The 129,428-nt window shown below is 40.5% G+C and overlaps 1 protein-coding gene and 1 non-coding gene across 2 annotated transcripts; one reads left to right on the top strand and one right to left on the bottom strand.

The window, feature by feature from the left end:
• Positions 1-15,325: 15,325 nt before the first annotated feature.
• LOC126281161 (uncharacterized) lies at positions 15,326-76,493 on the top strand. Its single transcript, XM_049979832.1, has 6 exons — positions 15,326-15,540; positions 62,170-62,272; positions 66,145-66,329; positions 67,236-67,346; positions 70,178-70,362; positions 76,097-76,493. The coding sequence occupies exons 1-6, from the start codon at positions 15,358-15,360 to the stop codon at positions 76,212-76,214; spliced, it is 885 nt and encodes a 294-aa protein (XP_049835789.1). The 5' UTR covers positions 15,326-15,357; the 3' UTR covers positions 76,215-76,493.
• On the bottom strand, positions 65,399-65,472 carry Trnat-ugu (transfer RNA threonine (anticodon UGU)). The gene has a single exon. It is a non-coding gene; the product is annotated as a tRNA-Thr (tRNA).
• Positions 76,494-129,428: the final 52,935 nt, after the last annotated feature.

The raw sequence follows: 129,428 nt of genomic DNA, 5'->3' as shown, positions 1-129,428 counted from the left end.
CAACGCGAGCAGCAATGTCGCGATACGATAAACATGCAATGGCGAGAGGCTACAATCCTAACTTTATCAAAGTCGGAAGCGTGATGGTACGCATTTCTCCTCCTTACACGAGGCATCACAACAACGTTTCACCAGACAACGCCGGTCAATTGCTGTTTGTGTATGAGAATTCGGTTGGAAACTTTCCTCATGTCAGCACGTTGTAGGTGTCGTTCTCAAAAGCTAATCATTTGCATATCACAGCCTCTTATTACTGTTGATTAAATTTCGCGTCTGTAGCACGTCATCTTCGTGGTGTAGCAATTTTAATGGTCGGTAGTGTATTTTGTGCATTTATGGTTTCATGGCTAATTTATGCCCATTTTTTAAGAAAATGCACATTTCATTGCTATTTTAATGATTTCCCCCCGTTTGTACAGAAAATGCCTGTAAATATGGGTTTCATTGCTATTTTCTTCCACTTTAGGAGAAGATACACATAATTATTGATTTTGTGACGGTTTTCATCGATTTCTTAAGAAGTCCCTCCTTTCATTCCTACTGTATAGATTTTTCTCCACTTTTTAAGAAGATGCATGTAAATATGCCTTTCGTGGCTAATTTGGCCGATTTATCAAGAAAATGAACGCAACTGCTTCTTACGAAGACATATAAATATGAGTTTGGAAATGCCACCACAGTTCATGCCCCATAAGCAACTGGATGTGTTTCGTAATGTTTACCGTTTTGAGGTAATTTTACCTACTCTTCGAGAAGACACACGTGAAGCTTTTACCGTGAATATATAAAAAATATCTGCAATTTATCTTCTGTTAGCATACCGCCGCTATGTACGGTTTTAAAGATTTTTTTTCCAGTGTTCCACAAATAGCTACCTCCTTCAGGAAGACACACGTAAAAATATCAGTCTAACAACCACCACACTGTGGTAATCTAACCAGTTACACGGGTATTAGCCTTATAAACATTTTTATTTAACAATAAAATACGAAAATATGCACCAGGATTATTTTCACTTAAAACAAGCTATCCACCACACTAGCGGCTTTCCTAACGCTATATGATTATACTGGACTTCTGAAAAAAGCAGTGGCTGGAACGCTTCTATAGAGAAAGGTAGATGCAGCCACACAGTGATCCCTGTCGTACTGCAGAACTGTATCTTCACCGCACTGCACATCCCAGAGTACAACGAACAGATGTGGACTCACATGAGTGATTGACAACGACTACATAGTATTGAGCTGTTGAGTTGATGTTACTGTTCAGTAGTAGGTTTCGTTTGACCACATACGGGTGTAGGAGGGTTAATGTCGGGATAGCAGATGGCAGGCATTGACCGTAAAGTTACAGTGGAGATTGAGAATGTGCGGTGAGATGTGAAGGTTGGGTTCGTTCAGATAGAGTGGGAGTATGTCGAGGGACAGCTGACGACTGAGTACAGCTCATTCTGTCTCGGGATTCCTGTCTTCATGAGCGGCACTGTTATTGCATCAATACTCGTAGTGCTTGGTATTGCTACGTTAAAATTAATAGCTCGGCAGCCAACGCAGAGCATGTTCCTAAAGCTTCAAAGTGTCAATGTATTAAGAGCAGACCTAAAAGTGCTTGATGTAGGAAGAGAAAAGAAAAGAATGTATTTTAACAACAATGCTTTATTCTTCACCATATGTGTTACCAATGTATAATACATATATCATAAAATAATAGCATCTCTTGCAACATTGTTGCTTTCGTCAAAAATGCTCTTCTTGTGGCTAAAACTGGTCTCTGTCACACAGCACAAGAGGAAAGGGTATCTATGTTTTTAACACAAACAGCAGTACGTCTGCAGGGAAAGAATAAAACCCCCATTTCTTCCTGGAATCAGATTTTACACAGGTGAGCATTGTCTGAAGCTCCCATAGTCACACGGTGTTCTGGAGTTGATGGAGTTTTAATATGAACTGTATCCTCTGCAGTAACTTTTTGCATCCATATTCTGTCAGATATTATTCACAAATTCATTACCCTTCACAAGTAGCACAAACAAGACTTTCGAAAACCACACAGCATGTTTAGCCCATTTGTTGTTTGTTTCTTCTGAATATTTCAACCCGCATCCATAATGGAAACATACGTTTTCGTCTCAGTCACCGGTATAAAAGAATCCAGCTTCGCTTAATCTGTCTGGATGTTGCTTAAAAGTTTGAAAGATTCCAGCCTTGCATTGGATGTTCTGTATTTAGGGTAAGCTAATATACTCCACATGACATGTTGAACTGCATAATGATGCTGATTCATGAGATGAATGTAGGAGTATCTCCATTTTACATAGGTTACAAGTATCGTACAAAAGAAGTAGTTTGACTCGCCACAGATACGATTTCACAAATACAACGATATTGCACTGTATGTATTGTTGAGAAGTACACTGCAATGTTCCTTTGCTCATGCATGCATTTCCAAAGGAACAGGCACTGTGGCGGTATAGCTGTCATGAAATACATGAAATGTATTCACAGCTGTTAATATGGTTCGAATCCTGCCTCGGGCATGGATGTGTGTGATCTCCTTAGGTTAGGTAGGTTTGAGTAGTTCTAAGTTCTAAGGGACTGATGACCTCGAAAAAATCAATATAGCGACACTTCTACTCACGTGATAATAACTTCACGCATTCTAAACTTGCTTGGAACTGTAGTACAATTGTATCTAGCGCAATTTCGCTATTTTTCTGTATGTATGTGTATCGGTTTCTCAGGGGGGGGGGGGGGGGAGGGGGGCAGATTTTAGACTGGACCTACCGCTGGTGAATACACCTGACACCACCCTAGAAAAAGCATAAGTGGATTCATCTTCGAAACCTATGTTGGACGTACCGATTGTGACTCCACCTTCAGACACTGCCCCAGACAAATCGCTGGTGGATTCGCCTTCGAACCCTGTCCTGGATGTAACACGTGGTGGATATACCTTTGAATTGTATCCCAGACTTACCCTGCACTAGCTCCCCCCCCCCTTCCCTCCCCCCACCCTGGGAAACCGATGCACACACGTACATAACGATAGCGCAATTGTGCTAGGTGTTAACAGTTACAAGCAAATTTAGTGTACGTGACCAGGAGTGACGTCATGGTCACATGAGCAGTATCGGCATCTTGGACCTTTAGAGTAGCATATATATAAAGGGAGCTTTGACAGAAGGTCGCTCTGTAACATAGTGGATGTCTGAGGGTATTGGGGAGGTGAAATTGTATCTGTGGTGGGTCGAACTGTTTCTTTTGTACAATACTTGTAACCTGTGCAGGGTGGAGATACTCTCATATACATCTCTTGAATCACCGTCGTTATGCAGTTCAGCATGTGATGTGCGGGAGATTAGGTTAGCTCGCCCTAAATATAAAAAACGGTACGAAGCTGGCATCTTCCAAAGGTTGGCCCTTAGGTTTTAAGCCACGTCCTGGCTAACTAAGTGAGCTGAATTCTTCTGTACTAGTGACAGAGATGAAACCGTGTGTGTTCAATTTGGAGGAGGGTTCAAACGAACAACCTATGGGTTGAACACGCTGTGTGATTTTCCAAGTTCTTGTTTGTGCTTCTTGCTAAGGGCAAGAGTGTGTGTGTAACATCTGTCAGAATACAGATGCAAAAAGTACTTCAAAGGATGCAAATAATATTAAACCTGAAAGCAGCAACAGAACACCAAGCAGTGGCATCTCCTAATTCGTATCTTAAAAGCGTTGGCAAAGAAAAAAATTCTCTGTTATGCTTTACACATTAGCCCTCTTTTTGTAAAAATCAGAGGAAACTCATTTGTGAGGCCAAATGACGTTAAATGCTGCGAAGCTTCCAGTGCTGTGTCGTTAAACGCGAAACTTGTTCCCGAGTCATGACCCAGCGTAGGTAAGAAAACTGCGGCCCAGACCGGTCACGGAAGGGAGGACATGTTTATAACTAAATTAAATGGACGCGGTGGTGTTTCGATTCTTGGAGACAAGTATGAAGAACAATGAGTTTAACTAAGAAATCCACATGTCAGTCCCTTTTAATGCCTTAATGCAGATCGACACTGTATAATTAATAAAATAAAACAAAGAAAACGGTTTCCAGGAGAGTTGAACATACAGGATGGGCTATATGTATTGAGGGCATTCTCTCAGTACAAATAAATTAAGAAAATGAAATAAATGCACAAGAAGAACCAAACCCTTATAGACAACAAATTTCTCAACACTGGAACGCAAGACTATTGTTCTTAAGTCTAAACTTATGCCTGCTGTAAGACTACAAAAATTAATGATATTTGGTTGAGACAACAATATAGTATGGACATCGATACTCTCTCACTAGCGATAAATAAATATTGAAAACAGTTGAACTCCCAACAAATTATTATTTAAAAAAAATGATTTTACGTAACTGACAGAATTATTTAAATGAACTGAGGACATGGCTGCGAAGCTTTTTGGTGAATGTGAATTGCCAGCTCTACAATCAAACCAAAATACGATATAACACATGTCAGCAGTCTCCTTAGTCAGTTAAAGGCGACGCAGCGAGGGAGGAACTGTAGCAGCTATACAGCGGCGTGTAACGAGCTGGCTGGCTGAAGTGGCCGAGCGGTTCTAGGCGCTACAGTCTGGAGCCGCGCGACTGCTACGGTCGCAGTTCGAATCCTGCCTCGGGCATGGATGTGTATGATGTCCTTAGGTTAGTTAGGTTTAAGTAGTTCTAGGGGACTGATGACCTCAGAAGTTAAGTCCCAAAGTGCTCGGAGCCATTTGTAAGGTGTCAGGCAAATCCAACACCTTCCATGAAAACCCTGAGATGATAAGGAAATCCAGTAGTATGTCACATAGCTCCGAACAAATCGTGACATTAAATTAACCAAAGTAATACGAGTAACGAGTGAGCAAATGGAATACCACAGACTAACACAAGAATGCCTAAGCGTGAGACTTTTTCACACGTTGCAAACTTTAAAAAACATTGCCCCACCACGAAAAGTATAACATTTCTCATTGGATAGACAGAATTTTTGTAGGCGGAGCTTAAGGTTAACATTGAGACCCTGATTGGTCAGATGAAAACACAGCCAGATAGTTTTTTTAAACCAACTTCGGTAAATGTAGTAAGGAGAAGTTAGGGGAGAGTTGTTTCCGAGATGGCGAGGTGAGCGGAGCTGTGCGCCGGCCGCTGCCCCCTGAAGCTGCCTAAACACCGACAAGGTAATGAACGCACGCGATGCCGCATTTTTGAGCGCATAAGACTTCACTCAGAACTGCAGAAGTCTCATCTGTTACACTCCCTTTTTGCGTAATACTAGTGTCGATCGTAAATTAAAGCTCATAGTGTTCACATTTGCCACTTGAAGTAAAAATGTGAAACGCGATACTTTCTCTGTTATATAGTTATTGAGAAGCCACATCAGCCACTGTAATGTACGACAAGTTAGATAAGTAATTAAAGATAATTGAGTGTTACTGTAGAGCATTTTGATAGTTTTCTCTTTTGTGAAACTTAATTTAAACCTAGATTATAGATGTGATATGGCATAGGTCATCCTTCGATCCATTGTAGAACTTGGAAACCCATTCAGGGAATATTCGTTCACATTTTTGTTGAACGCAGTTGGTTTTTACCATCCTGTATTAAAACATTTCCTTTTATCAATAGTGCAACTTATAAACGATGTTTTGTGAGTAGAATAAAATTTCCAATTGTAAACGTAACTGCTTTTTCGACGTTATTTTACCAGCCAACTAAAAATAGGAAATCCTTGAACCCTTTCCACTATATTTAGTTAGTGTTAAGATTCTTTTACAGGGAGTGCAGTGGAGCTGACGCTGAGATCATTTAGCATTTGGTTATATCATCGCTAGTCTCACTGAACTCTTCTGAATTCTACATGTCATGTGTGGTCTGGCGTCTCCTTACCAGCAACAGGTCCCAGGTTCAAACTAGTCAATTCCCTAAAAAACACCCTCAGAGCGTCGATTCGCGAAAGTGGTAGGGAGACACGATATAGAGCAAACAGACACCACCATGAATGTTTAGACATTTGAACCTTTTTTGTAACGAGATGTCGACGATGAGTGTGCGAGTCGGTGCTGCTTAAGTGTCGTATTCTTCCTACAGCAACAGCTAAGTAGGTTAGGTTAGGTTAGGTGCTCTCAGGATTGGCTATAATGAACATCGGCTTGTCAGTTGGCGTCGCTACTGGGCTGCCCACCATCTTTTCATTGGAAGTGCCATTATGGGCGTGTGTACATCTCCGCAGTTGAAGTGAACGTAACCAGAATTTTATTTTGATGATGGATACCACATCGACTACAGAATGCGTGTCACTTTGTCCAGTAGATGTGTTGACTGCGGAGTGCAGGCGTGGACGAACGAACCAAGGGTGTATGGTGGTGTCATGTGTGTCCCATAGCTAGCGACGTATTAAACATACCTGTGGAGGTCTTACAGCGTTCGTATAATTTTGAAATATTATCAGTGAAGCTGAATTAGACCAAAAACGAGGATGTAATTTTAACAGCTAAAATAAATGAAGAAAACAAAAGCACTGAAGAAGTCCAAATAACATTATTTGAACTCAAAATCCATCCATCTTTCCTTCTGCATAAATTTCTTTGGTACTGCTTCACGGAAGCTGGATTTGTCCTCACATAAGTTGGCAAATAATTATTTCTCGTTGGATATAAGACTTAAGTTATTCATCCGGTTCTGTGTTTGAGTAGATCGGCAGTGGGTGTGTACCCTCTTCAATGATGAGAATGATCTCTCGACAGATGATGCCGTAGAAGGAATTGTTGAGACAATGCCCATTTGTGTATTTCTGTAAATTCACTCATTAAATTCATCTCCAATAGATAATTTACAATCTGAATTGTTTTTTTTTTTTTGTCGAATTCTTCGTTAGTAACATACCATACACGAAGTTCATTCTGGAGATTGAAAACACTGCCATAAATATTGTTCACTTTATACAATAACTCGTTGGACAATTCTCTCTTTTTTTCAATGCATATCAAATTAAGATACTCCAGCTTTCCAAACTCTGCAAATCTAATCTTTAATTGATTGTTGATGTTATCAATAATTTCGTAATAAATTCACCTGAAATTACAATGAAATGAACACCCTTAGCTGCTTACAGGCGCTGCCACACGTCAACGGGGACAGAGGAAAATGTGTGCCCCGACCGGGACTCGAAGCCGGGATTTCTTGCTTACAGGTCAGGCGCTCTATCCGTCTGAGCCACCGACGACACAGACGATAGCTTGACTGCAGGGATTTATCTCTGACACGCCTCCTGCGAAACCCACATTCTCAACGTATTGTCCCGCACTACATTCGTAGTGCCCCCGCTCATTATACTCATTACTCGCGGCGCGTTGCCGATTTCCGTAAGTGTTCGGGCGCTGTTTGTGCATTCGCACAGAAGAAGAAGATGGTCAAGTGGCCGGTGAGCCTTAACTATATATATACTAAGATGGTATCTGTTCTTTCGGACATGTCCGAAAGAACAGATACCATCTTAGTATAAATTCACCTGAAATTAGCTTGCTGTGTTTCAGTGTTCAGTTTTCTCTTTTTTATTTGAATCACTTCATTTTCCACAGTTAACAAACGAGGACCACACTGCTTCGAAATTCTTTCTTTCCTTTTGCATTTCCTTTTGAAATCCTGTAATTTCGTAGTGGCATACAAAATGTGAATGCTTTTGGATTGAAATCTACTAAACGAAACATCTGAATGAGCTAGTAAGTTGGATAAAAACTATATTAGAAATATGTTCTGGAATCCTTCAGGAAGCTACAAAATCCATTTGCGGTCATTGCAATAAAATGCCCAAACTTTCTACTTTCATTAACATATTCTAAGAACATTATCAATGCTCCACTGTTTCCGTAGACTGTGTGGATAAGTCTAGAGATGGACAATGATGGTAGTTTTCGGGACATGAACGTTGAAATCTCATGTAACCTCTTAGAAGAATGAAGAAAAATATAGTCAGTGATTTAAGACCACAAAAATGCCTTGAGGTCCTTCGTACATTCTTATGATTTTTGAAGTACCAGGTTCATTACATGAGAATAGCAGTGCATAAATAGAGCATTAGGATCTTTTTCCAGAACTTTACTTTTGGAGTCGGTCGAGGTGGCTACTCATGACGGCAGCGTCATCATAGGTTCGGGCAATTATTTTATCCCTAGAGTTATATTTTTCCATTATCGTTCACAACTTTTTTTTGTGAAACTGAAAAATAACGGAACGCAGTTAATAACTGTGATTTATTGCATACATCTGGTGTTTGATGAAGAATAATAGACACAAAATCTGTTTTTTAATTTCGTTGCAGATTTCATCTCTCAAAACATCATCTACTGCATTTATTAAATAATTCTGAATGCTTGTCTATGTGCCGTGGAAAACCGCAGACGTTACTAAATGTTCATTCAGCGAAGGATGAAACTCGACATTTGCAAGAAGAATTTCCATGTAATTTCCTTTGTTAGTACAATGTGAATTTTCATCATGGCCTCGAAAGGGTAGTTTCAGTTTCGCTAAATAGTAAACTCGTTAATTAATCTGTTCAGAATTTTCCTGTTCTTTCTTAGTTTCTCATTGTGCAGTTCTACTTCTACCCGTCGTTGAGAACTCAAAAGAGGGCCAGATCTAAGAGGACGCGCAATAAATCTGTTGTATGTTAAAAAAGTAGAAAGATGAACTTCAGGCTCATCATGTTTTGCAGTGTTATGATTTAAATTAGAATATCCTTGCAGATTCCAAATAGATTTCTTTGTAGCAAATAACAGACAGGTCCAATAACGAAATCCGCCGCAAAACCAGTCTGATAAATCGTACAACTCCTTACGGCAATGATTCGCAGATACCTTTCTAGTAAACAATATTTTGCCTTTACACTCGTTGATACAGTCAAGTTACGATATGGTATGCCGTTGTCAATAACTTGTTTCTTCTCTGTGTAAGATAGTAATGGAAAAGGACTATGTAAATTTTTTGCAGAGTTTTTCACAACCTGTATGAAAACTACAACAATCTACACGTGCGCAAGAAACACAAGACGTACACAACACAACAGCATTCAGCCAGCCAGCAATGCGCCGAGTCGGCAAACGAAAAAACGTCCTGGCTGCGGAGTGGGCAACGAGTGGACTGAGCTGACGCATGCGCAGGGATCTATCGGCGAAGCTGTGCCAACGCCTTAGCTCATGTTTAGCGTGTTGCATTCTGCCAGGGGCTCTGCTGGCGGTGGACAGTTGAGTTGAAGTATTATCAAGCAAATTCACAGACAAAATGTACTTTATACTAATTAAGAATAATATCATAATTTCTTAAGTTTATTCAGACGTTGACGCACCTCCCTCACACCTAAAGGAGACGCCATTGAAGCAAATACCAGTTAATGACATAATGGTAACAAAAGCCTTCAGGACGTCGTAAGATCAATAATAATAATGATCGTATCACGTGGTCATTACGAAGACGTCAATATAGACGTCTGGTTACAGTAACAAAGGAAACAAGTTCGCGGCCAGCTGCATGCTATTTGTTTTTATCGTCGCTTTTTTAACATATTGTGGGACCAACAATCACATTGTATTCGTCTTTGTGCTAAGCTAACAAGCCATATTTGGTGAATTGCGTTTTTACACTCGCGCATTACGAAAATACGCAGTTTCAATGATACATCACATTATAGATCTTTCCAAAACGCGTCATTTTAGTACGATTTATTCCACTGAAGTGTAGGGAAATGCGCGTAAACGTGAACTGTGTGGAGGTAGTGCACTGAGCAGTGAACTTAAGTTTCAGCTTGGCAGTCGAAGTATGTAGTTTGACTTTTTTGCTGTCATCTCATTACAAGTGAGGAGGAAATTTGAAAGCAGCAACTCACGACTGTTTTGCATTTCATTAGCTGCTATATATGAGGTAGCTTATGACGTCTGTAGAGTATATGCGAAGCAATTCAAAGATTTTATTGAAGTAACTTATTTATCAAGAAGATAAGGTCAATAAAATATGATTAATCAAATGCGAAACAGACATAAACCCATCACATAGGTTACTTGATAAAATATGTTATATATTTTGTGAGGTGGTGGCCTGTTTCAGGCCTTTCTCCTCACGTATTATCCTATTTGCATACTGAATTTGCATAGGAGACTCTCTTGCTTCATTTACTTCCTGAGTCATTTTTTCTTGTCGACATTCCAACTGTATTGCGTGTTGTTTACATGAGTGGCAGTGAGGTAGCGTTTGGCAATGCAGGTAACCCAAGCCTCTAACATTTCGTTCTTGCAGTAGTTTCTTACATTAAATCCATGTGGTCTTGACCAGGGAATCTCCTTTTCGCTGGGACAGAAACAGGAGGAACTTCACACTTTCTGGAAGAGCGGCCGGGCATTTAAAGTGCAGTTTCTCACGCCGATGTACCACATGTGCAGTCGGATGAGTCTTTGCAGAGATTATCCTTTTGTCTAACAATAAGTTTCTGCGAACAATGAGTGGAGGAATGGAAGAATAGTGTCCTCAACAGCTGAACGGGGAACCAGTGGTGGAAGGGGTGAGAACCTAGTTAGTAAACTTCGGGTGCGATTCTCAGATGTCCACATGCTGTTATGCTGCTGTGTGTCATCTCCAGGCACGTTTTATCAAGCAAAATGTATAGTCACTAGTGTGCCTGAAATTTTCCAGACTTTTCGCTTCCCATGGGAACGGTGTGGGAGCCCAACGAATTTCCAACAAACAAGCCTGGACGTGGGAACGGAGCGACAAAAAATGGTTCAAATGGCTCTGAGCGCTTTGGGACTTAACATCTGAGGTCATTAGTCCCCTAGAAGTTAGAACTACTTAAACCTAACTAACCTAAGGACATCACGCACATCCATGCCCGAGGCAGGATTTGAACATGGGACCGTAGCAGCAGCGCGGTTCCGGACTGAAGCGCCTAGAACCGCTCAGCCACAATGGCACGGAGCGACAGTCATCTCCCATTTCCATATAAACGTATCTCATTGGCAGATAAATTTTAACTTCATGGTGGAAGCTAGGGAACGGACTTTCACATTCCTGATTGGAAGAGCATTTAGGCCCTTTCTGGGACAGGTTAGAAAACACCTAATAGTGCTTTCCGAAGTCTGAAGGAAGGCTACTAAAAACTGGGAGGCATTCATAGTCGTGTTAAGATCCGTACGGATATTCTCACTCGAACTTCTGCTTGGAGAATCTACCCTGGACTCTGCGCTCACAGCCCGCATCTCGTGGTCGTGCAGTAGTGTTCTCGCTTCCCACGCCCGGGTTCCCGGGTTCGATTCCCGGCGGGGTCAGGCATTTTTTCTGCCTCGTGATGGCTGGGTGTTGTGTGATGTCCTTAGGTTAGTTAGGTTTAAGTAGTTCTAAGTTCTAGGGGACTGATGACCATAGATGTTAAGTCCCATAGTGCTCAGAGCCATTTGAATCTGCGCTCATATGTGTTTTTCTTGATTTCACCCCTCTGCCAAGACTTCGATGTTTCATTCTGAACTTAAGTGCGTCCGCGACGAGTAATCGGGTGGATTATGAGATCTGCGATTCGCAACCTCATGACATCGGCTCGGCCTAACAACGGTTAGTAGCGGTCGCAGTTCAGCGCAACCCGACCTTTGGGCAACAATCTCCCTGGCAGCCATGGTGCATTTGCAGTGCACACTCCAGACTTCGGATATCGCGATGTATTGAGGGAAGAGAAATTAATTCCTGATTTCCATTTTTTTAGCCTCCCTAACTTGATCAACGCGCTTCACGCCCCAGTGTGCAAGTTTTTATGCAATCTAATTCTTTCTGCAAAGGTAATTTTTCTCGTAACCACTCACGTCTGTTTCGCTCTCGAGTTAACTCATTGAAGCTCACCTGCCAAGTTATGTTTCTTCCTGATTCTTCCTTTATTCATTAATATGTTATATGCTCTATTCGAGCACATACCTTTTTTGGGTAATTGTAAGGTTTTCAATCACAATTGAAAGCATGACTCGTGTCCTTTATGCCATCATGCTGGTGGCGACCCTAACAACCATTCATTTTTTATCATTGTTCAATTTTAATTATATAAGTTCATTCTCAATTTGCTTTATAACTTGGACATTTGTGTCTTATGTGTAATTTTTACCTACTATTTGAATAAATATTATTTTACTAGATCAAACTCTTATCATTCAGAAACCATCAAAGTAAATTATTCAACTGAAATTCCTGAGTCCTCCAACCATAAGCAATAGGAGAGGCCCCTGATGAATTCAGGGACTAACGAATTAATGATTTCCAGTGTGCGCGGCAGCTGATTTTTCAAGTAGCCTATCAGCTTCATGGGGGTTATCTGCCATTTTATATGACCTGGGGTAACAGATTCAACATCAGTCTAAACTGCATACCCATTGAGCAAGAGTTCGTGCTGTAGCGATACCTGGTGATGACATCAAATAAAGTGAAATTTTTATTTGCTGAAATACTTGTGAATATACCCAAAGACTTTTCACAGAGGTGTGCGTAAAAGAAGGAACTAAAATTAATTTCAGAATATTGTCGATACGTTCGGCATAGAAAATGTTTAACAATAAAAACACTCTTTGTACTGTGTATTCAGAAATTTTATTTTTTATCATTTTACAAGAAAAAGAATTCGCTGTTAGGTTTCTGTTGCTCTGAAATGCGGACAACGGTCGGCCATTGAACATTGTTAAGTTTGTAATAATTTAATAAGCATTAAAATATATCACAGAAAGAGCTATTACGTTTCATTAAAGTAAACAGTTCTTTCCCATGCAGGAAGCAGTATCGTTTCTAATTTTCAATGACTGCAGCAGCGTGGGAAGATCACGCCAATGAAAGTCTTTGTTGGCCACCATTACCGACAGTAACACTTCTTTTAGTATTTTCACAGCTTCTCTCAGATGTAAACGCCTGAGAGTGTATAGATAATTTATCTTTGACGGGCTTTATCTGGATATGTTAGTAACTTTATAGCATTTGCAGTATTTATCGTAACTTGTGGACTATCAGTTCAGTGATTCACATACGTTGCTTCACTGCGTTCGATTACCATTTCAAAAACAATGTTTTGAGGTAAAAGATAATAAATAATTTACGTTTCCTTACGAAGAGACAACAACATTTCGCCAAGCGACATCCACGAATAAGAACATTTCCCATGCTTAAGTTTATGAAAGATATCCTGAGCGTTTAGCTTTTCGATAGATCACGCAAACATTTTACGTGTAATATTTTAAGGCGCCTCACATACGTAGCAAGGCAGTGCGCCGTTATTTAAAACAAAAGTTATTTTAATTAAAGAATCATGCAGATTTTAGTATATCGTCGCCCTTTTGTAACTGGAATTTTAACCTTTCCTGTAGAATATATTTCACTACAGTACTCTTCAGTATAATTCCCCCCTCCCGCCCCCTTAGGAAAGATGCCATAAAATCAGTACATTTTAGCACCAATACAGTGTCCACAGTACACGAGCTTCTAACAGTTTGTAAACTACTTTTATTCATCGTCAAAAATCTCTAGCATAACAATGATACATCAGCCTTGTTATTACATATTGCATGAACGTACGAAACAAGAATGATCAAGTCTTTCGCATACTCTTAGTTGTAATCACCATAATAAATTCATATTCTCGGGGAAATTTGTTTGCTTTTCCTTCTTAAGAAAAGCCTGTGGTTATATACTCCGTTTATGCCTAATGCAAGCATCTATAATGATATATATGGTCTTCCTTACATACCCAACTGGACTAAATTGCTGCGAGCCAAATATTTAGAAGTTGTTTCTGCGATTTCCGGAGATCACTCTCGCAAGGGATAAGGTGGTCGCGGTGTCAGTGCCAAGCTCATTTTAGGCTTCAGTCACTGTGGCACAGTGGATTCCGCCGATTACCGACATCGGCCGAAGACGGCAGATCTTTTCAAATCAGTACGCTGCTACGTGCGCGGACACATTGTAGCCGATTTCATCGTCCGAACTTCGAGACTTCGTTCGGACAACAATCGATGAAATTCAAATCAGTTTATTTTCTTCAGTCAAATCGACCGACGTTCTTACACAGTAAGTATGCACTGTGAGAAGCTGACAAGTTTATCACAAGAAAGAGTGAGTTTGTGGCGTCCTGAGGATGAAAAATATCATAATCAGGATATAGTTCGGAATCTATGGACTGAAATCGCAGGGTTTTTGGGAACCACAAATACGCAAAATCTAAGTAATTGTAGCCCCAAAAATAATTCGTTCAAGTGAGAAGCGTGGCGCACCGCTTTAATTAATGTAGTGTATCTTCTTTGGGCTGTAGTAGGTGCGCAATAGCTGTCTACAGATTATTGCTTCTGCTTCTTAGCGTTTTAATACCAGTAAAGTGATGACTGTTATACGAAGTGGTTTGCATATATAGTGTTTGTGTTTCCACATTTCAGTGCTTCGGATGTCTTGAGTACCTTATTCTAAATTTTTTGCTTGTCTTCCATACGTTGTGGAATGGCAGTGAAGGTTAATTGAAATACATCTTCATAATTTCAAATAAATACAGCAAAACCTTGCTTTTCAAAGGTCATCATGAATCGTCTCGAATATGTAACGGAACTCTTGGCGCTACAGTCCGGAACCGCGCGACCGCTACGGTAGCAGGTTCGAATCCTGCCTCGGGCATGGATGTGTGTGATGTCCTTAGGTTAGTTAGGTTTAAGTAGTTCTAAGTTCTAGGGGACTGATGACCTCAGCTGTTAAGTCCCATAGTGCTCAGAGCCATTTGAACCATTTTTGTAACGGAACGTTTCTCCCTTAATCTCATGTATTCGGAACACTTGTCTGTTTATTCCAATAACTGAGGGCAGAGTGTACGCTACTTGTCACGTTATTTTCGAGACAGATGTAGCCAAGTAAGGTGCATTCGGTGTCTTTTTAAGAGCAAAAACACAGATGCAAAAGCAGCAATGTAGCGCTCTTCTCCAACCGCAGAGGTGTCGTGGTACCCATACCACCCATGGACGCTAGACCCTAACCTAATTCATACAGAAAATGGATTCTAACCTAATCCAACCTAATGTCCTTGATACCGCCAGAAGCTGGCGTAAGGGATCGGATGTACTGTCGGCCGATGTTAGCTTACGACCTCTGGTGCCAGCGTCCAGCAACTGTTATCGGAGCCACTGTAAACTCAGCCGTACTCAAAATGCGCCGATGGACACCTACACGTCATTTTGACGTCACTTCCGGGTCTCCGGAGTCTCGCAAGCTCTTAGGCCATGTCTGTTTGTTTACTGGGGCGCCGCGGCTGATGTTCAGTAGCTCTACGACAGTCGGCCGGTGAGGATGGTGGCAGCTGAGTCCAGGGCAGCGTTCTGCGTGGCGACGGCGCTGCTACTGCTGATGCAGGTGGTGGACGCGGCAGCGTTCGCCAGGCAGGGCTACAGCAGACGGCGCGGAATAAAGATCCCGCGCATCGCCACCACGTCGACGACGAACACCGAGGCTCCAAGACCCCCGCCAACGCAGGTATGCAAGCGCTAAACGCCGAGCCGATCAGTATATGCGCTGATCAGCCAGAAAATTATCACCACCAACCTATTATCGATACAAACCGGTTCAGGCGATAGCAGCGTCACCTTCCGCCTAATGAGTGCCACTGAGACTCACGCACGATGCATGTAATACACTACTGGCCATTAAAATTGCTACACCACGAAGAAATGAAGTTGATAAACGGGTATTCATTGGACAAATATATTATACTAGAACTGACATGTGACTACATTTTCACGCAATTTGGGTGCGGAGATCCTGACAAATGAGTACCCAGAACAACCACCTCTGGCCGTAATAACGGCCTTGATACGCCTGGGCATTGAGTCAAACAGAGCATGGATGGCGAGTACCGGTACAGCTGCCCATGCAGCTTCACCATGATACTACAGTTCATCAAGAGTAGTGACTGGTGCATTGTGATGAGCTAGCTGCTCGGGCACCATTGACCAGACGTTTTCAGTTGGTGAGAGATCTGCAAAATGTGCTGGCCAGGGCAGCAGTCGAACATTTTCTGTATCCAGAAAGGCCCGTACAGGACATGCAATATGCGGTCGTACATTATCCTGCTGAAGTGTAGGGTTTCGCAGGGATCGCATGAAGGGTAGATTCACGGGTCGTAACACATCTGAAATGCATCGTCCACTGTTGAAAGTGCCGTCAATGCGAACAAGAGGTGACCAAGATGTGTAATCAATGGCACACCATACCATCACGCCGGGTGATACGCCAGTATGGCGATGACGAATACACGCTTCCAATATGCGTTCACCGCGATGTCGCCAAATACGGATGGGACAATAATGACGCTGTAAACAGAACCTGGATTCATCCGAAAAAATGACGTTTTGGCATTCGTGCATCCAGGTTTCGTCGTTGAGTACACCACCGCAGGTACTCCTGTCTGTGATGCAGCGTCAGGGGTAACCCCAACCATAGTCTCTGAGCTGATAGTCTATGCTTGTGCAAACGTCGTCGAACTGTTCGTGCAGATGGTTATTGTCTTGCAAACGACCCCATCTGTTGACTCGGGGATCAAGATGTGGCTGCACGATCCGTTACAGCCATGCGGATAAAATGCCTGTCGTCTCGACTGCTAGTGATACGAGGCCGTTGGGATCCAGCACGGCGTTCCGTATTACCCTCCTGAACCCACCGATTCCATATTCTGCTAACAGTCATTGGATCTCGACCAATGCGAGCAGCAATGTCGCGATACTATAAACCGCATTCGCGATAGTCTGCAATCCGACTTTTATCAAAGTCGGAAACGTGGGGATACGCATTTCTTCTCCTTACACGAGGTATCACAACAACATTTCACCAGGCAACGCACGTCAACTGCTGTTTGTATATGAGAAATCGGTTGGAAACTTTCCTCATGTCAGCAGGTTGTAGGTGTCGCCACCGACGTCAACCTTGTGTGAATGGTCTGAAAAGCTAATCATTTGCATATCACAGTATCTTCTTCCTGTCGATTAAATTTCGCGTCTGTAGCACGTCATCTTCGTGGTGTAGCAATTCTAATGGCCAGTAGTGTATCAATGAGTGTGGTGTTTGCGTGCAGATTGGTGAACGCGCACGATCTGAGTTTGACCGATGGCAGATTGTGATGGTCCGGAGGTGCCGCACGAGGCATTTCGGAAACCGCACGATTTGTTGGGTTTTCGAGGCCTGCTGCGGTGAGTGTCTTCAACACGTGGGAAAGCCAAGGTGAAAGCATGTCTAGACGTCGTGGGGTTGGGTCGTCGCAGACTGTGCAGACTAGTAAAACAGGACAGACGGTGAACAGTGGCAGAACTAACATCAGACTTTAATGCTGGGCAGAGTACAAGTGTGTCTCAACACACAGTGCACCTAACACTCCTAACGACGGACCTGCTGCGCCGATGACTCACGCATGTGCCTATGTTAACAGCACGACATCGGTAACTACGACTTATTGGGCACGTGCTCATCGGCACTGGATGTTGGCGCAGTGGCGGAGCGTTGCATGGTCTGATTAATCCCGATACTTTCTTCATTGTGCCACGGGACGGGGCGAATCCGTCGTCTTCTAGGGGAGCAGCTCCTTGACAACTCTACTGCGGGACGGAGACAGACTGGCGGCGTCTCCTTTATGCTCTGTGGAAACATCACGTGGCCATCCATGTGTGCAGTGGATCTCGTGAAAGGCACCATGACGGTCAAGGAGTATAGTGCATTGGTTGCAAATCACTTACACGCCTTCATGGTGATCATGTTTCCCGACAGCAGTATCTTTTTTCAACAAGATAGTGCGCTCTGTCACAAGGCAAGGAGTGTGATAGAGTGGTTCGAGAAACACATTGACGAGTTCCAGTTAATATGCTGCTCCCCCCCCCCCCCCCCCCACACACACACAGACACCTTTCCCGCCCCAAACTCGAGGGATCTGAAACCGATCGAACAATTCTGGAATGAAATTGAAAGTGGTGTCGGAGCTCATCGTCCCCCTTCCAGAAATTTACAGGAATTAGGTGACTTGTGTGTGCAGACATGGTGCCAACTCCCTCCAGCGACCTTCCAAGGCCTCACTGCTTCCATACCATGACGCTGCTGTTACCGCGCCAGACATACCGGCTGTTAGGAATGTACAGGGTGGCGCACGAAATGTGTTACCATTTAATTTTTGAATATAAACTTTATTGCCAATACAATCTGAAAAGAACATATACTACAATGAAGAGCCGTCCATGGAGATTTGTTCTAACTCAGCACATGCTCAATATGTCCACCATTTTGTTTCCTAACTTCCTTCAAAGGAGCACTGAAGTTAGTGATTACCCTAGGGCACATGTCTTTCGTAATTTCACTGCAAGCTTGAGGAATAAGTCTTCTGACCTCCATTAAATCACGTGGACGCTTCGGGAAAATTTTTTCCTTTAGGTACCCTCAAAGAAAAAAGTCACGTGGATTGAGGTCTGGACTATTGGGGGGCCAATTTTGTCCGTCATTGAAGCGACCTGGAAACCTGAGTGAAATGATTCGCATGTGGAAATGCTCGTGTAAAAACTCCAACACAGTGTTTGCAGTATGTGGCCTTGCTCCATCTTGCATGAACCACTGCGTGTTGAAGGTCAAGGCAGTAGCAAGAAGCTGTGGAATTTAATGGAGCTCAGAAGACTTATTCTTCAAGCGTGCAGTGAAATTACGGAAGACATAAGCCGTAGGGTAATCACTAACTTCAGTGTTCGTTTGAAGGAAGTTAGGAAACGAAATGGTGGACATATTGAGCATGTGCTGAGTTAGAACAAATTTCCAAAAATGGTTCAAATGGCTCTGAGCACTATGGGACTTAACATCTGTGGTCATCAGTCCCCTAGAACTTAGAACTACTGAAACCTAACTAACCTAAGGACATCACACAGTCCGCAGCTCGTGGTCGTGCGGTAGCGTTCTCGCTTCCCACGCCCGGGTTCCCGGGTTCGATTCCCGGCGGGGTCAGGGATTTTCTCTGCCTCGTGATGACTGGGTGTTGTGTGCTGTCCTTAGGTTAGTTAGGTTTAAGTAGTTCTAAGTTCTAGGGGACTGATGACCATAGATGTTAAGTCCCATAGTGCTCAGAGCCATTTTTGACATCACATACATCCATGCCCGAGGCAGGATTCGAACCTACGACCGTAGCGGTCACGCGGTTCCAGACTGAAGCGCCTAGAACCGCACGGCCACACCGGCCGGCAACAAATCTCCATGGACGGCTCTTCATTGTAGTATATGTTCCTTTCAGTTTGTATTGACAATGAAGTTTATATCCAAAAACAAAATGGTAACGCATTTCGTTCGCCACCCTGTATTTTCTGCACAATTACCACTCGATTGCTGCATTCGAACGCAGCGCTTCGACAGATGCGGTTACGGTCGTGGTAATCGTTCACGCTTCTCGGTTACGTCCTTAACGCTGACAGCTCTTTACATTACGTTGGCCTCCTCCCTCTAAAATCTAAGTTGTGGTGACGGAGAGGCCTGTTAACTCAAGGTCTAGGCTAGGCTGAAATGGGACATAAAACACGAGTGAATAAAAATCCTCTGTCAAGTCCTTAATTTTCTTTACCGATTGCCTGTGTCGGCTATTGCCGTTTTCGGCTCATTACCAACCCATCTTGAGATCTAAAAGTACACAAAATTGTGCAAAAAAAATGTACAATAAAAAATACGTTCAACACTCGCGTTTTCATTTGCAACACATACGAATCTAAAATATTTTTCGGTTTGTGATATTCAGTGCACAGCGTCGTATTTTCAGAGCTAAGTCGCCCTAATTAAACAAAAAATCCTATAGGCATAAAGGGAAAATATTAAAATGTGACACAATAAAAATGCTATATTATGTGATAATATGAAGTATCTTACCTAAAGGGAAAATTTTAGTTGCTTATGTAAACTGACAACATCAATCACTAATCACATATCGTTACATGCCCATTTTCCCGCACATGTATACAACGATCGACAGCAAATAGTTGCATCGCCCCTGAGTGTATGTAAACAAGAAGTCATTTCTAACGTCCATATCAGGAACAAGGATGTGTCTGTGTGACAGTCGTCCGCCAACTGGCTGATGTGCAGCGTCTTGGCTAGACGAAGACTGCCTGTCAGGTAGCGGTAACATACAAATAATTTACTACAGACGTGACGGTAATAAGACAAAAGATGTTCATATAGTGAGCTTTTTTTAGAAATTTACTTTGTATAATGTGAGAAATTATATTCACATCAGCACATTTCTAATAAATAAACACTGAAATCACTGAAAGGTGCTAATTTTGTTGATGAGTTGGCAAAGCCGATGAATGTGGCTTTGAAGTGAAGATTGTGCTAACAGATTGATCTATAGTGTAAGATGTCAAATTCCGCTCCGACGTTTATCGAAGGTATTTAAAATCTGTGCATGCATGTACTAAAAAAAATATCTTATAGTTTCACACACGTTTCGTTTTGTTGACTTAAAACGTTATCAGTGGTAGAATTTTTGTCACATTTCCACTTACTTACAGAGGTGTCGCCTGTCTGCATATTTTCGAAGTATTTCTGATTTTGCCAAGGTTGTTTTTGGTAAACATCACGTCGGTTTCCAGCACTACAAATTTCGTGATATTCGTATACGACAAAATATAGCGCCAGTGGCGTTTACGTTCTCCTTGCTAAACGTATATGTTAATATCGAAAGACAATGATAATTGCGTAGGTCTGAAACATTTAAAAATAGACATGGCTTTTACGATGTTGGAGGTACTTTTTTTTTACTTATACAAAATACAGCGGCATAATTAACTCAGAAAGACGAGCTCATTTGCGTTTGTAATGAACTTCTATACTCTATTCGTACAATGAAGACCACGCGGCTCTCGTGTCAAGCAATCTTTATTTCAAGTGATCATTGTTTCTGTAGGTGTCTGAGTCAAGGTAAATGAATCATTTTTACTGACAAAAGTAATCCGTAGGAGAAGCAATACTGCAAATATGATTACTGATCGTTTCAGTGGCAGCAATTAAAGCTGTGCTATAAGGTTCCTGCCTAACCGCTTCCTCGAAAATCATTACACAGTTTTGCATCTCGTCTTAGTGTGGTATTACTTTCGACTAAAACTGATCCACTTACCCTCAATCATCTACCCACTTAGCCCTATGACTTAATTTAAAAAAATACATCACTTGAAAAATTGATCGTTTGGAATGGAGATTACTAGGAAGGCTATACACAAAATCAATATCGTTCATCTTCTGTCGCTGTAGTTGTTGTCATCGCTGTAAAATCGATATCTGACCCCCGTGACAGCCGCCCCTTCGAGTTCTTCCGAATTACCACTGACAGATTGATTATATATATATATATATATATATATATATATATATATATATATATATATATATATTCGCGGGCGTCAAAGGCATAGTGCGCTTAGTAGAAAAGTACCAGCGAGTGAAAGAGTTCTCACTCCACATCAATTTCAATGAGTCGAGCATACAAAGAACAAACGCAACGTCAACAATAATGGCAAGTGATTCGCTATTGCTAGCTATAAAAAGGGAAACATCTATTACTAAATGTAGTGTGAGTACAGTTAGAAGGGACTGGAACCAATAAAAGCTACCTCTCCCCGACTATTATACTGCAAACCTACCAGGGTCCGCAAAAAACTAGGTTTTTAGCTACCTGATTTGGCACTGTTTTTTGTTGTCGCCTATAATAAGAGCTTCCTAGGAAAAAAAGTGTCAGCATTTATTTTCGAAACTGATCAATAGATACAAATAAACACGAGTGTGTTACAATGCAGCTCCCAATATGGGTGATGAGTGTTTTGGTAAATAACTTGGAAAAATTCATTATCAGAATATTCTGTTAGATGTGTTTAGAATGTAAACGTAAGTTCCAGCCCCAAATAGGTGCAACAATTTACTTTTCGCACTGTGGGGGTAGTGTTGTGCTGTACGGTGCACTTTCTCCCGTCACCCCAACCCCTCCATTCGACCCACGAAGAAAGATCAGTCTTAGCAGTTCACACGTTCTGTCCAAAACAAAGCTCTAAATTCTAATGTTAATCGTATACTAATCAGAAAAAGTTACAACATAATACATTATAAGTTAATTCGGTGACTGGAAGTGACATTTAATTACAAACAAGAACAGTAAAAAAAATAACAGTTTTAGAACCACGGAAAGTCAAGAAACAATCATACAAGACATTAATTCGAACCGGGTACCGTGTGAAGATACAATCGTCTATTTTGTCAGAATTTTATTTTTGCCTTCGTGCCACTAGTTATACTGTAAGTTCGGCTGCGAAATCTGATGTTTTAAGCTTTTCCGGAGACATTTTTTTGTGTGACATAGCGTGCGATGGATTTCGAGTTCGAAGAAAAATGTACTGGCCGGCCGCGGTGGTCTCGCGGTTCTAGGCGCGCAGTCCGGAACCGTGCGACTGCTACGGTCGCAGGTTCGAATCCTGCCTCGGGCATGGATGTGTATGATGTCCTTAGGTTAGTTAGGTTTAAGTAGTTCTAAGTTCTAGGGGACTGATGACCACAGCAGTTGAGTCCCATAGTGCTCAGAGCCATTTGAACCATTTTTTTGAAAAATGTACTGGTACTAGATGTCAACTGGCTTTTAACAACTGAACTTAGATACCAGAGGCCGACACTCGGACAACTCGTCCAACAGTACCAGGGGATAAGCAGCTAACAACGTAAGTGTACAAGACAATCTGCAGTAATTTCCCCAATTTATGAATGAATTTCGGTGCCATATGCGGCTGGCTAAGGCTGCAAACTACATATAAAGCGAAACTTCCTGGCAGATTACAACTGTGTGCCCGACCGAGACTCGAACTCGGGACCTTTGCCTTTCGCGGGCAAGTGCTCCACCATCTGAGCTACCGAAGCACGACTCACGCCCGGTACTTACAGCTTTACTTCTGCCAGTATCTCGTCTCCTACCTTCCAAACTTTACAGAAGCTCTTCTGCGAACCTTGCAGAACTAGCGCTCCTGAAAGAAAGGATATAGCGGAGACATGGCTTAGCCACAGCCTGGGGGATGTTTCCAGAATGAGATTTTCACTCTGCAACTTAGTGTGTGCTGATATGAAACTTCCTGGCAGATTAAAACTGTGTGCCCGACCGAGACTCGAACTCGGGACCTTTGCCTTTCGCGGGCAAGTGCTCTACCATCTGAGTTTCATATCAGCGCACACTCCGCTGCAGAGTGAAAATCTCATTCTGGAAACATCCCCCAGGCTGTGGCTAAGCCATGTCTCCGCTATATCCTTTCTTTCAGGAATGCTAGTTCTGCAAGGTTCGCAGAAGAGCTTCTGTAAAGTTTGGAAGGTAGGAGACGAGATACTGGCAGAAGTAAAGCTGTAGTACCGGGCGTGAGTCGTGCTTCGGTAGCTCAGATGGTAGCCGGCACGGTAGCTCAGCGCGTTCGGTCAGAGGGCTAGCTGCTCTCTGTGATAAAAAAAAAAACTGAGTTAACGGATCAATAACGAATTAAAACGGGTGTCTTTCGACGTCCGCTTCGAGCAGATACAACAAACGAAAACGAACAAAATGAGATTTTTTTTTTAAAAAAAAGAATATGGTAGAGCACTTGCCCGTGAAAGGCAAAGGTCCCAAGTTCGAGTCTCGGTCGGGCACACAGTTTTAATCTGCCAGGAAGTTTCATATCAGCGCACACTCCGCTGCAGAGTGAAAATCTCATTCTGGATACATATAAAGCGTTCGTGTGGAATCAATGCTCGAGTTAGGTATGTTGAATTTGCAGATCAATATTTTTTTCCTGTGTTCCACGTGATTATTTTTGATTGTGCTAAGTTTATTTGCAACAATACACTTGGGCGAACCAGAACGCCATATTTGGCAACTTGTGTGTGCATTTTAAGGCGGATAAATAATGTGAACTTGGGTTTCCATAAGGGTCTGATTTAACAATTTGCTCTAGCGTGTCTTTTCCTCTGTCAGCAACATATTTAAGACTCGTATGACAATAAACTGTTCTCAGTGTTTTGGTCACGCAATCTAAGCTGTCTCAGAATCGATGGAATCTTGTTGTCAACGATATACACCCATCCTAAACATGAAAATGTCCTCTAGGGCCGACGTTCGATTACGTGCTTCTGCAAATTGGAGATGTAATGAGAAATATGCGCTGTGGACAAATTCAGCTGTCGAATGTTTAAACAGAAGCATCACACTCTTTTCTACAACATTGAATCACTATTGGTCTGCATTGCATATAACAGATCGTTGGTAGCGATCGTTCTAAAGCGTTTCTTTTGCCGTAATGATTTTGTACATAGAATCTGTTACTCTGCTCCAAGCTGGCCTCAGGACAATCTTAACTCGGACAACGTTTATTTATTTAAGTTTTTAATTTCATTGGATGTAGGTCAACAACACATGAAAATCAAATGTCATTACACGTCCGCAATTTTAAAACTGAATGACCAGAACAATTAAATGATGGATAATCTCTTGTCGAAAGTAAAATAACATTGTACTAACAAATACAATAGCAGCGATAATGTTTGAAATGATTAGGGAAAATCTCAGTTCAGGATGAGTGGATCAAGTAAGCAATTTTTAATTCGCTTTGCCTCTTTTCCTCTGCTTTTCGTTTTCTATTCAACATAACGCAATCAGATAGACGTAAGGTGCCTACATCGTTTGCGTCCTAAACCGCACTTCCCTGTAAATATTGATATTTTATCGCACGTTATCAACATTACACTTTCAACATCTTCGTGGGCTACGGCGAATACGTGATTTCTACGCTCCTCCTACAGAAATGAACTCTTTATCACCAATGAAGCAACATTTTATTTCTCAGTATTTGTTCTATCTCCGCCGAAGCAAAGGAGGAATGTAAAAGTTAATGTAAGAATGGGTAGCCATTATACAGTCTTCGGCCTCGGAATGCACTATTATCCGCTGCAGTTGCAACATTGGGACCTTCACGAAAATATTTACCCGATCTGCATCGTATACAGTGATCGGCTCTTGCCAGTCACGCCGGCGCCTGAAATCTGGTCGTCAGCTGTTTGTAGTCCATATCTTCAGTCGATATTTGCTGTGTTTGAGTCACTCCTCTGAACTGGGGCGAGAGGGGCTAAGCAGCAGCGGTTTACTAACCTCGTGGTGCACTCCAATCAAATTTAAGCCTAAATTGCAGCCTTTGATAATGAGTTACAGTTACGGACAGAAAAAAAATGCGTTTTTGCGGAAACAGGCGAAATACACCAATTTTTACCTAGCGTTCGACCGCCAACGTTAGCTGGAAGGAAAAATCCTAAATAGTGAAATTTGTAGGAAATTTTATGTACTTTCAGTTTGAATGGGGAGTTATTTATGAAAAGCCGGCCGCGGTGGTCTCGCGGTTCTAGGCGCGCAGCCGGAGCCGCGCGACTGCTATGGTCGCAGGTTCGAATCCTGCCTCGGGCATGGATGTGTGTGATGTCCTTAGGTTAGTTAGGTTTACGTAGTTCTAAGTTCTAGGGGACTGATGACCACAGCAGTTGAGTCCCATAGTGCTCAGAGCCATTTATGAAAAGCTGATCGATTTCGAGTTGTAAACAGAAAAAAGATAAAAATCGCAATATTAGTAGGGACGTCCCTGATTATAATTCCAAGATCATTCGACGAAAATTCTACGTAAGCAATCTCTTGTCCTTATCAAACTGAATGAAGCAAGAAAAGCTAAACTCACTGCCGTAAGGAAATCATTAAAAACGTAGCACAAGCTCGGATTTAGACAAGCTTGGGGCAGGAAAATCGATTATTGTCTTCATATATCAAGCATCTCTTTAGTCGCCCCAAGTCATCTAAAGGAAACGTGGAAATCCTTAATGTGTCCGGCCAGACGGACATCTGGAACTCGTTCCTGTACTGACTGCCACTCCAGAGTTATTTTCTTTTTTTTTGTTTTTATTCATTGCCACATCTTTCTTGTTTCCAGGTCACATTTGTGTGTGATCATGGACAGCTCAACTGAGACAACACAATTCCTTCTGTTTGCCGAGAGAGTAGTGAGGCAGATGCGATATAAGAAAACCACGAAATGAAGGTAAACGTAAGTGGATTTGAATTATGTTGGTTCAGAAACAAAAGTTTGTTTTACCAAACCCGAGGAAACGTTTTGCCTAAAGACCTTCCAAGAGGATAAACGCACACACACACTTAATCACTATGAGAGCCAAAATGTCACAGACGATTATCTGCCTCAAGTCCACATCCAAAGCTGTTGCGAAGTTTTCTTCTCGTCCCGAAAAGAGGACGACTTCGGGGTCTGCAGTCAGCAGATCATTAGCGTCCCTGTTAGCGGCGCTGCAAGCAGACAGTGCCAGCAGCCGGAGTAAACGCGAATATCAGTTTGCCCCGGGACAGAAGGTATTTGGCCCTCACCCGCATCTGCCATCTCGACTGCAGCTGACCGACTCTTGCAATAAAAGACACAGAACGCCATGAGCCGGACCCTTTTCAAATCTGCGCTACTAACATTTGGTAAAAATGGAAATGAGCGTTTGGCATCGTTGGCCGGGAGGCCCCATTCGGAAAAGTTCTGCCGCCAAGTGCAAGTCTTATTTCAGTCGACGCCACATTGGGCGACTTGCGGGCCGGTGATGAGAATGAAATGATGGCGATGACAACACAGCAGCCAGTCCTCGAGCGGAGAAAATATCCAACCCGGCCGGGAATCGGACCCGGACCCGCTTGAATGGGAAACGAGCACGTTATTACTCAGCTAAGCAGGTGGATACTGACCGTTGGTGGGAGGAGCGAATGCAGTAAGCCTGTCAGGCCATCCTGGTTTTTCCACATCACCACAGGGTGAATTCATAAACAGCATATTGTCGCTTTTTTTCCTCTGTCTTTATGATACCAATGTTGACGACACATAAAATTCTCATCTTACTGGCATTTCCTTTTAATGACATACACTCCTGGAAATGGAAAAAAGAACACATTGACACTGGTGTGTCAGACCCACCATACTTGCTCCGGACACTGCGAGAGGGCTGTACAAGCAATGATCACACGCATGGCACAGCGGACACACCAGGAACCGCGGTGCTGGCCGTCGAATGGCGCTAGCTGCGCAGCATTTGTGCACCGCCGCCGTCAGTGTCAGCCAGTTTGCCGTGGCATACGGAGCTCCATCCTAACTGGTAGCATGCCGCGACAGTGTGGACGTGAACCGTATGTGCAGTTGACGGACTTTGAGCGAGAGCGTATAGTGGGCATGCGGGAGGCCGGGTGGACGTACCGCCGAATTGCGCAACACGTAGGGCGTGAAGTCTCCACAGTACATCGATGTTGTCGCCAGTGGTCGGCGGAAGGTGCACGTGCCCGTCGACCTGGGACCGGACCGCAGCGACGCACGGATGCTCGCCAAGACCGTAGGATCCTACGCAGTGCCGTAGCGGACCGCACCGCCACTTCCCAGCAAGTTAGGGACACTGTTGCTCCTGGGGTATCGGCGAGGACCATTCGCAACCGTCTCCATGAAGCTGGGCTACGGTCCCGCACACCGTTAGGCCGTCTTCCGCTCACGCCCCAACATCGTGCAGCCCGCCTCCAGTGGTGTCGCGACAGGCGTGAATGGAGGGACGAATGGAGACGTGTCGTCTTCAGCAATGAGAGTCGCTTCTGCCTTGGTGCCAATGATGGTCGTATGCGTGTTTGGCGCCGTGCAGGTGAGCGCCACAATCAGGACTGCATACGACCGAGGCACACAGGGCCAACACCCGGTATCATGGTGTGGGGAGCGATCTCCTACACTGGCCGTACACCTCTGGTGATCGTCGAGGGGACGCTGAATAGTGCACGGTACATCCAAACCGTCATCGAACCCATCGTTCTACCATTCCTAGACCGGCAAGGGAACTTGCTGTTCCAACAGGACAATGCACGTCCGCATGTATCCCGTGCCACCCAACGTGCTCTAGAAGGTGTAAGTCAACTACCCTGGCCAGCAAGATCTCCGGATCTGTCCCCCATTGAGCATGTTTGGGACTGGATGAAGCGTCGTCTCACGCGGTCTGCACGTCCAGCACGAACGCTGGTCCAACTGAGGCGCCAGGTGGAAATGGCATGGCAAGCCGTTCCACAGGACTACATCCAGCATCTCTACGATCGTCTCCATGGGAGAATAGCAGCCTGCATTGCTGCGAAAGGTGGATATACACTGTACTAGTACCGACATTGTGCATGCTCTGTTGCCTGTGTCTATGTGCCTGTGGTTCTGTCAGTGTGATCATGTGATGTATCTGACCCCAGGAATGTGTCAATAAAGTTTCCCCTTCCTGGGACAATGAATTCACGGTGTTCTTATTTCAATTTCCAGGAGTGTAGTTTGAAATATTCTAGAGGACTATATGAAGATATAAGAGGTGGTATCAAAACGTTTCCGAAATGCACTACTTGAACTTATCAAGTCTTACCTAGCCTTTATCCTGCACTATCGCTTTGAAACATAGTTCCCTTGGAAGTGGATACGCCATTCGCTACATTTCTGTCACTTTTGAAATGGAGCATGGAAGTATTTCTTTGTTAGGTTGCTAGTGCCCTCTGCATCTCCACTTTTCCACTGTATTAAATCTCCACTCCTTTCACCTGCTGTTCATCTTGGGGAAAGAAAAGAGGTCACACACTACACAATATGGTGAATACGGTAGTTATATAGTAATTACTATCTTATTTTTGTCACAAATTCCTGAATACTTTAGATCGTATTAATCATGCATTGTCATGGAGTGCCGGTACCCAATAGTTTGTACGCCACTCCTGTCTAGGACGATTGTTGCGTGTGGCTCAATGGTAAAGTGGTAAACAAATATGAAAAGATGTTGGGTTCTAGTCCCCATTAAACCTAACCTTTTTATCTGTCATTCATCACTTCTATCTCACCTAGCAACATATGTTAGCCTGAAAAATTCCTTGTTGCCCTGTGGTTCGGATATATGTTAAACCGTATGTCGCACTATAACTGGTGGAAGAAGGCAAGAGCGCGCCACATTCAAAGGGGCGTGCCAAGTAAAGCACCGTAATTTTCAAGCCAACCTTCGTATTGATGACACCATTATCTTTAGCCATAAACAGAATGTTCGTAGTGATAACTTTTGAAAAGCAGCCTGGATCGCCTCGAAGCAGTTGTTTAAGTTGGCTGCAGTGTTCCACACCACCTTCTTTCTGATCATCCTGAAGCAGTCATGCAACAGACATCGCCGCAGTGTTTACCGCGTTAAATTCTTCTGGGAGAATACATTCACGTGTACCTTAACTTGCCCCCAAGGTCTGATCTAAAGCTTTGTCTCCAAAAGCTTCCTTCAGCATTTGACGCATTTCTGCAGTGGTTTTTGCAAGTTTAAAAAATGGTTCAGATGGCTCTGGGCACAATGGGACTTAACATCTGAGGTCATCAGTCCCCTAGAACATAGAACTACTTAAACCTAACTAACTTAAGGACATCACAGACATCCATGCCCGAGGCAGGATTCGAACCTGCGACCGTAGCAGCAGCGCGGTTCCGGACTGAAACGCATAGAACCGCTCGAGTAGTGATCGAGCAGAGGACTTGATCACAAGGATAAACCCGCCGAGCAGTACAACGGACCACACAAAATTTCTTCCAGCGCAGTTGTTAACAAGATCCGTGAGCCACAAATAACTTCTGCATGCGGCATCGTGCTTTCGCGGTCCAGCACACACCTTGGGACCATTCTTGGTCCCCCCCCCTACCGGCCTCATAGTAGACCCAGATCTGCCTCGCTCCGCCCGGGACCCCTCTAGCAAGCGCCGTCCTCTCCCACGTTCCACTTCACACTGCTTAAAGAAAAGGGCTAGCTTTCACGCGCGCGCACCTTCGGTCTGCCAAAGCGCCACGCGATCTACGTCGACAACAGTACTGAGTATCGATAATCACTCCAGATTTATCATAGTGATTCTGAACCTAACCTCGTCATATGGCGAGGGTGGGAACACGCGCCTAGAACCGCTCGGCCACAACGGCTGGCTGCAAGTTTAAAACGAAAACTTATACAGAAACGCTGTTCTTTCAGGTAGCCATCGGAAAACCGTAGAGTCACAAAACATGACAACAGGAATAAGTTCACCATCTAACAAAGCCACTGAACTTTAGACGTTTGGATACGCAGATGCAAGATGGATATGCCTGTTTCGGTATTTTTGTTAACCATTTACGTTGAAAATTCAAATTCAGGAAGCTTTTGGATACCACGTCGAATGTAGAAATAAGGCTTCGGCAGTACGTCCAGGCTGCATAGCTGTAATCTGTCCTATATCGAGATGTTCCCTCTTGAAAGCGAAAGCTAGCTGATCCGGTTGGCACAACTTGACCTGTGCTTTTCGCCATTCAGTAACGGGTTAAATGATTGACGAAAGCTGCGGATGATGATTCTTACCGATCTGGTCTCCTCCTTGGCCAAAATTACCTTAAAATATTTTCTAACAGTTCTGAATACCAACTTAAGCGTCATGAAGTTTAAAAAGTACAGTATATTCCATACAGGATTTTTGAACCGTTGGTAATCGATGCAAGAAAAAGACAAGTCTGCTAAATTCGCTTCGGTGAAAGCACGTGGTGGGATTACCAGTGATGAAGTTGTGGACATCTGTCGAAAGAACGGAGGACGTAACTTGGACCGAAATAATAAGTAACGTTAAATGAAAGCATAGCTTTGCGGCAATATATACTGATTAAATTCTCTCAGGCTTCATCCATTTCAGGCGGTTTAAAATCCGCAAGCTTTCAACCGACTACTTCTTGACTGTGGTCAAGGGGTATTCGGCCGAAAGTTCGTGGATTTTAAAGCACTTGATGCGGCCGGAAGCCCGAAAGAATTTTATCAGCAAGTAAGCGTTGAAGAACATGCATAGAGGCAACTGACAAAGGGAATAACAGCTGATTGCAAGATACAAAGGGAACAACTGTCCAACAAGTCACACGAATGTTCCCGTCCACAAAATTCCTTCCACGTTCAGGCTCTTAGAGGCCTAGCTCTTTTAATATATAAACTGTGACACTTTTCTGTTCTTGAAGATACGAATCACCTTTTTACTTGACTGTGCCAAAAGACAAAGAGTTACGGCAGTTCTTACATGACGTCACGAACCTTGGTCACCAACTGCCCGTCTGTGTGAACAGCTCTCCCTCAGCAACGAAAAATCACAGAATTTACGAAGGGCTTCTCAGATACACACTGTTGGTGCCGACATCCACGTCTAATATTGACGTATTGCAGCCAACTGTCTGAGACAAAAGAGGTTTAATAATATTTTAGTCTGCCTTCCAGGGAGCCCTCACTGTAGCGAGCGAGGTGGCGCTATCTTAAGTCCTCGGACTCATAATCGAGAGTGCGGAGTTTCAAATCCAGTCCGAATCATCTGTGGTTTCCGTAAACCGCTTAAGGCGAACACTAGAGTTTTTGGAAGCTAACGATGAATTTTCTTCTCCAATCCGAGCTTTAGCTCTGTCTCCAATGACCTCATCGTCGACGTAAAATTATACCTCGTCTACTAATTAACCTCTGATTGCATTTCTTGGTTAGTCCAGACACGTACGCTTGTGTAACTGCGCTCACACGTGTGTGCGAGTGTACCACACGACTTCTGAAAGAACTTCAAATTCAGGCAGAAATGGCGATCTAAGAGCGACTTTGAGTAGTAGATAGATGACAAAGCACCTGGGAACGACACTTTCGAAGTGATAACCTAACACAAGGCGAACTGATCTACCGATACACAATAAAATTGTTTAATTTGATTTATTTAGGTGCCACTCAAAGGTTTCAAAAACTATGGTAATACCACCTAGTTCACCTCACCACATATCCTTTTCCACACTGATTGTTCTCAGTTTCAGCGTAACTGACCACCAACGTATTTTTGTTTGGATCTTTTCGTGAGATACTAAAATGTAATTTACTCGTTATAGAAGCAATAGTATTTAGTTAAAAAGTTTATAATGATGGTGATGATGCCAATACTGCCGATATGAATCTCCTTTTACTGAGGTAATGCGCTTGCCTTTATAACAGGGTAAATGCATACTGATAAACACTGACCACACGTTTTATCTGCGTTGTAAACAGCGTTTGCTTGCCTTCACTAACAAGGGGACCGCTCATACTCGCCATCACCGATTTTGTCCAAATTTATGCTATGTGCAGGGCTTGGCCAGAAATGAAAGGCATAGAAGCGGGAGCTCCAGACGGCCAACAGTTTAGAAAACACAGCATTTTGGCGCGGGTCAGACGATGCATGAGCCGTTTATGTTACCGTGGTTTCCAGGAGGAAGTCGGCTCAGTGGAAAACAGTGCAGAACGGTATTCCCCGGGTTGTGGGGTCGAGTCCCTATGCGGAAACATGACATATTTTCAAATTTTACATTAGTTACATTGCAATGAAACCGAAATAATGCTCAGTATATTAGTTTAACTAATAATTTCTTGGTAATTAATAATTTCTTCACTCTCACTAAAAATAAAGGCAAAGAAAAATTTGGAATTGCAGATAAATTTCCAAGAAGGAATTCTACGGCGTACATGAGAATGTTGTATACACCATAAGATACTTTTATTACTTTACCGTTGATTTACAAGTGTTGGGGTGACGTTGTTGTTTTTGTTGTTGTTGTTGTTGTCTTCAGTCCTGAAACTGGTTTGATGCAGCTCTCCATGCTACTCTATCCTGTGCAAGCTTCTTCATCTCCCAGTACCTACTACAACCTACATCCTTCTGAATCTGCTTAGTGTATTCATCTCTTGGTCACCCTCTACGATTTTTACCCTCCACGCTGCCCTCCAATACTAAACTGGTGATCCCTTGATGCCTCAGAACATGTCCTACCAACCGATCGCTTCTTCTGGTCAAGTTGTGCCACAAACTCCTCTTCTCCCCAATCCTATTCAATACTTCCTCATTAGTTATGTGATCTCCCCATCTAATCTTCAGCATTCTTCTGTAGCACCACATTTCGAAAGCTTCTATTCTCTTCTTGTCCAAACTATTTATCGTCCATGTTTCACTTCCATACATGGCTACACTCCATACAAACACTTTCAGAAATGACTACCTGACACTTAAATCTATACTCGATGTTAGCAAATTTCTCTTCTTCAGAAACGCTTTCCTTGCGATTGCCAGTCTACATTTTATATCGTCTCTACTTCGACCATTATCAGTTATTTTGCTCCCCAAATAGCAAAACTCCTTTACTACTTTAAGTGTCTCATTTCCTAATCTAATTCCCTCAGCATCACCCGGCTTATTTCGACTACATTCCATTATCCTCGTTTTGCTTTTGTTGATGTTCATCTTATGTACTCCTCTCAAGACACTGTCCATTCCATTTAACTGCTCTTCCAAGTCCTTTGCAGTCTCTGATAGAATTACAATTTCATCGGCGAACCTCAAAGTTTTTATTTCTTCACCATGGATTTTAATACCTACTCCAAATTTTTCTTTTGTTTGCTTTACTGCTTGCTCAATATACAGATTGAATAACATCGGGGAGAGGCTACAACCCTGTCTCACTCCCTTCCCAACCACTGCTTCCCTTTCATGACCCTCGACACTTATAACTGCCATCTGGTTTCTGTACAAATTGTAAATAGCCTTTCGCTCCCTGTATTTTACCCCTGCCACCCTTAGAATTTGAAAGAGAGTATTCCAGTCGACATTGTCAAAAGCTTTCTCTAAGTCTACAAATGCTAGAAACGTAGGTTTGCCTTTCCATAATCTTTCTTCTAAGATAAGTCGTAAGGTCAGTATTGCCTCACGTGTTCCAGTATTTCTACGGAATCCAAACTGATCTTCCCCGAGATCGGCTTCTACTAGATTTTCCATTCGTCTGTAAAGAATTCGTGTTAGTAGTTTGCATCTGTGGCTTATTAAACTGATTGTTCGGTAATTTTCACATCTGTCAACACCTGCTTTCTTTGGGATTGGAATTATTATATTCTTATTGAATTCTGAGGTATTTCGCCTGTCTCATACATCTTGCTCACCAGATGGTAGAGTTTTGTCAGGACTGGCTCTCCCAAGGCCGTCAGTAGTTCCAATGGAATGTTGTCTACTCCGGGGGCCTTGTTTCGGCTCAGGTCTTTCAGTGCTCTGTCAAACTCTTCACGTAGTATCGTATCTCCCATTTCGTCTTCATCTACATCCTCTTCCATTTCCATAATATTGTCGTCAAGTACATTGCCCTTGTATACACCCTCTATATACTCCCTCCACCTTTATGCTTTCCCTTCTTTGCTTAGAACTGGGTTTCCATCTGAGCTCTTGATGTTCATACAAATGGTTCTCTTTTCTCCAAAGATCTCTTTAATTTTCCTGTAGGCAGTATCTATCTTACCCCTAGTGCCCTAGTGAGATAAGCCTCTACATCCTTACATTTGTCCTCTAGCCATCCCTGCTTAGCCATTTTGCATTTCCTGTCGATCTCATTTTTGAGACGTTTGTATTCCTTTTTGCCTGCTTCGTTTATTGCATTTATATATTTTCTCCTTTCATCAATTAAATTCAACATTTCTTCTGTTACCCAAGGATTTCTGCTAGCCCTCGTCTTTTTACCTAGTTGATCCTCTGCTGCCTTCACTACTTCATCCCTCGAAGCTACCCATTCTTCTTCTACTGTATTTCTTTCCCCCATTCCTGTCAATTGATCCCTTATGCTCTCCCTGAAACTCTCTACAACCTCTGGTTCTTTCAGTTTATCCAGGTCCCATCTGCTTAAATTCCCTCCTTTTTGCAGTTTCTTCAGTTTTAATCTACAGTTCATAACCAATAGATTGTGGTCAGAGTCCATATCTGCCCCTGGAAATGTCTTACAATTTAAAACCTGGTTCCTAAATCTTTGTCTTACCATTATATAATCTATCTGATACCTTTTAGTTGGAAGTAGTCATTTTCTGGTCATCTTGTACATGTTATAAACTCCGTATTTTAACAATTACATGATTGTTTTAATCTACACAAAAACAAACATTGTTTACATTCATAGAGAGTTCTCGCACAGTTTGGCGGCAAACGACTCACGAGTCATTTCGCCAAATTATTGGGGAGGATAGTTGGTGATTTTGACACAGTTTTCTAGGGATGTGATTTCTTTGTCCCCCACAACGAGAGAAGAAAAGTTTTGAAGCTTTGTGATCAAATTCTTTACCCGACCACAAAAACAGACATCGCAGGAATGCACTAGCGGAATGCATTTGGGGGAATCGCTTTAATAGTAAACGAAGGCAAACCTCCCACATCTTGAAAATCATGTATAACTGTGGAATTGTTTATGCTCCCCATGAGTCCATTAGCAGAAGACATCTGTTCACCTGCACGTAGGGCTTCATCGCATAAGGCTGTTGAAAGTTTCCCAGATTTTGATGAAATGATGATGACATTAGTTTGGCGCCCTCTCAACCGCCTTTTCTTGAATTCTCGGTCCAAGAGAGCCAGACCTCTCTTGTAGGAATACGAGCCCGCTCCGTAGCCAGCCCCAACGTCCAATGGGCCGATCTTTGCTGCACAGGGAAGCTATTATTCGGGTGGCACTACCGAAAGCTGCGCGAAGGTCGAAACGGTAGCGGTTGGGGTAGCGATCAGAGATTCCCCGGTCAAACCGACGCACCAGCACCACAAATCCTACCGCCGACCCATCGTCCACACAGCGCGCGCGCAGACACAGGTGAAGGGTCGGGACAGACTCCTCAATGGGCTACTGGTCGGCCTATGTCATGAGGCGTTAACAAAACACAAAGTCTTGTATGCCCTAATCACAATCCTGGCACGGAAATTTATTTGCAGATCAAAATATTCACTCGCGTTTCCATTTCACGTCTTTTACGAAAATATCAACAAACAAAACATACGGGGCATTATTTCGCTTTATTTGCAACGTAAGTAACGTAAAAACTGAAAACAAAAAGGAAAAAAAAAGGTTTTGCAGGGAGACTCGACGTCACAACCATTGATTATTCTGCATTCTTTCCGTTGTGACAGTCGCTGACTGGAAGCTACATCAACACTGATGGCTAATCTCTCTCTCGACCCTAGCAAAAAACTTTTTTTTTTTTTTAAGTGCTTGGCCGTCTGGAGCTCCCACTTCTGTCACTTTCATTTCAGGTCATTTCTTGCGTATACCATAGATCTGGACGAAATTGGTAATGCGGAGCAGGTGAGGTCGCCTTGTAAGAACCGAAAATATTTATTTATTTATTTATTTAACCTGATCAGATTAGGGTCATCAGGCCCCCCTCTTACATCGGACCAGTGTTCCACACATGCAGCATTTCACACATCGGCATTAAATCATGACAATAGTTTAAATAAGAACATTAGATTACTCTAGTGACAATGTGAATATAGAGTAATAACTAAGACCTAATAAAGTAAATGATGGCAGTATTTTTACAACAGGTGCTATACATACAAATTATGATAAAAGCAATAATAATAACAGTAAAAAAACAAAATCAAATAATAATGATAAACATGAGAAAAATTGGCTATAGTAATGAAGATTTGTGCAGATGTACATTAATATTTTGGTGTGTACAGTAGATGTTTACTAGTATAGCGAGTTTTGGGGAAGGGAGAATTAAGGAGGGGGAAAGAGGGAAGTAATGAGGTGAAGCGCATTCATATACAGAGGAAGGCATTACTGTTGCTTGAGTAGATACGTCATTAACTGTTTTTTGAAGCCGGACGTGTTTTTAAGTTCTCTAACATAACGAGGGAGGTTATTCCAGAGTCAGGTTCCCGCTACTGTAAAGGACTTTGAGAAGGTGACTGAGCGATGCAGTGGAACAGAGAGGATTTTATTACGATGGGAACGTCTGTTTCTGTCATGTTGTTCCGACATAAGCTTTAAGGACGAGGAGAGATATGAGGGACAGTGTACATTTATGAGGCAGTAGATGAGACAGAGTGTACGGAAATTTCTGCGTTTGTGTGCACATAGCCAGGACAATTTTGCATATGCTGGTGAAATGTGATCAAAAAGTCGAAAGTCACAGATATATCGGACGCAGGCATTCATGACCAGTTCCAGAAGTCGCGAATTTTCTTGAGAGAGGCCTTGTAGGATAATATCGCTGTAGCCAATGATTGGGAGTATAAGCTTTTGTACTAATTTCTTTTTCAGATCGAAAAGGAAGAGTTTTTTGTATTTTTGTAGGACATGAAGGGATGCTGATGCTTTTTTGCACACTGCAGTTACATGCTCTGTCCAATTTAGATTTTCGTGTATTATTACTCCCAAACTCTTTGCTGAGGGAGAGAAGTTAATATTTGTCCCATTTAGGATAACAGATGGTACGGATTCCCGATGTTTTGGGCTAATGAACTTAGAGTAACCAACAAGTACCGTTTGAGTTTTAGATGGGTTTAGTTTTAGTCCTATGTCCTGTGCCCATTTTGATAGTGCATCTAGCTCAGTATTGAAATTTTCAATAGCTTTCTTAAAATTGCTTGGTTTCGCTCTTAGGTACAACTGAAGGTCATCTGCATACATATGATATTTGCAATAGGTCAGAACCGATGACACATCATTGACATACAGAGAGAAGAGTATAGGACCTAATAATGAGCCTTGGGGAACACCTGACACTACCTGCTGCCATTGTGACTTTACATTCCCGGACAGGACGCTTTGGTGACGAGACGTTATGTATGAGCGAAACCATTGCACTGCACTTGGTGAGAAATTTAGACCGATAAGTTTGGCTAGTAAGATGTCGAAGACGACAGTATCAAATGCTTTGCTGAAACCTAAGAAGCAAATGATAGTCGCTTATTGTCTGTCCATGGCAAGTTTCAGGTCATCTGTCATCTTTATATCAGTGCAGATGTTGTGCTTCCATGTTTACAGAAACCTGTTTGGTATTCGTCTAATAGGTTGTTAGTAGTTAGGTAGTTTGTGAGCTGGTCATGGACTATATATTCTAAGGCCGTTGATAGTGCAGGAAGAAGGCAGATGGGGCGGTAGTCAGAGGGTGCTGTGGCGATGTCATTTTTAGGCAGTGGCTTAATTTGCCCTAGTTTCCATGCTTTAGGGAAACCACTTGTGAAGTCTGTTGTAGAGGGTAGTAGTTGATCAATAATAGGTTTTACCATCTGGCTAGTGATGCCATCATGTCCAGTAGATGCTGATCTAATCCGCATTATGGCTTTCTTGACAGTATTGCAGGTGACGTGCTGTAGATAGAATTTTTCTTTGATACAGTCGTACATCCCCATGAAGTAATCAATGATTTTCTGTTTTTTTGCGGTATATTGTGGTTGTAGGTAATGTGAAGAATCGGTTTAGTTCTTCAGCTGGTACCATGGGATTTTCTTACAACTTTTATTTTTCCTAAACCGAGACTACGGAGATTTTTCCACAGCATATCTGGTCTACATCTATTGTCAGCTAATGTACGGGCATGCCTGAGCTTAGCGTTTCTCACCGCTTGACTGACTATGTGTCGTTTCTGCTTGTATACAGTATGATTTTCAGGTGCAGGGTGCATCTTGTATGCTCGATGTGCAGCGTCTCTGAGATTCATGAGCTTTTTTAGTTCATTAGTCAGCCAAGGTGCAGGTTTCCTTTTTACTTTTCTTGTCTTTATTGGAGCATATTTGTCATATAGTTTGGTAATTTTGATAGTGAAATCCTGGAGTTTGTCGTTTATGACCATGAGGGGAGTAGAGGCCGTCGCCAAACTATTTCTTGTGCCTCAGTTTCGAGTTCAGGCAAAATTATGCGTTTGAAGTCTCGATATGTGAACAGTTTTTGTTTCTTTCTAGGACATTCTAGTGAATACGTCATGAAAATGATATCATAGGCAGACATGCCAGGTGCAGACATTTGAGAGGTGCGGATTATTCTGTTTGGAGATTTCGTTGGGAATATATCTATGAAAGTGTGACTGGTAGTCGTGTGATGAGTAGGTGCCAGCTGAAGTAGCGTCATATTTGAGGAAGAAAGCATCCTCTTAAATTTCCCAGTTGAAGGACTATTGCGAAGAACATTAATGTTAGTGTCACCTGCTATAATTACATGTTCATATGACGATTCGAGACTAGAGAGGGTAGTTTCGAAGCAGGCGAACCGACCTACTTTAGGAGTTTTGTAAAGGACACATATTAAGCACTTTCTGTTAAGGGATTTGATCTCTATGGACATATATTCCTCTTGTTTATCTACATTGTTGGCGGATGTATGTAGTACAGTAGGTGATAAATCAGAGCGTATGTAAGCCCCTACTCCGCCCCCTCGTCTGTTGCATCTGTAGTTCCTGAGAAAGATATAGCCATCTAGGTTTCTGAAAAAGAGAAAATTGTTAACATCGGGTATAGATTCAAGTGTCAGGAAGTCATTTCTGAAAGTATTTGTATGGAGTGTAGCCATGTATGGAAGTGAAACATGGACGATAAATAGTTTGGACAAGAAGAGAATAGAAGCTTTCGAAATGTGGTGCTACAGAAGAATGCTGAAGATTAAATGGGTAGATCACATAACTAATGAGGAAGTATTGAATAGGATTGGGGAGAAGAGAAGTTTGTGGCACAACTTGATCAGAAGAAGGGATCGGTTGGTAGGACATGTTCTGAGGCATCAAGGGATCACCAATTTAGTATTGGAGGGCAGTGTGGAAGGTAAAAATCGTAGAGGGAGACCAAGAGATGAATACAGTAAGCAGATTCAGAAGGACGTAGGTTGCAGTAGGTACTGGGAGATGAAGAAGCTTGCACAGGGTAGAGTAGCATGGAGAGCTGCATCAAACCAGTCTCAAGATTGAAAACCACAACAACATCTAGGTTTACGGAAGTTGTAGGAATACTTGGTTTGAGCCAAGTCTCTGACAAAAGTATTACGTGTATATCAGTAGTTTGAAATATATATTTGAACTGGTCGAAGTGAGCTAGCAAAGATTGGACATTGCATGTGCAATATGCAGCTTGGTGCGCTCGCGTGTTGATTGCCCGAGGAGGCTGCCGACAGGGACAGATGTTTGCGGGTCGTGGTTAGAGGTGACAAGAGGGTCTGGCATGAGGAATGCGGAAGGCGTGTGAAGGAGGGGGGTGAGGGAGTGTCCTCCCAGTTCTGTGCAGTGAAAGCGGCCGGGAGGGGGAGGGGGAGGGGGTGGGTCCCTGGGGAGGCAACAGGATCTGCGACCAAGGTCAGCAAGGTCTGCAACGGTTCTGGAAGTAGCCGTGGGCTGGCAGGGGAAGGAATTTCACTAAACACAACGGGAGTAATCTGCACGTAACGGTAGAGTGAGATATTAATTGCAATTATGAGGATAACAACTAAAGTATGATGGTGGGTTGCTAATTAAAGATGGAAGTGAGACTACCTTATGTAGTAATTAACATAATTACACGAGAAAAACATTTAGAGATGAAAATAGTTATGTGGAGAAACGAAAAGTTGATAATACAAATAATAACAAAATTACACGAGAAAACAATTACAGATAAAAATAGTTATGTGGAGAAACGAAAAATTTGATAATACATTAATTACGTTACGGTTGACAGTGTAAACAATATAAACATACATGTTAGTGGCAGCAAGATTAGACATGATTTCGCTTCTAAAGCATAGGCTTTCGAGTTCATTAACACTGCAACTTGTTCTCTTTCCGTTTTCGGTCTTAACCATTATCCTGCCGTCATTTGTCCATACGTTCTGTAGCCCAAATGTCGAAATCGCGCTCTTCAAAATCTTTAGTCTTTCAGAGGTCAGATCCTCGCGCACTATCAGACCCGACTTCGCGAGATTCTTCTTTGCTCTGAAGATTTCAGATCTTTTCCTATATGACACAAATTTCACTATTATAGGTCTTGGTTTGGTAGAACCTGGCGACCTACGACCCACTCTATGACTTCTGTCAATGTTACTCAGAGTCACCTGCACGCTTGGCTTTTCTTGGACAAGGTTTATCACTAGTTCATCTGTGTTCTCTCTGGAAGCCGAACGGTCTGAGATTATTGCGCCTCTGATACTGTTCGAGCTCGTCCGACTTCTCGATCAGTTTCTGTTCGAGTAGTCGTGCTCTCTCCTCACTTGCTTTTAACGATGTGTCCAGTGCACGGATCTCGCTCGCATTCGCCTCCAGAGTCTTCTGTATTTTTTCCGTCACTGCTGCAGTGACAGTATCAGTGATAGTTTGAACAACGAGCCCAAGCGTCTCCTTAACCTGCAGCGCGGCACTGCCATAGCAAGACGTCTTTAGTTATTAGACTGCTAAAACGTGATATTTCCAGTATTAACGCACACGTGATTTTGAACACTAATGACTTCTCAGATAATTTTATTCCGCAAATCAAACACCTGAACTACATTGAATTCTCAGTCTTTCTTTCAATTACTTTTTAGATAAGGATATCATAGGAAGGAATCGTGTCACACCCATATTGTTCACGCTTTCTTTTCCTTAGGCGAACAAAACTAGAAAGACAACAACAAAAATAATAATATAGTACATAACAAAAGTAAACTGTATGAAATACTTTCGATAGGAGCCCTTTTCTCATCAGGCAGAGCATTTTATCTGTTCTACATGTAACTGAAGCAGCAATGAAATTTTTAAGCGAATTACACTGTTTTATAATTTTTTATTTTGAAATTATCTTTCATTCCTTGTCAGATGGAGGGCGAAGTCCTTTTCTGCCAATTGTTTTAGATACTTTTAGCGCTTTTTATTTTGGAGAAGGGAAAGTTATAATGTTTGTAACGCTGTCCAACATTTATGATGTCTGAAGAGTAACATGTTACTTTGTTTAATTAAGAAACGTCTTCTCAGAAAATTTCATCTAATTCTTAAACTGTGGTAATATGTAGGCCTCCACATGTATACTACTGTAGATTTTATAACTTGAAATTGGAAGAGTTTACTAGATTTAAAATACAATCTTTTTCTACACAATCATTAAATATTTGGTTTCGTACTTGTTTCAAAGTCTCTTTTATGATCCTAGAAAAAAGTATGTCGGTTGCAAATATGAGAATTTTACACAGTTCATTATTTCCTTCGATGCTGTTGGTTTAGTGTCATTACCCTCTCCGGAGATACAGCGCAACTCCAATGCAGTTTGGTGTTCTTCCTTCAGCTCCTCTCTGAAGGTGTCCACTGTCTTATACCGTCTAGCAATGGTCATACTTAGCTTATCCATTGTTTCCTCTTGCATTCCGAGCCACCCCCACAATGTGTTTGGGAGCCAGGCTGGCGGTATCCCACATGTTGATGGAGTGTCGCTTTCTTTTGGACCTTCGTACTGGGTATAGGCTTGCGGATTCCTTGTCATCAACATTAGCAGACAATTACGGATGGTTGAAATAGTCCTCTCTTTCCTACGTGAAAGTGGTTTTTATTTTCAGTTATAAGGTTTTGCTTTACTTCTAGAGCAGGGGCAGGGTCGTTGTAGTTGGGGCCTCTCTTGTTTTCTAGGTCTGGTATCCACGAACACTCCCCCGTGCACAGACGGCTTTTTTTATGCTTCCGTTTTTTTTTTTCAATTTTTTAGATTCAGCATACCCTTCTATTTATGCCTCTACTGTGTGTGTTTTAACTTCCTCGCTTTCACAGTTACACCCCTCCCCGCTATCTTACGTAAGTAACTTTTGAATCGCGGAATTGATGACCTCGCCGTTTAGTCCTCTCTGATGCCCGCCCCCCTCTGACAAAATATGAAAGGAAAAATAATAATCGCTTACGTTAATTTTAGCCACATGTACGACGTTTTCATTTTTTTACTTCTTTACTACTAACAGTATTTGAGATCGCAACACACCTTGCTTAAAGTGTTCACATATACCACTGAATGTACCTGAAAATTATGTCGTAGTACGACACGTACTTTAGGATATATCAGGTGATTAACACTGAGATGCGTGAAAAAGTGTTGCATCATATTTATTATTTATTTTTACGAACCCGCTGAACTGCTTTACCTTGAATTTGGTAACGAGATAGCTTGAATTCTGTGTTTCCTAATCTCTTCTGTCATGCTTATTGGCTTCTGTCTCGGGTTCTTCGGCCGACGTTCATCTAATGATTTTTCTGACGTTTCTGTCATACTTTCCCTTCTATAATCCATTAGTTTATGTTTTCGTGTTGTGTCTATATATATCTGCCGAGTGAGGTGGCGTAGTGGTTAGCACACTGGAATCGAATTCGGGCCCGTGTACGGCCATCCTGATTTACGTTCTCCGTGATTTCCCTAAATCGCTTCAGGCAAATGCCGGGATGGGTACTTTGACAGGGCACTACCGACTTCCTTCCCTAATCCGATGAGACCTATTATCTCGCTGTTTGTCCATTATACACTACTGGCCATTAAAATCGCTATACCACGAAGATGATGGGCTACAGACGCGAAATTTAACCGACACGAAGAAGATGTTGTGATATGCAAATGATTAGCTTTTCAGATAATTCACACAAGGTTGGCGCCGGTGGCGACACCTACAACGTGGTGACATGAGGAAAGTTTCCAATCGATTTCTCATACACAAACAGCAGTTGACTGGCGTTGCCTGGTGAAACGTTGTTGTGATGCTTGGTGTAAGGAGGAGAAATGCGTACCATCACGTTTCCGACGTCGATAAATATCGGATTGTAACCTATCGCGATTGTGGTTTATCGTATCGCGACATTGCTGCTCACGTTGGTCGAGATCCAATGACTGTTAGTAGAATATGGAATCGGTGGGTTCGGGAGGGTAATACGGAACGCCGTGCTGGATAGCAACGGCCTCGTATCACTAGCAGTCGAGACGACAGGCATCTTATCCGCATGGCTCTAACGGATCGTGCAGCCACGTCTCGATCCCTGAGTCAACAGGGTACTCAACGACAAACCTGGGTGCACGAAGGGCAAAACGTCATTTTTTCGGATGAATCCAGGTTCTGTTTAGAGAATGATGATGGTCTCATCCGTGTTTGGCGACATCGCGGTGAATGCACGTTGGAAGCGTGTATTCGTCATCGCCGGCCGCGGTGGTCTAGCGGTTCTAAGCGCTCAGTCCGGAACCGCGCGACTGCTACGGTTGCATGTTCGAATCCTGCCTCGGGCATGGCTGTTAGGATGTCCTTAGGTTAGTTAGGTTTAAGTAGTTCTAAGTTCTAGCGAACTGATGACCACCGATGTTGAGTCCCATAGTGCTCAGAGCCATTTGGACCATTTTTTTTTTTTTTGTATTCGTCATCGCCATACTGGCGTATCACCCGGCGTGATGGTATGGGGTGCCATTGTTTACACGTCTCTGTCACCTCTTGTCCGCATTGACGGCGCTTTGAACAGTGGACGTTACATTTCACATGTGTTACGACCTGTGGCTCTACCCTTCATTCGATCCCTGCGAAACCCTACATTTCAGCAGGATACTGCACGACCGCATTTTGCAGGTCCTGTAACGACCTTTGTGGATACAGAAAATGTTCGACTGCTGCCCTGGCTAGCACACTCTCCAGATCTTTCACCAATTGAAAACGTCTGTTCATTGGTGGCCGAGCAACTGGCTCCTCACGTTACGCCAGTCACTACTCTTGATGAACTGTGATATCGTGTTGAAGCCGCATGGGCAGCTGTACCTGTACACGCCATCCAAGCTCTGTTTGACTCAATGCCCAGGCGTATCAATGTCGTTATTGCGGCCAGAGGTGGTTGCTCTGGGTACTGATTTGTCTGGATCTATGCACCCAAATTGCGTGAAAATGTTGTCACATGTCAGTTCTAGTATAATATATTTGTCCAATGAATACCCGTTTATCATCTGCATTTCTTCTTGGTGTAGCAATTTTAATGGCCAGTTGTGTATAATAACGGTGACAGCTCTCATATGTCGGATGGCAGTTGACAAACCCCAAACTGGGATACAGATATAATAACAGTATACCCCAGAGTGGGGTTTGTCATCTGTCATCCGATATGTGAGAGCTGTCACGTTTGCTGCACATACAGGGTGTTTCAAAAGTGACCGGTATATTTGAAACGGCAATACAAACTAAACGAGCAGCGATAGAAATACACCGTTTGTTGCAATATGCTTGGAACAACAGTACATTTTCAGGCAGAAAAACTTTCGAAATTACAGTAGTTACAATTGTAAACAACAGATGGCCCTGCGGTCTGGGAAACTCTATAGTACGATATTTTCCACATATCCACCATGCGTAGCAATAATATGGCGCAGTCTCTGAATGAAATTACCCGAAACCTTTGACAACGTGTCTGGCGGAATGGCTTCACATGTAGATGAGATGTACTGCTTCAGCTGTTCAATTGTTTCTGGATTCTGGCGGTACACCTGGTCTTTCAAGTGTCCTCACAGAAAGAAGTCACAGGGGTTCATGTCTGGCGAATAGGGAGGCCAATCCACGACGCCTCCTGTATGTTTCGGATAGCCCAAAGCAATCACACGATCATCGAAATATTCATTCAGGAAATTAAAGACGTCGGCCGTGCGATGTGGCCGGGCACCATCTTGCATGAACCACCAAGTGTTCGCAGTGTCGTCTAAGGCAGTTTGTACCGCCACAAATTCACGAATAATTTCCAGATAGCGTGATGCAGTAATCGTTTCGGATCTGAAAAATGGGCCAATGATTCCTTTGGAAGAAATGGCGGCCCAGACCAATACTTTTTGAGGATGCATGGACGATGGGACTGCAACATGGGGCTTTTCGGTTCCCCATATGCGCCAGTTCTGTTTATTGACGAAGCCATCCAGGTAAAAATAAGCTTCGTCAGTAAACCAAATGCTGCCCACATGCATATCGCCGTCATCAATCCTGTGCACTATATCGTTAGCGAATGTCTCTTGTGCAGTAATGGGAGCGGCGCTGAGGGGTTGCTGCGTTTGAATTTTGTATGGATAGAGGTGTAAACTCTGGCGCATGAGACGATACGTGGACTTTGGCGTCATTTGGACCACAGCTGCAACACGGCGAATGGAAACCCGAGGCCGCTGTTGGATCACCTGCTGCACTAGCTGCGCGTTGCCCTCTGTGGTTGCCATACGCGGTCGCCCTACCTTTCCAGCACGTTCATCCGTCACGTTCCCAGTCCATTGAAATTTTTTAAACAGATCCTTTATTTTTCGGTCCTTTGGTTACATTAAACCTCCGTTGAAAACTTCGTCTTGTTGCAACAACGCTGTGTTCTAGGCAGTGGAATTCCAACACCAGAAAAATCCTCTGTTCTAAGGAATAAACCATGTTGTCCACAGCACACTTGCACATTGTGAACAGCACACGCTTACAGCAGAAAGACGACGTACAGAATGGCGCACCCACAGACTGCGTTGTCTTCTATATCTTTCACATCACTTGCAGCGCCATCTGTTGTTGAAAATTGTAACTACTGTAATTTCGAAAGTTTGTCCGCCTGAAAATGTACTGTTGTCCCAAGCATATTGCAACAAACGGTGTATTTCTATCGCTGCTCGTTTAGTTTTTATTGCTGTTTCAAATATACCGGTCATTTTTGAAACACCCTGTATATGGAAACATAAGCTAACTGAACGTAGTATACAGAAGGGAAAATATGACAGAAAAGAGGTTAGAAAGTAATTTAATAACATTAAAAAAAACTGCTTAAAGTGCTTTGTTACAAGAGTTGGAAGATTTTTACAATCAAAGCACTTGAATACTATTGATTGTAGCACTTTATATAACTACAAAGATGTATTCAGAGCTTTAGTTCTTAAGCAGCTCAGCCTGTAGTTTAACGATACCAGAATGATAACATTGGCGTTTTCAGTGTCACCCCAAAAATCCACAGCTCTTGGGTTCGATCACCAGTCTGTCATTTATCTCCACTGGCAGCAATCTGCTAATGTGAAAATAGAATCACACTTAGTAAAGTACTATGTTTTCAAATAAAACTTCGGGTTGGTGACAGCTTTAATAGTGATTGTTGACCTCGTCCTGTTCTGAGCTGGCGAATAGTATACAGATGATGTCACTTTCTGGTGTGCTGGTGCAGCCACAGTACGGTGTTGCTTCAGTTAGCGTGTTGAGGATGTGTCACGAAACCACTATTGTCAGATCTCACACGGCAGATAACCAATAACGTTTGGGATGACGCACATAGTCAAAGTCTGAGTGAGATAATAATGGACCGCATGTTGGCATACAAACTGTCCGTGACTAACTTAAGAGACGCTGTACCACTGACATCGTTGGTAGACATTCCGATTAACAAGGCGACACATTACATAAGCTGAAAGTCCTCTGATGACTAGTGTTTAAGTTTTTGTGACTTCTTAAGATCGACTTTCTGTGTAATCCCACAGCACTTCTGACGCCAGACTTCGGATTTCACACATACTTCCTTTGCAAATCATAATGTACGCTTTCAACAGACACCAGTGGCGGCAACACGGTAAACATCCAACGATTCTTACCTTTTCCGTGATACTCGTCCCCCGTTCTCAGGCAATAACCCACCCTCGAACATCCGCTAACGGTTCATAAGCTTTTCTAGTCCTTCACACATAGAGTCGAATTCATTTGTCACATGCATCTACAGCATCAAAAGATCGCCAAGGACGTCACAGTACAAAAGATGGTAGACTACGTGATCGACGAACGGTGAGAATTCAGCCGTAACTAAACTTTATGTTCTGCTAATATTCCGCCAGTAAACAAACGGTTCAGCCATTTTTGGAGGTAGCCGTAAAGACTAACAGTAAAGCATTCCCGTGCACCTTATATATCGACAGGGTGAGCAAATAGCGCAAGCGTACACGGCAGATGTTAACGTTACCGCGATGCCCTCTGTTAAGAATATTGTTAAAAATTCCGGTCGCGGGGGAACAGAAGGCCAACCGCTGTCCATGAACGGCTAACTATTGCCAGCGGCTGATCCCACATTTTATCAAGGTTGAAACCATCATCACGATTGATTAATTGGTTCAACGGCATCCTATGAAACCGAATCCCAGAAGGATGATTTCGATGTTAAGAACTGGACGTTCTTATAGTTCATAGCGTGACCTGCCTGAATACAGTGATCGGCCATTGCAGATTTATCAGCTTATAGCAGCGCTCCTCCCCCCATGAACCATGGACCTTGCCGTTGGTGGGGAGGCTTGCGTGCCTCAGCGATACAGATGGCCGTACCGTAGGTGCAACCACAACGGAGGGGTATCTGTTGAGAGGCCAGACAAACGTGTGGTTCCTGAAGAGGGGCAGCAGCCTTTTCAGTAGTTGCAGGGGCAACAGTCTGGATGATTGACTGATCTGGCCTTGCAACATTAACCAAAACGGCCTTGCTGTGCTGGTACTGCGAACGGCTGAAAGCAAGGGGAAACTACAGCCGTAATTTTTCCCGAGGACATGCAGCTTTACTGTATGATTAAATGATGATGGCGTCCTCTTGGGTAAAATATTCCGGAGGTAAAATAGTCCCCCATTCGGATCTCCGGGCGGGGACTACTCAGGAGGATGTCGTTATCAGGAGAAAGAAAACTGGCGTTCTACGGATCGGAGCGTGGAATGTCAGATCCCTTAATCGGGCAGGTAGGTTAGAAAATTTAAAAAGGGAAATGGATAGGTTAAAGTTAGATATAGTGGGAATTAGTGAAGTTCGGTGGCAGGAGGAACAAGACTTCTGGTCAGGTGACTACAGGATTATAAACACAAAATCAAATAGGGGTAATGCAGGAGTAGGTTTAATAATGAATAGGAAAATAGGAATGCGGGTAAGCTACTACAAACAGCATAGTGAACGCATTATTGTGGCCAAGATAGATACGAAGCCCACACCTACTACAGTAGTACAAGTTTATATGCCAACTAGCTCTGCAGATGATGAAGAAATTGAAGAAATGTACGATGAAATAAAAGAAATTATTCAGATAGTGAAGGGAGACGAAAATTTAATAGTAATGGGTGACTGGAATTCGAGTGTAGGAAAAGGGAGAGAAGGAAACATAGTAGGTGAATATGGATTGGGGCTAAGAAATGAAAGAGGAAGCCGCCTAATAGAATTTTGCACAGAGCACAACTTAATCATAGCTAACACTTGGTTTAAGAATCATGAAAGAAGGTTGTATACGTGGAAGAACCCTGGAGATACTAAAAGGTATCAGATAGATTATATAATGGTAAGACAGAGATTTAGGAACCAGGTTTTAAGTTGTAAGACATTTCCAGGGGCAGATGTGGACTCTGACCACAATCTATTGGTTATGACCTGTAGATTAAAACTGAAGAAACTGCAAAAATGTGGGAAATTAAGGAGATGGGACCTGGATAAACTGAAAGAACAAGAGGTTGTACAGAGTTTCAAAGAGAGCATAAGGGAACAATTGACAGGAATAGGGGAAAGAAATACAGTAGAAGAAGAATGGGTAGCTTTGAGGGATGAAGTAGTGAAGGCAGCAGAGGATCAAGTAGGTAAAAAGACGAGGGCTGCTAGAAATCCTTGGGTAACAGAAGAAATATTGAATTTAATTGATGAAAGGAGACAATATAAAAATGCAGTAAATGAAGCAGGCAAAAAGGAATACAAAAGTCTCAAAAATGAGATCGACAGGAAGTGCAAAATGGCTAAACAGGGATGGCTAGAGGACAAATGTAAGGATGTAGAAGCTTATCTCACTAGGGGTAAGATAGATACGGCCTACAGGAAAATTAGAGAGACCTTTGGAGAGAAGAGAACCACGTGTATGAATATCAAGAGCTCAGATGGCAGCCCAGTTCTAAGCAAAGAAGGGAAGACAGAAAGGTGGAAGGAGTATATAGAAGGTTTATACAAGGGCGATGTACTTGAGGACAATATTATGGAAATAGAAGAGGATGTAGATGAAGACGAAATGGGAGATACGATACTGCGTGAAGAGTTTGACAGAGCACTGAAAGACCTGAGTCGAAACAAGGCCCCCGGAGTAGACAACATTCCATTAGAACTACTGACGGCCTTGGGAGAGCCAGTCATGACAAAACTCTACCAGCTGGTGAGCAAGATGTATGAGACAGGCGAAATACCCTCAGACTTCAAGAAGAATATAATAATTCCAATCCCAAAGAAAGCAGGTGCTGACAGATGTGAAAATTACCGAACTATCAGTTTAATAAGCCACGGCTGCAAAATACTAACGCGAATTCTTTACAGACGAATGGAAAAACTGGTAGATGCAGACCTCGGGGAGGATCAGTTTGGATTCCGTCGAAATGTTGGAACACGTGAGGCAATACTGACCTTACGACTTATCTTAGAAGAAAGATTAAGAAAAGGCAAACCTACGTTTCTAGCATTTGTAGACTTAGAGAAAGCTTTTGACAATGTTGACTGGAATACTCTTTTTCAAATTCTAAAGGTGGCAGGGGTAAAATACAGGGAGCGAAAGGCTATTTACAATTTGTACAGAAACCAGATGGCGGTCATAAGAGTCGAGGGGCATGAAAGGGAAGCAGTGGTTGGGAAAGGAGTGAGACAGGGTTGTAGCCTCTCCCCGATGTTATTCAATCTGTATATTGAGCAAGCAGTAAAGGAAACAAAAGAAAAATTTGGAGTAGGTATTAAAATTCATGGAGACGAAGTAAAAACTTTGAGGTTCGTCGATGACATTGTAATTCTGTCAGAGACGGCAAAGGACTTGGAAGAGCAGTTGAACGGAATGGACAGTGTCTTGAAAGGAGGATATAAGATGAACATTAACAAAAGCAAAACGAGGATAATGGAATGTAGTCAAATTAAATCGGGTGATGCTGAGGGAATTAGATTAGGAAATGAGACACTTAAAGTAGTAAAGGAGTTTTGCTATTTAGGAAGTAAAATAACTGATGATGGTCGAAGTAGGGAGGATATAAAATGTAGACTGGCAATGGCAAGGAAAGCGTTTCTGAAGAAGAGAAATTTGTTAACATCGAATATAGATTTATGTATCAGGAAGTCGTTTCTGAAAGTATTTGTTTGGAGTGTAGCCATGTATGGAAGTGAAACATGGACGATAACTAGTTTGGACAAGAAGAGAATAGAAGCTTTCGAAATATGGTGCTACAGAAGAATACTGAAGATAAGGTGGATAGATCACGTAACTAATGAGGAGGTATTGAATAGGATTGGGGAGAAGAGAAGTTTGTGGCACAACTTGACTAGAAGAAGGGATCGGTTGGTAGGACATGTTTTGAGGCATCAAGGGATCACAAATTTAGCATTGGAGGGCAGCGTGGAGGGTAAAAATCGTAGAGGGAGACCGAGAGATGAGTACACTAAGCAGATTCAGAAGGATGTAGGTTGCAGTAGGTACTGGGAGATGAAGCAGCTTGCACAGGATAGAGTAGCATGGAGAGCTGCATCAAACCAGTCTCAGGACTGAAGACAACAACAACAACATAGCAGCGCTCATGTTCCACGCAGCGTTCTTGAACTGTATGTAAGATGCATCCGAAATATGTCACAGCACATTATCGTGAAATTTTATGCACGCCTGCCTTCCATAAAATCAAGCAATCCATTGTAGAGGTGGTTTTGGCACAAAAATAATCTTGGCTTTATATTTAGAGAGGACGATTAACCCGTACCCTGAGTGTTTAAAGAACTGAACACCTATATATTAATGCCTTTGACGTCATATTTCTTGTTGAATTGCGTGTCGTAAAATGATTTAATTTAGGAGTTACATTCTGTGGTTTTTGTGGGTACTGTCTGAAAAATGTGACTCGAATAGTTAGAAGTAATAATTTAAAACGTCATGCCTGATGCTGAAGTTTTCCCGCATGAACAGAAAAAAATGTAGCAAGCGATAAATGTTTTTTCCTTTCATTTTTTAATTGGATGTTTCAGCGAGAAAGTTGAGAGAAGATTTGAAATTGTGTGTCAAAATTTGTTGGTAGTCGCTAAGTGCTCTCGTTCCCAAATATGGGATGACTGTGTTCTGGATAATTTGAGCGTGTTATTAACTTAAATACTTCACTTAATGTGTTAAACCGTTAGCGAAAGAGTATATCTTTTGGAGTAGCTTATCACAGCGTTTAAAATTTTTAAATTCGGTCAATGACTGAATGAAATACTGAAAATCATTCTTTTTCCCCTGGAAGCTGTTAGATAGGGAACATGCAACTGGGAACGAGTGCACATTTTAGCAGTTTAGTAATACAGATACGACGTACTTTAGGAGACAGATTCACTACGAATTGTAGGAAGTCTATCGACTTCAACCTTATCTCTTCAGCTTGTTCGAGATGGCACACTCAATTTCAGTTTGAACTGCGTAGACTTACTGATTTTCTATGGTGGATAGCCGTTAGCTCCGAAAACCTTGTTGAAGTGTCAAGTTCTTCCCATAGATAGTCGTCATCAGAGATTGTTTTTGCCCTATCTACCTATCAGTCTGCTCAGGATTATGTTAGAGGTCCACTAGCAGGTACAGATCCGTATGTGTCGGCTCGCGATAAACAAAATGGCTCTGAGAACTGTGGGACTTAACTTCTGAGGTCATCAGTCCCCTAGAACTTAGAAATACTTAAACCTAACTAACCTAAGGACATCACACACATTCATGTCCGAGGCAGGATTCGAACCTGCGACCGTAGCAGTCGCGCAGTTCCAGACTGTAGCGCCTAGAACCGCTCGGCCACGCTAAAAACACCATATTCCAGGGTGCGAACGATTTTTCCGGTGAATGAAGGCATCTAAGAAAGGGGGGCATCTGTCCTTTTCCACCTCCATGGCAAATATTTTCCCATGAATGGAATTCAGATGGTCTAAGAATTAATGAAGTTTGTCCTCGCCATGGAGCCATAGTACAGTTGTGTCAGCCACGTGCCTCCAAAAGATGACGTTTAAAAATTGTAGATTATAACACCTCCACCTCAAAATCCGCAAAAAAACAGGAATCTGGCACTGCCATAGTTAGGTCTCCTATACAACGGTACTGTTCCCTTGTCGACCGGAAGCTGGGCAAATCCTTTACACAGGACGTCACAGTAGCGTATATCTGTCATCCTTGTGGTACTGCGTTCACTGTTATTCTTTGACGACATGTGTAGCCATTTTACTACATTCGTTCCTACTAATTTTCGTACGGGCGCTGCCAATCTTGCCGCTGAGCGCCCGTAAGCTACAAACACGCACACGCACAAACACGCGCATGCGCATTTTTTCGCACTACCGATGAAGGAAGTGGACGGCTGCGCTTTAACCTTCGGTCTGAAAACCCAAATTTAGAGGCTTCTCTTTAGCCCCGCCATCTCATTCATCTGTTAGGTACACGTTATCCCGACGTGGATCCAGCTTAATGAATACAGCAAGCCTTACACAGTCAAGGATGTTACTCTCTTGTGAATAAGTTGATGTTCCTATTGCCATCACACTCCATAAGAATCTCAACATGTACAGCGATTAATTTTTTACCAGGAGTTAATCCTGCAGGCAGACAATGAACTACATGAACATTTTGTATTTCATATACATTGACGCGAGACAAAGATTGAGGTAGCCACCAATGCATTTATATGGAGCTATGAAGGGGATTCACTTCCAGAGAAGGTCATGATCATATCACTGCTGAGAGGTTAAGCCATATTTCCCACCCAATTGCAGTGTTTTCAATGCCAACATTTTGGGCATAGGTCTTCACAGTGTACATGCAACCATATTTGTGTGTGGAGATTTTGGCCAGTCATTTCATGAAAATTCATGATGGGGAATACAACCTGTCAATGTCAAGAATGGGAATGGCTATCCTCTCAAAGTGTAATACTTTAATCAAGAAACACAAAATCTAAGAACTGGAGGTCACAGGATCTCATATTTTGAACTTTGAAAAGAAAAATCTCAATCATTAATACCCAGTCTCTGCAATATCAACATGTGGAAGTACTACAGCCATGTCAGTTGCAGGACCTGGTGTATTTACTGCCTCAAGGTTGACCTCTGTTAGTCACACAGATAAACTTCACAATGGAGGTGATAGGCTCTACCATTGTTGGGAACCACATTCCTCCTCTCACTTCTACTGGTGGCAGGGCTCCCTCTCAGTAACTATCTCCCAGAAATCCTCAGATCAGAGGCCAGGTATCAGCTAGCCACAGCCTATGGGCCCCAAGACTACCCACTGTTATTCATTCCTACACCCACAGTGGATAAGCCCTTACAAGAACCTTGATCATCAAATACTGTTAAAGAGACAAAGTTATCTTAGGAGAAGGCTACTCCGGTGACCTTGGCGGTGCCACCCACCCTCCCTCCCCACTCGCGCCATTGTACTATGAATCAATATTTATTGATGTTGTTCCAATGCCACTGATGACATTGATTCTGGGACTTGACCTATCCTCCTGGGTCTTCAGCACCTATTCAGGATACCTTCAACATGCTGATCCAATGGAACTATAATGGGCATTACTGTCACCTACTGGAACTATGACAGCTAATTTCCTCTTGTTTTATGATGTGTTACTCTCCAACAAACACATTTCACTAATGACCACTCCTCACCTATTGGAGGTTACCGTGCATTCTCTCAGAACTCTGCCAGCACCGAGACAGAATCTGGAAGGATCTATACACTGGTTTGCACATCATCAGTGACTGCAGTCCCCTCCATACCACATTGGAGGCAAAAGCAGTGAGGATGTAGATTACCCCCACAATCACTCTTCATAATATTTACCTCCAGGCAGGGGACTTTTGAGCCTTGAGATCACCACATTGACCACATTAATCCAAAAACTCTCTCCCCTCCCCTTTTTCTGCTACTTGAGGATTTCAGTGCACACCACGTGTTGTGCAGAAATACCACTCTATCTGGCAGGAGCTTTCTGATTTACCAGTTTACTTTCAGTCTCTGTCTCTCCTCAATGATGGCAGTCCTTCCCACAAGAGTGCCCCATTCCCCCCCCCCCCCCCTCCCTCCCCTCCCAGGCACTTTCTCAGCTAACGATCTTCTACACTCAGTCTTCTGGTTTAGTTACAAAGGTTGTTACATGATGATCTTTGTGATGGTTAGCTCTTTCCAGTGCTCTCTTCCTTGTCACTGCCTGATAGATGAATTGCTACGTTTGCCTCTTCAAAGAACCAACTGGCAGTGTATGCCTCTGCTGTCACCATCACCTCTTATCTGTCAGACAACGTCATGAAGGTTTTGGGAGATGTTTCTGATGATATTATCCGCATCAACTATTGTCCTTTCTACAGACCCCCTCCACCACTGGCCAGTGCCATGGTAGACCAAAGACAATGACAATCCTACGTTGTTCACAGATCACCCTCTTCTCTTTTAAGTGGCATTGTGATAAGGTTCACTATCTAATTCAGCACATTAAGAACAAATGCTAGGCACATTAAGTCTAATCCTTAAGAACATTTGTGTCCTCATACCAGGTGTGGGCCAAGCTCTGTAGCCTTCTGGATCACCAAAGATAACTGTTTCAAGTCTCTTCCTCCAGGGTGGTTTTTGTACCAATGCATGTGTTCTTGTGATCCAGTTTATGGCAGTGTTTCCTTCCTCTTCTTGCTTGGCTACCTTTAAAATGAATAAGACAAATTGAAGACAGTCCTCTTTCATTCTCTGCTCGCTTCACCAAATTATACAATGAACCTTTCACTGACTGGTAACTGCATCAGGCTCTTGACTAATCACACAATACAGGTCGAGGCCCATATTCAATTCATAATCAGATTATACAAAATCAGAATGTTAACCAAAGATGCAATCTGCCATGGGTCTTCAACTATATTTGGCTAGAAGGTGTTTTCCCTTTGCAGTGATTAGATAGTATCATCAAACTAATCCTTAAACCAGGTGAGAACCCAATGTCCATCAACACTTACCAATCAGTATTTTCATCAATGGCCTCTATCAACTACTTGAAAGGATGACAGCCCAATGATTATGCTGGCTTCTCAAATCATGGGGCCAGTCTGGCTTCAGGAAAGGATTCACAACTGACCATCTGATTAGTTTGGAAACGCCAATCCGTTAAGCTTTTTCTAAATGTCAACACCTCATTGCAGTCTTTTTTTGTGTTAGCCATACATTGCAGCTTGATGCTATTACATTTTACTTGCTTTCAAGGCTCCCTATCCACATTAATTAGCTATTTTTTATCCCACCAGTTGTTTCAGGTTGGAGTTGGTACATCATACAGCTTACAGGGCTCCATGCTGATTGTTCCTCTCTTCCTCATTACCATCGATGGGCTAATGGTCTCCGCAGGACCCCTGGTCACCAACCACACTGTGTCAGCAAGTTGCGTTTACAATAGCTCCCTATTTGCAGCTTCAGCAGAATGCCACCTGAAGGGCCCCCACTTGGACTCTTTTCCACAGCTTGCAATTATCTTTCATGAAACCACGAGACATGCATTCCTATCACTTTCTATGATCCAGCCTGATCCAGACTCTACTTGGGTACCCAGCACTTGGACATTGTGAACGTTTAACACTCTCTGCTTCCTTGTCTACATCTCTTTGTGTGTAGATCACACTATTCTCCTCCACACCCTAGTTTCTTCCCAATGGAGCTATGGTAGACAAGCTCATTGGTACCATCACCTTAGAACGTTTTGCACCCAGTCCATCATTTTGGAGTAGGACTAACCAGTGGTGTCTTCTGGACTAAACCACAGACAGCGTCATTGGCAAATTATTCAGTTTTGGCAGTACCAACTATTGCTTACTTATGCAGTCACCAACCAACAATTTCCTAGTCATCCAACTTACCAATTTGTCTTGCATATGCAAGAGAGTAACACCCAATGGCTAGCCTGGGTTGGACTACCAGTTGAAAGGGTCTCGAGGCACTTTGCTGCAACATCAGCCTAATCTCCTCATTATGTTCTTCCCAAGTTTAGCCACACCCACCCATCTTTTTCAGTACCCAGACCATTCAGTTTGTTTCGACGGCATAGTTTCAGTGGACTTTCAGTGTCTTTCCTCTCAGTTCTTCAGAGATATTACCATCATTTATACTAATAGCTCCAAAACCAAAGGTAGGACAGAATATGCTTTTCCACCTCCAGATGGTTGGAAACATTTGTTGCCAGGAATGTACAGTATTTATTTTTCTTTTCTCTAAATATGTCCAGAAGAACAGATACCATTCGAGCTCCTGCAATCATATATACAAGGAGATAGTGAAATTCCAACACAGCTGCAGCTGGCCACCGAAGTAAATGCAATGGTGACAAGTGGAAATTTAAGCCAGACCAAGACTCAAACTCAGATTTACTGACTATCTAAAGTGGTCATTGCCTTATCCAGGTCTCCTATCTCAGCACACTTCCTGTCCAGATTAACCCATTGTTTTATTTTCTATAATAAGCCACTGCCATATTATGGTTGTGGAGCCTTATAGGCAGTAGCTCATACCCTGGTGGAATGTTCTTTCCTTCTGGCTCACCATGCTAAACACAATCTACTAGATTCTTTGTCTCTAACATTAGTTGACAACTCACAGACAGTTGAACTAGCTCTCTGTTTCCTTGTGAAAGTTCTTCTTACATAACACTTTAAACTTCTTTCAGTGCAGGGTGAGGGTTAAACTGCAATCACTGATAGAGCACAAATAAATTCAATTACACAATACGCCTTCTGTTGCACAGATGCCAACTATAAATATGCCATTGAAATGCTGAGCATTGTGGTGGTAAACATCTTTATTCTTTGTAAACATATGGAAATTTTCATGGATGAAACACACTGTTTCATGGATATAGATACAAGGTACTGGCAAGATATTGAGCTCCTTAAAGAAATGTCTAGTGGTGAAGGACAGGGGCACTTGTTTTATTACCTTAATTATTTGTTTCTGTATAATAAATATCTTCTTGCGTGAGGAGCTCCAAAAAGGAAAGCAGTGTGTAATTATTGAGTGCAACAATGCAAAGTAGGCATATTTTAGTGTTTCCATGTCACAGACATTACTTAGAACACTAAAAGTATAATAGAGACTGCTCATCCTGTTCAATAATTTATCTTCATGTGTATCCAACTGTGTCATCTGTCCGCACTACAAAGCATTTTGGGTTATTTCTCTATCCTGATATCGATCAGAGATTGTATCTTTTATGTTCAGTGAAAATCAATATAGATTATTTTAACTTTATTCAGGATAAGTTTAGTTTTGTTTACCCATTTTACCAGATTACAGTTTTTGGTGTTGAGTTGATGAGGGCATTGATTAGAAACCAGCATGTTGGAGTCATCAGCAAATATTACTGTGGTACATTCCTGAATGCTTTGGAGCAGATCATTGATAAATATGAGAAATAGAAGGGGACCAAGTGTGGAACCTTGGAGAATGCCTCATCTTACTACTTTCTCCATTGATTGAGCACTTTCAACATTTATGAGGTGATTACTACTTTCTGTACTCTCTCGGAAAGATGGACCTAAAGCAGTCAGTTCCATAATGTAGTAGTTTCTCGAACAGTAATTGATGGCTGACTAAATCAAAAGCTTTTGTCAGATCAAGGAACACGTGTTGTGTGCACGCACGTGTGTGTGTGTGTGTGTGTGTGTGTGTGTGTGTGTGTGTGTGTGTGTTTCTTTTTCATTGAGTGCACTGTATATTTCATTTAAAATGAATATTGTGCTCCATTTATTGATCTCCCTTTCTGTAAGTCATGTACTAATTTCTCAAGTACTTTTGATATGCTTGAGACAGGTGTGTAGTTGTTTACATCACTCCTTTCACCTTTTTTAAACAGAGGGACAACTTGAGCTGCTTTAAAAATTCTAAGCAATTAACCGGACAATAAGGATTAGTTTATTCTATTTGACCGTGGGTCACAAACAGGATGTCAGATTTGGTTGAAATGGGAATAAAATATACCAGGAATGTTTCTATGGTTTCTGCTTTATAATATCGCATATTTAACTTGATGTGACTGGATCTAGAAAAGATGATTGTAGGAGTACCACTGACATTGAGTGACAAATAAATGCAGGTATCTTGATTAAAGAAGAGAGTTTGTTGCCAATGTTAATGAAGTGAGTATTGAATATTTCACATAACTGTTCAGTGTCAGTGATAACACCATCTGCATTTTTAATGCATGTTAATGAGTGTTATGCCTTTTTTGCCAACTGTTTTGTTAATCAGTTTCCACATAACTTATGATTTATTACAAGTTAATGATGAACTGCCGATTATACATTTTCTTTGTTTCATGAATTGCCTTGTTTAGAACACTTTTATACTGTTTAAAATAGTCATGGAATAATTTGCTGTCTGCAGTTTTACTGTAGGCATATAGCAATCTCTTATTTCAGAAAGAGGTTTGTATTCTTGATTTAGCAATTTATTAGTAGAAATTTTGGATGTCTATTGTTTAGCTACAACTTCGATGGGGATTGCCACTTCATAACAGTGTTGCAGGACACTCATAAATTCTTGAACCTTACTTTCAATATTGTTATCACAATAGACATCCTTCCAGTCAACTTTATGGAGCAGATGTGTGAGATATGCTACATTGTTTTTGTTGCCAGTTGGTCTTTCATATGTGTGTTGGAAAGCTTCTGTCTGCTTATTTTCATCTTCTGTGGTCATACTCAGTACAAAGCAGTTGTGATCTGATTTACCATTAGAGATATTGCCTAGTGTGTGAGCATGGCACATGCCAGTAGTAACAAAAAAAACCATCTATCTCAGAGGAGCTGGTATTAGTTGTTGTAGGTTTGTTGTTTATATTTATTATGTTATAGCATTGCAAACATTTTGACTGTCTTTTGGGAAGCAGTGGATTGTATTAAGAAATCCTTATTAAAGTCTTCACAGAAAACAATATTGGGGTGTTTTGAACTTTAGTGTTGTAGTAACATGTCGAGTTTGGAGGTGAAAATTGTTATGTCACCATCACGTGGTCTGTAGATGCATATAACTAAAAAAATTAAGAGATTTAATGTCTACAGTGACATGTTCAAAATACTTTTCACAGTTCATATGCTTGGTTTTAAGTAATGGAATACACTATACATTATCTCTAGAAAGTATTAGACAGCCACCTCACTTTTTATTAGTTCTAGATAATTGATTAACCCCCTGAAAGCCTGTAAAGTAAAAATAGGCAGCTTTACCATCTTTAACCCAATGCTCAGAAGTACAAAGCAAATCTATAATTCCTGTGAGGCTTTCTAAAATATTTGTAGTTATGAACTTTTGTTCCTTAAGTTTTGCATATTCTGAAAGAAAATACAAAATTTTGATTTTATTGTATGAATGCACTGGTTTTGGTTGATGATTTTTCTGCTTGCAATTACATGCCATGTTGTTTATGATATATGCTTGGCTGGTCAGTGGAGTTTCTATCCTGAAAAGTTTTTGTCATCAGAGTGTTTTTGGAAGCCTAACATTATCTTAGTTGTAATAGGATATAAGATGGATCTTTTTAGTTTCTTAAAGTACTTACTGTGACACAAGCTTCTTTCCAAGACCATTCCAATGGAGTGTATAGTGTGGAATCTGAGACCCATCCACACTGATGTCTACAGGTCTGACATTTTTAAAATGTTTACACGCACTTGGCAAATGTTCATTAGCAGCATTAATTCCTTTTATGCAGGACTAGCATGGTAGGTCATTATGGAGTGGAATGTTCAGAAACAGAACATTTGTATGAGTCAGATGACACAGCCACTTCTTTAATTCCCAGTATGCTATGTGTTTCATTTTTATGTATATATCATTAGATGCACCAACCAGGGCTACGAATTGTTTGAGGACAACTTAGCAACTTCTTCTGAGTGTATATGTATACTTATTTATGATAGGGATGCCCCAGCCTTAATAAAACTCATGGATCTCACAATTGATGCTTCATTAATATGTGAGGCCATTCCATGTGTATAGCTATCAGCAAAAATCATAAGTGCCCCTAAACAATGAGAACTCTTCGCTGTGGTATATGGTATCTGTTTAACTTTATTTAGATATGTCTTCAAGCGATTTGATTTTTCAGTGACTCATTGGCACTTGTGAGTATTTTGTACTGCAGCATTTCTTGGTCACGTCCCTTCATTAGATAGTGGAGAAGTACTTTCATCACTGGCAACACTAAGCACCTAATTTTGGTTTCTTATAGGAATATTAGGCCTGTTGCTTGATATATTTTTGTGTGTATTACATTTCCATTCCATCACAAAGTTTCTGTCCACTTTCAATTATGGATCTACCTTTCCACATCAAAAGAGAAACTTTGCTTCACACTTGATACAGGTCATGTCACTTTTTTTTGTTTTCTTGGACTTTCCACAAATACTACTGATAAAGCTTTTATTTTCATGACTCCAGGTGACCATTACAAGCTGTGATATACTGTCCACTTACTTCCTTTGTTCACTTGGTTTGTTACACAAATCATACAGTTTAATGCCACTTTGCTGCTTAAATAATATTTTTTGTTTTAAATAGATGATGTCATCAATTAAAACATTCAATCTATGTTTGTCAATTTTTGGTATAAGTCATCACATTTGGCACATACCTGGTTTTCTTTTTGGGGTCAGTGCTTACACCACTACTGTGGTACACTGTCTTGCATTTGAAGCATGTATTACCCTTCATCACACTTTTTTTTTACATGAACAAAAGTTTTCTCATCTTTCTTGCATGTATTCATAGTAAGAAGAACTGGCTCTGCTTCCCATGTTATTGATGGGTCTTACAGTCTTCTCCTTGGATTTTTCAGTCACTTTTGACACACAGCATGTAAGACACCCATTATCTAAGTAAATGATAAAATTTTTTGCAAACATAACACTTTACAACACTTTTTCTCAGTACTGCTCATAATATTTAGTGAACTCCTGAACTTGTGATTGGCGAACAGCACCACCTTGGCTTGACATGTTACACCAAGATTACATGGCCTTCATAGGACTGTCTTCCACTTCATCCCACTGTTAGCAACAGTATCTGGCCCTGCATGACTGATATAAGTAATCTGATCCTGCTCCATCAAAATATACTTGCTCTGAATAAGAAAACATGATGAACTTGCTACTTTACTATAAACATATGAGTAGATGGAAAATAAATGGTCCCCTGATTATAGGATCATCTCTCTTCCCCCCACCCCCACCCCCACCCGATATCCATTACATTTTGTGTTTGTTTTCTTACAGATGCTTTTCGGCTTCATGAGGACGATGAGTGAAATTGAAAATGTCAGGCTCGCCAAGCCTTTGGTTGACAGAAAATCAATTTCAGAAGATGACAAACTTGCAAGTGAGTAAAATGCAAATGTTTCAAAAAGTGATAGATTTTTTATTACATTGTTATTAACACTTTTTCTGTGAGGCAAAAGATGCATGACAATACCACCTTCTTAAACTTTTTTTTCACCACATCTGAACATTGAATGCTGATTTCTCTTCTGTCCTTAGGTCCTTGTAACTTCTGTCATTGTCATATATTTCACGCAAATTGCCTCATTGTTGTGCATTTAAGTTGGTCATCAAGTATTGGTCTGATCATGTTTATTAAATCTATGTGCTTACAAACATCATTAGATCTAATTTTGTGCTTGGTGTTAGGTATGTAATTGATTTTCTAATTTATTTTGACTTTTCCTAGATAGTGTCTTTCACTATAAGGCAAAATCAGTAATTGTTTTGTAACTTAAATTCTATTGTTGACTTATAAACAAATATAAATTCTATTATAATTATAAACGTTTGAAAGATGAAACACTATCATTCTTGAAGTATTTATTTGGCTCCATTCGAAAACATGTTAGCAAAGCCAGCCATTAATTAATTCCAATGTAATTACCAGTTTTGTCAAAAGTATTGTTTGCATAACTATAACTGCTAACTTCACCATTTAAACAAATAATTCGGCTTAACCCTTGTAGTAGAAGAAACTGTTAAAAAGATGGAATCTTTAACTGTATCCAGTTAATTTTCTGAGTTAAGTTTTAATTGTAATTTCTGTAAATTTAACTGCAAACAATGTGTAGTTTCAGTACCTATTATTATGAGGATATATAAGGGCCCAATTTTTGGTCCTGAGACAGTCAGCCCATGGCTGAGTTTCAGACGAGGAACCTGTATTGTTTAGATCAACAACAATGCATCCGTGAAATAAGTGTAACACAATTAGGTCATGTGTTAAAACAATGACAGTGTCTGCTCCATACAGACCTTTTTATTCTTCAAGAACTGTGAACTTTGTGGTTAGGTTTTTACTGCTCGTAGATGTTTAATAGTAAACTATTGTAGCAGTATGTGGAGGTTTGCCTGCAAACTATTAATGAGTCTTATGGAAAGTTAAAACAATAGTGCACAGGCCACATATTACTGTGTATTATTGAGGAGCTTGTGAATAGTGAAAGTAAAGTAGTGTGGAATGCAAATGTGCACCTGTTGGCTACATCATTTAAAGTATTCAGTGTTGTAGTTCCATAACTCATTTTTCATGCAGTGTTGCAACACTGTATGTTGACACTGAGGTCAACAAACAAAGAATTAAAGAAGGCAAACCATCACAAGCAGTACAAATTGTGTTGTCACTGCTCTGACAGTAAGTAATTCCAGGAGATTGTATGGACTATAAACTTTATAATTAGTAACGATATTTCTTTTCAGATTATTGCATCAGTTTGTATAGGAACTACTCTATGCTTCAAGTTTTATTGCAGTCGCAGTGTTTAAAACATTTGTATGTCATTCTTTCTGTTGTAACCCTATAGTGTGAGCATGCATAATCAAACAGCATGCAATGGAAATGCCTCCACTGCAAGCATAGAGAGGTCGCCTCACAACTTGGACAGACAGCATGGCAAGTGCTGTGCCATTGGCACAACAACCCAATATAAGCCCATTGTGTTGGAACCTGTGCAATACTTATATTTACTTTCTTATAGTATGTACACCCAGGAGGCCGTATATTAATGTGTTCAATAACTAGTGTTCTATACTTCAGTGCTATTGTGTATCTCTCCTTGGGGAAGCAGAATAAAACTTGGTTGGTGTTACTTCTAACACTGTGGCTGTACAATGTTACAACATAGAGTACTCAGTGATGGGTGTGGTATTGTACTCCAAGTGTTTTGTTCCTTTGATTATAATAATAATAATAATAATAATAATAATTTTATTGTTATTTGGCGATTACTGCCATTGCTCTCTTCTGGATTTTGAATGTGCTCAGGCAGTTGGAGAATTTGCCCAGAATATCACACCATACTTTAGGTGGGCTTGTATGTAAGCATAGTATGCGCTGGTTACTGTTTTCAGGCTAGCACATGATTTCAGTACACTCAATGCATAACAGTCAGTACTGGCACTTACCTTTCCTGTATGTGTATTCCATTTCAGGTTATCTTGAACCCACAGACCCAGGAATTTGAAATCAGTGTCGGTATCTATTGGCTGGTTATTTACAGTGACAATTGGCTGAGAGGAATTTGCATTTTGTGTTGTGTGAAAGTTCATGGAAGCTGTCTTTTTGGTGTTGATAGTTAATCTGTTGATTTTAGCCCAGTTGCTGAGTTGTTCAGTGGCAAATTTCACAGCTTTTTGCACAGCCTCTGTGTTCTCCCCTTTGAGGAGTACAGTTGTGTCATCAGCAAATATTATTATTTTGTGTGCATCTACATTCAGGCTCAAGTCATTAACACAAGGAAAAATAGAGGTCCCAGCACTGAGCCCTATGATACGCATAGCTTTACAGTTTTATCATTGCTTATACATCATTGTACACAGCAGTAATGGCTTTCTGCAAAGGAGATCAGTTATACTTGTCTCCAGTTTTGGCTTTAGGTCTAGCATAAAAGGTTTCCTTTTAGAAGACATGATACTGAACTGCAACAAAAGACACAATTTCAAACAGGCATTGCATTATTTAATATTGTAATTAACTAACAACATTTTTGCACATGGGAATTCATTAGTGCATGCATCATTTCTGCTTGAGGGATTAGAGGCTTGGGCCATATTACTGAGAGGTCAGACTGCTTAGGTCCAGATTAGCAAGAATGTAGCATAGTTCTCTATGTCTCCTTACCTCTTTCATATTTCATACCTACTAAGAGGCACTCACTGGGCACTATTTATAAGTTCCTTTGCATTCTTGTACATGTACTGTGGGGAATTTCTTACCTGTATGGTAAAGTGGAAGCTTAGGCTCACTTTCTGAAAACTTATCCTCTACCTTAGAGAATCCAACCTTGAGTCTTGTTTCTTTAAGACCATGTACACATTGTTTTCTCAGCTTTCAAATTTCTGGCCTTCTCTGAATTTTATCATAACATGCTGGTTCAACTGGTACCCATTTGAAATGATAATTAAATCAAGACCCTAAGCTGTTGACAGGCATTGATATACATCATCAGGAGCAGTTGAAAATGTGTGCCCCAACTGGGACTTGAACCCGGGATCTCCTGCTTACATGGCAGATGCTCTATCCATCTGAGCCACTGAGGCACAGAGGATAGGGTGACTGCAGGGATTTATCCCTTGCATGCTCTCTATGAGACTCACATTCCCAACTTAATGTCCACATACTACATTCCTAGTGCCCCTACCCACTACACTCTTTACTCACTGCAAATACTCTTACTGAGTCCCATAAGAGTTCGGGCAATGTGTGTGCATCGAGCACAGAAGAAGAAGGTCAATGGCCAGTTAGCCTTAACTATATGAAGCTAGTATCTGTTCTTTCGGACATGTCCGAAAGAACAAATACCATCTTCATATAGGTACCAATTTGTGTTCATATGAGTCTCTTGCTGAAAAAAATTCAGTAGCATTTCCTATCATGCAATGTTTCTTCAAAACTAGTACAGTATTACACCATCTTATAGATGACAAATTGGAGGCTCATGGCAATTATCAGGGAGATCACAATAAATATCTGCATACTGTTTGATTTTTAAAATTAGACTAGAATTATGTATTGGTGATACATAGTGAAGTGACAGTTGTCTATATAAATATTAAAAATATTGATTTCTTAATAAAATCGTGTAAATGTAGGGAATACAAATATAATAAGTGATTTATAATGTTTTATTAAGGCTATTTATCTCTCTCAGTACACAAGTTTTCTATTTTTGGAATTTAATTCATGCTAAGGAATTAATTTTCTGTTTACAGAGGCAATACAGCATGCTAAACTAGCAGTGTGTGAACCTGAGCTCCAGATCGTGCAGCTCTACCAGAATAACAATCCATTTGAGGTCGTTGACACACCATGTACGCGGATTGAAAGATGTGGAGGGTGTTGCAGACACAGCCTGCTCAGCTGTCAACCAACAGACAGTGAAATAGTAAATTTTCAGGTGAAAAAGAAAAAAGTTCCTTCTGGTTATGTTAACTGAATTATAATTGTCCGTAATGAGATAATGGTGAATAAAAAAAGACCAAAAATTGACACAGATGCATCGCATATTGTTATGTACTCAAATAAGTAATACATGTAATAGAAGACATTTAGCATAAACTATAAATTTCTGTTAAATGTCACAAAAATGTAGAAAAGGAAAATACATGGAGCAGAATGTAAAATTTTGAATGCATTGTGTTTTCAAGTGAATTGACCTGCTTTTTAACTGAGACAATTAGTAACACAAAAGACTTTTAATGAAAAATTCACAAATAGCTATAAGCTGCTGGAGGGTAATGAAATGGGACCCGCTTAATATACCGCATTTGTCAACAAGTACAAATCAAGTGACCAGAGGTTTGTCATCTCCGCCCATCTCACTTAGAATAAAACTGAAAGAATTTAGTATGGGACACTGGTAGAACTTGTTCAAAAGTTGTGAAAAATTAAAAAGAATGTCAAGACTTTAGATTATAAGTTATCTATACAAATTAATATATAATAATCCACACGTAAAACGAAAACTACATTAAAAAAAAACACTGGTGTGATACAATCTACAGCAAATGAAAGCTTTGACTGAATCTTACTTGCTTACAGTTTGTACAAGAAAAAATCCTATCACAACTGAAGTTGCAAAGTAAGTAACAACAAATTCTGAAATGCAGTATTGCTCCACTGCAACATACAGAATACTTGTTTGATTTTTTCTGAAATTTAATCACAAACAAGTGGCAAAGAAATAAAACAATTGTTGTATTGTGAGCCTGCTGCATAGCTCTTGTCCCACACAGAGTTTGTTTTACAGCAAAAATGTAATCACTGACAAACAAAAATCCATATAAATATTCTATCATTACAGATCTACATTACAGAATTCAGAGGTGGAAAATTTTTACAGCAACACCGTAAAGAAGTTGTTGCTGTGGAACGGCACCTTAAATGCAAGTGCAGCTGTATAATTAAAGAGAAGGTATGAATAAAATAAAATCCAATTCATACTGTTATTTGAAATCTGTAAAATAAGTGACTTTAAGGGACTGTAAATGTCTTGATATAAATATACACTGAAGTGCCAAAGAAACTGGTATACTGGTATAGGCAAGCGTATTCAAATACAAATATATGTAAACAGGCAGAATATGGTACTGTGGTCAGCACCACCTATATAAGACAACAAGTGTCTGGTGTAGTTGTTAGATCATTTAATGTTGTTACAATGGCAAGTTATCAAGATTTAAGGGAGTTTGAACCTGCTTTTATAGTCAGCATGTGAGTGATGGGACACAGAATCTCTGAGGTAGCTCTGAAGCGGGGATTTTCCCTTATGACCATTTCACAAGTGTATCATGAATATCAGGAATCTGGTAAAACATCAAATCTCCAACATCGCAGCATCCAGAAAAAAATCCTGCAAGAACAGATCAACAATGACTGAAGGGAATCATTCAGCATGACAGAAGTGCAACTCTTCTGCAAATTGGTGCAGATTTCAATTCTGGGCCATCAGCAAGTGGCAGTAAGTGAACCATTCAACAAAACATCATCAATATGGGCTTTTGGAGCCAAAGGCCCACTCATGTATCCTTTATGACTGCACAACACAAAGCTTTGCATCTTGCCTGGGCCTGTTAACACTGACATACAAGTGTTGATGACTGGAAACATGTCTGCTCATAGGAGTCTCACTTCAAATTGTGTTGAGTAGCTAGACTTGTACGGGTATGGAGATAAAACAAATGAATGCATGTCAGCAAGGGACTGTTCAAGTTGGTGGAGGCTCTGTAATGGTATGGGGCATGTGCAGTTGGAGTGATATGGGACCCCTGATATGTCTAGATATGACTCTGACAGGCGACATGTACGTAAGCATATTTTCTGATCACCTGCACCCATTCATGTCCATTGTGCATTCTGATGGCCTTGAGCAATTCCAGCGGGACAATGCAACAGCTCACACATCCAGAATTGATAGAGTGGCTCTGGGATGCTCTTCTGAGTTTAAACATTTCCACTGGCGCCCAAACTCCAGAGACATGAACATTATTGAGCATATCTGGGATGCCGTGCAACGTGCTGTGCAGAAGAGATTCCACCTCTTGCACTCTTATGGTTTTATGGACAGCCCTGTATGATTCATGGCATCTATTTTCTCCAGCACTAGTTCAGACATTACTTTAATCGTTGCCACATTTGTGTTGTGGCAGTTCTGCATGCTTACTGGGGCCTACATGATATTAGGCAGGTGCACCGGTTTCTTTGGCCCTTCAGTGTAGCTCCAGTATGGGATAAAAAGAAATGAGTGGAGATAATTAGGTAGAGAGAGATAGAGAGAGAGGGGTGGGGGGAGGGGGGTGAAAGAGAGATAGATAGAAAGATAGATAGATAGATCTACATCTACATCTACATCTATGTGATTACTCTGCAATTCACATTTAAGTGCTTGGCAGAGGGTTCATCGAACCACAATCATACTCTCTCTACCATTCCACTCCCGAACAGCGTGCGGGAAAAACAAACACCTAAACCTTTCTGTTCGTGCTCTGATTTCTCTTATTTTATTTTGATGATCATTCCTACCTATGTAGGTTGGGCTCAACAAAATATTTTCGCATTCGGAAGAGAAAGTTGGTGACTGAAATTTCGTAAATAGATCTCGCCGTGACGAAAAACGTCTTTGCTTTAATGACTTCCATCCCAACTCTCGTATCATATCTGCCATACTCTCTCCCCTATTATGTGATAATACAAAATGAGCTGCACTTTTTTTGCACCCTTTCGATGTCCTCCGTCAATCCCACCTGGTAAGGATCCCACACTGGGCAGCAATATTCTAACAGACGACGAACGAGTGTAGTGTAACCTGTCTCTTCAGTGGACTTGTTGCATCTTCTAAGTGCCCTGCCAATGAAATGCAACCTTTGGCTCGGCTTCCCCAGAATATTATCTATGTGGTCTTTTTAACTGAAGTTGTTCGTAATTTTAACACCCAGCTAGATAGATAGATAGATAGATAGATAGAGAGAAGATAAATAGAGAGAGAGAGAGAGAGAGAGAGAGAGAGAGAGAGAGAGAGAGAGAGAGAGAGAGAGAGAGAGAGAGAGAGAGAGAGACAAAGTATGGTACGATAGAAAGGATGAAATATGTTGTGATGGGTAGTGTTTTCCTTCTGTTGGCAGGACAACACTTGTGAATCTGCTAAAGTTTTGCTTTAAGTTACATTAATAGAAACAAAATTATTCAAAGGTACTCTCCTAATTTCATTATAATATTTTAACTTTTGCAGAAAGAAAATGTTTGGAACCCATTTTCAACTGTAGCATTAATTGTGACAATTGTGTATAAACTAACAAATTCCACATTTAATGTTCATTATAGTTGTTTTTTTTTGTGAAGAGAAAGTTGTGATCTTTCCTGGCAGAACATAACTACTGCCATACAGGAGGATTAAGAATCACTATCTGGTAGGACAGTGGTGCAAAGCATTTGGTAATTTATGTGAATGCTATTCATGGGTGTTTTTTCCACTTGTTATGTCAGTTAATAATTCTGTAAGTGTTACTGTCCTTAGTTGAAAATAAAAATTACCTAGGCATGTCTGCATGTGTGTTGGCACACTTTTAAACTTCGTGAAACTGTCTGTATGTGTTCCTTGTGACATAATGTGGTTGAGAGAGTTGGGACTTAACTGCTCACTCTTCACTTTCCAAGTAGACTGTATTACCTTGGCATGTTTGTAATGGCCTGTCTTTTGTTAACTAAAGTTGATGTAACAAATATTCATTGTATTTTCTGTGCTTCTAGGACTGCAACAAATTACAGAAATATGTACCCAATGAATGTGCCTGTGCATGCCAAAATACAGATGAGGAAAAGAAATGTAAAAGTCAGCAGAATATCAAAGTGTGGGATTCACATGAATGCTCCTGCAAATGTAGAAATACTAGAGAATGTTCCACAGGTTTATTCTTTGATCCTGACTTCTGCAGGTAATGCACCACTTCTTTATACAACAATTACACTAACGTCAGATTTTATTGGAAGTGTGACTGCAGGGTGAACAGAGAAACTTCAACCTCGGTGAATTTGTTTCGCAGTCCCTGCCTTCCTCTTCAGAAAATTTAATATGCCTCTAATTTCATCTCTGGATTAAGATTTAAATGGAATAAAATATTCTCTTTTTTTCTGATTGCCTCTGATCACATGTTTGATGTAGTCATCAAACCTTTATTTTCAGTAAGCCACTAGCCTCAGACTTAGCTATATCTGTTACCTCACAGGTCTCATTTACATCTACATAAAAAATATCAACTAGTCCAGATCCTATACAGTCATCATCTGATTTACATACATCAACAACGCTATTTTTCACCCATGAGAAGAAATCATTAGTAAATACTACACCAAAATTCTCACTACTCACACATTCTGGTTTGTGATTAGCACTTAAAACACCATAATTAAACATAGTATCCCAAATCTTTTCGTCAAAATATAAATGAGAAATCTGATATTCCTTCTGTTCAATTTCAGATAAATGGTCCGTATCAAAAACACTGTTATTACTGTCTAATTGCAAGTGTTACTTATGGGTCCTGTGCTTTTTATGTTTCCTCATCCCAAAACTGTGGACCTTCATTGAGGCAAAGTGCCATTTCCCGAGTAGTTATTTCTATGATTGTTTCTTCTATTTAAAAAGCCAGTGGTTATTCCCATTATTCCTATCTTGTTGCTGTTCAGAATTTCTTCCTGTATTGACACTTTGATCCTGATGGAAGTTACCATTACCTCTGTTTCCGTGATTAGCAATCTTTCTGGTAATCTCCTTTCAAGTGGATCAATCAAGGTCACTTTGTCAAATGGTTTGTCAAGATGTGCAAATTTTTTAAGGTGGTTCTTAAAAAACTCTTTCAAAGTGTCATACCTATTCCTGTAATTAGGAAATTCAAAAATTCACTTTTGATTCTCCTCTGTTCTGCTTCCAACCAAAATTTGTTTGAAAAACTTTTCTCAAAACTCTGATATGTTTCCCACTGGCTTAAATTTAAATGTACCTATGACAGAGCTTTGCCCTCAAGAACTCTTTTAATAAATTTAATTTTTTGATTGTCTTTCATGCCTGACACAAAGCTGTCCCTACAGTGGTGCAGAAAATCCACTAGATGTAAATTATCTGATGGAAAACTTTTGTTAGGAGTGTTGGGCTATGTAATACCATTGTTTGCACTCAGATTTTGGTTAATACAAACTTTCTGAACTGCTGAAATTTTTGACCTAAAACAGTTACTTTAGTTTGCATATTGTTTTCTACATTTAAAATTTTTTGGTTGAAAATGGTGACATTTTGTTGGGTTGTAGCTCCCGAGTCACACAGTTTTTCTGTAACAGCCTTCTGTTCAACTCTGATGTCATCAACACTCTCTGACTGTTTCACTGATTCAGCAACGAACTCATTTTCTAAAACATCAACTTTTTCATTCACACATTTTAACCCCTCTGACAACCCATTTTTTAACTCTTAAACTTGATTACTAAGTTGACATATCTGATCTTGTACTCTGTCCATTTTGCTATTGTTTTCAGTTCTTATTTCAGTTAACTAATCATTAACTGCACTAAATTTGCTATTGTTATCTGTCTTGATTTCCTACAATTTTGCCAAAATTAACTGCAAAATATTAGTGTTTCCTGTTTCTTTGCTGACTACAATTTCACTCAGCTCAAACATTTCCGGACTGGTCCCTGCAGTTTTCATTTCTACCTCACTTTTGCTTTCATCCCTATTCATTTTGTTGACAAACACATGAGTCTACAAAAAAATTAATTTCAAAGATATTTTGTACTTATCTTTTCTTTTTGATGTCCCTGGTTGTAGTTATAAAGTGCTCTTCACTTTCATTCAGTCCAATCCATCATTATTGGTAGTACATTATCAGTGTTGGTATAAAGATCCTTTCTTAGACGGCCTTCAGTCTTGCTCCATGTGATCGAAAATTGATTCACCCATACAGTTCAAAAATCAACAAAATAAAACAATTTCTGCAACTGACAAAACCTCATTATTAGTCAATTAATCACAGATGATGCCCTCACTTGTAATCTCCCCCCTCCTTCCATATTTGCAGCTATTGTCCACATTAAACCAAGTCTTTTACAAATATTTGAGAGGAGCAAAGATTACAAAATAAACTTTATAGTTTACTTAGCTTGTCATATTGACTTGGCTCCAGTTCTACTTGTCTAGGTGTCTGATTCTTGAAGCTGAAATTCTCACATTTCTGGTCCTCACAGTATAACTGAACTAAATAAATTAAAAGATTGTCACATTTTAGTATGCCATTCAGTCTTGTGATTTTCCATGTTAACAAAGCCTAAGTTACATTAATACAAAAAAATACATTTGATCACATTATAGGCATACTTACGACTCATACACACAGCAGAAATAGCAGTACTCCAAAGGGTTAACAATTTTTCTTAAGAGGAAACAAATTTCTACTAGTTTCTGTTACATTATTACTTTTAATTATTATTTCATAAGTGAATCCAGAAATAAACATAGTAACCAGAACAGCATTGTGTAATTAATAATAGAAATTTTAAGTGCATCAAAAAAATTTTAATTGTACATTTGTAACTAATACTTACTGATTAAAACATCGAGACTACAAAAGCTTACATAAATTTTAGCTCAAACTATAATATACTGTGTATAAAATTATATGAAAGTTTTCAGATAAGCAACTGAGATAATACTGACCTTTCTCCAAAAATTATATTGGTATCGACAACTACTGTTAAGAAAATTTCATGGTAGAGGTGGATGCCCTGTTATACTTACTAACTTTAGAATGATTGGCCTCTTCCTCCAATTTAGAATCTATTCCTACACAAGCCTCACTCTATCAGCTCTCACAATTACTTTCCACTTCAGTAACCCTTTGGTCAAATTTCGTTTAATTTTCACTCACAAACCCCAGCTCCTTCTTCATACTTCCAATACTCCCTTTTATTTCACCCAATTTTGAATTTAATTCTCCTTTCAGTTCGTCCATATTTGTAATTACTAATCATAGCTATTACTACTTCTGTGGTATTATCCAGACCACCATTTTGTTCTGTTTTAACTTTACCAAACAGCAAGTAGCCATTGACAGGTTCTTGCTTGACATTAGAAGGTTGTATCAATTCATAGCTACTTTCAATATTAATTACATTTTTACCATTAGTAGGTGAAGCATTTGCAATTTATTTCTAAATTTTATTATTTGTTTGACTGTCATCAGAACTTATTTCGTTACCTACCTCAGTATCGTTTAAAATTTCTGACTTAATGAGAAAACTAGGTACAACCACTATACTATTGTACCAATTTCCTTTATCATGAACAACAATTTGCTTATCACTAACACTTTTTTCCTTATCAGACATTTTTATAGAGTTAAAATGAACACTGAATTAAACAGGTTACTGAAATAGTTTTTCAAAAACATTTACTTGATGAGTTTAGTGATGCCACCACTAGATTCATTTGATACTGTCTGGTATCATCTGTCGTGCCACCTGTTACAGCACACCAAACACAGGACTGGTACAGTTTTCAAGATGGTTGCTCTCTCAGCTGCTCCAGTATTCTACATTCTTTGTTCTGTAGACCGTTCTGGTTATTCATAATTTCCATGGTCCTCATCTGTTGTTCTACCTCACAATCCAGTTGCAGTTATCTTCCAAAACTGTCATGTAGTTCCAGCCACTGTTCATTTTACTCAGTCACATTCTTGTGCTCTACATGAGTGTACACTCCACTAACACTCACTTGAATGTTTCATAAGTTCCCATCTAAAGTGCCTTAGCAAAGTGTTTCTTTCACAATAAGTCATCAATGTAAACTTCCACTAATATTCCACTTTGTTACATTATGTTTTCAGCACTCGCTTGTTCATAAACACTATTTCAGTTTTTGTATTACTCCTTACTCATCTAAAGAAACATAAGTAAATATAACTAGTGCTACTTTCTATTAAAAGTCACCTCTGCACATTGTTCGTAGTACTAGCGAGTCCACAAACAAACACTGTATCAAGTCTGATATTGTTCCACAAACAGATCGCCAGATGTAAGGATACAAGGGGGACCTACCTGTAGATTAATGTTGCCTCTTGGTAGCTGTGACACTGGTCCTTTAGGTAAAAACATGTGTGGCAGGATTGTATCTCTTAATACATAAAAAGTCTAGTAGTTCTTTTAAATGTTCGCACAGAATCATTTCACATATTTATTTATGGAATTTGATTCCTATCAACCAGGTCCCATTACAGGTCAAAAATGATTATGCAGGTTCTTTGTTCTCATATATGATGTATAATTTTAAATCATATTCCACCAAAAGAATGAGAATCATGAAGTAATAGGTACAAACAGTAATTTTTTCTGTAGCAGATCAAGAAATTGTCTACAAGCACATGGAATGATGATAATAGTTCATTAAGGTACAGTGGCATGTTTACAAGTGTTACTTGAGAAGTCTATCACTGATTGTAATAGTCACTGCTCATATTGTTGAATAAGCCTGAGGCTTGTTCAGACAACAACAGTTGAACACACAGTGTAGAGAGTACTGAAATCCTGGAGCAAGTTACATACTGACCAAGTTTTAACTCCAAGAAGAACTAGAAGCATAATGGTAGAATTGCATGCATTTTGTCCTTATACTGTTGCATGCTAGAATATTATGTGACTTTGGTTATTTGATTATTATTTGAAATTTCCCTAGGTCAAATTATTCCTTTTTAAATAGATGTAACAATTACTGCCAGACTTTGTTTATCAGATTATCTGTGTGAGCAGTAGCTATTAAAATATACAGAACCATGTTATGCTTATACTATGAGAGTTACTGACTATTAGGTATGGCATTGATAGTGATTATTAAAATTTGAACATTAAATGTCATGTAGTTCTTAATTATGACAATTACATGTTTGTTATTGATGTCACTGGGTTCAGAAAATTTAGCCCATCAACATTGTGTTAACATATTCCAGAAATTTATTGTAGTTTTGCCACAATACAAGCTGAAAGTTTGGGCTAGTTGAAATCTTTAGTAATTACATCTTCTGAATTAATTAGGTTTGAGCTAAAATAAACATGTCTTTGAACTGAGCAAAATTTGGTCTACAGTTCAGAGATAATCAGCTTTTCTGAATCTATTTATTAGCTCACTAGATTTTTATGGATGCTGTCTAGAACAAATACTTTTGAAACATATATTATCCAGCAAAACTTTTCAATACAAAATGTTCATTAATACAAAATGTTCACATCAGTTGACTGCATAATCTGAACTAATAGGTTCCACAGCAGAAATTAATTTGCATTAGTTTGTAAATTCATATAATGTGTGCTCAGATAATGGATTCTGTCATCAAAATTTTTGGGAGAATAACAACAAGAAAAGAAAAATAACTAGTATTGATCCTAGCTATTGTAATTAGGACTATAAAAGACAAGGTAGGATTGTGGGGGCCAAACTGCTTTGTCACATGGTGAACAGCATTCCTCTCAACAAACCAATCACTCCAGCAATCTCAAGACAAGACAGCTAATAAAAAACACATTGGTCAGAAATGTTAGTGTTCCAGGGAAAGTGATATTTAATGCCTATATCAATGTACTGCAGCCACTTCTTTGAATTTTTAATCAATTTTTTTTTAATTTTTGCAGCTGCCAACTATCAATGCAAACACCTGGAGACAAGTTTCCCGTTTCAAGTGTTGTAACCAAAAATCATTCCAGTGTAATTAAAATACCTATGGGACCTGTTGCAATAGGCACAAATTAACAGTAACAAAGACACAAATCCTCATTTACAGCTCAGACTGCCTGTATGAAATTGTTTTCTTCTGATTTGAATGAATAATATCGGTGATAAACTTAGAGTACAGTTACTGAAGAGGAAAATGTTGAATTGTGACATCAATAAATTGTAATTTACATACTTAAACGTCAAATTTAATCACTTTTTTAATTGAAATTCATCTGTACATAATGTACAATTATGTAAGATGTGAATTATTCACAAAAACATGTAAAGCAATCCCATATGTACTTATTTCATTAAATACTTGTTAATATATTAAATTGGTGAGTATTAAAACATTGAACTAAAATTTTTTTCTATATGTAGGTGACGACTGTGGAATAAAGTTTTAATACACCTTTGTCCTACATAATACTAATACTCAATATGAAATTCCTTCATTCCGCTGTAACTTTTCATGTTCTGTCTAGAATCTGCAATGGCAAGTCAAAACTTCTTTGCAAGCACTGTCACTGTTTATTCACTGAAAATTTAAAAGCAGAACATATAAAAATTGATAATAATACAATAAGTTATTTGATAGTTGTACTTTTGCATGCATATTAATTTCTTGTCAATGCATAAGAACAAATATCAATTTTTAAAAATTCCAAATTTTTGCGATATCACTTGGGTTAAAAACAGCTGTGGAGGTAACCGGGGCATTCTATTATGTGTAAAGTTTGAATTAACCACCTGTAGCAGCAGTCTTTGATTTCACTAGATGGCAGCACCTCATAGTAAAGTTCTCACACTGATTGGTGAAGGGAAAGGTGTCAGTATTATTGTTTCTATGTTTTTAATTTTTTCTTCTCTGAATATTTTTTTACACTTATTGTGAACTAGAAAGAGATGTTAAGTGAAATGCATGTTAATATCAAAAGGGTATGGATGGAACCTTTAGTACTTAGACGGCCTATTGAAGGGGCTCTCACAAAACCCAAAGCAAATTAAGTTATCTGTAATGAAGTAATATCTGAAAAAATTGCACAGATTCCCCATCAGAGCTTGGAAAGATTACAGACATGTGCAATTTTTTTAAATTTGCTCTATGAATACAGTATTAATGACCTGTGGTTAATAATTTGTCAGGGTGTGAAATGGGGTAATCATGTAGCCTGAGTTGTAGGTAAGGCAGGTGGAAGACATCAGTCCATTGGTAAGGTAATGAGAAAATGTAGGCAGTCTACAAAGGAAACGCCTGTAAAATACTTGTGCAACCCATGCTAGAATGTGCTTCAACATGGGATATTCAACATATACAAAGAATGGGAGCACAGGTGGTCATAGGTTTATTTTACTCTCATAAATGCTGGTAGACACTTTAAGACAGACCATGTCCTTCACCAGGGTATTGACTATCATCATACCCAAAAATGAGTGACATCCTGGTCCACAACTCGTAAAGTAGTATTCTACCATCCACTCAACCTATATCTACACATATATCTATATTTTGCAAACCACCATGAAGTACTTGGGAGGGAGTATGTCGCATTGTGCCAGTTATTAGGATATCTTCCTGTTCCACCAATGTATGGAGTGCAGAAAGAGCAATTGTTTGAATGCATTTGTGGATGCTGTAATTATTGTAATGTTCTCCATATGATCCCTATGGAACAATACATATGGGTTTGCAGTATATACCTAGGGTCATAATTTAAAACTGGTTCTTGAAACTCTGTAAGCAGGCTTTTCGGGATAGTTTGAATCTGTCTTCAAGAGACTGTCAGTTCAATTTCTTCAACTTGCCTGTAACACTTTCCCATGAGTCAAACAAGCCTGTGACTATTAATGCTGCTCTTCTTTGTAAACATTCAATATACCCCCATTAGTCCTATTTGGTGAGGGTCCCACACACTTGAGCAACATTTTAGAAGGCACATCCCATGAGGGATTTGTAAGCAATCTCTTTTTTTTAAAATGGCTCTGAGCACTATGGGACTTCACAGCTTAGGTCATCAGTCCCCTAGAACTTAGAACTACTTAAACCTAACTAACCTAAGGACATCACACAACACCCAGCCATCACGAGGCAGAGAAAATCCCTGACCCTGCTGGGAATCGAACCCGGGAACCCGGGCATGGGAAGCGAGAACACTACCGCACGACTACGAAATGCGGGCAATCTCTTTTTTTAGACTGATTGCATTTCCCCAGTATTCTACCAATAAACCAAAGTCTACCACCTGGTTTACCCATGAGTGAGCCTTTGTGATCAATGTGAATTGTGGTTTATTTAATGAATTCTTCTCAGATTATCAGCCCAGTGGTGGAGTCGTTTTGTTTCAATGTTTCAATGAGTTTTGTACCCATCATCTTCTGGCGAGGTGTCAGGATGCTGTGTTCTGCATATCTATCAAGCTGCATGGCAGTCGTCCGCTACTGCAGGCTGATCAATCACATTCATCCGGAAGGGGGTACTGTGTTGGTAGTGTTGGGAGGTAGGGGGGGGGGGGGGGGGGGCTGTGGTGCAGACCGGCGTCAAGACCCAGAGGTTATGTAATTGGTCTGCGGACGCCGCTGCCTTTAGATCAGAGCATTCCTGACGTATTTTGTCAGTTGTGGGATTTCATGCTGCACTAGCTGAAAACCACTATCCCTGTTTACTAAATTGTTGTGCAGACATATCTCCACTTCCTCTTTGAAGATCGAGTCCCAGAAACTATTGGCACTGCACAGCTTCTTCGTTTTTTCGAATTCAAAGATGTGTCCTTCGATAATGCTACGTTCTGCTACTGTGGACTAGTTTGTCTGTCTTAGTCGTACATTCCTGATGTGTTCAGTATAGTGCTGGGAAATACATTGTTGTGTCTGCCCGATATATTCCATCCCACAATCACACTCAATACTGTAAATGCCCAGCTTCTTTGATTGAGCCAAGTATATCTTTGACTTTTTTTGGTGCTCGATAGATAGTCATTTTTTCATACTACTAGTGAATTTAGACTGAAGAATTGCTTTAGTGTGCAAAACAGAATAAGTCTCTTGCTGCCGCTTCCTACTCTACCTCTTACAATGTAGGGGAATTTCAGGAAGTCCAATGAGTGAATCCATACTAATGACTGTTGCACACCATTTTCTAACATGAGGGTGGCCATTCATAAGACTACTGAGGGTGAATTACTGATGAAAGTTAAATATTTTTAAATGTGTAAAGATTTTTCAGGCACAGCTGCTTTTATGTGTGTTCAAATGTACCGTCCAGATATACTGGCACTGTTTGATAATTTGGACCTATATCATTATTACTATTATTATAAGTTATCTTCGTGGTCCATCAATCATAATTGTGACCTCTTGCTATGATATGAAGTGAGTCAGTTTTATAATAGTACATCTTCCCAGTGAAAAATATGGATAGCAACAAGCTGAACAGTTACATGATTTTTAAGTGCTGTCCCTCTCTCTCTATAACCCCCCCCCCCCCCCTCCTCCCTAGTTCGTCAAAAATGGCTCATCTCAAGGTGTGTGGTACCACTGGACAAAGCAGGTTTTGGAAGACATCAGATGTTACTCGATTTGAAGAACTAGGGATGTTGCTGCTTTCAATGCACGATCATGTAGTGTTGACATGCTGAAGGTCCTGTAACTGTATATTTCTTAATTGTGCTATCACAACTTTATCAGGTGTAGAAGTATAAAACTGGAATTTGGTTGCAATAAACACGCACATGTTGCTTGGAATTGATAAACATTAATTTATTCAAAATAATCTCCATTTCTCTTTATACATTTCTCCCACCTCTCCAGCAGTCTATGAATGCCACTCCAAAAAAAAAAATTCTTCTTTAGAAACAAACCAGTCAGCAATCCATTTTAGTACATTTTCGTATGAATTGAAGTGTTTTTCAGTGAGAGAATGTCCCAATGATGCAAATAGATGATGATCAGACAGAGCCAACCCTGGAGAATAAGCCACATGCCCTAGTATTTCCCAACAGAATGCCTCTATTGTTTCAGTGACCAGTTTTTCTGTGTATGATGGACTGTTATCTTGGAGCAATATGACTTTGTGTTCGCTTTTTCCTTATTCCAGTCATTTTTCACATAATTCTTGATTTAAATTGGTCATTTGCTGTTGGTAGTGATCAGCATTAACAGTTTCATGAGGTTTTAGCAGTTCATAATAGATGACATCCTTCTGGACCCACCAAACACAGAGCAATGTCTTCTTTCCAAAGTGATTTGATCTTGCAGTGGATATTGATAGTTTGCTTGGATTCACCCATGATTTGCAATGCTTGGATTCTCAGAATATATCCATTTTTCATCACCTTTCACTATTCAGTGGAGAAATGACTTTCTGTTCTATCTGGTAAGCAGTATTTCACAAGAAGTCTTTCAATTTGCTTTCATTTACTTCATGTGGGACCAATTTTACCACTTTCTGCTCTTTTCCATAGCTTTCAACCAAAGAGAAACGGCTTTCTTCACCACATTCAATTATTCCATGAGGTCCTGTTGAGTTTGAGTATCATCTTCATCCAATAAGGCCTGCAATTCAATGTCTTTGAACTTTTTTGGTGGTTTCCCATGCTCTTTGCTTCTCACATCAAAATCACCACTTTTAAGTTTTGTGAACCACTCAAAACACTATTTTTTCTCAAGAGCATGTTCGCTGAAAGCTTCAACAAGCATTTGATGTGATTCTGCAGCCGTTTTCTTCAAAACATAACAGAAAACCAATGCTGTCCACAAATTGTAGTTTGTAGGTGCAAAAACTGACATATCTATGAGTTTGAAACAGATACCGATGTGTGGAACTTGGGTTACTGCATTTTGACATTTGTTGTCAGCCATTACAGGAACCAGGTGGTGCTGCACACGCAGTCTCATGGGCCCTACACTGATGGCTATCACCATCTATAGGGAAATTCCAGTTTCATACTTCTACACCTGGTATCAAAATCAGTACAAGCTGAAAGAGCACTTATATGTGAAAGGCAATCAACTACAACATTGTCTGCACCATGCAAATGTCAGACATCAGTTGTGAACTGTGCAATTAAGTTCAAATTGCAGAAGCACCGAGGACCACAATATTTTCCATGATTTCAGATATTATCCACTGGGAAGTACTGATCCATATAAACTATTAATGGTATGCCCTCAATGTCGTCTTGAAAGTACCATATTGTTTTGTTCATCACCATCAATTCTCTATTGTAGGCTGATCACTTACGTTTTGAGTCTGTCAGCTTTCACGAAAAGAAACACAGTGGTTGTTGTGTGCCTGCTATTGACTATTGGAAGACAGCACCAATCACAAAATCACTCACATCTGTGGTGAAAGTGAGTTGTAAGTATGTGGTGCGGTAGCCATGGTTACACCCTGCGAAAGACAGTATTTGAATTTTGTCAAATGTTTGTTGCATCTGTGGAGTTCAGTGAACAGTCTTTTTGCCTGAGGTGTGCTTGCCTTTTAACATGTCTGTAAGAGGTTCCTGTGTGGTAGCTGGATTAGGCACATTTGTACAGTAGATATTTATCGTGCTGAGAAATCGGTGAAAGTCATAAAAGGTTTGTGGTTACAGCAGGCGCTGTATCTATTTAGCATGTTGAGGTGTGGACCACGTACCACTGCTCGAACCAAATGACCTAGGACAGTAACTTGAGATTGTCTCTACTGATGTTTATCATAATTTATGATGACTCAAGTTGCCAGGTTTGTGCTACATTTTTAAGTCCATATGGTGTATAAAGAAATTCATACAGTCTAAAAGGGATGATGACTGTTGTCTTTTGAATGTCGCTGGGGTTTATAGGGATCTGGTAAAAATGCTTTCTTACAATATAATACATTAAAACTGAGGCACCTGCCAAATACTGTGCAAAGTATTTGGGACAAGTGTATTGTGTGGGACTTGAGTGCCCAATGGTCACCACATAGTCTAAAAATCCCATCCTCCTTTGGAGTGAGCTGCATGGGTGAGGCCCAAGGACTATTGGAGTGTCTAACAGTCCCAGCTTGCTATAGCTTGAATATTATCAACTTAGCCATGTGGAGTCTGTCAGGAGCCAGCCTGCATGTTTTGTGCCAGACTTGAGGAACTGGTGTGGTGTTCATTATATGAACTGCACCATTACTGATAGCTTTCTGATGGAACTTCACATGGGGATTATATGAGGCAGAAAAAAACACAGGTCAGTCAAGTGCATTCCTCTTCTGGTGCTTGTGTACTTGCTGAGCTGATGAAGCTGTTGCAGGCTGCTCCAATGGTATGTGAATGTCTGCTGTCATCTGCCCCGCTCTCACTGACTTATTCATGAAGAGAGAAGTAGGATGGTGAGGCCACTCCTCACTGAGCTGTTTCAGGTATCTATGCACAGTAGCAATCTTGTCTGTTGATGAGCAAATTTTGTTACATATTGTGATGTTTTCTTCACAAAAGCAAAGCGTTTCCTGTCATATTTCAAACTATTGCTGGATAGTACATTGGAATTTCCCCTAATATTGGTTTCTTGACATCAGTGATGAAAAATTTCCAATACAGCTTGTCTTCTAAACCAAAGTGTAAGGTTTGATGTGTGGTTCCATATCCTACAACATGTAAATATTTTGCCATGTGGAGTTGGAAGGCAAATAAAATTTTTCCTGCCAATGATAGATCAACTGAAATAACATTCACCTCAGACCTCATGACAGTGAGAAAATTACTAACAAAGAGATAGAGGGGCTGGCCAGTACTTATCTCAGCTCAGTACAGCCCATAGAAACACAAAAAACAACCGAAAATTTAAGTTCCTAGCTTTTGGAATAAATGTTCCTTCATCAGGGAGGAGAGAGGGGAAAGAAAGGGAAGAAGGGAAAGTGGATTTAGTTACTCACAACCCAGGTTATGAAGCAACAGGGAAAGGAAAACAGGGAGGGTAGCAAGGATGGAGGCATGGTTGTCAGAGGGAAGCCAAAGATATTCTACTGTAGGTACAGTGCCAGCTTCAAACCAAAGAGGATGCATACAGAAGTAAAGAGGTATGTGCGGATGGATATATGTGTGTGTGTGTGTGTGTGTGTGTGTGTGTGTGTGTGTGTGTGTGTGGGCACGCGAGTGTACACCTGTCCTTTTTTTCCCCTAAGGGAAGTCTTTCCGCTCCCGGGATTGGAATGACTCCTTACCCTCTCCCTTAAAACCCACATCCTTTCGTCTTTCCCTCTCCTTCCTGAAGAAGCAACCATCGGTTGCGAAAGCTAGTAATTCTGTGTGTGTGTTTGTGTGTTTTGTTCATGTGCCTGTCTGCCGGCGCTTTCCCGCTTGGTAAGTCTTGGAATCTTTGTTTGTAATATATTTTCCCCATGTGGAAGTTTCTTTCTATTTTATTTACATCATCATTTCTTTGTTAGTAATTGTTTCACATCTTTATATGAGATTTCCCATTAATTAGTTTGACAGTGAGAAAATATTGATAGGATGTGCAGTCCAGCCTATGAAGATAAGATGGACTCACATGTTGAGGCAACAGGCAACTTGAATTGGTGGGATGATTGTTCTTCCTGTTTGGATAATTATAAGATGTCTTACAGTTGTGAGCTTTATTGCCAAAATGTGTGTGAAACCGAGAGTGGTGTGGTCATGTTGTTTTTTAAGCAGGTGGAATGTTGTTGCCGACCAGCTGTCTACTTGTTTTGGCCAAGTGAAGGTGGTTGTCCATGCAGATGGGAATGACATTTCCGGAGCAGTATGCAAGTGCTCAGTGCCATTTGGCTGTTAGCTGCTGTGAGTCATCGTCTGTACCTTAGATAAGGCATAGCAGATTACTGTTTTCCATTGAATTAATGCATTGTCAATGCCGCAATACTGTGAGCAGTCAGTCTGCCAAAACTAATCTTCTGTCAAATGGTTCATGCTCATGTAAGCTCACTGCTATTGTATCTGAGAAGGTAATTTCATAATCCATAGAGTGCACAATGTGTGATCTGATATGGGTGTCACATCGGTTAATTGTCGTACATCTCCAGAGTTGACAAGGCTCTTTTGTGTGTAAACATTCACCACAGACAGATTGATGCAGTTGTTGTTCTTCCACACTAAGGCTGAGTGATGAATGGTGTAAATGATTCCTCTTTTTGGTATTATATTTATGAGCATAACTGTTGTTTTCAAAATGTGATTGAGTTATTATTGTTATTATTATTTTCTTCTTATTTTTCTTCTACTCCTACTTTTACAGCTTTTTTCTTTTTTTAAATGCTTTATTGATTTATGCCCTTTTTAGTGCAATGGATGGAGTATAGCTGTAGCTCGATGATAAGGCAGCTATTATTTGTTCCAGATTTTTCACTATACATAGGTGTAATGATATCTTCACTGCTTCTGCTGCATATTTCCAAAGTTTCACAAATTTTTGATCTACTCCATGTGCTTTGTGGTTTTTGAGCTCTGTCAGAACTTTGTAGACTTGATTACGGGTGGGTTTACATTTTCTGCTGGTGTTTTAGTAGCAGCATCTGTGTTTATTTGAAGGAGGTGAATGGGATCTTTGCAATTTACTACATGTTTCTGCTAAAATTTCTGTATTTTTTTACTGCTATGGGCCATCTTCATATTTTTATCCTTTAACATCAAAGTTGTAGTAATCCTTTGTGTTTGTTCTCTCACTATTTGTTTCTATCATTAGATATATGTCTTTTTGATGCAGGCATTTAACCATCCTTATTGTTGTTTGAGTTATCTTCTTTTTTTCTGTGAGTTCCTGGTGTGATTCTTCTGTTTTATGACTCTGATGTCTTAACCAGGCTTGGTGTCTGTTTACCACTTTTTATCACCTCATTGTTCCACCACTGGTATTTTTTCCTTGGATTTATTAGACTACTGGTTCAACTGTTTGATTCAACTGGGGAACTATTTCACCTAGATTATCTGTTATTTTTACATTATTGGTTTGTTCTTCACATTCCTCATTACTTATCAGTGTACTAAGGTCATTGGTTTTCTTCTTTTTGGTGTGGGATTTTTTTCTTTGTTGATCGGGTGTATTTAATTTTTATTTTTATCATGTAATTATCTGATGCAGTATCTGTTCCTCTCAGAACTTTCACATTGTAGATTTCCCTGTGGTAATTTCTATCCATACAGTCATGGTCCATTTGCCGTTCTCCTTTTTTACAGTCTGGATGTTTCCAAGTTTTGAGCTTGTTTGGTCTTCTCTTGAAATATGTTGATTTTTAGATCAGGTCATTGTTTCTGCTGAATTCCCCCAATCTCATGCCATTCCTGTTTGTATTTCTTTGTGCTGTCCATTTCCCTATTACATCTCTATATCTTTTTTCTATTCATAACTGGGTGTTAATACCTCCAATTAAAATTTTGGTATGATATCTATTTATGTTTGTTGTTGTCTGATCTAAAAGCTCCCACAATTCATCCACATCTTCTCTTTGTTCTTTCTTACAGTTTTTATCATTATTTGGGGCATGGACATTTATTATTGTGTATATTTTATTTGGTGCTTTTATAGTTAGTGTTGATAGCCTGTGAGATTGTGATTTAAATTCTGTTATGGATTCAATCACTCTGAGACTGACCACAAATCCTATTCCGAATTGTGGACATTGCTTCATTACTCTTTTTCCTGACATTCCCATATAAATTCTATATCATTTTGATTCTATTGGTACCTGATCAGTGCTTCTCATTTCTTGTAATCCAGTTATTAGAATCCCTTTGCAGTCTATTTTATCTGTCAAAATTTTGAGTCTCGCTGGTTGTATGACGGTGCCATCTACCCTGTCTTCAGTCTAAATTTTGATCTTGTGTCAGTGTTGGGTATTTTCAGCTGCTCTGACACATCTAAGTAATCTTTCAAGTGACTGCCCACCTTATCTGAGTGTGGTCTTCACTGTCCATTGCAAAACGATGCATTTTACCTTAAAAACATTTCCTTCCATGTTAGACTTCCAAAGGTGGTCAGTCTTGTATGGGGCAAGCTCTGAGTTATAGCTACAGTTGTTAACTGTAGAGGTTGTTTTGTGTTTGGTCTGTGAGAGCCATTTAATTTTGTTCAAAACCACCAGGAAGTGGGTGATGGCCCCCTTTCCACCACCTGGGACATGCCACATTGGAGTATCACATTTCTTCCTGCTACATCAGCGTAGTGGGTTCACAGTATTATGTTATTACTATTATACTTATTATTATTAATAATATTATTATCAGACCTTAAAATGATGAAAAATTGTCAACCTATGCACACTGACACATGTGAAATGCTAACGTAAGGCATCTTAGGGTGGCAGCACACTTCCTAAATGTTTCATGCTAATTAAATAGTAGAGTGACTGAATTAGAAAAATATCTATAATTTATGCACAGTGCTCAAAGAAATATTCATTTTCCGTATGGCGGAAGTAAAATTTAAAAAAATCTACACCTTTGCGAGTGTCATTACATGTATTGTTTAAGGATGTAGAAAAGAGAGCCAGTGAGAATGTATGAATGGTAGAATGGTATTTTAGAGAAAATAATTTATTGATCAACAGGATGGAAACAATGTGTACAAAATGTGAAACAAGCAGATCTAATATCTAAGAGGACTTTATTCTGAATACTGGGGATGCAGATTTAGAAGATGTGCATAGTAATAGGTTTCTTGGAATAGAGGTGGACAAATTTCTGACATAGGAAAACTACATTGATAAGATCTTATAATGTTCTGCTCGCATTGTTACATTTAACTTGACTTTCTATTGCCTCGAGTTCATTTGATGAAAGAATATAACAGTTTCCAATTTCACAAAATTTATTTACAACTGAACTGCAAACTTATCATGTTAACAAAAACACTGACTGACATACCGCACAGATCTCTTTGACTGACTTACAAAACAACAACTCATCAACTAATTTGCAGCTGCACTGCATCACTTTATATAGAATTTTGACAATAAATTTCAAAATAAACCATTATTATTTTTGTACAATTTTGATGTTACAATTAAAATTTACAAAATGTAGAGGAACTGATGTTACAGCCAAATAAGGTATAAAATACAATATTGTATGACACACATTTTTTAGTATTATCTGTACTTTGAAACAAAAAAGCAATCTGAACTTTAATTACAATAGTGTCTTTTGTATTATTGTAGTTATGTAATTAATTACAATTTGGATTTAGTTACTAACATTCAATGACAGTACAAATCTTATGCTTTATCTGACTACATATGTAAATTTACAAATAATACTTAAATTTTGAAAATTGGAAAGTTGTGTGGTGTAAACAATTGGAGAATTAATTAGAAATGTAATTCAAAGGATATTAATTACAGAGGAGGACATAAAAATAGATAACAAATGAAAATACATCACTTGGTAATAACTTTTAAGCAGTTTCTCAAGATAATGATGTTCACTGTGTCAACCCACCAGTCATCTGCAATTAAGGTAATTAGAGGTGCCAACCACTTATGCCAACATTTCCACAGCCTCTTAATATTTGCCATCAGTTATTTAACACTTCAATTTCTTGATTAAACATCTAACACAAATTTGTTAATGACAACAGTCCCCTGTCAATCATGTTAATATAAGTCCTTTCAGAACATTCTATATGCTTTCACAAGTGTTTTAGCAAACTGGACAGAATGATATTTATAAAGACACACATACAAGTCCCTAGGAAGCACTGACTCATCCGACAGCCACCCGGATGCACACACAAAAAAAAGTGATATAAGTGTCTTCATTAGAATCTTGGGGAAGGCTGTATCGTTATAATATGTCAAAAAATAATTGAAATACATTCTTAATGAAAAAAATTGTGCTATACAGGGTGTCACAAAAAGGTACGGCCAAACTTTCAGGAAACATTCCTCACACACAAAGAAAGAAAATATGTCATGTGGACATGTGTCCAGAAACGCTTACTTTCCATGTTAGAGCTCATTTTATTACTTCTCTTCAAATCACATTAATCATGGAATGGAAACACACAGCAACAGAACATACCAGCGTGACGTCAAACACTTTGTTACAGGAAATGTTCAAAATGTCCTCTGTTAGCAAGGATACATGCATCCACCCTCCGTCGCATGGAATCCCTGATGCGCTGATGCAGCCCTGGAGAATGGCGTATTGGATCACAGCCGTCCACAATATGAGCACGAAGAGTCTCTACATTTGGTACCGGGGTTGCGTAGACAAGAGCTTTCAAATGCACCCATAAATGAAAGTCAAGAGGGTTGAGGTCAGGAGAGCATGGAGGCCATGGAATTGGTCCGCCTCTACCAATCCATCGGTCACCGAATCTGTTGTTGAGAAGCGTACAAACACTTCGACTGAAATGTGCAGGAGCTCCATCGTGCATGAACCACATGTTGTGTCTACTTTTCATGCATGAACCACATGTTGTGTCATAGTTGTAAAGGCACATGTTCTAGCACCACAGGTAGAGAATCCAGTATGAAAGCATGGCGGTGAATTGAGGAAGTACAGTACATACTGACGAAACTAAAATGAGCTCTAACATGGAAATTGTTTCCGGACACATGTCCACATAACATCTTTTCTTTATTTGTGTGTGAGGAATGTTTCCTGAAAATTTGGCCGTACCTTTTTGCAACTCCTTGTATAATGGACACAAGCCTTGCTAAAATGTACTATGCACGCATATTGTACTGTACACCAATATGGGGAGGAGCAGATTACAGATTAAAAGAATTTTAAGACTTCAAAAGAAAGCTTCAAACGCTTAGCAAAACTAATGCCACAGGAATCATGTAAAAATAAATTAAATTTTTTTTAGATATTAACTGTACTAAGTTTGCACATTTAGAGACAATACTCTTTTTAATGATAAATATGACCCAGTGAAGTAAATGATACAGCTCCTCTAAACAGAGATCTTCATGACCGCAATACAAGAACTAGAGAAAATTACCACATATACAGCAAAAGATTGAAAATGACTGATACAGACCTTACAGATGCAGACATCTTATTTTATAACATACTGTCAGTTAGCATAACGGAACTGAGCATCTTCAAATAAAAACTGAAGGAATATTTCATCTCTGGTTGTTGGTTTAAGGTGAAGCAGTATTTGTAGGCAAATCAATAGAAAAATGTAAATATAAAGTTGGAAATTGAGTAAAAGACTTCCTTTTCCAATGTGGAAACAAATTACCTGAAAGAAGGAAAACAAAACAAAATGTGATGCTGGAACTACAGTAGAGAACATATAGATTAAGTACATTACTGTAAACATGGTTTAAATGAGTTTTCAGTATGTATAAATAATATTTTCTGCAGTATGGCTGAGATACATGACCTAAACATTAGTTTTTAGTTTGTAAAAAATGTATTATTATTGTCAGTAGTATTAGCTTTATTCATCTTTAGATCTCTTTTGACAAGGATATAGGACATGCCAAAGTATTTACAAGTTTAGACCAATTTAAAATAAGCTAATTCATATACACATATATTTACACACTTCTAGTTAGATTTTTCCCCTGGTATACAATACTTTTTTTACAAATAACTTATTAAATAATGTAATGCCACACTGTTCACTCGTAACAGTTCACTCACTATACACACAAACACACACACACACACACACACACACACACACACACACACACACACACACTTACTGGTGATCCCTGGGCTATTTTCTGTACCGCAACTTCCCACATGCTATCCTGAAAAACTGAGTGAGCATCCCTCCATAATGAGTGAGATGTTGAGCTCAGAAAGGGGAAGAGGTGTTAGTATTGTGCTATGCATAGCTTGAGGGTAGAGTGTTTCTAAAAAGGAAAAAAAAACATAAAGTGAAGGTGTTATGTGGAATGTTGGATGTTTTATAATCATTATTGTTATTAGTATTTATTTGTACAACATTTTTTTTCAACCCCCTACTCTGTTTTCTCTAAGTAACCCTTCAATGTATAAAATGTATTGCATAACAGATACTTTTTAGCTGCCTTTTTTAATAAGTGAATTTTTTAAATTTCTTTAATCTCTTTTGGTAATTTCTTGTACAGTTTTATTCCTTGGTAGAAAATGCTGTTTCGAGTTTTATGTTTATTTTCTCTTGGTAAAAGTTAGTTGAGTCTGTCTCCTGTCGCATTGTCATGGACAGAGCTGTTTGTGCAGTAATTAGCAATGTTATTTTTGATGTGGTAAATGGTAAATGTATTCACATGGAGCAGTTTAAATCCCCAGTGTTTTGAACAGATCTGTGCAATGTACTCAACTAGTATTTTTGGTTATTATTCTTATGGCTCTTTTCTGGAGTTTGAAAATTGTGTTCATATTTTGTGCATTTGTTCTCTAAAAAAGAATGCCATAGCTAAGAAATGATTGTACATATTAATAATATGTAACTAAAAGACACTGCATGTTGCACACTGATGATAGGATTCTAAGGGCATAACATGCTGATGACATTTTGTTTGCATGTACCTTTGTGTGTTCACACCACTTCAACTGAGAATCAATATTCATTCCTAGAAATTTTACATTTGTTACACAGTCTATAGAGGTGCCACCAACATTTAATGTAACATTGTCATTTTTCCTCTTCATACTGAAATTCATGGCATTAGTTTTCTTTATGTTCAACGTCACTTTATTGCTTATTGACCAATCGTAAACTTCCTTGAGAGTTTCATTTGGTTTCTCAGCAAGGAGTTCTCTTGTTTTCTGAGTGGCTATAATATTGCTGTCATCAACAAAGAGAATTTTTTCATCATGAGTAATGCTACTGGGAAAGTCATTGGTGTATATCAGGAATAGTATTGGTCCTAATATGGTACCTCACAGAACCCCAATATTAATGTATTTTGGTTCTGATAAGTGTTTAACTAAATGTTTACATCTATTTGAAGTATGTGTTATCTCTACTCTTTGTACCTTATCTGCTAGGTATGATCAAAACCAGTCATTAGCTACCCCTCTTATTCCTAATGCTTCTAATTTATTTAATAGAATCTTGTGGTTGACTGTATCAAACACCTTAGAAAGATCTAAAAATATGCCTGTAACACACTTTTCTTTATCAAGAGCATCAGGTGCAACTTTTGTGAATTCTACTTTGGCTAATTCTAAATCTTTGGAAACCAATCTGTGATTCGTTCAAACGATTGTATTTATTCAGGTAATTCATTAATCTGTCTTTCATAATTGCTTCTATTATTTTTGAGAATGCTGACAGCAGGGGAATGGGCTGGTAATTTTCTATGTCTTCTGTGTTACCTTTCTTAAGCAAGGGTACAACTCTTGCCTGTTTTAGCTGCTCTGGAAATGTGAAGGATTCAGTTATTATATTTGTTAAGGGGCCTTGTTTAATCCCTATGCATTGTTTCAGTAGAGGCTGTCTCCTGGAACTGCAGAGTATGCAGTAGGAACTTTTTGAATGGGAACAGGAAAGGAAAATCTGTGCCCTTCAGGCACAGTTGAAGGAAGCAAGGGAGGAACTGATAAGGATCAAGGGAAATAGGGGGGAGGAGGGGGGTTGGGAACTGGCAGCTGGTAGGAGGATAGGAAGAAACAGAACGCGATCTGACAGTTTTATCATCAACACCAAAAACAGGTATCTACCACTGACAGAGTTAAGTGGAGGAGAGCCTCAGGTAGAACAAGGAGCGGGAAATGTGCAGCACACTTCAACCAAGGCCAAGAAGCCTAGGAATGTACAAAGTGTTAGGAAGAAGAATGTGCTACTGCTAGGTTTTAGCCATGGGCAAGGTGTAGGCCCTCAGTTACAGGAAAGTTTAGGGGCAGTGTACCAGGCCACCAGTATCTTCAAGCCAAATGCAGGGCTAAGTCATATAATGGAGGACCTGGGGTCTTCATGTAAGGACTTTACAAAAGAGGACCATGTAGTGACAGTGGGTGGGATGGGAGACAGTTTGGACAGGGATGGGGCATATGGCATAGGTGGTGACCTGGACAAGGTAGCTTCCCTGACTCATGGCACCAATGTACACTTTGTTGAGCTGTTCTGGCATCATGATCAACCATACCTTGATGTAGCTGTGAGACGAATCAGTGTGGGGTTAGGGATGGCTCTGAGGACAGCCAACTTTGCTCATGTTTCTCTGGTGTCCATCCGGACTGTCAACAGATGGGTTTCACTAGGCATGGCCTGCACCTAAACAGGACTGATAAGGGAAGATTGGTACAGCTGATTCATGAAAGTATAGGGGGTGGATCTCGGGCCACACATGGTCAAATATCTGTTGTCATAGGTAGGAAAAGTAGGTCTTTTTTAGGATAAATCCAGACAATTGGTTCTCCTGTCTAAAGAGTATCTCCAGCAGCTGAAGAAATACTGAAACAATCATCACAAGACAGATTTTAACACTTCAAATATCACACATACCAGATGTCACAAGGAAAAACAAACCATTGGAAAGAGTAACATGGGGCATTTCACAGACTTAAGAATCCTCCATAAAACATGCAATCAATAAAAAATAAAATACAATTATTAAAAGTTGAGCTCCAATCTTTGAACTGCACAGTAGTTTGTATTACTGAGCACTGGTTTAGAGACACAGAAATCCAACATGTAGTACTATCATTGTATGAAAGGGCAAACTCTTATTGCAGAACTACTACAAGGAGTGGAGGATCATGCATTTATATCAGAAAGGGAACACTGTTCAAATCAAGACATGACCACAGTACAGTTAGTGAAGACAAACACTTTGAAATATCAGCTATTGGATTAACAGGACTTTTTATCACCAAGAAATTAATCATTTCGTGTACGTATAGATCTCCCAGTGGTATTGTGGACACTTTTTTCAATAAATTAACAGAAGTTCTTGATAAAGTCCCAAGTACAAAGGTCAATGTAATTCTGTGTGGGGACATTAACATCAACACTAATATCATAAATGAATCCAGCAGCACCTTCATGTCCCTATTGGTTAATAGTGTAACAAGAGTTACTACAATGACTGCATTAGTAATTGACCATGTGGCCACAAATATGGACAGCAAAAAATGTGATGTAGCTGTAAAAGATCTCGGACTATCAGATCATCTCTGTCAAATAACAACAGTAAAATCAGGCATCAAATCATACCCTAAACTACACGCCTGCAAATGACATCTATCAGAAATCAAAACAAAAGATTTTTCAAAAGAACTAGAAAACAAAGCTGGGATGATGTGTATAAGGAAACCAATGTGAATATGAAATTCTCTAAATTCTCCACATTGTTTAAACTGAACTTTGAAAAGGTATTCATGTCTGTATCAACATCTCACAAAAACAGGTAGATAACAGCAGGTATTAAGAAGTCCTCCCAAGCAATTAACCACCTCAGAAAACGATTTGCAATGATCCAGAATTCTTAAATTTCTAACATAGATACAAAAAGAGCTATTGGAAGGTGCTGATTGATGCAAAAAAGTCATTTAATGACAAAATAATATATAATGCAGAGAATAAAAGCAAAGCAGTCTTGGATGTTATAAAAAAGGAAACAGGGAGAGGCAAACAAATGCAGAATAACATACTGCTAAGAGAGGGGGATAAGGTAATAAATGATCCACAACACTTAGAAAACTATGTAAATGAGCATTTTTCAAGTATTGCAAAGAAGGTACAGCAAAAATTCCCGCAAACAAATATAACACCTGTAAATACAATAATGTTACTTCCAACCACAGAGAATGAAGTCAATAAAACTGTTCAAAAACTAAAAAAAATAAAAAGTCAGTAGGCTTAGATGAAGTACCAGTAGCATGGCAAAAAACCTAACGTTGTAGACATTTTACATCTACATCTACATTTATACTCCGCAAGCCATCCAATGGTGTGTGGCGGAGGGCACTTTATTTGCCACTGTTGTTACCTTCCTTTCCTGTTCCAGTCCTGTATGGTTCGCGGGAAGAACGACTGCTGGAAAGCCTCTGTGCACGCTCGAATCTCTCTAAGTTTACATTTGTGATCTCCTCGGGAGGTATAAGTAGGGGGAAGCAATATATTCGATACCTCATCCAGAAACGCACCCTCTCGAAACCTGAACAGCAAGCTACACCACGATGGAGAGCGCCTCTCTTGCAGAGTCTGCCACTTGAGTTTGCTAAACATCTCCGTAACGCTATCACACTTACCAAATAACCCTGTGACAAAACGCGCCACTCTTCTTTGGATCTTCTCTGTTCCTCTGTCAACCCAACCTGGTACGGATCAGACACTGATGAGCAATATTCAAGTACAGGTCAAACGAGTGTTTTGTAAGCCACCTTCTTTGTTGATGGACTACATTTTCTAAGGACTCTCCCAATGAATCTCAACCTGTTTATCCTTATGTCTGTAAGACTGTTGCATAATTTAATGCAAACTATTAGTGTATGCACATAACTGTGTATTATTATTGATTATTGGTTATCATTATTATTACAAAACAACTATTTTCTGTATCAATGACAAATTTCTAAAACCATTGTTTATTCTGTATAAAACTGGCAACATGACACGTCTAATGTTGTTGTGTGGAGATTGGCTTGATGCAAGTCTCCATGCTACTCTATCTCATGCAATCCTCTCCATCTCCAAATGACTACTGCAACTTACATCCTTCTGAATCTGTTTACTGTATTCATGCCTTCGTCTTCCACTACAATTTTTACCCTCTGCACTTCCCTCCAATATTAAATTGGTAATCTGTTGATGTCTCACAATGTGTCCTCTCAACCCATCCCTTTTTCTAGTCAGACTGGTAAAACTCTAGTGTACCATAAATTTCTTTTCTCCTCAGTTCTGTTCAGTACCCCCTCATTATTTATCTCGTCTACCCATCTAATCTTCAGCATTCTTCTGTAGCATCATATTTCAAAAGCTTCTATTGTCTCCCTGTCCATACTGTTTCTCATCCATGTTTCATTTCCATACATGACTACACTCCATAAAAATACTTTCAGAAAAGATTTCCTAACACTTATATTTATATTTGATGTTAGAAAATTTCTTTTCTTCAGTAGTACTTTTTTCCATTCCCAGTCTACTTTTTATGTCCTCTCTACTTTGGTCATTCTCAGTTATGTTCCTGCCCAAATAACAAAACTCTACTACTTTCAGTATCTCATTTCCTACCTAATTTCCTCAGCATCACTTGATTTAATTTGACTAAATTCCATTATCCTTGTTTTGCTTTTGTTACTGTCCATTTTTTATCCTCTTTTTCTGGACTCTGTCCATTCCATTCAACTGCCATTCTAAGTCCTTTGCTGTCTCTGACAGAATCACAGTGCCATCAACAAACCTCAGAGTTTTTTATTTCTTCTCCCTGAAGTTTAATTCCTACTCCAGATTTTGCTTTGGTTTCATTTACTGCTTGCTCAATGCACAGATTGAATAAAATTAGTGATAAGCTACAAATCTGTCTCACTTCCTTCTTCACCACTGCTTCCCTTTCATGACTCTCAACTCTTAAAACTTTGACCTGGTTTATTTACAACTTGTAGCTAGCCTTTTGCTCACTGTATGTTACTGTGGTATAGTCAATGCCCACACCATGGCGCCTGCAGCTGGGTGGCTGCGGTCTTTACATCATACAACCAACGGCTGGCATGCCCCGCTTATGTGCAGCTATGCGCAGCTCTGCACAGCTGTACAGTGCAGGTGTGGGCCTCACACACTGAGTGCCTCCACACTGTCATGGCAACCTTGGCTGGCATCCTCCCAACAGATAGTTACGAGAGGACGTGCTGCCAATAATAACATGACACGATAAGCGGACTCAGTTATGGCGGGCATATTCCTCCACCACTCGCCCTATATAGCCGCATAAGCCGCCACACCTGGCAGTCTCGTGTTGGGCTACCTACGTGCTATGTCGACGTGGCACCCAAGAATGACGCTACACTGTGCTATGACTGTTTACCATACTGGACTTGGACTCTGCAGCCCAGTCGCTGCTCTTGATCAAGCACCAAGCTGTGTTAGTATTGTGGAACTGTTGGCAATAAACAGAATTTGGAACTCACATCAAACGTTATTTTTTGTTTCTCCAATTACGGATACAGCATATTAGTGGCGACAGAGGCTGGTTCCGATTTTACTTCAGTGGCCACGTCCTGTAGCACCGTTGTCTTTCAGTCTACACTGCCGGTAAGGCAGCGTCACGTATCTCAGTGCACTTCTGTATCTCATCACCTCCTTTGAGGGATATTGTCTCCTCTCTGATTTCAGGAGCGGACGGCGATAACTTTGTGGTTGGGGAGCTCCTATTTTGTTGTTTTTTGTGTACCTTGGTGATCCTTTGGTTTTGACATGTCTACCTCACAGACAGAGGAACCAGTATCATTACACAATCTTTTTAAGTTTCAGTTGCTGCAGTTTCCACAACTGATGGAGACAGTGAAACAGCTGTTGGAGGATCGTCACATACTGCAGCAGGCCACGAAGGTAGAGGACACAGGCTACCGGCATTGATCAATGCCTCCCATCCACAAGTTCAATGCTGCCACAGAGGAATGGATCGAGTACAAGTTGCAGCTGTTTCAACATTTTGCAGCCTACAACATCTCAGGTGATATTCATAAATCATATTTTTTTTGTGGGTCATTGTAGATATTTTGCGCATCTGTATCAAGTTGTTCCCCCCACATGCAGCCTGAATTAGTCCCCTTCCCAGAAGTTATTGATGTGTTAGACAAGTATTTCAACTCACATGTCCTGGTGGCGGCTGCAAGACATAAGATCTTTCGAACAAAGCGCCAACCCACCCAGTCATATAGGCAATGGCTCATGTAACTTCATAGTATGACTCGCGCCTGCTGGTTTGAATGCACCTGTGGCGAGTCCTATGCAGATGCCATGTTGCGTGACGCCATAGTCCAGAATGTTACGGATTCCAGACTTAGGGCAGAAGTTCTCAAATTGTCTGATCCCTCACTCGAGGACGACATTTGAGTAATTGAGGCAAAGGAGTTGTTTGACACTGCAGAGATGGGAATGTTGCCACCTGTGGTGCTGTGGTGGACGCCATTACCAATTGCCACTCTCCTTTGCACCGGGGTACCGGTCCCACTGGGCATCGTAAGCAGCAGACGGTACGCTCGCAGCAGCAATGTACGAGTGGGAAATTGCAGTCCTGCCCTAAGTGTTACATCTCCCATGATCGAAATGGCTGTCAGTTTCACAGAACCAAATGCTTATTTTGTAAAAAGATTGCTCATATACAGTCCGTGTGTTCCAAGAAACTATGGGCCCAACCCACAAACACGACTAACAGTTGTTCTGAACAAATGGATGTCAATCAGGTCGATTTCGACGATGCCGTGCTCCTACACCAGTCAGTTTCCGATGAGCCTGTAACAGTTCAAACCTGTTATAGCATTTCTGCCATCAACAAGCTCTCGCAGCCCATCAGGTGCCCCCAGTGGCCCTCTATACTTGTATGTGATCCAAAGAAACTTTTCATTCAGCTTAAAGTTGTGGACCAGACTGTCAAATTCCAGCTGGACACTGGGGCCTCTGTTACCTTGATCAATAGGTGCAACTTCGAGACACTTGGCTCCCCACAACTTCAACCTCCCACGCAGGCCCTCAGTACCTACAATGGGGATCGCATTGCCATCTTGGGCACATGCCTTCTACAGATGCAACACCAATCTACGACCAAGGCAATTCCTGTCACAGTCCTGCAAGCTTATGACAGACCCAAAATTTTTGGTCTCAATGCCTTCGATATTTTCGACCTCCAGATCTCCGATGATGTGGCAATAATCACTTCCCATGTTCCGCAGGAGAGCATCAGGAAACTATGTGACAAATATCACCATCTTTTTGAGGACACCTTAGGCAAAGCCAACGATTTTTTTGCACACATCACCCTGAAAGAGAATGTACGGCCAAGATTCATAAAAGCATGAGATTTTCCTCATGCAATTCGGGATGAGGTTGCCACTGAACTAAGATGGATACAGGAACTTGGTGTCATCGAGCCCATAGCTGCCAGTCAGTGGGCATCACCCCTCATCACGGTCAGTAAACCCAATGGGAAGTTATGTTTTTGCGCCGATTTTAAATCCACAGTTAACACACAGTGTGTTGTGGACTCGTACCCACTGCCTCACCCAGAACAGTTAATGGACAAGTTGCAAGGGGGTGTTTTCTTCTCAAAGATAGATCTTAAGGATGCCTGTCTACAACTTCCCTTAGATGATGCTACAAAATCCTTCATGGTGATCAATACTCACATTGGGCTGTTCCAATATTAGCAATTGCCTTTCGGCAGTGCTTCGGCACGAGCCATCTTCCAGATGTTTTTAGAGCAACTCATGTCCAAGGCCCCTCTTGCACCAACTATCTGGATGACATCATCATATCGGGCAGCTTCTTCGAGGAGCACCTCCACAACCTGGAATGCCTCTTCCAAACCCCCACTGATGCTGGACTCAACTGCAAGAGCGAAAAATGAGAATTCTTCTGTCATCAGATAGAGTACCTGGGTCATGTCATCGACTCCAGTGGTGTTCGACAGTCTTCCAAGCACTTGGACGCTATCCGGAAGTTATCTGTTCCCAGGAACCTCACCGAACTGCAAGCTGTCCTTGGCAAGATTTCATATTATCTTCGGTTCATACCAAATGCAAGTCAGATTGCAGCACAATTACATTTTCTTTGACGGAAACATGTTCCATTTCGGTGGTCAGACCAGCAAGAAACGGCAATCCAGATGTTAAAAAATGTCTTGCTGAGTGCCAGATGCCTCATCCACTTTGATCCAGCGAAACCCATGGTCCTCGCAGTAGATGCTTCCTCATATGCCATTGGCACAGTTCTGTCTCACAAAGTTGGTTCCACAGACAGGCCAATTGCATTCGCATCGATGTTGCTCAACAATGCTCAAGTAAACTACAGCCAATTGGAAAAAGAGGTTTTAGCTATCATTTATGGCGTTTCCAAGTTCCACCAGAACCTGTATGGAAGAAAATTTTTTCTACTAATGGACCACAGGCCTCTCACCAGCCTATTCCATCCAGCCAAACTGGTGTCCACCCGAACTGCTCAAAAGCTCCAACGATGGGCACTTACCCTGGCCAGTTATAATTACTAGATCATCTACCACCCCACGACTCATCACGCCAATGCTGATACTTTATCTCATGTCCTTGTCGGACTGGACATGACTTTTGACTCTTCCGAGGATGCCTGCTTCCATATTGACCAGAGGAATGAGGCATCACTATCTTCCTTCCCAATTGATCATCATCGCATCGCCACCGCCATAGGGCAAGCTGACATCCTGCTACCCCTTCGCCAGTTTATTTTAACAGACTTGTCTGAAGACAAGACACAACTTCCCAATGAGTCTCTACAATGCTGGTACCCACTGCGAGATGCCTTTACTGTCCAAATTGGAGTGGTGCTCTTGCATACGCCCAAGATCAAACTCAGGTTGTGATTCCTACGCCTCTGCAGAAGCAAGTGCTCGAATTACTTCATAGAGGACATTGGGGCATTGTCCGGACAAAGCAGTTGGTCAGGCGCCATTGCACTTGCCTAGGGATGTACAAGGATATAGAACAAGTGGTCACACATTGCAAGGAATGTGCAGAACACCAACCTGCCTCTCATCAACAGTTTCGCAGGGCCATTCTGGGGTTCAAGGTGGCTGATAGTTGTGGACGCTTTTTCCAAATTTCCTTTTGTCCTTCCTATGACTTCCACAACTTCAGCCAATACAATCTGGGCTATGGCGACCATCTTTAACCAAGAAGGGTTGCCAACCACCATAGTGTCTGATAATGGCCCACAATTAACTTCATCAGAATTTGCTTCCTTCTGTAAGGCCAATTGCATCACATACATCACGTTGATGCCATTCTCCCCCCCCCCCCGAATCAAATGGAGAAGCTGAACGGTTTGTGAGTACTTTCAACGCACAGATGACAAAGCTGCGACAATCTCACTCTAAAGAGAATGCTCTGCTCCTGTTCTTATCAACATACCACACAACGCCCCAATGGCTGAACTTCTACATGGTAGGTTTCATTGGACAACATTGCATCTTCTCCATCCTCAGCAATCTCCAGCTGCTTCTGCACCTTCAACCAAATTCTCTGCACATGCCAAAGTGTATTTCTGGGTCTTCAATAAGAATCATGCCTGGGAACCTGGAACTGTTATCAATCCTTTGGGCAGGGTGAACTATGTCATTCGTGACAGATCAGGGCACACCCACCACAGACACCAGAATCAGCTACACTCCCGCGCAATTCCCGATCCTGCCACGGACCTTTCGGTTCCAGGGGCTGTTCCTGCAGAGGACATCCCAACCAGCAGTCCATGGTGGCAGGATATGTACCAGCTCTCAGGCACCTCCTGCAGTGCACCCACGTTCCAGCCACGGCCTCCACAGCCTCAGGTGATGCAGTCTTCCCCATCATGGTCCAGGTCGCCACCGCCACCAGAGATGCCTCGGACGCTGCAGATCCTGTTGTTGCAGCCCAGCTACTGCCTTCATCACCATCAGCTACACCCATGAAATTGGACATCTCGGCTCCAGGAGCGGATTATTCGGAGTATGCTGGGCAGGAGGCACATTCGGCCTCTGGCTGTTCTTCCAGTCTCACCGGGGCCGGGGCCCCCCCACAGGACCTGCAGGAATGCAGCTTAACACTGTTCGGACCAAGTTCCTGAACGGCCCCTGTCACCCTGACTCTGGCCTCGATCTCCCCATTGTCATCGTGGCCCATCTCAATAAACCACCACAGTGAGGCATTTTGGCGGGGGGGGGGGGGGGGGGGGGGGGGGAAGAGTGTGGTGTAGTCAATGCCCACACCGTGGCACCTGAAGCTGTGTGGCCGCAGTCTCTACGTCATACAGCCAATGGCCAGCACGCCCCACTTATGCGCAGCTCTGCACAGATGTACAGCACAGGCGCAGGCCTAACACACTGAGTGCCTCCGCTCTGTCATGGCAACCTCGGCCGGCGTCCTTTCGAGAGATAGTTACGAGAGGCCGCACCACCAATCATAACAGGACACGACAAGCGGACTGAGTTACGGTGAGCGTATTCCTCTGCCAGTCACTCTATACAGCCGCATACGCTGCCACGCCTGGCACTCTTGTGTTGGACTACCTATGTGCTACATCGACATCGCACCCAGGAATGATGCTACACTGTCTATGACTGTTTACCATACCGGACTTGGACTCTGCAGCCCAGTCGCTGCTCTTGATCAAGCACCAAGTTGTGTTAGTATTGTGGAACTGTTGGCAAAAAATAGAATTTGGAACTCACACCAATCGTTATTTGTTGTTTCTCCAATTACGGATACAACAGTTATCCTTACTACCTTCAGGATTTCAAAGAGAGAATTCCAGTCAACATTGTCGAAAGCTTTCTGTATGTAGAAATGCTGTAAACTTAGGATTGACTTTCCTCAATCTATTTTCTAAGATAAGTCATAGGGTCAGTACTGGCTTGCATGTTCCTGCATTTCTCCAGAATCCAAACTGATCTTCCTGAGGTTTGCTTCTACCAGTTTTTCCATTCCTCTGTAAAGAAATCGTGTTAGTATTTTGCAATTATGACATATTAAACTGATAGTTCAGTAATATTCACACCTATCAGCAGCTGCTTTCTTAGGAATTGGAACTATTACATTCTTTTTGGTGGTGTTTCACCTGCTGCATACATCTTGCTCACCTGATGGAAGAGTTTTGTCATGGTTGGCTCTTCCATGTCTATAAGTAGTTCTGACAGAACATTGTCTACTCTCAGCACCTTGTTTTGACTTAGGTCTTTCAGTGCTTTGTCAAATTCTTCTTGCAATCTCAATTTCATCAATGTCCTCTTCCATTTCTATAATATTGCCTTCACAGTCATCTCCCTTGTATTGACCCTCTATATAGTACTCCCAACTTTCAGCTTTCCCTTCTTTTCTGAGGACTGGTTTTCAATCTGAGCTCCTGATATTTGTACAGTTGCTTCTCTTTTCTCTAAAGGTTTCTTTAATTTTCCTGTAGGCAGTATCTATCTTTCTCCTAGTGAAATATGCTTCTAAATCCTTACATTTGTCCCCTAGCCATCGCTGCTTAACCATTCTGCACTTCCTGTCAGTCTCATTATTTAGATATTTGTACTTCCTTTTGCCTCCTTAATTTGCTGCATGTTTCTATTTTCTCCTTCAAATGATTAAATCCAGCATCTCCTGCATTATCCATGGATTTCTACAATGCCTTGTCATTTTAACTGTTTGATCCTCAGCTGTCTCCACTATTTCATTTCTCAAAGCTACCCATTCTTCTTCTACTGTATTCCTTTTCTTTGTTATAGTCAGCCTAATGCTCCCACTGTATGTGTCAACTACCTCTGGTTCTTTCAACTTATCCAGATTCAATTTCATTAATTTCCTACCTTTTTGCAATTTCTTTAGTTTCAATGTACAGATCATAACCAATAAATTGTGGTCAGAGTCCACGTCTGTCCCTGGAATGTCTTACAGTTTAAAATCTGGTTCCAAAATCTCTGCCTTGCCATTATATAACCAATCTGAAATCTTCTGGTATGCACTGTGAAAAATTCTACCAGGCGGCTTCCTCTTTCATTCCTTTCCCCTAGTCCATATGCACCTACAATATTTTCTTCCTTTTCCTACAATCAAATTCCAGTCCCTCATCACAATTAAATTTTCATCTCCCTTAACTATCTGAATAATTTCTTTTATCTCACCGTACATTTTGTCAACCTCTTCACCATCAGTGGAGCTTGTACTAGTGTGGTGAGTGTTGGTTTTGTGTCTGCCTTGGCTATGATAATGCATTCATTATGTTGTTTAGAGTAGCTTACCCACATTCCTATTTTCTTATTCATCATTAAACTTACTCTTGCAATCCGCCTATTACATTTTGTATCTATTACTCCATATTTACCTGACCAAAAGTACCGTTCCTCATGCCACCAAATTTCACCAAGTCCGATTACATTTAACTTCAACCTTCCCATTTCCCTTTTTAAATTTTCTAACCTACCTGTGAAATTAAGGGATCTAACATTCCATGCTCTGATGCACAGAACACCAGTTTTGTTTCTCTTTATGACAACATGCTTCTGGGTAGATCTGCCTGGAGATCCAAGTGGGGGACCATTTTACCTCCAGAATATTTTCCCAAAAGAATGCCATCATCATTTAACCATGAAGTATAGCTACATGCCCTTGGGAAAAATTACAGTTTTAGTCTCCCCTCAGCCATTCACAGTACTCTCACAGTGAGGCCAGATCACTCAATCATCAAGACTGGTGCTCCTGCAACTACTGAAAAGGCTGCTGCCCCTCTTCAGAAACCATACGTTCTTTTGGCCTCTCAACAGACACCACTCTTTTTTTTTTGGGCGGCGTGGTTGTGGAGAGAAGCAGCGATTAGTATGATTAATAAATAATTCAAGAACAGTCTTAATCGCATTTATTATTGTTATAATACTGCCAACCGGTTTCAACCCAACGTAGGGGTCATCTTCTGGGTGTTTACACCATTGGTCGACTGCCGGTGGTGTCACTCCTGTCTACATAACGTCGGATTGAAACTGGCTGGCAGCAATATAACAATAATAAATGCAATTAAGACTGTTCTTGAATTATAGACACCCCTCTGTTGTGGTTAGATCTGGAGTATGGCTATCTGCACACAAGCCACCCTACCAACGGCAAGATCTGTAGTTCTTAGAGGTTGTGTCTAATATCATTGTAAAACATGAGGTATAAAAAAATAAGCTATACTATATTATTAGTTTCAAAACTAAAATTTGTTTAGTCTTAGATCTTTCTGATATTCACCATTTTGTATCCAAGCTGTGGTACTTGCCCAGGAGACATTGAGATAGAATTTTGGATAGCTCAGGAAGAAGAGAAATCATAAATTATTATAATCAGTTCTGTTTCTTTCTTATATAATGGATATATCCATGCAGTTTTTGTCATCTAGTATTTTCTTAGTTTCCTAATGTGCAGAGTATTTTGAAAGATTCTTATGTATATTTTGGTTTTCAACAGCCTAATTTCCAAAATACATGGTGCCCTCATCTGGCAATCTTGTTTCTTTCATGGATAATTTACTAATATTCCATTCTTTACATGTTTCTTCTATATTATAGAATCTTTTCAGGCTTTAGGATGGAATTAATGTTGGCTGTGCCAAAAAGCTGTTGATTTTTGGCTTAAGTGGGACTCAGACGATTCAGATTTAACCTCATTTGGGATATATCTCTTCAAGTGAATGAGGTAGGTCAAGTTCCCACTCTCACTACTATTCTCAGTTCTTGATTTCATTTTAGTAACATACACTCAATGCTTTGTATAGAAAGTTGGCCAACACCAGAAATAAATAATGCCAATGTCATAAATTCTGAGTAGAATTAGTACCAACAAGAAGGGTTGAATACCACGAGTGGTAACATATTTAATGCAGTGGAGAACACAGTAAACTCTAAATAAATAACGAGTCATGATGCTAGATAATATGAGTGAAGATAATCATTGAGGCAGGCCCAAAATTGTAACCATATATTTGTATAGACTATGCACGTGAAGTATTGAAGTAGTGCAATAGTGAAAAATAAATATTGGCAAATATTGTGAGTATTTTACCTAATCATGCAAGATTAATAAGGAATACTTCACTCTGCTAGATGTAGAGTAGGAAACATACGCACTTTGAACCGAAGGCAGGGACCAATATATACCAAATACATTTACCACAAGTTACTTTGAGCAGTTTCTTAGGTAACCCATTTCTGAGAGAAAGTAGTTACGTATTTAAACAATATATGTGCCCAAACCTGCTGATTAAATGAGCACAGAGTTACAACCAGCAACCTCAATGCTACTAAATGCATTATTGGATTAAAACAACTGCTGGATGGCCCTTGGTGCATGGGTACATGCTGCAATACATGTCCCCAATACATCCAACATGTGCTTGAGGGGACTTAAGTTAGGAGAATGTGCAGGCCAGTCCATTTGCTGAATGTTCTCTCGTTCCAAGAGCTCCTCTAGCTGTGCAGTTTGATGTGGTCACACAATGGCATCCATAAATGTGAAGTCAGAGCTGAATGCACCCTGAAAATTCACACATGGGTAAGAGTGTCACAATAATGTTGATCGGTATGTGTACCATGTTCAAAAATTTGGAGCTTAGTATGCCCATGAAACATTATGCCTTCCTCACCATAACACATGGACCACCATAATGATTATGTTTGACAATGCTCATGGGTGCATTATGTGTTCCCACCTCTTGCTGCATAAGGGTAAATCCAGAATCACTACTCAGACCAAGTCTGATCCCACTCCTTGTTGGTCCAGTCTTTATGCTCTTGGCACCACTACAAATGGTGTTGTCAATATGTGGGTGTCAATGGAACACATTATCTTGGTCGTCAGGTAAAGATACCACTGTGATGCAGTTGTTGTGACACTGTGGAACATGAGATTGTGTGCCTTGCAGTCATGGTAGATATAGTTGCAATTGCACCTTTTGTTTGATGTGAGTCTCTTCTTGTCTGTGGAACAATGTAGTGGTCATCTGTAGCTGTAGCTGACCATGGCTGACAAGATCCTCTCTTTCAGGCAGGAACCCCTATGGTTTAGAACACTCCCTGTGCACATGAAACATTTCTGTGAGCAGTATCAAACTCCTGGGCTACACTTACTACACCTCATCTGTCATCCAGTTTCCTGATGATCCTTCCCCATATGAAGTCATCCAGATGTTGTCTGCACACCACCACTGTGCATTGTAGCTGCTTGCTGATTGACACACTCTGTCTTTTACTGTTCCTTCAACTGCCTTATGTTGCAGAGCCAGTCCTATCTGGCACTATAGTCATGTTGCCCTCAAGCCATGTGACATTCAACTTTCTGTGCATTACTGGGTGACTTCTAGAAATGTACTCCCACAATTTCAAACTTTCACACTTTCATTGGTTTCCACCAAGTAGTTAATATGTTAAGTTACATTATCTAGCTTGTCCTTAAGTTTGACAGAGAAGTGTATTTCTACTAAGAGCAACAATATAGTTGTTACAAACTACCTGAACAGCCAACTGCAAATGTTCAGCTTTGGACTCACAAGTGTGAGCATTCTGTGGCACAAATTCAGAAATATTGTAGGCTGCATATTTGTGCTGTGAAAGATAGTGAGGCATGAAAAGGTCCCATGATACACTGATGACCATTAAAATTGCAACAAGGGAGCATGCAACAAATGTCAAATTGGAATGCAGTGTACTAAATATTGGATATGCAAATAATTAGCATTTCAGAACAAGTGCCCCAAGCAGGCAGGATAATGCCGTCTACATTCTGTGTTTATTGAAAGGGTACACAGTGGGTTTTACATTCAGAAATCACTTATGCATGTTTTTTGTTTGTGAGAAGATAATTTTATAATTTTATGCCTTGTGGAAGAAAGAGAAATCTCTACCAACAATTGCTGGAATTCAACAGTGGCTGTCACTTTCGTAATACCAAGGTGAGGGGGTGTATGGGGAAGGGTACTTTGTGTCCACCTCCTGAAATTTTTGTAATCTAGTCTGGTACTTTATATTTTAAAATTCTTAAAAAAAATTATTGTCTTTAATGGTCTCTTGTATCAGACCCATAATTGTTTTAAATTTTTAAGTAAAATTAACCCAAAATTTAAGTCTTAGTAGTCAATATGATTTTTTGCAACAAATATCATATTAATATTTTCAGATTCTGGATCCTTCTTACATATCTGTATAAGATAAAAAGTATGTTTTGAATGAAAATCAATGACAAGTTATGAAATTTGTATTTTAAAAAAAAATTGTTGTGGTGACAAAGTACCATTCACTCAGTGTAAACATTATGGTAAATGTGTTGGTGTTGCTATGCTTGTTCTCTACCCTACTAGTACATCAGAACCTATTTATGAAGTATGTTGTTACTAAAGGTCAATACATTTAATGGATTCTTTTTTTAGATTTTTTAAATGGAGGGCACAATGTACCACCCATACTATTATGAGTTATGAAAAATGCATTGGTATAGCTAGGATTAAACAGCAGCATTCATTTTTCTGTTTTGTTGACTTATTACAATGTTATAACTATAGCCACATCTATATCTACATCCATACTCTGCAAACCACTGTGAAGTGTACAGCAGAGGACATTTTAAATTGTACTATTTATTACAGCTTCTTCCTGTTTCATTCATATGAGAAGCACAAAAAGAATGATTACTTAAACACATCTGTGTGCACTGTAATTAGTATAATCCTTTTCTTATGGTCCCTATTGGAGTGATATGTGGGAGTTTGTAAGATAATCCTAGAGTTGTTATTTAATGGTGATTCCTGAAATTTGATAAGAAGGCTTTCTCAGAACAGTTTGCATCTATCTACAAGTAACTGCCTGTTCAGTTTCTTCAGCATGTGCATGATAATCTTCCTCAGGTGAAACAAACGTGGGAAGATATACACTGACCTTTTCTGTACATATTCAGCATTCTCTGTTAGCCCCATTTGGTATGATCTTCACACACATGAGCAATGCTCTACAATGGGCCGTACAAATATTTTGTAAATAAAACAATGGTAGCTCCTGGTGGTAATATCAACAATATGAGGAAAAGGATAGATTGCTACTCACTGTAAAGATGACCCACTGAGTAGCAGACAGGCACACTGAAAAGTCTGTTATACATTACAACTTTCAGCCAAAACCTTCTTCAGCAAAGAAAACACAACACATACAAATTCACTCATGCAAGCAAGCTCACTGAAATTCATTCTGGTCAGAATTGCCAGTGGTAACAGTCATATATGTCTCTTTCTGTTGTGCCTGCCTGCAAGTCAATGGGCTATCTTTATGGTGAGTAGCAATGCAGCCTTTTCTTAATATTGTTGTTTTGTAAATAATCTCCTTTGAAAACAGTGTTTGCCTAATTCTACCAATGCCACCTGCCACCTGCTTTACCTATGACTGAGTCTTTGTGATCGTAGCAATTTTTACACCAAGATAATTGTATGTGTTGACTTATTCCAGTTGTGACTTGTTGATATTGTAGTCAAAGAATACTAAATTTTTTTGTTTTGTGAACTGCACAATTTTGCAGTTCTGAATATTTAAACCAAGTTGCCTTTCTTTTGAACCACTTTCATATTTTGTCATGATCTGATTGAATATTTGTACAGCCTTTTTCAGACAGTATTTCGTTACAAATAACTGCATCATCTTTGAAATGTTTGAGGTTACTGTTAATATTGTCTACAAGTTCATTAACACACAACATGAACAGCAAGAATCCCAACACATTTCCCTGAGTCACACTTGAAGTTACTTTTACATCTGCCCATGACTAACCATTGAAATAACATGCTGTGTCTTCCATACCAAGAAATTCCCAATCCAGTAACAAATTTTGTTTGATATACAATATGATTGTGCTTCCAACAATAACCATAGTTGTATTACTGAGTCAAATGCTTTTCAGAAATCAAGAAATACTGCATCTGCCTGACTGCCTAGATACATAGATTCAGGAGGTCATGTAGGAAAAGTACTAGTTGACAGTATTATGAAAAGGTTTTTATTCACCATATGCACAGATGCTGAGTCACAGATAGGTAGAACAAAAAAGTCTGTCAGAAAATGAACTTTTGGCCAAGGCCTTCATTGAAAATAGACAATATACACAGACACACACACGCTGTGAGCGGCAGCAGCAGATGATGGACGAGGCAACCAGATGGCAACCAGATGTTGGGAGTAAGGAGGAGACTCGAGGATTGAGGGGGTGGGGGGTGGGGGGGCTGGGTAGGGGTGAGGGATAGCAGGGTAGGCCTGGGCACTAAAATGCTGCTTGCAAGAGCGTACATGGAAGAAGCGGACAGAGAACACTGACAATGAATAACAAAGGCTGAGGCAAGGAGGGTTACAAGAATGAAGGATATATTGCAGGGAGAGATCCCATGTTGGCAATTCAGAAAAGCTGTTGTTGGTGGGAAGGATCCAGATGGCACAGGTTATGAAGCAATCACTGAAATGAAGAAGGTGTGGGGCAGCATGCTCAGTAACAGTGTTGTCCAGCTGTTTCTTGGCCTCTGTTCATCATGTGCACAGACAGCCTGTTGGTTGTCATGCCCACGAAGATTGCAGTACAGCTGTTGCAGCTTAGCTTGTAGATCACATGAGTGCTTTCACAGGTAGCCCTGCCATTGAAGGGATATGTGATGCTCGTGACCAGATTGGAGTAGGTGGTGGGTGGTGGTGGGGGGCTGTATGGGCCAGGTCTTCATCTATGTCTATTACAGTGATATGAGCCATGAGGCAATGGGTTGGGAATAGGGGCTGTGTAGGAATACCACTGTGGGAGGGGTGGGGAAGGTGGTGGGTAGGACATTCCTTATTTCAGGGCACTACAAGAGGTACTTTGCAGGAGCACATGTGTGTGTGCGTGTGTGTGTGTGTGTGTGTGTGTGTGTGTGTGTGTGTGTGTGTGTGTGTGTGTGCGTTTTGATGAAGGACTTGTTAGCTGAAAGCTTACTTTCTGATGATCTTTTTACTGTGCCTATCTGCAGCTCAGCATATCCATCATATAGTGAGTAGCAACCATACTTTTCATAGTATTGTTACATTCCATCCTGGATTTTCCATTGTTAGAAGTACTAGTTGACCTGCACATGATCAGTGTTTTTGGAATTGATGCTGGTTGGTGTGGAGGACCTCAGCCTGTTCAAGTGCCTCATTATTTTTGTTATTTCTGAGCCCAGAATATGTACTAAGGTCATACAACAAATTGATTCCACGGATACTGGATTGTAGTTCTGTGGATGACTTTTGCTACCCTTCTTGTCAATGGGTGTGACTTGTGCATTCTTCTAACTACTGGCAACTGTTTTTTGGTTGAGGGGTGCAGTAGCCACCAGAAAGATCGCGGGCGTCGCACATTGGCACGGCGCGTCACGGACGGTAGTTGCCGCAAGTATAGTCCCGTCCACCAGAGGGCACATGAGAATTCGGACATGACCTCTGCCGGCATAACATCAACAACAACTCAGGCAGCACAGGCCATGCCCAGTCAGTTAACATTGAGAATGCCTAGGACACAGTCCCGGTCTACGCTAAGTGAAGTGCGACGTAAACGTGAACAGTGTTATTACACAATTGGCAATGAGTAGAGTCGTTCTTTTGCATGTTGCGTCATTGTTATGGTTTCGCAGCTTCTCCACGGCATGGAGGATTTAGTGCGGGTTTTGGTTGAGCAGCAGACGGAGCTCATGGCCACCATGAAACAAGTGCTTCCGGCGTTGCTCTCCACGCCGTCTGCTCCAGCGCCGTTCCCTCCTCCCTTTCCCCCATATGTCGAGATGGTAGAGGATTGGGATGCATATGAACATCGCCTTTGGCAGCATTTCCAGGCGTTTCATGTTGCCGATGCGGAGGTATGTCGTGCCCTCTTCTTGTCTTGGATATCTCCCTCGCTGTATCAAGTTTTGCGGCAGCTAGCACCATTGCAGGAACCCTCGTCCTTGTCTTTTGATGCATTGTGTTCATTGTTGTCTTCATATTATCACCGCCAAACGCATGTTGTGGTAGGGTCGAGTTCTATCAATGCCTACATTATGGTACGCGACATCATTGTTCGTTCGGCCTCGGATAGGGAGGTCCGGCACTGGGCCCTGCAGTTAGAAGACCCTTCCCCCGAGGAAGTCCTATCCATTACTCAATCGTATGAAGTCTCTCACGCTGCATATCAACAGCCGGAATCGTGGTGCGACGTCGTGGCGGTTCAGGGCTACGGCAAGGGTTATTTGGTATATTATGGTTAAAAACAGAAGATAACTCAGCCTCAAAATCAGTATAGACTCTGACAGGGATTCTATCCAGGGTTGTTTGTTTAGAGGTTTCAACTAATCTTTATAGTGCAGGAAGATTTAAATTATGGTAATATTGCTGGATTTTTTTTGTAAATGAACATTTGAGAACCATGGTCACCATTTCTGTTTTTGCTTCACTGTGCTTAATTTCAATCTCATCCATGAATTTTGGTAACATGAACAGGCCTTATATATGATAATAGCTTCTACGGGCTTCGTGAGAGATTTTTTGATAATATTCTGCTGCAGCAGTCATTGGAGGCTTCACACAGTGCCATGTTGACAGCCAAATGCTTACAGTCAATTTATAGCCATATGATTTGTTTTACATATATTACAGAGAAGCCTCCTTTCCTTTAGAAGGTTCTTTACTGTGATTGTATACAATGGAAGCATCTCTCATTGCAAACTGTTGCACTAGGTACATATCTATCAAGTACAGTGTCAACTACTCTTTTAAACCCAAGCCACATGCTCATTTCCAGACCTAAATGTTTTGAATTTGTTACTGAAACATGATACTATTGGCTCTATATCTAGTTTGCTGAAAATATAGATACTTCTACTTGTTTTAGTTGCATTTTATAGTCTGATAATCATTGTTGCTACAACTGCCAAATGGCCACTGATACCAGTTACATTGAGGGTATTTTCAATGAAATCAGGTCTATTTTTTGCCATTGTAGGTAATATGTTTTCATTATGAGTTGTCTCCTGAACTATCTGTTCTAGGTGGTTGTCAAAGAAGGCATTCAACACCTTCAAGAATTACTATAGACACACAGACATGTATTGACTACGTTCCCACAAACAAAAGAAGAGAAAATACACATAACCACCATAAAAAACCAAACAATTGGTCACAGAACCCTTACTATGTATACTGACATAGCACATGTAGACACAACAAACACTGAAACTTTTATACGCGGAGCATCTGAAGAGTTTAGTGAATGGCCCCATATTTTACAGACCATGCTGGTTGGGATGAAGCATATCAACAACCATTCCCTATGATGCAAATTACCAAAGTGAAGCAGTGGTGCATGCTGTAACAAAACTAATGGAGTCAGTGTGAGAACTTGTGCCATTGTGAAATTGAGTGCAAAGTGGACCACTGCATAACATGAACATTTGCTTCAAACAATAGCAAATAGAGACTCATGGAATGTTAATGCAAGTGCATGGTGTTGAAACAGTGAGTAAAAAAACCATGTGTTTGGGTGGTTTAAATGCTTTAGAAACTGAAAGGAAGGTGTAGAGGTTGAGCTGTGTTCAGGTCGGCCTTCAACAAGCACAATCACAGACAACGCAAAACAAGTGTGTTGGATGCTTGTAGATAATCAGTGTTTGTCTTATAGAATGATAGGAGAAGAGTAGAAGATAAGCAAAGACTGTGTAAGCACTGTCATTCTTGAAAATTTGAAAAGACAGAAGATTTTTGTGTAGTTTGTAGTGTACATGCTGACAGATAAGCAGATGCAAATTTGCATGTAAATGTCTGAAAATTTCATCGACATACCTGACCAAAATCCATAGTTTTTGGAAACCTTCATTACAGGAGATTATGCCTGGTACTACCAATATAGCCTGGGACATAGCAACAGTCAATGGCATCTTCCTCACCTCCCAAAATAGTCATGTGAAAAAACTGAAGATTAAGACAATGCTGATGCCCTTTTTCGACAATAAAAACTTCTACCCAATGGTCAAATTGTCAACGTGGAAGTTTACAAAGGAGTTTTGAAATGCTGCAGCAATGAATTTGGTCGCTGTGGCCAGAAATGTATTGAATTGTACAGAGGAATTTTGTCCACAACAGTGCTTGTCAGCACACTGCAATCTGCATGCTCAACTTTCTCACTCGATGTGAGGTGGCTGTCCTTCAACATCCTCCATATTTCTCTTTTGGTGCTGGCAGACTTCCTTTTGTTTACCCATTCCACATTACCCCTGAAAGGTGTATGTTTCACAGACATTGTGGATAACCAACAATGTGTGACCATGGTGCTATGAGTGATTCTGCAAGAAGCAATTGCTGACAGTTTCCAACAGCTTTTCAGCCCATATCAGATGCATTATAGCTAATAGTGACTACTTTGAAAGCCAGTATAAGTATTTTGTTTGTAACTCTTGTTTCCATTATTTTCTGAGACTGTTCACCCACATTTCAGGTGCACCTTGTATGCAAAAGAAAATTTAATTTAGAGTAAAAGAAGTCTTTACTGAATGAAAAATGGGAATCAGTATACAATGATGTATAGAAGTTTCATAAGCTATTGAAGGAAACTTTACACCAAACATGTTGTTGTTGTTGCCATCTGCAGTATGAAAACTCATTGGATGAAGCTCTCAGTAGTAGTCTGTCTTGTGCAAGGCTCTTCATCTCTGCATAATTGGTGCAACATCCATCCATTTGAATCTGCTTGCTGCAGTAAAGCCTTGGTCTCCCTTTACAATTTTTACCCTTCACACTTCCTTTTCTTACCAAATTGACCATTCCTTGATGCCTCAGTAGTTATTTGATTTACTCATCCAATTTTCAGCATTCTTCTACAGTACCACATTTCAAAAGTGTCTGCTATCTTCTTATTTTAATTGCCTATTGTCCATGTTTCACCTTCATACAAGGCTTCGTTTTAGACAAATGCCTTATGGAAACACTACCTAACACTTACATTTGCATTAGATTTCAACAAATTTATCTTTTTCATAATTTCTTTTCTTGCTACTGCTGGTCTGCATTTTCCTTACTCTGGCTTTCATCAATTGTTTTTCTGACCAAACAGCACAATTCATCTACTAACTTTATCACATGTTTCTGAATCTAATTCCCTCAACATTGCCTGACTTAAATTGATTACAATTCATCACCCTTGTTTTACTTTTGTTGATATTCATCTCCTATTCTCTTTTCAAGGTGTTGTTCATTCTGTTCAACTGTTCTACCAAGAACGTAGCTCTCAATTAAGACTTACAATGCCGTCAGCAAACCAAAATATTTTTATTTTCTGTCCATGAGGTTTAATTCTCTTTCCACATTTCTCCATAGTACCCTTAACAGCTAGCTCAATGTTCAGATCAAACAACATTGGTGCTATGTTACCACCCTTTCTCATTTCCTTCTCAACTGCTGCTTCTCTTTCATATCCTTTATCTTTTATAACTCCATTCTGGCTCTACAGGTTACAAATAATCTGTTGGTCCCTGTATTTTATCCTTGGTACCTTCAAAACTCCAAAGAGTGTAGTTCACTTCACATGTGAGTATACTATATGTGATTTTAACATCAGTTTCTTAAGTAGTAGTACAGGAAGAGAGAATTTTCTTAATGTCATCAAAAGTCACAATCTAAATGTAAAAACAAACTCCCAGCCTGTGTAACAAAAACTAGTGTCACTGTGCCTGACCAAGTCTGTGTAAATGTGGATAGGTACTCAGCTCAGACATTCATCACAAGATATAGCAATCATTGGGCACAGCTGCTGATTGTGCCCTTTAGTTGCTGTTCATTTGTGGATGAATCCATTGCACATAAGAGGATCTTGTAATCTACCCCTTTTTGCTGGCTCTTTATTATTTGCTTTGTTTTATTATTACTCGTGTAACAACTAATATATGAGATAAAATATGTTGCTACGGAAAGAGCCCCGAAATACCTTTTAGTGGTGCTGTGCTGTGACTTTCTTTGTATCATTAATTTTCAACAAAACAAAATAGATTATGTTCTTTTTGTTCTGGATCTGGCTTTCTATTAAAGGAACATTTTTTCGTTACTGTAACTCACCGTAAAGTTCAACATATCTTCCTTACTTTATAGTTGTTGAAAAGGTTAATGAAAATTACTTCGGTATCAATACTGATGTTACAGTATGCAATGGTTGTTCAACATCAAAATTTTGCAGTGGATTTTTGTTAACAGTAAAACACCAATAAGTACCACGACTACATGAGAACATGAGACTATTATCAGAGAAAAAGATGTTTTTACTATAAGGTTTGCCAGACCAGAAGATTTCTTTTATGATATGAAGGTAAATTATCTTTTTGCTCTGTTAATAATATATTATCAGCAGCCCACGTCAACCTGTAAAACACATCATAAAATCTGCTGCTCTGCTCTGCAATTCCGGAAGCTGAAAGAAATAATTTTATTTCACTATTACCTGCCTGCTTCTTTGTGGTATAATTGGTTTCATTTAATGCAGTTTGAATGTGCCGTGGCAGCGGCTCATTCGTTCGTAGCACAGCTCTACACTACGAATGATATTTAAATAACTGAAAATGTCTTAAAGGGATGGGATAAAATGCCAGGCAAGCTTATTACAAATCATAATGCAAGTTTTCACTAAGTAACTCTATTCAAAGCATTTAAACAAATTAAGTTATTACACACCTTTCCAAAGCTATGTCTAATGGTATCCCTCTCACAATCTTCACAAAAGAATGCCACGCAAGTGTACAATATAACGTCACAGGCTCTTCCTACTCACGTAACTACAAGAAGACAACAGAGAAATTAATGTTCGTTCTGTACTATTTATACTAGTCACATATTCTCATCTTTGTTTGATATTTAATAAGTATCATCTGTGGCGGTTTCAGTACTCTCTGAGACAAATATTATCTAAATTAAAAAAAAAAAAAAAAAAAAAACCACAACAGTACATAATTCTATACAAGAATAATACATGACACATAATGCTTTCTCTTTATTACATAATATGTCTTTTGCTAAGAGACGTTACACCCTCCCTCACATTGTTAGTAATTTTCACTGTCTTTATGGTTAACTCCTTTAGTAAATTTTGAGAGCAGTAAGATTTACAATAAACTTTTTACTTATCTACTTTTCTCGTAGTTTGCTCCAGCTCTTCACATCTATGGACTGATTCTTGAAGTTGAAATTTTTGACATTATAGGTTCTCATGGTCCCAAATGACACAATAAGTTCTGAAGAATTGCTTGAGCTGTAATTTCTTTTCTCATGTTAATTTTATTCTTTCACATCTTTCTATATCACACTGTCTTTACAATTTCCATGTCAACAAAACTGAAAATTACATTGATCTTCCAAAAATTAAAAACACTTCTAATCACACCAGAGGCATGTCCACTACTACTTCACTCTGTGGTAACAACAGTATTCCAAAGGGTTTACAGATTATCTTGACAAATGTGTCTTCACCAATTTATATCATTATTTTATAATTGAATCCAGAAGTATACATAATAAATATTGTCAGATTGTGCAATTAATAACAGAAATTTTAAGTGTGCCAAATATTTCATAATTTCTAATATTTCTAAAAAAAATAAATAATTTTGACAGTATATTCAGAGCTATCGATTGTAACAGTGAAAATAAAGTAATTCCTTTTTACAGATTTTAGCCTGAAATATAATACATCATGTAAATATGTTGTTGTTGTTGTGGTCTTCAGTCCTGAGACTGGTTTGATGCAGCTCTCCATGCTACTCTATCCTGTGCAAGCTTCTTCGTCTCCCAGAACCCACTGCAACCCACATCCTTCTGAATCTGCTTAGTGTAGTCATCTCTTGGTCTCCCTCTACGTTTTTACCATCTACGCTGCCCTCCAATACTAAATTGGTGATCCCTTGATGCCTCAGAACATGTCCTACCAACCTATCCCTTCTTCTGGTCAAGTTGTGCCACAAACTTCTCTTCTCCCCAATCCTATTCAATACTTCCTCATTAGTTATGTGATCTACCCATCTAATCTTCAGCAGTCTTCTGTAGCACCACATTTCGAAAGCTTCTATTCTCTTCTTGTCTAAACTATTTATCGCCCATGTTTCACTTCCATACATGGCTACACTCCATACAAATACTTTCAGAAGTGACTTCCTGACACTTAAATCTAGACTCGATGTTAACAAATTTCTCTTCTTCAGAAACGCTTTCCTTGCCATTGCCAGTCTACATTTTATATCCTCTCTACTTCGACCATCATCAGTTATTTTGCTCCCCAAATAGCAAAACTCCTTTACTACTTTAAGTGTCTCATTTCCTAATCTAATTTCCTCAGCATCACCCGACTAAATTCGACTACATTCCATTATCCACATTTTGCTCTTGTTGATGTTCATCCTATATCCTCATTTCAAGACACTATCCATTCCGTTCAACTGCACTTCCAAGTCCTTTGCTGTCTCGGACAGAATTACAATGTCATCGGCGAACCTCAAAGTTTTTATTTCTTCTCCATGGATTTCAATACCTACTCCAAATTTTTCTTTTGTTTCCTTTACTGCTTGCTCAATATACAGATTGAATAACATCGGGGAGAGACTACAACCCTGTCTCACTCCCTTCCCAACCACTGCTTCCCTTTCATGTCCCTCGACTCTTATAACTGCCATCTGGTTTCTGTACAAATTGTAAATAGCCTGTCACTCCCTATATTTTACCCCTGCCACCTTCAGAATTTGAAAGAGAGTATTCCAGTCAACATTGTCAAAAGCTTTCTCTAAGTCTACAAATGCTAGAAACGTAGGTTTGCCCTTCCTTAATCTAGCTTCTAAGATAAGTCGTAGGGTCAGTATTGCCTCACGTGTTCCAACATTTCTATGGAATCCAAACTGATCTTCCCCGAGGTCGGCTTCTACTAGTTTTTCCATTCGTCTGTAAAGAATTCACGTTAGTATTTTGGTTAGTATTTTGCAGCTGTGACATATTAAACTGATAGTCGGTAATTTTCACATCTGTCAACACCTGCTTTCTTTGGGATTGGAATTATTATATTCTTCTTGAAGTCTGAGGGTATTTCGCCTGTCTCATACATCTTGCTCACCAGATGGTAGAGTTTTGTCAGGACTGGCTCTGCCAAGGCCGTCAGTAGTTCCAATGGAATGTTGTCTACTCCAGGGGCCTTGTTTCGGCTCAGGTCTTTCAGTGCTCTGTCAAACTCTTCACGTAGTATCGTATCTCCCATTTTGTCTTCATCTACATCCTCTTCCATTTCCATAATATTGTCCTCAAGTACATTGTCCTTGTATACACCCTCTATATACTCCCTCCACCTTTCTGCTTTCCATTCTTTGCTTAGAACTGGGTTTCCATCTGAGCTCTTGATGTTCATACAAGTGGTTCTCTTTTCTCCAAAGATCTCTTTAATTTTCCTGTAGGCAGTATCTATCTTACCCCTAGTGAGATAAGCCTCTACATCCTTACATTTGTCCTCTAGCCATCCCTGCTTAGCCATTTTGCACTTCCGGTCGATCTCATTTTGAGATGTCTGTATTCCTTTTTGCCTGCTTCATTTACTGCATTTTTATATTTTCTCCTGTCATCAATTAAATTCAGTATTTCTTCTGTTACCTGGATTTCTACTAACCCTCGTCTTTTTACCTACTTGATCCTCTGCTGCCTTCACTACTTCATCCCTCAAAGCTACCCATTCTTCTTCTACTGTATTTCTTTCCCCCATTCCTGGCAATTGTTCCCTTATGATCTCCCTGAAACTCTGTACAACCTCTGGTTCTTTTAGTTTATCCAGGTCCCATCACCTTAAATTCCCACCTTTTTGCAGTTTCTTCAGTTTTAATCTACAGGTCATAACCAATAGATTGTGGTCAGAGTCTACATCTGCCCCTGGAAATGTCTTACAATTTAAAACCTGGTTCCTAAATCTCTGTCTTACCATTATATAATCTATCTGATACCTTTTAGTATCTCCAGGCTTCTTCCATGCATACAGCCTTCTTTTATGATTCTTGAACCAAGTGTTACCTACGAGGGTCGGTCAAAAAGTAATGCCTCCCATTTTTTTTCTACTTAAAAAAAATTAAGTTAAGTGAAAAATTTGAATTTGGCGCCATTCCTCAAACCTTCTTCTGCAATCCACTGCAGTAGTAACCCTTTCTGTGTCAACAGGTGGCAGCACAGCAGAAGTTTGTAAGATGGCCGACATCGATGTTCGTTTGAGACAGCGTTGTGTGATTGAATTCTTGAATGCAGAAGGTGAAACGCCCATACGCATTCATGAAAGACTGAAGAAGGTGTATGGTGTTGTGAAAGTGGATGTCAGCACTGTTAGACAATGGGTTCGTCGTTGTAAGGAAGCTGAAGGGCAAACACCGTTGACTGACGAAAAGCGGAGCGGCAGGCCGGTGAGTGCAGTGACTCCACACAACATTCAGCAAGTTGATGACATCATTGGTGGTGACCGTCGGATGACTGCAGATGAAGTGTGTCGCATTATTTCTCTTAGTAAAGGCAGTGTGATCACGATTATTAAACAATTGGGGTACTCAAAAGTTTGTGCACGGTGGGTTCCAAGAATGTTAACCGATCAGAATAAAGAGGCAAGGAAAACAATAGCCTCCCAACACTTGCAGCGCTTCCGTTTGGAGGGAGATGAGTTTCTGAAAAAAATTGTGACCGGGGACGAAACATGGGTGCATTTTTTTGAACCCGAATCAAAGAGGCAGTCAATGGAGTGGCGTCACACAAGCTCGCCGAGGAAGAAAAAATTCAAAACTGTGCGATCGGCAGGGAAAGTTATGGCAACAGTTTTCTGGGATACAGAGGGTGTGATTCTGGTTGATTTTTTGGAGCAGGGATGCACAATAAATTCTGTTCAATACGTCACAACCCTCAAAAAACTTAAAGCACGTCTTCAGCGAGTTCGCCCAACAAAATCAATGGCAGATGTTCTTCTTTTGCATGACAATGCAAGACCACACACCAGTTGTCACACCTCTGACGAGATTGTCAAAATTGGATGGGAAGTTTTGCCTCATCCCCCATACAGCCCTGACCTGGCACCATCAGACTTCCATCTGTCCAGGCCACTTAAAGAAGCTCATCGTGGGATTCATTTTGAAGATGAGGAGGCCGTCAAAACATCCGTGCGTCAATGGCTTAGGAAGCAGAGCTGTGATTTTTACCGTGCTGGGATACATGCCCTTGTTCAAAGATGGACCAAAACTGTAGAGATGAGCGGAGATTACATTGAAAAATGACAAAATGATCCTCAATGTTGTGGTTTTCAACCTATGTAATTGCATTTAAATTTCCTGACAATTAAACGTAGAAAAAAAATAGGAGGCATTACTTTTTGACTGACCCTCGTATGATTAAGTTGTGCTCTGTGCAAAATTCTACCAGGCGGCTTCCTCTTTCATTTCTTTGCCCCAGTCCATAATCACCTACTACGTTTCCTTCTCTCCCTTTTCCTACTACTGAATTCCAGTCACCCATGACTATTAAATTTTCGTCTCCCTTCACTATCTGAATAATTTCTTTTATTTCATCATACATTTCTTCAATTTCCTCATCATCTGCAGAGCTGGTTGGCATATAAACTTGTACTAGTGTAGTAGGTGTGGGCTTCGTATCTATCTTGGCCACAATAATGCGTTCACTATGCTGTTTGTAGTAGCTTACCCGCATTCCTATTTTCCTATTCATTATTAAACCTACTCCTGCATTACCCCTATTTGATTTTGTGTTTATAACCCTGTAGTCACCTGACCAAAAGTCTTGTTCCTCCTGCCACCGAACTTCACTAATTCCCACTATATTTAACTTTAACCTATCCATTTCCCTTTTTAAATTTTCTAACCTACCTGCCCAATTAAGGGATCTGACATTCCACGCTCCGATCCGTAGAACACCAGTTTTCTTTCTCCTGATAACAACATCCTCTTGAGTAGTCCCCGCCCGGAGATCCGAATGGGGGACTATTTTACCTCTGAAATATTTTACCAGAGAGGACGCCATCATCATTTAATCATACAGTAAAGCTGCATGCCCTCGGGAAAAATTAAGGCCGTAGTTTCCCCTTGCTTTCAGCTGTTCGCAGTACCAGCACAGCAAGGCCGTTTTGATTAATGTTACAAGGTCAGATCAGTCAATCATCCAGACTGTTGCCCCTGCAACTACTGAAAAGGCTGCTGCCCCTCTTCAGGAAGCACACGTTTGTCTGGCCTCTCAACAGATACCCCTCCGTTGTGGTTGCACCTACGGTACGGCTATCTGTATCGCTGAGGCACGCAAGCCTCCCCACCAACGGCAAGGTCCATGGTTCATATGGATATAATAGAAGATATATATATATTATTGGTATCCATTACTTCCATTGAGGAAAGGTAATGCTAGAGGAGGGTGTCCCTTTGAAACCTTCAGCAAGAAAAATACAGAATATTTTCTGCTGTTGCTATCAGATGAATTACGAGATAATGCTCTTAGAAAATCTAATACAAATGAAAAGTTCTACCATTGCATAATAAAATTCTGTGAATATTTTCATCTTCTGTTGTTCTCTTTCCCCTGTTTCAGCCCAGCACTGGGTAATGTTCCCTCTTAAACTCTCAACAATGTCTAGTTCCTTCAGTTTATCTAGGTCCCATCTTCTTAATTTCTTACCTTTATGCAATTTCTTCAGTTGTGGTCTATAGTTCATAGCCAATATATTATGCTCAGTCAATATCTGCCACTGGAAATGTCTTACAGTTTAAAATCTGGTTTTGAACCTTCTGCTTACTATTATATTTATAATCCACAGATTTTTTTCCAGTCACTGTAGCCAAAGTCTGGCTTTGGCCAAAATCTTAGTGTGGTGTCACTGCAAGACACCACACTTGCTCGGTGGTAGCTTGTAAATCGGCTGCAGTCCGTTAGTACGTCGGACCTGCATGTCGCCACTATCAATGATTGCAGACCGAGCACCACCACATGGCAAGTCTAGTCTAGAGAGACTCCCTAGCACTCGCCCCAGTTGTACAGCCGACTTTGCTAGCGATGGTTCACTGTCTACATACACTGTAATTTGCAGAGACGACAGTTTAGCATAGCCTTCAGCTACGTCATTTGCTACAACCTAGCAAGGCATCATATTCAGTTACTATAATTACTTCAAGAATGTATTCTGACAGATAATATTGTGAATCATGTACTGTCAAGATCGACGTTCATCATTAATGGATTTAAGTATCAAACTAATTACGTCCGCTTTCTGAATTCTCATTCCTTGTCATGTTCCAGACCTCACGTCAGTATAGTTCTTCCCTCTTCACGCCAGCCTGTGTGAGCTAAAATGCGTACATTTTGGCCTCCAATTGTAATACGGTGTTGGCTCTTCTGCTAACACAAAATTGGCGATGAGGAGTGAAAACGGTGTCCTTAACTATACTGACATATGTCGTTGAGACTGCCCTGATTTCGTTGTGTAATGGCTTCGCCACAATCTCCAGATGTACTGTCCGAATTTTATCGCTTACAGAATCAGCAGACGCAGTAATTACTGGATGCCCTTGCACAGCTCATCCAGGGGCAACATGCAATGCAAAACGATGTGGCAGCTGCCGCTCCACCGCTAATGCAGCCACAACACGCAGTTGCACCGACCTTCAGACCTTTTGATGTTGCACTGGAAAGCTGGACGGAGTGGTCACGCCAATTTGGGTTCCATCTCGCCGCCTACAGAATTCAAGGTAACGAGCGGTAGCCTTTTCTTTTGTCATCCGTCGGTGTGCAAACCTACTGTGTGATAGTCAAATTATTTCCACGACGGGACATTGCAACTCTGACCTACGAAAAAATTTTGTCTGCATTAGATGCATATTTCAAACAATCAGTCAATGTAGTTGCGAAATGGTATACCTTCTTTCGTACAAAACATGCGGCAGGTCAGACTAATCGGGAATGGGTTTCAACCTTGCAAGGCCTTACTAGGGATTGTGCTTTTGAGTGTCAATGTGGACTCCTGTATTCAGATGCTATGGTATATGATGCAATTGCACAGAACGTTTCTGATGTTCATATAAGGGAACAGATTTTGAAAGTAGTCAATCCCTCCCTTCAACAAGTGATGGACATATTGGATCGGCAGGATACACTTCACTTTGCTCAGGAATCATTTGAAACTTCGCCAGTTGTGTGTCAGGTTAACTGGCCCGTCGGGCGAGCTGCACGGAGCAGTAAACAGCCCTCGTGCCCGGCCGCGCCGCTGCCGCCAGGCTCTCAGCCACGTGTGCCGCGCAGGCAAGCAAATGTAGTACTCAAATCATGCCCGCGGTGCGTTACTAAACATTTGCGTGAGAATTTCCCATCATGCCAAGCTATTTGCTTTTACTGTAATAAAAAAAGGACATGTTCAGAGTGTTTTCCAGAAAAAGCTCAGATCGGAAACTCAAAACCATTCCAGGCCCTTTACTTCGCACTGGAATCGAACCAAGGATACTCAGGCTCGCGTAACTTTGCCCATGGAAATTCATGTCATTCCTTCCGCTCTGTCCAGTGCACGAGACAGTCGCTCTTGTCGTCAGCAGGACAATAAACTTTTTGTAGACTTGGACATTAACGGCAAAGTGATACCATTCCAGCTCGATACCGGCACTGCAGTTTCACTGATCATTCAAAACACTTACAAACTGCTGGACAAACTTCGATTGCATGCTGCAAATGTTAAGTTAACTAGCTATTCAGGTCAAGAGATCCCTGTGTTAGGGCAGTACAGCCTTCTTGCAACATACAAAGGACAAACAAAACTTGTGCCATTTTACGTCCTTCGTTCTTCTTCTGCAGTTAACTTGTTTGGTTTCGATTCATTTCAGTTGTTCAACTTGTCTATAGTAAATTAGGTCCTATCAGTGAACCAGACTGTGCCTTCCGGCAGTGTTTCTCGTCTATGTGAAGAATTGCAGACATTTTTGCACCCGACCTCGGTTGCGCTAAGAACTATAAAGCACATTTGGATCTGAAAGTAAACGCGCAACCGAAATTTTTCAGAGCGCGCAATGTTCCCCATGCACTGCATGATGAGGTCGCAAAATCATTACACGATTTGGAATCACAAGGTGTAATTGAATGTGTGCAGGCTTCTCTCTGGGCATCACCCTTAGTAATTTTGCCAAACCCTTCCGGCAAATTGAGACTTTGTGTGCACTTCAAGGCAACAATGAATCCACAACTAGTGGTTGCAACTTTTCCTTTACCCTGCCTGGAAGATCTTTTTGACAAACTGCGCCCGTGCAAATATTTTTCGGAGTTGGACCTAGCAGATGTGTACTTGCAAATATCGGTGGACGAAGAATCCCAGCGCGTTTTCGTGGTTAACACGCATCTTGGTTTGTAACAATTCAAACGACTGCCATTCAGGTGTACATCCGCCCCTGCATTGTTTCATGACTTCTTGTATGGTCGTCGCTTTACCATAATCACAGACCACAAACCTTTGATATCGCTTTTTCATCCGAACAAGACTGTATCTGCACGTACAGCGTAGAAATGCATTCGCTGGTCTATTTTCCTCTCACAGTACCGCTACGATATCTTGAATCAGTCCACTACTAAGCACGGAAACGCCGATGCATTGTCCCGTTTTCCTGTTGCTGAGGATAGGGCATTCGATTCCTCCGAACATGCTTGCATGATCATTGATTCGGAAACCGATGAGGTGGTCGAATCACTTCCGATTGATTTTCGTCGAGTAGCTACAGCCACAACTGCCGACCCTGTCCTCGCTACCGTTCTGCGTTTTGTTGCTACGTGGTGGCCCTTGTCAAGTCATGGATTGGGGACCCGTTGGTTCACCTCTTTTTGCTCACAAGGAGAGACTTTTTGTTCGCCGTGGTGTTTTGCTGTTGCGTTCTGATAATGATCAGTCCAGGGTCGTGATCCCACGTTCGTTACAGCCCGCTGTCTTAAAGCTTCTCCACCAAGGACATTAGGGTATAGTGAGAATGCAACAACTTGCTTGTCAGCACTGTAGTTGGTTCGGAATCGATGCCGCGATTACGAATATGCGCTCTTCTTGCATGGTGTGTGTTGAACAACAATCAGCACCACCGCGGAAATTCTTTGCATGGCCAAATGCCACTTTCTCTTGGCAACGCTTACACATCGATTTTGCTGGTCCATTCTGGAATGCTCGATGGTTGGTTGTGATAGATTCATTCAGTAATTTTCCTTTTGTTGTCCAGATGTCTTCCACGACATCATCTGCCACCATCCAAGTGTTATCTGCTATCTTTTACATTGAAGGTCTTCCACAGACAATTGTTTCCGACAATGGCCCACAATTCATGTCCGCCCAATTTCAGTCATTCTGCAAGGTCAATGGTATTCAACATCTGACGTCCGCGCCATTTTCGCCACAGTCAGATGGTGCCGCTGAATGATTGGTCAGGACTTTCAAGTCACAGATGCTGAAGTTGAAAAACTACACACCAATATTGTTAGCATCACCTCTTGGTAAGTTGATTGATAAAATGATAGTAAATCAAACTGCTTAGCTATAACCTAAATGTAAATATTACTCCATTTACACTGCCACTTGCACTGTGACATACAAATAAACACAAAGTTTTATGAGTAACTGTGGATGGACACCTTTCATGAAAAGGGCATATAGATCATACTCATAACCAAATCAATAATAATATAGATCTCGACTTTTCTAAACCATGGTGCCTTAAGGCAGATATTTCTTCAGCGTGGTATTGTGATCTAGGATCGGTCACCAGCAGTCTATGCAGAGATGCATTTTAGATGACAACAAAAGGCAGTAAGGCCCATAGCTAAGGTAATAGCAGAGAGACTTGTAGATATATTTTCAGAAAATATAAAGAGATTTGGTAATTAATTTGAGTGAAACATGTAATTGAATGAATAGCAATTGGTAGTAGTCAATACTAGTAAAAAACTGAAAAAAAAAACACTAACTAAAACGGCCTTGCTGTGCTGGTACTGTGAACGGCTGAAAGCAAGGGGAAACTACAGCCGTAATTTTTCCCGAGGGCATGCAGGTTTACTGTATGATTAAATGATGATGGCGTCCTCTTGGGTAAAATATTCCAGAGGTAAAATAGTCCCCCATTCAGATCTCCGGCGGGGACTAGTCAAGAGGACTTTGTTATCAGGAGAAAGAAAACTCGCGTTCTACGAATCGGAGTGTGGAATGTCAGATCCCTTAATTGGGCAGGTAAGTTAGAAAATTTAAAAAGGGAAATGGATATGGTAAAGTTAGATATAGTGGGAATTACTGACGTTTGGTGGGCAGCAGGAACAAGACTTTTGGTCAGGTGAATACAAGGTTATAAATACAAAATCGAATAGGGGTAATGAAGGAGTTGGTTTAATAATGAATAAAAAAATAGGAGTGCAGGTAAGCTACTACAAACAGCATACTGAATGCATTATTGTGGCCAAGATAGACACGAAGCCCATGCCTACTATGGTAGTACAAGTTTATATGCCAACTAGCTCTGCAGATGATGAAGAAATTGAAGAAATGTATGATGAAATAAAAGAAATTATTCAGATGGTGAAGGGAGATGAAAATCGAATAGTCATAGGTGACTGGAATTCGGTAGTAGGAAAAGGGAGAGAAGGAAACGTAGTAGGTGAATATGGATTGAGGATAAGAAATGAAAGAGAAAGCCGCCTGATAGAATTTTGCACAGAGCACAACTTAATCATAGCTAACACTTGGTTCAAGAATCATAAAAGAAGGTTGGAAGAATATATCTAAAAACAAAGTTGATGTGACTTACCAAACAAAAGCACTGGCAGGTCTATAGATACACAAACAAACACAAACATACACACAAAATTCAAGCTTTCGCAACCAACGGTTGCTTCTTCAGGAAAGAGGGAAGGAGAGGGAAAGACGAAAGGATGTGGGTTTTAAGGGAGAGGGTAAGGAGTCATTCCTATCCTGGGAGCGGAAAGACTTACCTTAAGGGGAAAAAATGACAGATATACACTCGCACACACACACACACATATCCATCCACACATACACACACACAAGCAGACATTATACATGGAAGAAGCCTGGAGATACTGATAGGTTTCAGATAGATTACATAATGGTAAGACAGAGATTTAGGAACCAGTTTTTAAATTGTAAGACATTTCCAGGGGCAGATGTGGACTCTGATCACAATCTATTGGTTATGAACTATAGATTAAAACTGAAGAAACTGCAAAAAGGTGGGAATTTAAGGTGATGGGACCTGGATAAACTAAAAGAACCAGAGGTTGTACAGAGTTTCAGGGAGAGCATAAGGGAACAATTGTTAGGAATGGGGGAAAGAAATACAGTAGAAGAAGAATGGGTAGCTTTGAGAGACGTAGTAGTGAAGGCAGCAGAGGACCTAGTAGGTAAAAAGACAAGAGCTCGTAGAAATCCTTGGGTAACAGAAGAAATACTGAATTTAATTGATGAAAGGAGAAAATATAAAAATGCAGTAAATGAAGCAGGCAAAAAGGAATACAAACGTCTCAAAAACGAGATCGACAGGAAGTGCAAAATGGCTAAGCAGTCATGGCTAGAGGAGAAATATAAGAATGTAGAGGCTTATCTCACTAGGGATAAGATAGATACTGCCTACATGGAAAATTAAAGAGATCTTTGGAGAAAAGAGAACCACTTGTATGAATATCAAGAGCTCAGATGGGAACCCAGTTCTAAGCAAAGAAGGGAAAGCAGAAAGGTGGAGGGAGTATATAGAGGGTGTATACAAGGGCAATGTATTTGAGGACAATATTATGGAAAGGGAAGTGGATGTAGATGAAGATGAAATGGGAGATACCATACTGCGTGAAGAGTTTGACAGAGCACTGAAAGACCTGAGTCGAAACAAGGCCTCGGGGGTAGACAACATTTTATTAGAACCACTGACAGCCTTGGGAGAGCCAGTCCTGACAAAACTCTACCATCTGGTGAGCAATATGTATGAGACAGGCGAAATACCCTCAGACTTCAAGAAGAATATAATAATTCCAATCCCAAAGAAAGCAGGTGTTGACAGATGTGAAAATTACCGAACAATCAGTTTAATAAGTCACGGATGCAAAATACTAACGCGTCTTCTCTATAGACAAATGGAAAAACTGGTAGAAGCTGACCTCAAGGAAGATCAGTTAGTAATGTGTAGAAATATTGGAACACGTGAGGCAATACTGAACCTACAACTTATCTTAGAAGCTAGATTAAGGAAAGGCAAACCTAAATTTCTAGCATTTGTAGACTTAGAGAAAGCTTTTGACAATGTTGACTGGAATATTCTCTTTCAAATTCTGAAGGTGGCAGGGGTAAATACAGAGAGCAAAAAGCTATTTACAATTTGTACAGAAACCAGATGGCAGTTATAAGAGTCGAGGGGCAGGAAAGGGAAGCAGTGGTTGGGAAGGGAGTGAGACAGGGTTGTAGCCTATCCCCGATATTATTCAATCTGTATATTGAGCAAACAGTGAAGGAAACAAAAGAAAAATTCGGAGTAGGTATTAAAATCCATGGAGAAGAAATAAAAACCTTGAGCTTCACTGATGACATTGTAACTCTGTCAGAGACAGCAAAGGACTTGGAAGGGCAGTTGAACGAAATGGACAGTGTCATGAAAGGAGGGTTTAAGATGAACATCAACAAAAGCAACAAGAGGATAATGGAATGTAGTCGAATTAAGTCATGTGATGCTAAGGGAATTAGATTAGGAAATGAGACACTTAAAGAAGTAAAGGAGTTTTGCTATTTGGGGAGCAAAATAACTGATGATGGTCGAAGTTGAGAGGATATAAAATGTAGACTGGCAATGGGAAGGAAAGCGTTTCTGAAGAAGAGAAATTTGTTAACATCGAGTATTGATTTAAGTGTCAGGAAGTCGTTTCTGAAAGTATATGTATGAAGTGTAGCCATGTATGGAAGTGAAACATGGATGATAAATAGTTTGGACAAAAAGAGAATAGAAGCTTTCGAAATGTAGAAGATTAGAGGGGGTATTGAATAGGATTGGGGAGAAGAGAAGTTTGTGGCACAACTTGAGCAAAAGAAGGGATCGGTTAGTAGGACATGTTCTGAGGCATCAAGGGATCACCAATTTAGTATTGGAGGGCAGTGTGGAGGGTAAAAATCGTAGAGAGAGACCAAGAGATGAATACACTAAACAGATTCAGAAGGATGTAGGTTGCAGTAGGTACTGGGAGATGAAGAAGCTTGCACAGGATAGAGTAGCATGGAGAACTGCATCAAACCAGTCTCAGGACTGAAGATCACAATAACAACAACTAGTCAATAGTTTCCGTTCCCTAGTTAGTGCTTTAAAATATTTTGCTCCTTTAACGTAGGGATTGTTTGCAGTTTTTTCAGTCACCTGTTTGCTATATGATAATTGTGTACTTTTCTAGTGTTATGTTCAAAAATTTCTTCATTATAACATGTATATTTTTTATCTCTTAGAACCAGTATCATTGTTTCAAACATATACGTAGAATAGATAGTCATGATTTTAAAATCTATAAACAATCCCTTGAATGATGTTCTGGCATCTTTTTTGCCTAATATTCACAATCCCCAGCAAATAATATAAGACCATATGCATTAATGTGTGCATCAGTCT

Source organism: Schistocerca gregaria, chromosome 7 (assembly GCF_023897955.1).
Source record: "Schistocerca gregaria isolate iqSchGreg1 chromosome 7, iqSchGreg1.2, whole genome shotgun sequence".
In the NCBI taxonomy this organism is placed as follows: domain Eukaryota; kingdom Metazoa; phylum Arthropoda; class Insecta; order Orthoptera; family Acrididae; genus Schistocerca; species Schistocerca gregaria.
This window is presented reverse-complemented; position numbering and strand designations above follow the sequence as displayed.

Coding starts and splice junctions, on each gene's coding strand:
- LOC126281161 (XM_049979832.1), top strand. CDS start 15,358: ATGGTGGCAGCTGAGTCCAGGGCAGCGTTCTGCGTGGCGACGGCGCTG. Junction 62,273..66,144: donor AGAAGATGACAAACTTGCAA/GTGAGTAAAATG, acceptor TTCTGTTTACAG/AGGCAATACAGCATGCTAAA. Junction 70,363..76,096: donor TTTGATCCTGACTTCTGCAG/GTAATGCACCAC, acceptor TAATTTTTGCAG/CTGCCAACTATCAATGCAAA.